This window comes from Sceloporus occidentalis, unplaced genomic scaffold (genome assembly GCF_023333645.1).
Source record: "Sceloporus occidentalis isolate IW3139 unplaced genomic scaffold, rSceOcc1.0.p SCAF_8, whole genome shotgun sequence".
Taxonomy (NCBI): Eukaryota; Metazoa; Chordata; class Lepidosauria; order Squamata; family Phrynosomatidae; genus Sceloporus; species Sceloporus occidentalis.
The window spans coordinates 19922375-20066553 of record NW_028316988.1 but is presented as its reverse complement, the minus strand read 5'-3'; the positions used below and the strand labels follow the sequence as shown (position 1 = coordinate 20066553).

Here is a 144179-nt window from a genome sequence, read left to right as displayed (position 1 = left end):
CATCCTAAGAGGCTGGAAGCCGTGCCAAAGCCACACTCCAGTCCTAAGGACTTCAGTGCAGCTTTGATGCAACTTCTGGCCTCTTAAGATGCATGTGTCATTTAAACAGCATGCCTCCAAAGTGACCCAAGGCAGGTTTATTTTGGCCTGTCTGTTCAGGCCCTTAGCCTTCTCTTTCAGAGAGCTCTGGTGCTCCAAGAAGCTACAGATTCCAAGATTCCAAAGTATGGAGCCATGGCTGTTAGAGAGGGGTCAAACTGCATTACTTCCACAGTGCAGATGCAGCAGCCTATAGAATCAGAGGGTCCTAGAATTGGAAGGGGCCTCTGTGGCCATCAAATCCAACCTCCTGCACAGTGCAGGAGGGAGTCAGCATGGCATATTGGTTTGGGTGTTGGACTATGGCTCTGGAGACCACGGTTGAGCAATAAAACCCACTTGGGCAAGTCACACTCTCTCAGCCTCAGGGGAAGGGAATGGGAAACCTCCTTGGAACAAAATCTTGCCAAGGAAATCTCGTGACAGGTTTGACTTAGGATCGCCATGAGTCGCGAACAACTTGAAGGCAAGCAGCACACGTATTGCACTAAAAACAAGCCATGCACAGCTGTTTCTTCATAGTGACCTCTCCTGTTCCAGCATGGTTTAAAACCCTGGCAGTAAAAGAGGTTTATGGGGATGACTGTCTTATGAACCTGAGCTGAACCTATGCCCCAGGGGTACATTTGCAAGAGTTACAAAGACGATGATGATTAAGATGATGATGGCCCCATTAAAGCAATGGCTAGACAGCAAACCCAAGTGACTCATATACCTCCTGGCTTCTTCTGTGAACATCACCCCAATTTTGGTTTGGATAAATAGCATTTAAAATGGGATCCTGGCACTGGTCAAACTACATGCTGCATTCAAACATGTAGCATCTAACCTTAAGAGGCTTTCTTTTAAAATAAAAATTCACAACTAACTGTGCAAAGGCAAAGCTTGATTTGTGTATAAACTCAATACGATTGTGAGAGGTTTGTTGCTGTCGTTGCATGCCTTCAAGTCGCTTCCGGCTTCGGTCAACCCTACGGCAACCCTACTGTAGGGTTTTCTTGGCAAGTTTCTTCAGAAGGGGTTTGTCGTTGCTATCCTGAGGCTGAGAGAGTGTGACTTGCGCAAGGTCACCCAATGGGTTTCCATGGTCAAGCCAAAATTTGAACTCTGGTCTCCCAGTGTCCTAGTCCAACACCGAAACCATTACACCACGTTGGCCCAGTGGTCAAGATCTCCAAACTGCCCAGTGGTCAAGACTCCACCACTTTCTAAGGCAATGTCTTCCACTGTTAAGCAGCTCTTACTGTCAGGAAGTTCCTCCTAATGTTGAGCTGGAACCTCTTTTCTTGGAGCTTGCACCCATTGTTCCGGGTCCTGTTCTCTGGAGCAGCAGAAAACAAGCTTGCTCCCTCCTCAATATGACATCCCTTCAAATATTTATACAGGGCTATCATATCACATCTTAACTGTCTCTTCTCCCGGCTAAACATCCCCAGCTCTCTAAGCCGCTCCTCATAGGGCTTGGTGGTTTCCAGACTTTTCACCATTTCAGTCACTCTTCTCTGGACACACAATATCTCTCTTGAATTGTAGTGCCCAGAAGTGGACACAATATTCCAGGCGAGGTCTGAGCAAAGCGGAATACAATAATACTATTACTTCCCACAGTCTCAACACTACTATTGGTGCAACCTAGGATCATGTTGGCTCTTTAAGCTGCTGCACCACACTGCTGACTCATGTTCAGCTTGTGGTCCACTAAGACTCCCAGGCCAGATCCCTTTTGCATGTACTGATGTCAAGCCAGGTGTCACCCATTTTAAATCTGTGCATTTCATTTTAACTGCCCAAGTCCCTTTTTTTACTGCTCAAGTACCAAGCACCTTGCATTTATCCCTGCAGAAATTCATTGATGAGCACCTGCCAGTTTAGAAGGAATTAGGGTTGCATCCGCACTGCAGAAATAATGCAGTTTGGCATCACTTTAACTGCCATGGCTCAGTGCTATGGAAATTTGGAAATTGTAGTTTTGTGGCACATTTAACCTTCTCTGGGAGGGATCTCCAACACTGCAGCAAACTACAAATCCCAGAATTCCACAGAATTAAACCATCACAGTTAAAGCAGTGTCAAAGTGGGTTATGTCTGCAGTGCGGATGCAGCCTAAAAGACACCAGTGCCCACAAGCACAACATGTCCAGTGAAAAAATGACCTTCATTTAGGTTAGATTAGAAATCTTGAGGGTAATATTTCTGTTCCATTGTAGTAAAAATGTGTTTTTATACGGATCCTCTCACAGTTTACACAGGGCTTTCCCAATGTTTGCCTTTGTGGTCCCTAGTTTACACAGGGATTAAAGGAAAACCCAGTAGAAAACGTGCAGGAAATGTGCTCTTTGGACCTATGGCTTGTAGGTACGCTTTGGGAAAGTTACCTTTTTGTGGACTATTACTCCCATGATGTCCTAGCATTAGATTGAATCTGAGAGAGAATTGTTACAAGGGACTTATCCTACAACTTAATATAGTCACTTCAATTCAAATTTCCTTAAATTAATAAATTAATTAGTAAAATAATTAAAGTAGAATAAAATGGCATAACCTGGGTTATACAGTATGAACAGAGGTCAGAAATCAATGAAGCATTTAGAATAAAAATGCGAGAAGGCATAACTTAGCTAATTCAGCTTAATGTACAATTTAGTGTACGTTAAACTAAATGCACATTAATTTAGTGTAACAACTTGGTTTATTACATACATTTTTATTATATTTATTATTAAATTATATAATTATTTATACAATTTCAAAATTATCATATAATTAACAACAACAACAACAATAATTTATATTATATATAAAATATAATATTATGTACATATATAATATTATATAAAATATAAATTATGATATAATTTTTATAATTATTATATAATTGATATAATTATGTTATATTGTAATATATTATAATATTATATAATTTTTATGTATTACTATTACATAAATTATTATACAATTTTAATAAAACCTTTTTAATAAATTATTATATCATTTTTGCAGAAATATGTTTCAAAACAAATTATTTGCTTTGAAACATATTTGTGCAGAAATCATATAATAATTTATAAAAATAATTTATAAAATATATAATAATTTATATAATAGTAATATATATATATATATATATACTGTATATATATATATATATATACATATATATATATATATATACACACACATACACACTAAACAATAATAATTACTAATAACTACTAATAATAACACTGTATGAGGGGATACTTCCGCCTTCGACAAAGATGGCGGAGCGGTTTACAGAGACCGGGCGGAAGTGGCTGGCGAAAGGGCGGAAGTGACTCCGGGGGCTGCCGGGAAGTGTAGTTCTGCGGGAGGCGGGCAATGCATTGCAGCCCAGGGCCGCCATGGAGCAGGCGCTGCTGGTGCTTCTTCTCCTTCTCTCGGGGTCGGTGGCGGCGCTGGAGCCGCTGAGCGTGGGGCTGGCCATCGGGGCGGCCTCGGCCCTCACCGGCTACCTCTCCTCGCCCCGCTTCTACTGCAGCTTCGTCGAGTGCTGCCCCGCAGAAGGGGACCCCAAGCCCGGAGGGGACGGTAGGCGGCGGGGGAGAGGGACTGCAGCTCCCAGCATCCTGGGGAGAGGACTGGACTTCAGGTCCCAGATTCCTGGAGGGCAGGAGGACTGCAGGTCCCAGAATCCTTGAGAGGGAGGAGGACTACTGGACCCAGCATCCTGGGTGGGAGAGGGACTGCAGCTCCCACAATTCTAGGGAGGAGAAGGATTGCAGCTTTCAGCATCCTGGGGTGGGAGAGGACTACTGGTCCCAGAATCCTTGGGAGGGGAGGACTACTGGTCCCAGAATCCTTGGGAGGGGAGGACTACTGGTCCCAGAATCCTGGGAAGGAGAGGGTTGCAGTTCCCAGCATCCTGGAGGGAAGTAGGACTGCAGTTCCCAGAATCCTTGGGAGGGGGAGGACTGCACGTCCCAGAATCCTGGGAAGAGGAGAGGACTGGAGGTTCCAGCATCATGGAGGGAGGAGGACTGCAGGCCCCAGAATCCTTGGGGGGAAAGAAAGACTGCTGGACCCAACATCCTGGGGAGGAGAGAGGATTGCAGCTCCCACAATTCTGGGGAGAGGACTGAACTGCAAGTCCCAGCATCCTGGAGGGAGGAGGACTACAGGTCCCAGGATCCTGGGTTGGAGAGAGGATTGCCGCTCCCACAATTCTGGGGAGGAGAATGCTGCAGCTCCCAGCATTCTATGGTAAAGAAGGACTGCAGTTCCCAGAATCATTGGGGGGGGGAGAGTTGCAGCTGTCAGCATCCTGGGAGGGAGGACTGCAGCTCCTAGCATCCAGGGGTGAAGGAGGAGTACTGCAGTTCCCAGAATCCTTGCAGGGGAGAGAGGGCTGCAGCTCCCAGCATCCTGGAGGGGAGGACTGCATGTCTCAGCATCCAGAATGGGGAGGAATGCTGGAAGGGAGAGCTGTAGTTTCTAGCATCCTTGGGAGAGGAGGGCTGCAGTTTCCAGAATCCTGGGGGGAGGAGGACTACAGGTTCTAGCATCCTGGAGGGGAGGATTGCTCAGTATCCTGGGAGAGGAGGACTATAGGCCCCAGGAGGGCTGCAGCTTCCAGCATCCTTGGGGGAGGAGGACTGCAGCTCCCAACATCCTGGGAGGTGGAAGACTACATCTCCCAGCATCCTTGGGGAGGGGGACTGCAGCTCCCAAAATTCTGGGGAAAAGAAAGGATTGCAGCTTCCAGAATTGGGGGGGGGGGGAGAGACTATCGCTCCCAGAATATTTGGGGGGAAAGAGAGAGGATTGCAACTCCCAGAATCCTGGGGGACAAAAGTTTGGGAACCATTGGTGTAGAGAGAACATTGAACCCCAAACTGGGCTTCAAAGTGGCTTAGAGTCTAAAAGCACAGTACAGTTAAAACCTGCAAACATGGCAGCTAATGGACCCCTTCCCCATTTCTGCCGTAGCTCTGAAGGACGTCTTGGATGAGAAGCTCTTTGGCCAGCATCTCGCCAAAGAAGTCGTCCTCAAAGCCGTGTCCGGTTTCGTCAACAACCCAAACCCAAAGAAGCCTCTGGCGCTCTCCTTGCATGGCTGGGCCGGCACCGGCAAGAACTTTGTCAGCCAGATCGTGGCCGAAAACGTCCACAAGTTGGGTCTGAGGAGCAAGTTTGTCCACCTTTTCCTCGCCACGCTCCATTTCCCCCACGATCACCAGATCAAGCTCTACCAGGTGAGGATGCTCCTTGGCGGCTTCTGTTTAAAGGGAGGGCATTGCTGCAGGAAGTGCAAAAGCGGTTGGAGGATCATGTCTTGTTGGCAACCTTTATGGTGTTATCCTTGAACACACTGGTTTCTAATTGTAAAGCCTGAAAGGAAACAAAGGCGTTGGAAAGAGGAGAATAGAAAGTGAAACCCGAACCCTTCCTCTTTTAAGAAGGTCTAATTCACTGTTGGAGAGCCAGCGTGGTTTGAGGGTTGGACTGAGATCTGGAAACCAGGGTTCGAATCCTGGCTCGGCCATGTAAACCCACTGGGTGACCTTGCCATTGCCTTTCCCTGAGGCTGAGAGCATGCGACTTGCCCAAGTTCACCCAGTGGGTTTCATGGCTGCGTGGTGAATCAAACCCTGGTTTTCAGAGTCATAGAAGTAGATATAGGATAAGAGCCTAAGTGGGTAATGGATAAATTGGGATGAAATATGGATATATAACTAGGAAAAAAACCCCTCTTCATTCTTAGTTCTTTTAATTAGTTCTGCATCAACTCAACCAGGATGAGGATGATGATGAGGATAGTCCAATCCAGATCAGAGCACCCACCGTTTTGGTATTTGCTGTAGCACAGTTGCATTCAACGTTGTCTCCTCTGTTTTGGTTCAGGACCAGTTGCAGAAATGGATCCGGGGCAACGTCAGCGCTTGCGCCCAGTCTGTTTTCATCTTTGACGAAATGGACAAGCTCCACCCGGGACTGATCGATGCCATCAAACCTTTCCTCGACTACTATGATATCATCGACGGCATCTCCTACCGAAGAGCCATGTTCGTCTTTCTAAGGTTGGTGGCATCTGCCTGGTTCACGGGTCACAACAAACCTTTTTACTGAGTCCTGGCTGCTTGGGATTCTCTCCAGTGGGCTGACATATCCTATGTTTGGCTGGAGCATCAGAACTAGAGGTGAGCATTGTGGGCCCAGAGGTTACATATGGCCTGCTGGGAGACCCCCAAAAAACATCTGCAAACCTGGTCCAAAATTCTGCATCGTCAAACAAAGCCACAACAATGGAGCTCCATCATTGTAGCTACTTTTGCCAATGCAACTGTGAGGACTCCATTTATCCCCACCTCTGTCACCAATATGAAGACCCTTTCATGTATTTTGGTTGACCCAGTACATTTATCCTTGTTTTTTGGATTTTGGATGTTATTGTACTTCGCTACATGGCCAACACCACTATACCTGAATATGATAAGAAAGAGGTTTACAATACAAGAAGAAAGAGAGGAGTCCAGCGATAGTATTGTCATCCTTGTGGTTATGGATTGTTAATGCCACGTATATTTTGTTTTCCTGTTCCTTTTTCTCGCAGTAACGCAGGGGGAGACCTCATCACAAAAGTGGCCCTAGACTTTTGGAGGAGAGGACAGGACAGGGAAAAGATCCAGCTGAAAGATCTAGAGCCGGTGTTATCCGTTGGCGTTTTTAACAACAAGAACAGTAAGTGTTGCTTATTGCTGTGTTCCTTTTAGGGGGCAAATATGTATTGAGTGCAGGGGGTGTTGGCTCTCGAAGATCTCCAGGGGGCTAATGTAGCCTTCCTAGTATCCCACGGTTGCCCACCCCATATTTTTGGTTAAGAAGCATTGTCCATCCAATGCCAGTGTGTACCCTCTAATTGTCCCAGTTTGGCATTAAAAGTCCTGGTTGCTCCTCTGTCATCCTACTTTTTCAGCTCCTTTTAAAATGTCCCAGTTTGTGTCTCCTCCCTCCACCTTTCCCCCTTTGTCCTTAGCTCATTTCTATTGCTGCACAGTGAGTTCAATGTGCAAAAGTAGTTCACGATTAATTTAATTGTGGGGAAAGGACAGAATGGCATAAAATCTTGACCTTCCCAGGAGGCTCAGGCAAAAGCAAACCGCTGCAGCCTCTCCTAACTTGTGTGTCTTCCCCATTAATAACTTTTAACATCATGATCACACTCTGATATTGCTTGGCCACCTGTGTTTTGGTTTTCATTTGTGAAATGGTGGAGGGTATGCCAATGATGACCCTACCATCTCCTTCTTACCCTGATTCTGTGTTTTCCCTAGGTGGTCTCTGGCATAGCAGCCTCATCGATCGAAACCTCATTGATTACTTTGTGCCCTTCCTTCCCCTGGAGTACAAACATGTGAAAATGTGCATCCGGGCAGAGATGAAATCCCGTGGCAACCCCATCGACGAGGAGGTGGTTCAAAAGGTGGCCGACGAGATGACCTTTTTCCCGAAAGACGAGCGGATCTACTCCGATAAAGGCTGCAAAACAGTGCAGACCAAGTTGGATTTCTATTGAGGTGGCTTTAGGATTTTTCTCCTTTCCTTTTACAACAACACTAAACTGGGAAGTGGATGATGAAGGATTTCTTGGAGCCACTACTGGAGCACTTTTGAAACAAGGAAAATCTATGGATTTGCACTTTCAAACATTTTTTAGACTTCTAGTTGCTGGTGGGTTTTTATAGTCACCCTTCCCTCTCCCAAATCCAGTGTTTTTCTGTTCGGTCATCAAATGTTGTAATTCTTTCTATAGAAATCTTAGTGAATGTTAGGACTCAGTTGGGTTGGAAATGTCATAGCCTCCTAGATGTTGTGGGACTTCATATCCCAGCAGCCCTATCCAGCACACCTAAGGCCATGGAATGATGTGAGTTGAAGTCCACTAGCATCCAGACAGTGAAATGATTCCTACCAAGATGTTACCCTGAATCCTATTGTGAGTCCCAACTAGAGTAGACCCACTGATATTTCCCCATGTGCAGTTGATTCAGGGGATCTGTTCTAGTGGCACTAAATAGTCGGATTTAGACCAATAGTCTGTAGCAGTGATTGTCAGCCTTTCTTCTTCCAGATAGATTAGACTTCAGGTCCCAGAATTCCTTGTGCCTTGGCCATTTTGGCTGGAACTTCTGGAAGTTGAAATTCCAACAATATCTAGAGGGCCGAAATTGAAAAGCACTGGTCTTTAGAGCATTACAGTGCAACAACTGAGATTTGCTGGAATGGTTCCTTTTTTCCACCTCCGCCCCTCTTGACAATGAAACTAGAACTAACATGGAGGTTACTTAAGGCTGTAATCCTCCTTAGTTCAGCACAGCAAAATATTTGCCATCCTCTGGACCTACCAGACAGCTACTGAAGCCTATTAACAGGATTCCAGCCTTACTCTGTTCCACTGCATACATTTCCCTGTTACCCTTCCCAATATGATTTTAAGAATTCCAGTTCATGTAGTCCTGAATTATACTGGTTAGTCCCAACTAGAGTAGTCCTGTTGGATCAGTGAATGGTGAGTCAACATATAAATAAATCCTATGGATTCAATAAGTCAGCTCTGGTTAGGACTAACCAGGGCAAAGTATATAGACTAGGAGTGCCTATTTTGCTCAGTGATGATAGATGCAAACATTTGAGATTGTGCCAAGAGCATTTAGAGGCTTCTGGGCCTCCTCCTTGGTGAGGCTTTAGACCATTGTTCGCGTATCCAACCCCCCAGCCATGGAAGAGTAGGATTTTAAGGCTGTACAGTCGGCTCTCTACATTTGCACCTTTGACTTTTGTGGATTTGGTTATTTGGATTTGATTAATACGTTCTCTCTAGGAATCTAGGTCCTCCAGTGCAACTTGCTGGAAGTTAACCATAGAGTTGCTCTGGAGGACCAAGAGGTTACTAGAGAAAACACTTCCCTAGCCATTTGCAGGTCTTCTGGTGTGATTCTGTGGTCAACTTCTGGCAGAGTTGCACTGGAGAACTTAGAGACTCCAAGAGAGGTGTTCTCTCAGGTTAAATAGTGTTTTTTATTTGTGGTTTTTCCACATTCACAAGGATTTTGTGCCCCTAACCTCAGCGAATGGAGGGCCCACTGTCATCCAAGGTCCCTTCAGCATAGCATAAATATCTGCACACTGAGATACACTATGCCAGCATCACGTCACCTCCATACCACACTGCACAATACAGGTCAATGCCAGGATGCCACTGCTTAATGTGCAGTGAACAATGTACAGTCATCCCTCCATATTTGCGGCTTTGATATTTGCGGCTTTGATTATTCACGGATTTCATTAATATGTTCTCTCTAGGAATATCTAGGTCCTCCAGTGCAACTCTATGGTCAAGTTTAACTAAAAGTTGCACTGAAAGACCATTTGTAGCTACTCCAGTGCCATTCTATGGTCAGTGTATGTTGGACATTGACCACAGAGTTGCACTGGAGGACCTAGAGATTCCTAGAGAGGTGTCCTCTCAGGTAAAAACAGTGTTTTTGTTATTTGCGGTTTTTCCATATTCACGGGGGTCTTGTTCCCCTAACCCTAGCAAATATGGAGGGACAACTGTATAGTGGGAAACCTCAGTGTGCAACATTGCATAACACTTCTTCCGCATGCATTAGCAAAATATTGCCTGTTACACTACGACAAATAATTTATCCTGCATATGTTGTGTGATTTACAAATGCATATGTTACAGACAGAATGTGAGACTTAAACCAGCGTACTTTGCACTGCACTAAGGAAGCACTAACTGAGCTCAGGGAGTTTGGCAAATGGATCATTTGACTGTATTTCTATTCCCTCTTAATACTAACCATCACTCTTCTTTTCTTTGGGACAAAGCAATGCCCTTGTTCAGATTTAAGCCTGGTTTAAGTTGCCTTCTCACATAACCATCCCTTTCCCAAGAGTTTTAACTCTTCCAGCTAGGTCAGGGATGACCAAAGTGTGGCCCTCTCCATGTTTTTGAACTGCATCTCCCATCATCCTTAACCAGCACGGCAATGGATAATGGAAGTTGCAGTTCACCAACATCTGACTCAGTTCAACAGTTGATTCAACAGGTCTACTCTACTTGCGACAAACCAACTGGATTCCAACAAAGAATGGGAATTAGGGAGCTTTCTAGACGGTGTTGGATTGCAATTCCCAACAGATCCAGTGGCAAGAAATATTGGGATTTGCAGTCCAATGACAGCTGGAACGCTGCATGCTTCCCACCCCAAAATAAATCAAGGAGGGCTGATAGAAAAGCCCAGGATACGTGGCCTTTATAACTTGTTAACCTGTTTATGGAAGTAACTGTAAGAAGTATATTTTGTATGTTTCAATGAGAATGGGGGTGATAGTATAACAGAACAAGAGAGTAAGGTGTGGAAAGGGTAGCACTGGGTTGTGTAACTTCTTTTCCCCATCAGTCTATTTTATTGTAAGATTTAATAGGCAGAGTTTATTTACATGTAAGAAACACTTCAACACGTTTCTTCCTTGCTGTTGGAGTGTGTACATCTAGCATTTCTCTGTTGTTAGAAAGCCTTGGAGAAATACAACAGATTTGGTTGAGAAGAAAGTACAGGTTGAGTCTCCCTTGTCCCGAATACTGAAATATTCCAAAATCCAAAATTGTCCAAATGAATGGCTGAGATAGTGACATCTTTGCTTTCCGATGGTTCAGTGTACACAAACTTTGTTTCATGCACAAAATTACTGTAAAATATTATGTATAAAATTACCTTCAGGCTATGTGTATAAGGTGTATATTCATACAAAACATCAATGAATTTCTTGTTTAGACTTGGGTCCCATCTCCATCTCATTGTGTATATGCAAATATTCCAATATCCAAGACACTTCTGGTCCTAAGCATTTTGGATAAGGGAGACTCAACCAGTCACTTGATTTCTGAGGCTACTTCCATCTTGACAGCCAGATTTGCAAGGAGAATTGAATGGATGATGCAAACAAAATATGGACCTGTTACAGACTGCCAAAATAAAGCTGCTTCGGGTCTCTTTGGAGGTATGCTGTTTAAATGATGCATGCATCCTAAGAATCCGGAAGCTGCACCAAAGCTGCACTCCAGTGCTTAGGAATGGAGTGTGGCTTTGGCGCAACCTCCGGACTCTTAGGACCCATGCGTCATTTAAATAGCATACCTCCAAAGAGACTTGAAGCAGCTTTATTTTGGCAGTGTGTAACATGGTTGTGTCCTTTACATCAGCGTAAATGTCAGATTCTGTTTAAGTGTGTTTCTTCTAGAAGTATGCTTCTCCAGACAGCTCTGTCCTGGCTGGGTGCTCCTGGATAGCAAAGGCAGCTAAGCCTTCAGCCAAATCTGTTTGCTTCTGGTGTCAAGCCAGGGGACAGAAATGGTAGGAGATGTTATTGGGACATTTCACTGCGGAAGGTAATGCTTCATTGGATGTCAACTTCAAGCAATCTAAAGTGCCTTTGTGTGAAAGTGGAGCAGAGTTTAGAAAAACCTAGCTCTTTGGAGTAAGAAAGAAAGGGTGCATCGACACTGTTGAAATAATGCAGCTTGATCCCACTTTAATGCTCATGGCTCCATCCTATAAAATCCTGGGATTTGTAGTTTGGTGAGGCACCAGCCCTCTTTGGCCGAAAAGGCTGAAGAACTTTGTCAAACTACAAATTCCAGGATTCTGTAGGATGGAGCTATAGTACTGTCATAACAGTCATTTCTACATAGATACACAGAAGGTTCTTTCCTGTGCAGAACATGCTGTTTTCTTTGCAAAACAACTACATGCAACTTTTCTGCAGAATAGGTCCTGAATTGTGAATAGGCTTCAAAAACTTTTGTGATGGGAAGAAAAGCACCAAGCCTTTTCAGTTTACAGTCATCCCTCCAGATATGCAGATTTGACTTTTGTGGATTTGATTAATCTGATATTGTATTAGTATGTTCTCTCTAGGAATATCTAGGTCAGTGATGGCGAACCTATGGCACGCGTGCCAGAGGTGGCACTCAGAGCCCTCTCTGTGGGCACATGTGCCATCGCCCCAGCACAGAGTTTGCCAGAGTTTGTTACTACAAAGCCAGAGGGACATGGCACTTTGCAATAAGTAAGTGGGTTTGGGGTTGCAATTTGGGCACTCGGCTTCTAAAAGGTTCACCATCACTGATCTAGGTTCTCCAATGCAACTCTGTGGTCAACTTGAACCAAACGTTGTACTGAAGGACCTAGAGGTTCCTAGAGAGAACACTCCTCTAGGCATTTGTAGCTCCTCCAGTGCAATTCTGTGGTCAATGTCCAGCAGATGTTTACCACAAAGTTGCACTGGAGAACCCCCTAGAGAAGTGTTCTCTCAGTTAAAACATGTGTTTTTGTTATTTGTGGGGGTTTTTTTCACTTTCATGGGGGATCCTGTGCACCTAACCCTGGCTAATGTAGAGGGACCACTGTATTTTGGGGAGTTGTTAGTCCAAAGATGTTTTTCTAAGCTTTGAGGCTGAGTATATGTTTTGCATGTTCTTTCTCAGCGTTGGTATTGGGCTTTGTCATTCCTTGTCATGTTTCTATAGCAGCAGGTACTTCTAAACCTGGGAGTGGACAATTCATAATTTTCCAGGGGTTGTTGATCAGCAAACTCAGCCCAAACCCAAATCTGGATCACAATTCATATGCACACCAGTTCTAGTAGTACCCTATTTCGGGTGGAAAAGTTTGATCCCCCCCTCCACTTAGGTATGTGATAGTTAACACATGCACCAAAGAATAATATCATGATGTGTTCTTAGCGTGAGAGATTCAATAACTATGGGAAATGATGTGGGAAATTTGGTATCATAAGGATGTAGAACAAAGTTACAGATGGTGTTGGACTTCCAAATCCCAATCTCATCAAAGACCAGGTAATCTGCCAGAATTTGGAGTTTGCTACCTCTGATCTAGAATGAGCAGATTTGCATTGTGTTTAAAGGAGTAAGAATGTGTGAGTTTATCCTGAATGTGAAATATTCACATTCATTTTTTAAAATACTGGCTGCTTTAAAGAGATTTTTTTTTTAAATGGAAATTTTATAGAGCAGTTGAAGGTCATTTTATTTGTCTGTCTTCTCTTGTTTCATCATTCAAAACCAGCCTTCTGTTGTCATAACTGTCTGTTGCAATGGGTTTGGATGCAAGGAACATTTCCTGGATTAGATTCTATGATTGCAATGGCTGCAATAAAAGGCATCCGTCCATGTTTCCTCATTACTGTCTTGTTATCTGTTTGGAAACACCTGCTGAAGTGAAATTGCCAAGTGGGTCCAGTGGCCAGAAAAATGTATGAGCCACATTTGGCCTGTGTGCCACATGCAGCCTACCTTTGGTTTATTCCTTTGGACAGAGGCCTTTCTCAGCAGTTCTGATTGCGATGTGGTGAGAAATGGCATCTGGTGAAGATGAGAAGCTCCGGAGGTATAGTAATACCTAAAGAGAGGGTGCATCTTACTGTCTTCTTTCTTAGCCCACAGCTCTGTTCTTCTATTGAAGTACACATTGTGACAACGCCTTCTTCTTGGAAACGGCAAATTCATTTGCAGTGTTGTAAATTCCTAGGGATGAGATTCAGGCAATACACACTGACAAAGAAGCAAACCTTCCACAAGGGTTTATTTGCACATTTAAATACATTTTAGAAAATCAGAGTAAGAAAATTTGGCATTGATAAGACCATCAAGCTGATGCTCCTCAGTCTAGTAGCTTTCCCTGTTGTAAAGGTTTGTTCTCCTGTTGAATTCTGCAGTGTCTAATTCAGCAGAAGCTTCTGCGCTTAATATTTTCCCGTACCAGAACAAAAATATCCAGCCCAAAAAATGGCTTGTCTCCATTGAGACCCCCTAGAGTAGAGTATGCATCTAAAACAGTGTGCAGAGTGTTCCAAAAATGCAACAAACAATGCAGTGCTGGAGTGTTTTTAATTTTTTAAATGGATTGTGAAGGTTGGTGTATCCTTCAGGGCCAAAGTATAGTCCTGAGACCACTAGAAATTGCCCAACAATGCTGTTTATGGATGCAACAAAGGCCCCATTAAAATGTGTGGGAAATGATGCACAAGTCACTTCATCCAGACATCATGCCAAGCCCTGTTTTAAGAACTAATTTACAACCCAGACAGTAGTTTGAGCTTCTAGACAGGAAACCTACAACGCAGAGGTATACATCTGCTTTCATTTTCTGCTCACATTTCATGGGGAAGCAAGATCTGGCTTGCTCAGTCAAGACACAAAAGTGCCAAACCACTGTTAACTTTCCCATTCTGAGGCAATGTGCAATTTGAGCTTGCATTGAGTATGCATTTCCTTGTGACCGCCAGCAGCAGCTCTTGCCAGTGACAATGAACAGGAGGATAGAAGTGGACAGCTATTGACATCAGGAAACGTAACCTGGGCCTGCCATTTTCAACAGTGGGACTTTTCTTCATGACATGCAGTTGTCCCTTGCCAGAATGGAGTAGTTTAAGGTATTTACATTTGGCTTTTCATGAAGCCTACATCAAAAGCAAACAGGCACAGAGAAGGTTTGCATTGGGAGGTGGGGGGTGATGGTGCCAAGAGATGGAAAGGTGGTGTTACTTAAAATCTAGGAAAACCTCTTTTGTAAAAGAGGGTTTTTGTGGGGGTTCCCCCCCATGGAAAGACCCTCCCCTAGGCCATAAACCCCATGTAAAAAGTTCATGGTTAGTGGGAGAAGGTCTCTCACAGGCACTTTTTATCCAAAGCCATCAACTGCTTTTCTTCACTACTGCACAGGAAAACACCCCCCGAAACCAAAGTCTCCCTTCTAATAGCATCACAAAACTAACATTTCTTGCTGTTTCACTCAGCCTTACATGGTTTTAAAACTGAGCTACAGATGAGAGCACAGTTCCACACAACAGGTTGCTGGGCATTTTAATACCCTCTTATCTCCAACCAGCAATCGGAAACAAGAACAGAAATGGCTTGCAGAATGAACAAGAAGCCACAGCAGACCTCATGCAATGACAAGAGGTTGCCTATCATATTTAAATGTCATTAAAGAAAAACTTCAGTGAATTTTCTGCTGTGGAATATCTTGTACATCACCTGCTTTGAAACACTAAGGATTCCAGAGACTTTCCAGGTTAGTCTCAAATAAAATGGATCGGTGGCTTCATGTTTACTCCACGTGAACTGAGTGTACATCCGAAAATACACTCAATATTCTCCTGATGCTTAATGTTGCAAGGCAGGAATGAGGGGAACCTAGCATGCCCACCATAGTTTATCTGTGGAATGACTGCCCCTAGCACTGGTCTCCTAAACAAAACTTCACAACAGTGTTCAAGGAACAGCTTGGTCGCCCAAGCACACAGTTCAAAAACTGTCCTCCTATTATCCCTGCTGCCTTTGCCATTATTAAAAGAAATGGTCAAGCTCATTCTAAGAAAGTTACACAACCCTGGCTAGGTAAGTTGAAGAACGTCCCTTCAATTTTCATGGAGACTCACAAAGATTGAGAGGTACTTCCGAATCAGATTATCTAACCAGGAGAACTTGGTTCAGTCACAGATCAGTCCTACATATCCCGGGAAAACACAAAAGTCATTGAAATGGTTTCACAGTATAAGTACCGTTCAGAGATGCAGTATTTTTTTCAATGTAATCCTGCAATTTGGCCCACGTTTTCCTTGTATCATCCCATGAGGTGCTTCCTATTTACATCATTTAAAATACATTTAAAAAAAAATATTTAAAATGATTCAGTTTCTCCAAGTTCTGTGATTTGACTTCATTTTCTTTGAAAACTAGATTACAAAAACGTTACAAGTCATAGTAGAAATCGAGCTTGGTGTAGACAGTCTTGCACCCTTTGTCGGAATAGATCTTCTCCTCCTTTGGGAAATAGGTCATCTCATCCGCCACCCGGGTCACAATTTGTTCGTCCACCACGTAGCCACGGGATTCAAGTTCAACTCTGATGCACATCTTCACATGCTTGTACTCCAAGGGCAGGAAGGGGACAAAATAGTCAATGAGGTTTCGGTCGATGAGGCTGCTGTGCCAAAAGCCACCTGAGAAGGAGGTAAGTAGGTCTTCCTTTAGGGAGTATCCTTCTACAGAGGCTTCTTCAAACATTTGAACAGTGAACAGTCTGACATGTTTTTATCATAACTAGCTTCCTCAAGAGATTATCAACAGACCAATTAATATTTGGCATGAGAAGGAATCTTAAGTAAGTGAAAGGCAAAGGGCACACCTGTAACCTTAAGGCCATTTGAGGGTATGTTCACTACTGGAGCGTCAGTGTGGTTTGAATGTTAGCCTAGGACTCTAAGATATACCCGTGTTAGACTGCAGAATCAACCAAATGCATCTGAGGAAGTAGACTGGTCTACAAAAGCTCATGCTGCCAACTTCTTTCTTTCAGTTAGTCTCAAAGGTGCGACAAGATCTCTGCATACTGAGCCTAAGACTCTGTGAGAGCAGGGTTCAAATCCCTACTTAGCCAAGGAAATCCACTGGGCAAGCCACTCTCTCTCAGCCTCAGAGGAAGGCAAGGCAAAGCCTCTCTCTAAATAGTTTGCTAGGAAAACCCCTTAGGGCCGCCATAAGTCAGAAATGACTAGGAGGCAACCAACAACAATAATAATTGTGTGTTTGGCTATGGGGAGGCATCCAGGGGCTTCTCTGATCCATTGCAAAGCATGGAATGGTGCTAGGCAGTTGTGAAAGGGGAGCTTGGGGCTCTGTACAGGAAGGAAGGTAATACCAACCCCACAGCACCCAAAAAAGTCCAGCTGCCATAAGGAACACTTATGCATGTGGCTGTTCCTCAGTGAATTCCAGCAGCCACTATGGATCCCACCAAAGAGAAGTGGGATATAAATTAAATGAATAAACAAACAAATACTATGCTTTCTGAGTAGATACGCAACAGGACTGCGGGTTTGAAACCACACTGTAACAACTCACTGTTTTTGTTATTGAAAACGGAGACAGACACTGTAGCTTCCACGTCTCGGAGCTGCAAGTCTTCCCTTCGCTTCCCTTTCCTCCAAAAGTCCAGGGCCACTTCGGTTATTTTTTCAGCTCCTGCATTGCTGGACAAAGAAGGGAAGGATTGTCAACTGAAGTAAGCTTGCAGAAGAGCTACAAACCTATGGTATAGCTTGACCTTGCTTAACAAGACCGGAAGAAAAAACATCTCAGCAACCTAATGATCCACAAATGTTACTTATTTAGTTTGTATCCTGCCTTTCCCCCTATACCAGTGATGGTGAACCTATGGCACGCGTGCCAGAGGTGGCACTCAGAGCCCTCTCTTTGGGCACACACACCATCTTCCCAACACAGACTTCACTAGAGTTTGTCATTAGAAATCCAGAGGGATGTGGCACTTTGCAATAAATAAGTGGGGTTTGGTTTGCAGTTTGGGCACTCAGTTGCTAAAAGGTTCTCCACCACTGCCCTATACAGACCCCAAAGCAGCTTACACTGTATGTTAACAGCTAAAACAATTTGCAATAGCAAAGCAATCCACTAAAAAAACCCATTACTTTAAAAGGGTTAAAACCTGCATATTAAGAACCAGCCCATCCACTGCAATACCTCAACCAGTACAAAGTTGAAGGTTTGCTTAAATAGGAAGGCTTTTGCCTGTTTAAATAAGAAGACCATGCTTTCGGCTAGAAGTCAGACATTTCTCAAGCCTTGCTCACAGGTAGAGTCAAGAAATCTTTTGTTCAGGCTCCTAAACATGGAAATATTTCAGCACCTCCATGTCACTGCTGTGCCTAACCTGAGGAAGATGAAGATGGCTTTCCGGTAAGACACCCCATCCAGTTCGTCATAGTAGTCAAGGAAAGGTTTGATGGAGTCGATGAGTCCAGCATGCATTTTATCCATCTCATCAAATATGAAAATGGACCTGCCGCAGGCACTTACGTTGCCACGGATCCACGTTTGCAACTGGTCCTAAAAGATTAAAAGTACATGTTATGTTAGTTTGCTTAAAACATGTGGTACAAGGTAGTAGATGGTTGATGCTGTTAATCCATTCATTTTTAAAAAATGACATTACTTGTCACAAGCTGGTTGCATTGCTCCTTACCGTTTTATTACTTTGAGTTGACTTTGCGCAGTGTCACCCGATTAGCATGAGTAACAGATAGCTGCAACCTGACTTTTCCCCTATTTAGAAAAACCAGTCGCATCGTATTAGCATCAGGCACAGACTTTATTATCCCGTCTTCCTGTATTTATTGCATTTTATCACATTTCATTATTGGTGTGAACTGCTTTTAGCTGCCCTGAGTAGCATGGAAATAGTAGAAGGGTAGGTATGTTTTCGTTGAACTAAACACACTGGCTATGCCGGTTGGGACTTCCAGGGGTCAAAGTCCACCAACATCTGGGGGGCCAAAGGTTCCCTACTGACAACCTAGGGATAGGATGGTCTGCATGATAAAGCAGCTACATTTCATAGACCAGTTCAGAACTAGAGATCGTATATTCAAGTAAAGTCGTTTGAGGTTTTCTGTCTGCTGTGTGTAATTTTGCAATCAGTTTTAGGAAGTTAACGTTTATCAACCGTAGGAAGTATAGCAAGTCTTGAGAGCCAGTATGGTATAGCACTTTGAGTTTTGGACTGGGACTCCGGAAGGCCAGGGTCCAAAGCCATGCTTAGCCAGCTCACCCTTTCTTAGCCTCAGAGGAAAACAAGGGAAATCCCCCCTGACTAAGTCTTGCATAGAAAACCCCATGATAGGGTTGCCTTAGGTGGCCTAAGCCAGAAATAACTTCGAGGTGCACAGCAACAACTGCAAGGCTTCCGGAAGAACAAGGGTAGAAGATTCCTGTAACAGAATTGCTCTTGTCCAGTGTTCAAAATCAAACCTTCCTTTTAAAAATGCATCTTAGAAATCCAATGTTCCAATGTTTTCCTTCATGTGAACCACTGTTATCAAGCTTTTACAGGATGCCACATACAAAAGCCATTTTAAACATTTTAACCCAGTCCATGACTAATACCAAAGTTACATATCAAAGATATATTAAACATCCTTCAAGCTAATTAAAATCTTGTCTTAATTTGAGGTATCTTCAGACCCCGACAATAAATTAAACCACATCCAATTCCAAAGGCATCCCTATCTGTGTGTTTTCCTTTACCTTGTACTGGGTGATGTTCTGCAGATGAGGGAAATGCAAAGTGGACACAAACTGATGGACATATTTGCTGTTGAGGCCGTCTTTATATATGCTTTCGGTGATGATCTTGCTGACAAAGTTCTTCCCGGTGCCGGTCCAGCCATGCAAGGAAAGGGTCAGGGGCTTCTTGGGGTTGGAGTTGTTCAGAAACCCGGTGACTGCTTTCACGATCACTTTTGTCGCCAGGTGCTGCCCAAAGAGCTTCTTGTCCAAGTCCTCCTGAAGCACTGAGGGAGAAGGAGAAGGAATTAAGAGACGCAACCAAATGATCAGTAAGTAAAAAGTGTGGGGGAAACATAAACCCTGTGTAAACCATTTGTAGCTTTAGCCTGACGGGCAAAATAAAGGTGCTGGGGGTCGCTTTGGAGGCATGCTGTTTAAATGACAGCTGCATCCATTGTAGGGGAAACTGGAACTCCCCCCAAGATGGCCAGTTGTGCCCTAAGGACTGGAACGCGCTGCACTCCAGTCCTTAGGGCACAACTGGCCATCTTGGGGGGAGTTCCAGTTTCCCCTACAATGGATCCCAAGCTTTGCCCTGCTTTGGACTCCAACTCCCATAATCCCCAGCCAACTCAGCCCACTGCCAGGAATTCTGGGAGTTGGAGTCCAAAACAATTGGGAAGAGGACCCAAGCTTGGGAAGGTGGGATGATGGGAGCCACAGTCCAAAGAGAAAGGCACCGTCCCCACCCTAAGAAGCCTGTGCTTCTGACGTCAGAGGAGCAAGAAACGCCACTAGTGACGTCAGGGCGTCCTTGGGTGACGTCAGGGCGTCCTTGGGTGACGTCAGGGCGCCCTTGGGTGACGTCACTCGCCCTCACCTGCCCCGACGCGGGCCCCGGGCCTCTCAAGGCAGCACTCGGCGAAGAGGCAGTAGAGCCTCGGGTAGGAGATGAGGCCGGTGAGGGCCGAGGCGGCGGCGCCGGCCAGGGCCAGGCTCAAGCTGAGGGGCTCCACCGCCTCCGCCGACGGGCACAGCACCAGGGCGGCCAAGACCAGCCCGGCCGCCGCCCGCTTTGCACTCCCTCGGCGGAGCTTCTTCATTGCCGCCGCCCCGGCCCTGCTCCCGCCGCAAGAGCCGAGGTTTTACCTCAGCGTTGGCACTTCCGCTTCCTGGAAAGAGGCACTTCCGGTCCCACGGGCGCCATTTTTGAGACGGGCAAAGGTAAGGGCTGAGGGCAGCTCTGATTGGTTGCCGAGCGGTAGGGGGCGTGGCCTGTACCAATGGCTTGTATATCCCTGGTTTCCATTGCACTGAAAGCATCAGAGGAAGCAGGCTTTAGTCTAGGAAAGCTCCTGCTGCCAATGTCTTCTCTTCTATTTAGTCTAAAAGGGGCTCCAAGGTCTCCCTACACACTTTTGCATTTTATTTTAATTTATTAATTAGTTTCATTTATTATATTTAACTTCTCTGCTCACTTTCTCCCAAGAAAGGGACCCAAGGCAAACGCATCTGAGGAAGTGGATTTAAGTCTAGGAAAGCTAATGCTTCCAACTTCTTTCTTCCAGTGAGTCTCAAAGGGGCTCCAAGATCTCCCAAGACTCACTCCTCCTTCCAAGCTCTCATTCCGTAGTCAAGAAAAACAGAGCCACCAAACGGTCAGTTTAAAAAGCCTTCTGTATTTCAGTACAGACACACCTTAATCACGAGAAGGAGACACTCTGATTACTGTCTTAGCGATGGCCTGTCAAATTGCCACCAGCAAGCCTTTGCCCTTGGCCCAAATACTGAAAACACGGGTTATGTTGTCACTTTCCAATAATTAGATTGTTTTAAAGGTAACTGTAAAAGCTTTGTCCTGTATTTGGATGTATAATCGTTTCTATAGAAACGTATGAGAGGAACGAAAAAGGTCTATGGCCACAATCCAGTTGCGAGTCCCAACAAGACTAGGCCTATTGAATCAATGGGAATTTGAGCCTTGAGCAGATTAATTTCCAACTGAGTCCATGGGTCTACTTTTGTTGGGACTCACGACTGGGATTTTGGCCTATGTCTTCAAGCCATCTTCTGTTCACACTAAAAAAAAAAGGTCACACAGCAGGTAAGCCAAAACTGCAAACGGAAAAAGTTCATAATGCATCTATCCCAAAATGCAAAGAGAGAGAAACACCCAACACACTAATTTCTGCTCTCTCCTAGTCAGCCGTTGAAAGTCTTCTGTCCTTTAGGAGACTCAAAGCCCAGAAGAGAGTCCAAAATGGCACATATAGGAGAGGCTTTCCCATTCTACGTGCGGTTCAACGTCTGGAAGATTCGAGAGATCTGTAACATGACGGGCCCCGTTTCTGGATCGTTCATCCACTGAGTGCTGTTTAAGGGGTTTTCAAGCATATCTTCGAAGGCTGCCAGAGAAAGGGAGAGGGGGAAACACTCCATAAGTGACTACAGAATTCAAAGATACAGCCATATTAGTCTGTTCAATTAGTAAGCATCCTCAAAGGCATCTGAGGAGGTAGACTTAACGCTACATAAGCTCATGCTGTCAACTTCTTTCTTTCAGTTAGTCTCAAATGTGCTTCAAGATCTCTCTATATACCATACAGGGAAACCTTGAGCATTAGCCACAACTAGCAGAGGACTCGTCTCAAAGGATACACAGAATCTTAGGGTTGAAAGGAGCTGCAAGGGACATTTAATCCAACCCCAAGCCTTGCAGGAACACACAGTTAAAGTACTCCTGAAAGATGCTCACTTAAAGACCTCCAAACAAGGAGACTCCCTCTGAGGCAGTCCATTCTGCTTCCAAACTGTTCTGAGAGTCAAGAGGTTCTTCTAATGTTTAGGTGGAATCTCTTCTGTCATTTGTATCAATGGGTTTGTGTTTTGCTCTATGGAGCAGCAGAAAACAAGCCACTCCATCTTCTAGATGAGAGTCCTGATGCAGAATTATATCCAAGTATATGAAGACCTAACTTTCATAGAATCACAGACTAGGAAGAGACTAAAAGGACTATCTAGTCCAACCCCATGCCATGCAGGAATGCACCATCAAAGCACTACTGACATCTTTATTTGCATAATTTTGCACAAAGGATCTCCCTTGCAACATTCAGAGCCATAGCATCCTCCTCTGAAACATTCAGAGGCTTAGTATCCTCCAAGCAAAGTAGCCACTAAAATGTTTGTAAGGTACCCCAAGTCCTTGAGGTGGAAGGAGGCGGAAGAGAGTGAAATAAATGAAAATGAAAATGGTTTGATTTTAGCATCCACATCTTTGACTAGTTTTAAACTAATTATTATTATTACATTTATACCCTGACTTTACTCTAATGAGCTCAAGGTGGTGCATATGGTTCTACACCTCCCAACTTCAATTTATCATCATAAATTATTTGTCCATTTGTTATTCTAAGCAATTATTTGTTTAGTAAGTCCCAGAGATATTGCAGGATTTGGGATTCCACAGAGAAACCAACCGTCACCTCATGATTTTCAAGAGTGGGCAAAGCCTGCACAATACCTGCTGAACATATTTCGCTCTCAGCAACAGCACTTACCAAGTAGCGTTTTAGGATTTGTGAGACCCAGCTGTACAACTGGGTTTTCCAGGATGGCTTGGAAGAGAGGACTGGCAGGATCAATTCCCTTGTCTAAATCCTCTGGGGTGGGCTTCCGGTCTCCGAGCAGCCACTCACACTACAGCAAGTTATAAGGAAAAGGTGAAATGTCCAGACATTACATCCCTTGAACAGTTTGTCACTGTGCAAATAAAGTGCCATCCTGTGCCCTCTGTGAGATCTAACAGGGACTGCACTTCCTCTTCAATGCCCTATGCCTTGAACATTATTTTGAACCCTATTTTGCAATGGTTTTGTGTGCCATCCCCACATTTCAGCCTCCCCCAGCCCCCCCAGTCCACTTTTAGGACTAAAGTTGCCTGTAGGAAGAGAAACATAGCAAATTTGCTTCCCAAGGTGTTCGAGGAGACTTTCTCTGTAAAATAATTAAAACAAAAACTGTTTAAAGAAATGTTGAACTATCTCCGGGGGTCTGAAAAGAGCCTTCGGATCTGCATGCAACCCATGGCTGCACCTTCTTCAACCTTGTTGTAGATACTACAAACTTGGGGAAGGCAGATCTGGCCAAAGTGGTTCACAGAATCCTAAAATCATAGAGTTGGAAGATGTTACCTCTCAATTAGATTACTGTAATGCACCCTACGTAGGGCTGCCCTTGAAAAATGGAAGCTGAAACCAGTGCAAAATGCAGCAGCCAGGCTGCAAGACTACACTAGCTTCTAGTTTGCTGTCGAGCAAAATTCAAGGTGCTGGTGTTAACCCACAAAGCCCTAAATGACTTGGGGCCAAGATACCTTCTGCTATATGAGCCTGCCTGAAATTTGAGGTCTTCAGAGGACCAACATCATGAAGTTAGTTCGGTGGGAACACGTAACATGGCTTTCTCGATAGCAATGATTCAACTGTGGAATTCCCTACCCAAGGAGGTTATGTAATAATAATAATAATAATAATAATAACAACAACAACAACAACAACAACAACAACTCAAGGAGGAGCTCTCTCCCACCACAATGGATACTCACTGCAGCATTCTGTTGATTGTTGTTCACTCTGAGCGCATCCACCACTTCTCTCTCATCGAAGCCCATCTCCATCAAGGCAATGACAGCCTGAAACCAGAATGACAGCACTGGTTTGGGAACAGATTCTAAGTGTGTCCTTGTGTCCTTCCCCTTCTCACATCCTGTCTCAAGCAACATTTCAGAAACTGATTTTCACCAATTTCCACTAAGTCTTTTAAAATTGTTATCCTGGAGTTACAGTCAAAGGGCTAAAGTGCTTTAAGCAATATAATACTACATAAGTATTAGGATCATATTGCTTTAAAGCTAACATTCCTCTCTCCCTTGCTTGATCTCTGTTCAATCAGAGTCCTAGAAATAACAGCAGGGCTCACTGGCTGTAGCCACCTTTACTGCTTCCAAGATAGCATGAACATACTGGAAAGTACAAATACATTTCATTTTGGGAAGTATTTACCTGGGGACTGGGAAATACTTCAGGGCAAAGAAAACTTCATCAATTCCACACACACACAAAAGAAAGAAAAAGAAAAAAAGCCAGCGACTTCAAAATAAAATCAGTTGGTACAGAAATATACTTATAGCATTATGGTTTTATATCCAACTTTAAGGGAGGGGGGAATAAATGAAACATAAAATAAGACTACAAACCTCTATAATACATTAATTTTTAACCACTAACATGAACACGTATTTCAAAAAAGGAAAAAGGAAACGTTTCCAAGCTCTGGCCCTCAAGGTCAAATGTGAATGCCATTACTGAAATATACTTTAAATATACAAGCAGAAGCACAACGCTTGAACGTACCCGTGGATCAGGGCGAAACTCTCTTTTCCTGCGGATCTTCTTGAATATTTCGGTCAGCTCATCCTTCGGCTCCTCTTGGGTCGCTTCCAGGCTCGCCCCACCAGCTGCTTGAGCAGAGGACGTTCCTGCTTCGGCTGCGTTTTCCTCCGCAGACTGACCTGGCAGAGGGGCATCAACGGTGGGGTCATCGGCATGTTCAATCAGCCATTCCATGGCCTGAGTCACGGACATGCTGCATGACGAAGGTCACACGTCAATAAGCGGCACCCACATCTAGGCAGAAACAACAGACTGAAGAAACTGCCTCACAGCATGGCTTAAAACTTGCTGTGGCCAACGGCAGCAACCACCACACCATTGCGGTTGATGCAAAGGAGCCTGGGAGAGAAAGCACACATGTGTGCTTCAAGTACAGTGGGAGAAAGCACGGAAGGAGGATACTTCTGTCCTAGGGGGACCCTACATAGAGGGTGTGCAGGAACTCATGATGGGGATCTCCACAAGGCAAGTGATGGCCCAAGGCCTAGAAGGTATGTCTCTCAGTTGAGTTCAAGCCAACCTGGGAACTCAGCCTCCCGTTCTATGCACCATCTCACTTGGCTCCACTTCTGTGAATCTGCGCACAGGCCACCCTAGTTTTCTCAGGAGCATCTCTAAGGAGGAAAAGGGTGGTGGCTTTTGCCACTGCATTTTAACAAGGAGAAAGCACAGGTGCCCAAGCAAGTGAGGACCAATTTCTAATTGGCTTAAGCCCTTTGAAAGCAGGCAGCGAAGAGCCATTCTCTTATCTTATGCCAAGGGCTGGGAAATTTATGGCCTTCTAGAGTAAGGTGGTCTAAGCATGGCCCATGGTCACTACCAGGAATCACAGAGTTGGATGGGGCCCTATGAACCAGTGAGTCCAACCACCTGGTCAATGCAGGTTCTCCAAGCTTTGAGCAGGGGGTTATTCTGGACAGCCCCTGGGGCCCTTTCCAATCGCTCGATGGTGGACTGGTGCAACTGCATAACCTCTGGAAGTTGACTGAAATCTCCTGTATCCCAAATCTTGGTCATATTCTTTTATAAAATAATGTTCAAGATACTTTTAAAAATTACAAATCATTTATGCCTACATACAAGTTACAACAAAAACTACACCTCCAAAGCAGTATCAAGGAAAGGCCCTAGAAATTTACAACTATCTTCCTGAGTTGACAATATCAGGTCATAGTACAAGGCTCCCCAAAGACAAGCGCCCATTACACCTACTGGTTTAAGCGAAGTGCTTTGACAGCTCTGCTCTCCGGAAATCCCATTTCCGTCAGCTGGCGCAAAGCAATTTCATCCACTCTGTCGTCCTCATCTTCATCCAACATGGCTAGAGACAGAAAGTGGCAGATCAGGTCAGAGCATAATGGATTTAAGCAGACTTTGAAGACACAGCTGCCCTTTTCAGTCCCCAGTAATTTAGAATTGCCAATATAGTGAATACTACAGGCTCAAGTCAGGTGAGTGAGTGAAACAACTTGAGATAACTTCTTTACCCAAAAACAACAAAGAGGAGAAGGGGAACCGCACATGTCAACAAAGGAAGTCTTGGGTCTTGTGGTACGCTTAGAAATAACCCATCACTACAACTTTCCCAGATGACCTAGCCATCCTCCTGATGATGTCCTTTGCTGGATTCTCAGCTTTTTAATGTTTTCCCTCTCATTTTAAAAGGCTGAAATGCCTTTAAGACTTAATTATTGACAATAAAGTATTTCAAGCTAAGATGTGCTAGCATTTTTTAGAATTTGGTCCCATCTAGGCTAAAAGATGTTCCCTACCCTTAAATTAGGTCTATTTTTCTGGCTTCACTTATGTACAAAACATTCCCAAGAATAGACCAGTCCCTCATGGTGTATGCAGCAGGAGGAACCTGGCATATGAGCTACACTTACTGTAGTGACAACTCTGGCTCTGCATAGGTTTTAATTAGAGTCAGCCACACTCTGGAGGAGATGCTCACTAGTCCCAGAGACCCATATAGCCAACCTCGGAGAATCTGATCCCTAGCCAAGGACAGTCTGAGTAAGGGGCCTAATGCTACCACTGGCTGTGAGAGAATACTGGACCCTGTCAGCAAAAAAGCTGGAATGCTTCTCTTGTGTGTACCATCTGCTCCATCATTTACCACCAATAAAGGTTTTGTTTTTTTATCTTATAGCAGTAATATGTCAGTGTTTGGCACCAAGAGAATGCCTGGGGAGGCTTGGAACTGCAGCCAGTTCCAACATAGATCTACTTCCATATTTCAAGCCCAGACAGAAAAGGTGCTTTTGACTTCAGGAAGCATAATTGCATACCGTTTGCCTTCTTAAATAATTCTACTGCATCTGGGTTCAGCGCTAACAGCTTCTGGGCAACTTCAATGAGAGAGACTAAGATCTTCCGAAGTTCTGTCTGAAACTGAAAGAAAAGAGACAAGAAATGTATTTTTTAGGGGCGGTCACCCAAAACCCGGTCTTCTTGGAGACCACTACCTTTTACCCATAGAATCACATGGAGTTGGAAGGGGCTGTATGGGCTATCAGGTCTATCAGATCTCTCATATGAGGCCTGAGCAGTGCAGAATATAGGGAGACTATGAATTCCCTGGACACAGAAACTAGGCTTCTATTAATGTAAGCTAAGATAGCATTTGCCTTCCTTGCTGCAGCATCACAATGCCATTTCACATATAGCATTGCTGAGCCAAGTATCCCCCAATTTGTGCATTTGGTTTTTGTGGTCTAGATATAGAATTTTGCATTTTGTCTCTGCTGAATTTCATTTTATTAATTTAAACCCATTTGTCTAGTTTACCAAGGTCCTTTTGAATTCTGTACCTATCCTCCAATGTGTTAGCTAGCCCTCTCCATTTTGTATCAAATTTGATAAGGATTCCCTCCACCCCATCAGCTAAATCAATGATAATAAATATTGAAGAGTGTCGGGTCGAGGATAGAACTACACTTGAGATCTCTTTCCAGTTTGAAGCATAGCCAGTGATAATAACAGTTTGAGCAGTTTTCCAACCAATTATGGTGTTTCTATTTATGCAATATATAGTTTGCTAATCAAAATATTATGAGGAAACCTATCAAATCCTTTGCTGAAATCCAGATAAATGACATTCACAGCATTCCCATCACCTACTAAACTAGTGACCCCCCCACACCTCAAAAAGATACAAGGTGAGTTTGGCAGGATTTGTTCTTGACAAACCCATACTGGCTCACCCTTGCTCTAGAGCAGTGGTTCTCAGCCAGTGGCTTTGGGAACATACAGGTAGTCTTGGTAGGGCACGACTGTTTTAGTCAGTATTATATTACTTCCAATACTAATAATTCAATGTTTAAATTCTTTGTGTTTTATATTACCACAGAAGTAAAAATTATGCTCAAAAACATGATCAAAGTTTTTGAAAACTGTTGTGTATTTGTGTTTATTACTCTCATCATTGCAGTATTTTTGTGTCCTTAAAATATTCCAAAAATAACAGATATAACAAGAACAACAGATAAACATCCTTCTTGGGAAATGTGGGCTTTTATATCTATCATGATGGGAGCCAAGGATTTTGTTGTTGTTTGACAGCATGGTTGGTGGGATTTAAGATACAAAAGGATGAGAATCACAGTCCTGTAATCTTCCACAACCTCAACACTCTCTCTCTCTCTCTCTCTCTCTCTCTCTCTCTCTCTCTCTCTCTCTTACTGTCATCCAGTTTCATCCAGAACAATACATTTTAGTAGTCCCTTGGTTCTGAATACATGAGCAACCTCATAGTCTTCCTTAGGAGTGAAATGATCAACTTTCCAAAAGACAAAGAAGTGCAGGTTTTACTCATGTCTTCATAGCAGTGGCTACAACTCTAGGGGATAAGTTACAGTATTACAAGACCACATGAACAAGAGAACCACAGTACTCACATCCCTCATATTGTGGTGAGCCACACTACGGTCCACGCTGTGGGATGGGAGGCTGGTGGTTGCCTTCAGGATTGCCTCCTTGTCAGGAGCTTTCTGCTCCTGCTTCCGCTGTATGAAAAAGAAAATGCATTTGTCCAGTTATGTGAGTAGAGGAAAAAACATATAGGGGTTGAAATTATCCATTTTACTCACTGATAAATTTAAGATGAAATACAATAAGGTGGGCAAAGCTACTTGTGTGAATCCCAACACACCAAACTGCTCTTTTTTTGGCCATGAATGTGCAATCTACTTCTCCTGAAAGCCTCCAAGAATGGTGAGACATCTTCTAGATAGGCTGCACAACCACTCTACACTAACATTTTAAAATACCAGTTTTTTAAACTCAGATGCCTAGAGAGACCAGCCCCCCCCCCTCCATATGCAGGTAAATAAATCTGTGGTTACTGATCTTCTGGATACAGAGGTGAGACTGTACCAAAATCATATTAAATGTGCCTTATTTTCATTTCTTAATCAAATAATTCAGTTCAAACAGTGAATTCGGTTCACTGAAAAGTTTTGTTTAGTAAATGCACATCAAAGAAATGTGTGCAGTTTAACCAGTGCTGGAAATCTTTCTAATTTAAAATCTGGAAATGTTTCCAATTATTTCCAGGAAACCTAAATTGCAAGTTAAGATGTGGGAAACCACCCTTTCAGTGACAAGCAAACAACCTACACATCAGGCAAAGCAAGAGAGGAAGACTGTTAGCAGTCAGCTAAACATAGAATCCCAGAGGTCTGATGGGAGTGACATGCATCACCCAAAATAGTACAACACAGAGGCTGCAGGGACAAAAGGCCAACTGGGCAGCAGATGCCCCCAGCTGCTCCCTGGTCAGGCCCAGATCATCTCCCCTCTCCTGCCCCACCATATGCTATACACTCAGCTGGTACCAGAGGAGACACTGAAGGTTACTTCCTAACTCTCACTTTGAAAGCCTGCCAAGGAACGTCAGGATAGATCTGCTCCATGCCAGCTTTGGGCAATCCACCCACAGCAGCTTCCTTGCATCACTCCATAACCAGCTCATGCCGAGTCACACCTGCTCTTCCAGAAGGAGGACTCACAGCCGGAGGCATCACATGCTGACATGACCCAAGAGGGAGCAGTGTGTGCCCTCCAGGAGGCAAAGAAGGAAGCACAATCCTTTCTGCAGACATTATACTACAAGCAGTTGAGACAAGGCAAGAAATAGGATTCACAGGCATCCTGCTACTAAAGAGATGGGAAATCAGGCCCTCTTGAGATCCCAATGTCTCCCCCTGGGCTTCCCCAGATGACAATGCCCTGACACCATCATCTAGTGATTTTTCAGATTCTGTATGTGTTTCTCCCTCATTTTAAAAAGTTGAAACTGCATCCCTTCGCCTCTAAGCCCTTTCCACCCCACAATGCAGCTCCTGAGTACTTCTCTGCAATTAAATTTGGAATTGAAAGCGGTTTTTCACCCTTGGCCTAAAGGCTGGCAAAGCCACAACAAGCAAGAGTTGCCACAAGCCCTCCGGACTCACTTTTTCCTCTGCAGAAATGTCAGCCATTTTGGGAGGAGTAGGTGGCGCTCTTTTCTTTACCAGCACCAAAACATCTAGAGAGAGAAAGATTGGGAAAGTGTTAGCACAGCATGGCATGTTTTGAGCCTTCACACAGTTAAAAGAGAGAGGGAATATTTTATCATGTAAAGCCTCCACTGAAATGAAATATATACAGGATAAACATTTAGGGACACCGTTCTTTGGTGAAGCACCCTAGAAAACTCAGGCTGAGAACTGTAAATGACCCTCCCTCAACTGCCAATCCCAGGATTCCACATCAATACCATCCCTTACCTTTTTTTAGATAATGAACAAGATGTTGACATCTGCCCTTCCAAATAGTGTGCGACTGCCTGCATAGCTAACCCATAAGGTATATTTCCCACATTCCCCAGACTACACAGTATGGCTTCTGGGACCTGAGTTTGTCCTATGTTTCCCTCATACCTCTGTCCTGAACGTTCTCCTCCAGCACTGTTTTTGTGTCGGTCAGCACTTTCTCTGAAGCAGCATGTATCAATTTATGGTGCGTTATACATTTTGGATCCTCTAGGCTTCCAGGAACGCACTAGGAGAAGGAATGGAAAGATAAAATTACTCAATGGTAGAGAACAAAAACCAGTCTTCCTCTATAGCATGGCTTGGTGGTATTTAAAGAGTACCATCAATAGCCAGCATGGTGTAGTGCTTTGAGTGTTACAGTAGTATTCTGGGAGACCAGTGTCGCATGTTACTGTAGTTTGAGTGTTGGAGTACAACTCTGGAGATCAGGGTCCAAAACACACTGCAGAAATAATCCAGTTTGAGGCCGCTTTAACTATCCTGTCTCAGTGCTATGAAATTTTGGGAAGTGGTTTATTGTGCCAGAGCTCTCTGACAGAGAAGGTTAAATGTCTCACAAAACTACAGTTTCCAGAATTCTCTATCATTGAGTCAGGGCAGTTAAAGCAGTCTAAAACTGGATCATTTCTGCAGTGTATTTTGGACTCAGGATTTGATTTCCTGCTCAGCCATAAAACCCACTGGATGACCTTTGGTAAGTCACATGCTCTCAGCCTCAGGGAAGGCAACAGCAAACCTCCTCCGAATAAATCCTGCCAAGAAACCCCATGATAGGTTTGTCTTAGGGTCACCATAAGTCAGAAACAACAAGAAACACTAAAAGCACCACATTCTGTCTGATCTTGGAAGCTAAACAGGGTCAGCCCTGTTTAGTACTGGGATAAGAAATCACTAAGGAAAGCTGTAAGTGCTGTAAGATTGATGTATTTCAGAGGAAGAGACTGGCAAAACCATCTCTCTGTGTTCCTTGCCTAAGAAAGGCAAGTGCGCAAGTGTATTTACGCATAGTGTAAATAATCCTATAGACACTACCAGTGAAACTGGAGATGCCCCAATGACCTGAGTCAAAGAGGGTTAAACTCTCTTGGAAGCAGATGAGCTTATCTTGCCTAGTGTGCTATGAGTGTGCTAAAATTAGAGCGTCGGTTTTCCCTGTCCTTCCCTGTTAAATGTAAACCAGAGATGCAAGAAAAGTACACATTGCTGTAAATGCTTTGAGACACGTTTTAATTTTAAAAATTATTTTTCACAGGAAGATCTGAACTTCTTTGTACATAATATTTAAAATGTATTAAGTGTACTTTATGTATTTTTCTAATTAGATGTTTTAGTTCAAATACTGAGGGTCTGCTGGGACATGGAGAACTTTCTGTTAGTAAATGGAAGTTAAACAAATGTGCTCAAGCAGATCATGCTCTACTTAGGGCACTGGAAAAATGTCCAGGAAGAAAAGGAATCCCAATTCTAAAGGTGATATGTTCAATGAGAACCTCTTACCATCTTTTGAAACATCAACTGATTTTTGCAGCCATTGAAAGTGGGAAAAGTAGGCTCTGCAGAGTGGACTCTAAAACTAGCCTGGTTTTCACCCCAAATGATTGTAAAAAGAGGGCGAAAGAGACATATGAATTCCACATGCATTCCTCAGTGCAACACAATGCATTCCCACAACATTGTGTTTAGGAACATTAATCAAGTCAAGGGAGTTCCAGTTCTAAGTGGCACCCAAGTTTCGATGCTATGGACACACATGAGAATAACGTCTAGTCGATAATGCCAAAGCAGGTTTATGTTTGTATTTTCCTGGCGTGAGCAGTGTCATTAACTGACTCTCCAATGGGAAGGCTTGTAAACTGAATATTCAAACCACCCGAGTCAAATTTAAGGTGAAGTAATGGTTCATGCCAGTAGCCAGTCCCCATTTTCTTGAAAGTCCATGTGTAATAGTTGTCCAAGTTGTTGTGCGCTTGTGTCCAAAAGCACTGAAGGATATATGAGCGATTGCAGTGAAGCGGTTAAAATGTCAGAATGAGACTTTGGAAATCCAGGTTTCTAGTCACCTCTTAGTGGATAATCTTGGCTCAGTCACTCTTTTCCAACCATCTAGGCTTAATAATGTGATGATGATGATAATGTGAAGCTGCCTTGAGCTCACTGGCAGCAAGAGGGGATCTAAATGGTGATGTTGTGTCTATTCATTTCCCAATTACAAACCTATCACAGGGAGACGAAATCATAGTTGAAAGTGGCCTTATGGGCCATTGAATCCAACCACCTGCTCAATGCAGGATCTCCAGTTAGAGCAGTGGTCCCCAAAGTGTGCTCTTTAAGGGATTTTGGACTTCAGCTCCCTGAATCCCAGACTATTGGTCAACATGGCTGAGGCTTCTGGGAGCTGAAGTCCAAAAACCCCTCAAGGGCACAGTTTGGGGACCATGGAGTTAGACCATCCCCAGTAGATAGCTATTGAGACTCTTTTTGAAGATGTCCAGAGAAAGAAACCCCATCACCATGTATTTTAATCCCCAGGGATTTGTAGTTTGGTGAGGCATCCAAGCTCTCTGGCTGAGAGTTATGAGTATCTCTCCCTAAGCTACAGATCCCAATACTGCACATGAGGGAACCATAGCACTGTAAAAGGACCCTGCCCCCAACAACCCTGCAGAGTAGACTACCTTGAATATGTATGATGAGAGATAAAGACATATTAGTCACCCAACGACCTTTATGAGTCCAAAGAAGGGCCTTGGACCCAAGCCTTCCCCATACCTTCCAACATTTCATAGATGAAAACCAAGGCCAAGCAACGTCAAAGAAAGATCAAGATGGCAAAGGCTGAGGAAACCAAAGGTATGAGAGCATGCAGCAGTTTGTTTTTGCCTGAGTCGCTTGAGAAGAGCAAAACCTTGCCTTCTCCTCCCCTTCTTCTATTGAATTAACTGAGTATCCAAAGGAAAGCAACCAAAATGGTGAAAGGTTTGGAAACTGACAAGCCCTATGAGGAGCAACTTGGGGAACTGGGTATGTTTAGCCTGGAGAAGAGAAGGTTAAGAAGTGACTCGAGAGCCATAAGGATGTCGTATGGAAGAAGGAGCAAGCTTGTTTTCTGCTGCTCCAGAGACTAGAATATGGAACAATGGATGAAAGCTGCTGGAAAAGAGCTTCCAGCTCAACATTAGGAGGAACTTTCTGTGAGTAAGGGCTGTTCAAAAGCGGAACACACTTAATGGAGAATGGAGTCTCCTTCCTTGGAGGCCTTTAAATAGAGGCTGGATGGCCATCTGTCAACAGGGATGCTTTGAGAGCTCCCGCATGGCAAAAGAAGGGGGCTGCATTGGATGGCCCTTGGGGTCTCTTCCAACTCTGTGGCTCTGTGTTTAGTGGAGAAGAGGTTAAGAGGTGATACAATATCCCTGTTTAAATATTTGAAGGGATGTCATATTGAGGAGGGAGCAAGCTTGTTTTCTGCTGCTCCAGAGAAAAGGATCTGGAACAATGGATTCAAGTTATAGGGAAAGAGATCCCACCTTAATGACAGGAGGAACCTCAATGGCAGTGGAGCATGATGCCTTAGAGCAGTGGTCCCCAAAGTGTGCCCTTTAAGGGACTTTGGACTTCAGCTCCCAGAATCCCTGACTGTTGGCCAAGAGGGCTGAGGCTTCTGGGAGCTGAAGTCCAACATCCCTTCAAGAGCACACTTTGGGGACCACTGCTCTACACTGCAGAAGTAATGCTGATGTTGAGTTGCAATCCACTGCTCCGAGTCCTATTCTCTGGAGCATCAGAAAACAAGCTCGCTCCCTCCTCAATCTGACCTCCCTTCCAATCCTTAAACAGGGCTGCCGTATCGCCTCTTCACCTTCTCTTCTCCTGGCTAAACATAGAACCGTAGAGACCCTTTAAAGGCCCTGCAGCGCCGCCTCGGAGGCAGTGCTCTTGAGGGGCCTCGCCGTACTACAAATCCCAGGATGCCTCGGGGCGGAGGAGCCGCGGGCCTTACGTGCTTGAGGCACCGCTCCTTGAGCCTCTCGACGGCCGTGTCCTCGGGCACCTCTTCCAGCCACTCGGCGCCGTCCAGGGAGCAGAGCCGGAGCCGGAGCACCTTGGCCGCGAAGATCTTCTCCTCCTGGACGAACATCGCTCCCGCATCCCTCCCTCAGCCTCGCCGACTCCCGCTGACTGGCCAGACCGGAAGTGGCAGGAGACGGAAAAGGGCCTCCCAGGAGCGCAAGGCCTGCTGGGAGACGGAGTTTTTTCAAGAACAGACGTGACGTATGACGACCGTAGAGATAGTAATTTAAAAATTATAGAGGGGGATGTCTCTTCGTAGCCCAGGGCGCTTCCGGGTTCTGAAGAGTCTCAGAAGAGGCTGAAAGCAGAGTTTGAGAAACACCACTCTAGAGTTTGACAGCGCATGCGTAAAGGGACCTGGGAGACACAGTGTGATGCAGCAGCCAAAAAGGCCAATGCGATTCTCAGTTGGTTCAATAGAAGTATAGCGTCTCAAGAGAAATAATAGTGCCACTCTATTCTGCTTTGGTCAGGCATCACTTGGAATATTGTGTCCAGTTCTGGGCACCAGAATTCAAAGGACTTTGAGAAACTGGAGCCATGTGTCCAAAGGAGGATGACTAAAATGGTGAAGGGTCTGGAAACCATGTCCTATGAGGAGAGACTGAAGATGCTGGAGAAGAGAAGGTTAATGATAGCCCTGTTTAAATATTTGAAGGGATGCCATATTGAGGAGGGAGCAAGCTTCTTTTCTGCTGCTCCAGAGAACAGGACACAAAGCAATGTATGCAAACTACAGGAAAAGAGGTTCCAACTTCCAGCTCAACATTAGGAGGAACTCCCTGACAGTAAGGGCTGTTTGACAGTGGAAGAAACTCCCTTAATGGAGAATAGAGTCTCCTATTTTGGAGGTCTTTAAACAGAGGCTGGATGGCGATCTGCTTTGATTGAGAGTTCCTGCATGGCAGAATGGGGTCAGACTGGATGGCCCTTGGAGTCCCTTCCTACTCTATCAGTGAGACGCCACAAAGAGAAAGTCACTGCTGGAAATTTTGGAAGCTGAGGAGGTCAATTGTTTTTTGTATTGGGAATCCAGGAATGCCAAGCAGAAGACCGCCAGAGGGCATGCAAGGACTTCCAGCCCCAAACCATGGGAAAATAGGAACCTGCAGCAATAGGGTTCCTTCCTTCGGGGCACTCTGTTGAAATCCACCCACCTGGGTGCAATTTATCAATGTATACATTCCCATTAGCACCAAGGCGTGTGCAAAGTGCTGGCGCAGGGGCTTAACCAAAAACTTTCCAAAGGGTTATCCCCCTCTCCCACAACACACATATCTTTTTAAAAGTACACCTGGCCCTCCATAGCCATAGATTTTTTATTCATGGATTCAATGATCCACAGCTTGTAAATATTCCCATATATCCCAAAAAGCAAAGCTTGATCTTGCTATTTTATATAAGGGAGACCATTTTATTCTGCCATTGGATTTAACGGGACTTGAGCATCCATGGATTTTGGGTCCGGGAACCAAACGCCAGCAGTAACAAGGGCTCCCTGTATTGTATATCACCTATGGCTAAACATCTTAGCAATAAATACAAACCAGTCTCTGTCTTCCTTGCAATTGTAACATAGGTTTTGGTAAATGAAGAGTGCTTCCAGAAGGTTGAAGGGCAAATTTAAATCGATTCCGATCCACATCTGGTTCACGCTTGCGCAGAATCGATTTATCCAAATAAGACATGGGGAAAAAATCAGCGTCAAAAAGATGTGAGTTAAATGGGTCTAGTGGGTTAAACGGCTCTCCAAATCACTTTAGCAATTCAGTTCAAGTGGGAACCAGGGTCATTCGAAATGGTTCAAACTGATTTGCGATCTGGTTTAAAAGGGAGTGGGAATCAGGCCCCAGAGTCCTGGTTTTACAAAGACGCAAATCCCATGTTGAATTTGAGCCATTGTTTTTCCAATAGTAACTTCCCCAGCTTTGATTTGTTGCTGCTGCTGCAAGTAAAACTGGGCCTTCCTCTTTCTTTAATGCTTTCCAGGAACAATATATATATATATATATGTGTGTGTGTGTGTGTGTGTGTGTGTGTGTATGCACGCGCGCGTGCACACACACACACACACACGCACACATATATTGATGGATTATTGAACACATTACTTTTTTGCTCCAAGACCCATCATGCCAATCTTGACATTTCCCTTGACTGTGTTCTGAAATACCTTAAAGCTTCACTATCAATACACCAGAAGCCTTTTGCCTGAGATATTATAACTCCTCTGTCTACACAGTTTACTCACAGTTTATGCCCTAATGGCCTTCTCTATGGGCGGCTGCTGTCATTTGATCACAAGCCTTTTACAGCCACATCTCCATTTTCCTACTTAATGGCTCCATCATCCTCGTCCTTAGCACACTGCATCCTCTGTCAGCCACAGTGGTCTTTCTAATGGGCCAGGCTTGCTGCTGATCTTCCAGCATCCCTGCCGCTTTCCTTTCTTTTAAAATTCATGGAATTTCTAAGTACCAACTTAGAAAAGGTAAGCAATGTGTATATTTACTTCCCCAACAGACTCCATCCTTCTACCTTCCACAAACCTTCCTTTTTTTGCCTGGATCGATGAGCATTTTTTATTATCTTTATGACCCAACTTTCGTCCGTCTTGGAAAACACGGCAGGGCAAAGGACTTCCATGGCAGTGTCCCATCCATTTCATGACCAGATGCCCCCCCTTTTCTAGGACATGTCCTACATTTCAACCTTCTATCCAGGAGGATTTCCAAAATGTCCTTCATTTTAAGCATGATAAATCGATTCCTCGAAATGTGAACCAGATGCGGATCAGAATCATTTCAAATTCGCCCTTCGGCCGGCTGGAGCGTGTCTGTTTTGAATCGATTCATGCCTGAATGTGAACCACAAGTGGATTATTACAAACCCCCATTAATTTATCCAAATCTGAATTTCTGCATATATTTATCCTGCATTATACAAATTCTATCTCAAATGCCATCCATTTGCCTGCAAGTGAAAGATGTGACAGAAGTCTACCTTGACAATGAATTATGGGGTTCCTTTATTTATTTGGGGACTGGCAGCTGGAGGCATGCCATCCCACTCGTCCACGGTCTAATTAATAGTCATTAGATTTAATATGCAATCGTGTCCAGCCATTAATAATCCAGATGCCATTTGACTTTGCATTCACTGAAAGCCAGCTCCATTCCACCCCAGTGAAATCTCTTTGTATTTTTCAGTCCAAGACAGCCATTTCCTCCCCAATGGATGTTTCGAAAGTACATCAGAATCAACCTACCATTTAATTATTAGATAAAACTGGGATTTAAAGAAGGACACACTTCTCAACTCTCAAACATGCCAGTGCCTTAAATCCACATAATCATGGGATTTGTAGTTTGTTGAGGTGCTTAGAATGGTCTGCTAGAAAGCTCCAGCTGACTCAGGCAAACTACAGATTCCCTGGTATTCTGATTAGTCCCTGATCCTCTGCTGCTCTGTTTCCTTGGGAGTTGTAGTTCAGGGAAGTGTGCCCCCTAATTTTAAGTCCCTACTGTGTTTTCCAGTGGTCTCAGGTGACCCCTGTGAAAGGGTCGTTTGGACCCCAAACATGTCGCGACCCACAGGTTGAGAACCACTGCTCTAAAGGCGCCGGATTGTGTCTGGTCTTGGAAGCTAAGCAGGGCTACTCTTGGTTAGCACTTGGATGGGAGTTTGCCAATGAATACCAGGTGCCATAGGCTGCATTTTGGAGGAAGGAACTGACAAGGGACCCGAAAAGACAGACCAAAATAAAGCTGCTTCGGGTCACTTTGGAGGTATGTGGTTTAAATGATGCATGCATCCTAAGAGGCCAGAAGCCAAGCCAAAGCCATGCGTCAATCCTAAGGATTGGAGCATGGCTTTGGCACAGCCCCAATATCACCTCCTTGCCTGAGAAAACACTCTGAAAGTCATGGGTTTGCCATAAGCTGACAGGTGAGTTGAAGGCACATATACACATTAATGCACAGAGGATGGGAAACGAACAAGATGAACTTAATCTCTTAACACAGGAAGGCAAAGATGGCTATCACATTGCCAGGGGCCTAAATACCCTAAAGGCACCAGTTCTTGTCTGATCTTGGAAGCTAAGCAGGGTCAGCCCTGGGAATACTAGGATGGGAGACCACCAACAAACACCAGACATCACACAAACACACAAACACATATGCCTAACCCAGGCATTTAAACTTCACCCATGATGATACAGAATAGGATGCCAATGTACAAAGACCCGAAAGTTGCATTTCAAAAGAGGATGGACTAGCTCTTCTTCTTTTGGAGCCTCACAAAGCCATAAAAAACCAAGGCTGTAAGTGAAAGATATTAGCAACGCTGGAGATCTCCTCATCTTCTGTAACACACTCATAAACGAGTCCTCTGTTATAAAGCTATAGCGGAGGAAAAGCAACCACCGAGGACTTGATTTAGCCGCTCAAACCCTTCGCGGTGCTTTAGATTAATAAAAAAACAATTTAATAACACATCAGGCTAGTTTATCTGTAATGTGAGTCACGGCTGGCTGTATTTTCATGGCTGAAAAACGGGGAGCAGCCAAGGACAGGAATGATCTAAGCTACTGTAAAAATGACAAAAAACGACCCATTCTGGTTATATACGGCACTTGGCAATCCTTGTGTAATTTCCCCCCCTTAAACCCAATAAACATAATGGGATCTTATGCCCATTTCAGCCGATTTGGTAGGAATCTACATCATGTTTTGGGTTAAATACCGCCTCGTCCTCAGCAGCGCAGGGAGGCCATCCAACGAGAAATAAATTCTGCTGTCATTGCATTTAAAATCAAATTAAGGATCGTTTGCTATCACAAATGAACCAGTTATTCTTCTTGTCTTGCAAGGCAGGCTGTTTGGGAACGCATTTAGAAATGCGGCAGAAACAGTAAACCTTTCCATAATGGCATGGAAGGGAATGTGATCTTTCATCGGCTGCTGCTGCGTAAGAAATCCTTCAATAACCCATGGGCACCACTGAGTTATCTGGCAAGAAAGCAAATCTATCTGAACCAGAACTCCAAAAATTACCTTTGGGTCGCCTAAATCCAATTGCCTATCCAAACCAAACCAGAATGTGAGTGTGAATGCACATTCAACTTGCCTGTCAACATATGGCGACCCAATGAATTTCATAGTGTTTTCTTAGATAAGGCAGGTTCAAGAGGTGGTTTTAGCAGCACTTGGTACACCTTTTCCCCCTTTTGATAACAGGTTTCTTTTATTTTCCTTTGTATTTAAGATAGAAGTGCTTTCTGCATATGCACTGCAGAAATAACCCAGCCTGACACCACTTTATCTGCCATAGTTCCAATGCTATGGCTATCTGGGATTGGTTTGTTTGTTTGTTTGTTTGTTTGTTTGGGCATCACAGCTGTCTGGAAAAAAAAGGCTACACGTCTCCGAAAACTACAAGTTCCTAGCATCCCAAAGCACTGAGCCATGGCAGTTAAAGTGGTGTCAAAGTGGATTATTTCAGCAGTGCATGTGCAGCCAGAGTTAACAAGAGCATACGCACACATCATTCCCTATGGATGATGTGCAAAGCTAAGCCATGGTGGGGTAAAAATAAAGCTATTATTATTATTATTATTATTATTATTATTATTATTATTATTATTATTATTATTAAACATCCACCCATCTATCCACTATTTTAGTGCCTTTTCCTCCCAATGCAACTTGCAAAATAGAGAGAATTGTGGCCACTACATGCAGAATATGGCACAGTTCAGTACAATACAAAACAAGCCAGATGTCGGCGTCCAAGCAAAACCCAGGTTCCAGATAGACAGTTCCTGCTACTGGAGGCTCAACTGCCAAAGTTCCTCCTCATTAAGCAAGAAGAAGAAACAGGTTAACCAGCAAGCACAGGCTTCTTCTTAATCCGAAAAGAGATGCTGGTAATTGTCTCTTCCAGAATTGCTTCTCTCCAGAGAGGCAGAGCTTCTGGAAGAGACATTGCTCAGGACTGAAAGATGGCGACACTGTGTTCCCGTTTAATACAATCTCCATAAGTCATCTGCCTGTGTTTAATTTATTCATGAGAATCATTTTAATGCAACGTCATACATATTCATGCAGATATTGATCGTTGTGCTAGAAAACGGTTGCACCGTTTCAGAGAATTGTGAGGCTGGATCACTTTGCTTCTCAGGAGTATCTTTCAAATTCAAATAGGCTTGGGGGGAGCTTCAGTGACATTGTCTGGCATTCTGCTCGAGACTTACGTCTTCATAAATGGCTTTGTGTGTGTGCAAAATTGAATCAAGCAGTTCTGCAATATCTGTATGCACCTAAGGGTTCCCATGAAGTTACATGTATGGGCATCCATTGCATGACGGTGGGGTGACATTTCCATCTTGGCCCAATGCACCTCTGCCATTAACTCAAACTGCAAAGCAAATGCAAAAAGTATCCAAGGAGGTCATTAATACAAGTTAACTCTTTCACACCTCTGGGTAGCGATCCGCATTTGGCCATGATGCTAACACTTTAAAAACCCATCTGGGCCCAATACACTATGAGGAGGGAAATGTCTTTTGCCAGTCATTTGAGAGGAATGTATGCATCAACATATATATATTAAAACTCAGTATGCTTAGGCAGTTGCTCTGGCATTGGAAGCGATTGATTTGAATTGCGGTGGAGCTATCCACCAAATTGGTCCTGAAAAATCCATACCACGACTAAGAGTATGTGAACGGAAAGATTAGTGCTGATTTAAGCAACTTCCCAGGCTAAATTTGTACGAGGCCTGAATCCAATTGGTTAGTCTCCATTAGAGTAAACCCACTGAATCAATGACTGAACGGTTTGTTGTCATTCATTGCCATCAAGTAGGCTTGGACTCATGGCGACCGTATAAATGAGATTTCCAAGTCACCTTGTTATCAACAGCTTGGCTCAGGTCTTGCAGACTCAGTATGGTTTTCCTCTTTTCCTTTTCCCTGGAACAGTAACCTAATGGGTTTCCATGACAGAGCAGGGATTCGAACCCTGATCTCCGGGAGTCTGAGTCCAATGCTCAAACATGATGTGGACTAGTCTCCGAACTACTGGCGATACCAGGCCTCCAACTACAAGCCAGGTCTCACACTATACACCGAAGGCGTTGTTGTGTGCCTTCAAGTGACTGCGACTTATGGGTTACTTTATCGTATGGTTTGCTTGTCAAGATTTCTTCAGAGCATGTTTGCCATTGAGGCTGAGAGAGCGTGACTTGCTTAAGATCACCCAGTGGGCTTCCATGGATGAGCAGGGATTTGAACCCTGGTCTCCAGGGATCCTAACCACTATACCAGTAAATAAAGTATGTATCCTTCTCCTCCTGCCCCAAACCATCGTCTGCATACTCTCTGCCACTACATGCAAAAACCTAATTTTGGAAATGGCTTTGATAAGTAATCAGTGTGAGATATTGGGCCATCTGGGTGATGGCTTTCTCAAAACACTGATGCCTGCAAGAAAAGAGGGGGCAATTTCTGATTATAACAACTCATTTAGAATAAATCAGCTTGGAGAATAGTTTCTGCAACAGGGTGGGAAACGTTATTGTGCAGAGGATTCGACACAATGACACCCCCCTTCCTCTCCTTTTTGATTCGCAGGGACAAAATTAAATGGCTCCGGTTTGGGGGCAATTTCCTTTTATTTTTATTTTGGGTAACTACAGAGGAAAATGCAACTTTGCAGCATTTTAATGGTCAATTTGGATGGGTAAGCAGGCCGTAAACTGACAGTAAGTGCAACAATCATGCTTGATGGCGAACGCCGTCCTCGACAATTGGCTGGAAAAGATAAGCCCAAGATGATCATTTATTCTTTAGATGGCATTTTTACTATATGTACTGTCGTGCCTGCTTATCACCATTGTGATGGAAATGCCCATTCCTAATGCAATTTGATCGAATCAGGCACTAAGCTCAGGTTCGTAGCTCTTGGACCTCGCGCTGTTCCTGAAAGGACAGGTTGGCACAGCGGCCAGGAGTATCTGCCCAGTTTCAACTGGTGCGCCAGCTGTGCCCTTTCTTTCGCCAGAGGCGCTCATGCCTGTTGTTGTTGTGTGCCTTCAAGTCCTTTCTGACTTATGGCAACCCTAAGGCAAATCTATCATGAGGCTTTCTTGGCAAGATTTGTTCAGAGGAGGTTTGCCATTGCCTTTCCCTGAGGTGGAGAGAGTGTGACTTGCTTAGGGTCATCCAATGGGTTTTGTGGCATCCATAGATTTTGTTATTCATGGGGTGGGGGTCCCGGAAGCAAAGCCCAGCAGATACCAAGGGCCCGCTGCATTCCCCATCACCATGTATGGAAAGAAGCGGATAGAAGGAAAATCAATTCATTGGAGATGCGGTGCTGAAGTGAGAATTGTCCAATCCATTGTATTCCCCATCACCATGTATGGATGCAAAAGCTGGACAGTGAAGAAAGGCAGATGGTAAGAAAATCAATTCATTAGAAATGTGCTGGAGAAGAGTGCTGAGGATAACATGAGATGGTCAGGGCAGGATTCATAAGATCATAAAAGTTGGAAGAGACCCCAAAGGCCATCCAGTCTAACCCAGTTCTGCCATGCAGGAAGACACAACTCAAGCACTCCCAACAGATAGCCATCCAGCCTCTGTTTAAAACCTCCAAAGGAGACTCCACCACACTCTAAGGCAGTGGTGGCGAACCTATGGCACATGTACCAGAGTTGGCACCCAGAGCCCTCTCTGTGGGCACATGCACCATCGTCCCAACACAGAGTTCACTAGTTTGTCACTAGAAAGCCAGAGGGATGTGGCACTTTGCGATAAATAAGTGGGTTTTGGGTTGTAGTTTGGGCACTCGGTCTCTAAAAGGTTCACCACCACCGCTCTAAGGCAATGGATGGTATAAAAAGTTCAGTCCTTATGAAAGTGTAACATCTGACTCGCCTTATACTGTAAAGCTGTGGTTCTCACACTTTTTACCTTTGCACTTTCCTCTCTGACTTTGTCTAGTGATTCTTCCAAATTTGTGATGCTTTCTGCTAGTAGTATGGTACCATCTGCATGTTTTAGATTGATGTTCCTTCTTCCTATGATGTTTCACTCCTCCTTCTGCCATGTCTAAACCTGGTTCACTTACGATAGGTTCGCTTTAGCGTCACCATAAGTCAGAAGTGACTAGAAGGCAAACAAGGAGACATAGAAATGTCTGTTTCCCCCGAAGGAGAGCATGTATGCTTCTATATTTATGCTTGCCTATAGATATAGAACAGAGAGCCTTTGGCGATGTCTGATAAACTTCCCACATTTGCTGTTTTTTCTCCTAATTTAAATCTAATTTAAATCCTGTTTTTCAGCGGGATTTTGCTAGTGTGATAAACTCCGAAAGGCTGACAACTGCAAAGAACCTTCCATCGCTCCATCTAAAGAGACAGAACCACAACTGTTTTACCGATGCCATGGGATCATAGGCCAGAAACAAGAGACATATATATATATATATATATTTTAAATTTACTTTATTATTTTGTAAATGTGAATTTTACAAAGCAATTTTTATATAATTAATGATCACATTTTTTTAATGGATTTCTTCTCATAATATGAAAATGGCTATGACCACACTTTTGAACTCTTGGGAATGGATGGGAAGGGATGCTTCCTAAATGTCTTTCGCCCCATTTGTTTTAAATCTGGTACAGTTATCGATATTGATAACTATTGATATCATCAGCCGCGGCTGCAAAAATAACAGTCTCCACCGAGAGATGATGAGAAATGGCACATCATTAACACAGAAGTTGTTGTTTTGTGTGGCTAAAACATAACTTGGCAGCACTGTGTAACCTTCCCTATAGTGCTGGAATTATTATTATTATTATTTCATTATTATTTCATCATTATTATTTTTATTATTGTTTTTAACAGTCGTGAGTTACAGTACTACTGGATAGTTCAGTACAGGCATCTAAGAACAACCTTGTTCTCTTAAGACTTTCCTCGAGACGATTCAAAATCAACATATATTTCTTTTAACTCAAGCGCAGTCCAGGTTAAAACATGTATAATATTTACGCTTAGAATTACGTCTTTATAACTTTCTTCTTCGCCATTTGACTCTTAAAAATAGTATTGCAAGTCCTGGATCCCTCCCTCCTCCCCACCGACCCCAAATTCCCACTTCATTTCATACATAAAAATTCACACAAAGTGCAAAAAAGGTACAGTGGAAGAAACGGATTAGAACCTCTGGGGAAAACAAACAAACAAACAAACAAACAATTCGGTCAAGTGTTTCCCAAATGCCATATCTGACCACGGCAGGGGGTTCCTGTATCTATGGGGCAATGAATCTGCTCTATGTTTTAGTCTCAACTTTAACACATCTAAGGTGTGGAAATAGGCATGGAAACTCCTCCAAATCAGTTCAGCACTTTGGATCGTCCCTTTAAAGTTCAGACCAGAACCTGGAGTGGATTCACTGCCCTGCTGGCATAGGAGCTACCAGCCACTACTGGCAATACATTATCATTAACTAACCACAACTCTCTCTCTTTCTCTCTAGTCCAGAAAAGCTTTTGTTGCAAGAAATGCATGTTCGCTGGTACACAGTGCTAAGAGGAAACAAGACTGGCGACCTGTGCAAAACTGGCTCTCCCAGGAATGAGAAGGTGGGAGTATTTTTGTGTCTGCAAGACACGTCTCCCTTGCACAGGCTGCATCTGCACTGCAGAAATAATCCAGCATGACACCACTTTAATTGCCATGGCTCAAGGCTATGGCATTCTGGAAATGGTAGTTTGGTGAAGCACCAGAGCACTAGAATTCCATAACCCTGAGCCACAGAGGTTAAAATGGTGTCAAGACGGATTATTTCTACAGTGTGGATGCAACTATAGGGGGAGTTCTGCTGTGACTGCCATGGTGGAGGGTGAGCTGCCATGGGTTCCCAAAAGCATCGCCACAGTGAAAACAGAAGAGGGCTCCTATACGTTTTATGAGACCATGAGAGCTCTAAGATTTTCCGGAGAAGCCCTTCTCTCCGTCTCACCACTTTCTCAAGTTTGTTTCTTGGGGAAAAGAGAGACAAGGCCTACTTGGTGGCTGCTCCAAGATTCTGGAACTCCCTCCCCAGAGATGCCAGGTTGGCCCCGTCCTTGCCTTCCTTTCCCCAGCATTGTGATGCCTCCAGTCTTTTAGGGAATGACTGAAATGGGTTTTTAATGGTGAGCTGTCAAGTTTTATGGTGGGTGTATAAAGCCTTTTGACGTATTTTAATGTTGATATCTTCATAAATCAACCATCCTTTAAATAAATTTACTGTTTATAACTTTAGTGATGTTTTAATTGTTATTGTTTTTAAGTATATTGTAAGCTGCCTTGAGTCGCATTACTGTGGGCCCTCCACAAACTGGGGTTTGGGACGCAGAACCCCCACGAAAGTGGGAAAAAACACTAAGAAAAAATACTTTATTTTAGGAACTCTATGGTCAACATCCACTAGAAGCTGACCTGAACATAGAATTATACTAGAGGACCTATAAATGCCTACAGGAGTGTTCTCTCTAGGAATCTCTAAGTCCTCCGGAGCAACTTGATGGTCAATATCCTCTAGATGCTGACCATAAAGTTGCACTGGAGGACTTAGAGATTCCTAAAGAAGTATTTTCTCTAGGAATCTCGAAGTTGCTTGTTAACCTGGTTGTGTGATCAGCAATATTTGCCGAAATTTCCCTTTCGTACACAACTATTAAAGATACAGGAGACCTCTCTGCCTTCAAATCTGACAGCTCTAGGTAGGTAACCTCTAGCAGCACAGCAGTAATACAGCAATGCTGGAAATGCTGTGCATAGGTTCTCAAAAGACTGGCAAGGACCTTTTCATGAGTCATTCTTCCTAACTGACAGAACTGAACTGAAATAGTGGAATAGACCAAAAAATGACCAGAGGTGGGAAACGGTCAGGAGCATTGGTCCCTTAGAGAAATTTGGAAGTCCACACCACATACTCCTGAAAAATAATTCAATGCCCTCTCCCTTCTAAATGAAAAACATGGTCATTCCTATACATTCTAGGGAACATTTCCCTACCCTAAAAATATTTTTGGGTATCTTGGAGGTCACACACAACTTTGCAGGTTGCATCTGTACTGCAGAATTAATGCAGTTTGACATCACTTTAACTTAGAAGACTCAGTGCTATGGAATACTGGGGTTTGTAGTTTTGTAGGATACTTAGCCTTCTTTGTTAAAGGCACCTGGTGGCACAACAGACTACAAATCCCAGAACTCCACAGCACTGAGTCATGGCAGTTAAAGCAGCATCAAACTGCATTAATTCTGCAGTTCAGATGCAGCCACAGTTTCTGGCATATAGAGACTGCAACATATTGTACCGGTGTTGTAGGAACGTCTTAGATCTTAGAGTGCAGAGTCCAGGACTCAATGGCCATTGACTAACCTCTCATGCCCAGGCTAAGAGACTGCCTTGAAATAAAGGAGGCACTATGTCTGCATCCGCACTGCAGAAATAATCCAGTTTGATACCACTTTTAACTGCCATGACTCAGTGCTACAGAGTTGTGGGAACTGCAGTTTGTTGTGGCCCCAGAGCTCTCTGACCCCAAAAGGGTTCAAGCCCTGAACTGTGCTGTGGAAGTCAAAAGCACAGCTCTGTACGAAGCATGTTAAGGAAACAAATCTCACTATCAAACGGCGTTGCGGTATTTTTCAAGAGAGGATGTTGTTACAAAGACTGAAAGATGAACAACAACGTGAGGTAGGGAAATAACAGTCTCTTTCCCGGTCAATAGCTTACGGTAAAATGGATGTCTAGCTAAGATGTTTGACGACATACAATTGAGAGAAAGAGAAATGCTTGAAAATAATTCAAAGCACTGGACTGTAGGCATTTTTGGGAGCCATTTATGGGTGGCTAATATTAATAATAATAATTTATTTCTTATCAATTAATAATTTATTTATGGTCATAGATCAAATATTGATTTCTTATCTGCCTCTACCCAAAGCTCAAGGCTGGGGAAAGTATGGCTTGCTAAACTACCTTTCTCCAACCTGGGGTTTTATCTGTGTGTCGGACTACAACTCCCATTATCTCCTAATGTTAGCCAGGGGAGGATGGCAGCTGCAGTCCAACGTACCTGGAAGGCACCTGCTTGGGTGCATTTGCCCAAAACAGTGGCAGCACCAAGGACTTTCAGATGGAACAGGATTTTCAAGCCTTTTACCAGCATTATTTTTCTTTCTTTTTAAAAAATTAAAAGTTTAATGACTAACCAACTCTGGAGACACTGCTGCATGAATAGGCGCACAGTTCCTTCCTTTTGCTCTGATCCCGTGGATGTTTTAATGGCAGAATCAGATGCATTTTGAGCCAGGAGCAGAGGACAGGTTGTGAACGGCGGTCAGAGGATCTCAAAAGCAGAGCAAACGACAAAAATATGGCTTAACGTTGTCTCATCTTTGCAACAAGATCAGATTTCTGGAATCTTTGTAAGGTTGTTTTTTTTGTCCCGAATTTTGGTTCTAACAAAACCCTCCCCCCCAATAACCTGGAATTATACAGTCTTGAACATGGATTAGATAAAAGTGGCCTCTGAAAAGTCATGCTAAGCTATAAAGCAACATTAGGTGGTTGGTTGGGTAGGCAGTCGGGTTTTCTTTGTGTTCATTCCAGAAAAGGAGAGGAAGGAGACAAGGTTTCGGTTCCTATTCTATAAGGTGACAACCACTAAAACCACATTCCGGTTTTGTGTTCACGAGTTTGTTTTTTCTCTTTCTCTTCTTTAAAAAGGTGCTTGATATAACTTTTAATATATTTATATATATATATATTTATATATATTTATATAATATACACATGTAATATTGCTAACAGTCAAGCATTAGGAATAAAGGTGCAGACATACCATAAATATTATGCTTCTGGTTTTTCTTCTTCTTCTACGTTTAGGTCTAGAAAGATGCCGTTCCCATTCACATTATGCATTATTACAGTCAGAAAGTAGCTCCCAGACTCTAGGGACACAGCTAACATCATTGTAAACAAAGGACGAGAAAATTTCAGGGTGGAGGGAGGGAGTTCCTTCTGATCTCGGTACGGTTTTGCTTCCGTTTTCTCCTCGAGGAAAACGTGCGATCTAAAAAGGCTAAGGCACTCAGGAAAGCCTGATAAGTATGGGCTTCATGCTCCCTTTACATTCTTTTTTGTTTCAATTTTATTTGCCAAGGATTTTCGGTTTGAAAACATTCTCCCTTCCCGTTCAGAAGGATACAATCACGAACCACAGAAAGTGTCGCAAAGATGCCACGAATCCTCCACATTGAGGAATATTGTGTGTGTGTGTAAGTGTGTTTTAGTGCAAAATGCTAACCATCACCCGGACGATAAAAGGAAAACCCCACGCCCTGAAACAAACCATTCACATTTTTTCATGCTTACCTCCACTTCTCTCTCTCTTTCTCTCTCTTTCCTAATTAGAAAGTAAAACATGAGAATAAATTGAAAACCAACAATGCAATTGTGCTCAGTACAAAAATACATTTTTCATTGTGCAACGTGACACTCTTTCTGGATTCTTTCCCTCCCCAAGCCATTCAAGTATCGGTCTGTCTTCCTTGCCTCCCTCCTTTCTTCATTCCTTTCTTTTTTTGTTCCGCTAGTTTGATCAGCTGTGCCTGCCCAATACCAGCAAGTGCCCTTTGGGTACAGTTTCTTTGGGCAAGGGGTCTTGTCTGGAAAAAATATATGCACCGTTTCTGCATTGCCCCAAGATATAGGTAAATGTGCATGGAGGGAAAAGAGATGGGGAAGGAAGGGAGAAAGAAAGAAAGAGAGAGTGGACCTTCCAAGCTGGACTCAGGATAGCAGCACAGCAGCTCCTCTACATGGCTCTGGGAACTGAGTCCATTACGTGACCAAGGGCATGGCTAGCCAACTTGCCTTCTAGCTTTCCAAAATCTGCTGACTGAGATCTCACCGAAAGGATGGTCAGGCAATGATTCCAAAAAGCAAAAGAAAGCACACCAATTGGTGAAATGGGAAGTCATGCAAGGAATTCTGACTGATGGTATAATTGTCCTCGCAAGACCCTGTGGCCACATTCACATAGAATAGTGAACTAGTGAAGACTCTGGGAAATCAGAGGTTACCGATAATGAGTTGTGCAACCGTTGAGCCCTGTGCAACCTTTAATCCACACCATTTTCCCTCCCGCTTGGCTCCTTCTTCTAGTACTGTCGGCCAAACAAACCTCAAACCAGGAATACTGGTTTCTCGTATAAGCCAATATCACAAACCAAGGTTTGTGTGAGGCTGAAAAATACTGGTTTATGAACAGAGCCACAAACCAGGGTTCCTAGGTTCAGATGGCAATCTAAATCAGAGATGGACTAAGTGGATCGCATGTGGCCTCCAAGGCAGTTTTAACAGCTCCTCCCCACCTGATGCTTCTCCTCGCTGGAGAGAAAAAATCCGTACCCCAATTTGCTTTGTTCCTCCTTATAAACTCCACTGCCTCAGAACCTCAAATATCAGAAGTGAATGGATGGCCACCTCTGATTTTCCTTTTCTGAACGATCTGCGCATGTCCAAGCAAACAATGGGCCCATAGGTCTGTAAAAGTTGCATGCCTCTCCAGTTAAATTAACTATTTCTAGTTTGTTTAACTGCTAGCAAAAGGATTGAGAATCTCAATGAGTCCAGGGGCCAAAAAGGGCCTGTGGAAGTATCTTGCTCTTTGCAGTGCTATGGTTGCCCTGATGCAGATCAGTAATCCAGAGTCTTAAGGAATCTTCTGTCTGGAATGACCACACAGTTTACCCAAAATGCCAAGAAGAAACTAAGCAGGGAATGGTCAGAAGTCCACTTCCAGTTCGGAACAAAGAGACTTTTTTTTTAGATGTTACACATTGAAACGGTGAATAGTTACTTCTGAAAATGCCCAAGAGAGGTAATTCAGCCTTTTTAATGTGAAAGGAATGGTATTCTGCAGGCATCTGGTGCACAAAACAGTCTTGGGGCCACTTGTGGTGGACGCTTCATTCACTGGAAAGTAAGGATTCCTTAAGACTCTGGATTACTGGTCTGCATCAGGGCAACCATTGCACTGCAAAGAGCAAGATATTTCCACAGGCCCTTTTTGGCTCTTAGGCTAAACAGAGAACACTAGACTTTGTCATGTTTCTGAGCTACAAAGCTGGCAGTGGGGCAGATTTCAGAGATACAGGCCTGGGATAAAAGAATAGAACCCCTGACTTTTGTGTGCTGGCAGAGAAGAAACAGCATGATGAGCTTTAGCTATTTCTATACTGGCCTAAAAAGGTAGATTTCAGCAGTTCGGACCTGTCCTGACTAAGCAATAAGAGGCTAAAGGAAGCTTCACGGCTGCATCTTTGAGAAACAAGTCATTGCATCATAGAGTTGGAAGAGACCCCAAGTGGCATCCAGTTATGCCATGGAGGAAGAGACCATCAAAGCACTCTCAACAAATGACCATCCAGTCTCTATTTAAAAACCTCCCAACCTTGCCACACTCCAAGGCAGAGTATTCCATCACCAAGCAGTTCCCATGAAAAGCCAAGCACTTTTCAAAAGGGTTAAATCATCTCCAATATAAATTGCAACGCACAACTCCCATCTGCTCTTGGGCAGCCTATTCAATGGTTAAGAACGCTATGAGTACACCAATATCTGGAGGGACTACAAGCTGCTCACTCCTGCAACAGAAGCCAAGACCTAACCTGGTGCCCTATAAATGTTTTGGACTACAACACCCATGGTCCTTCACCAGAGGCCATGCTGACTAGGGCTGATGTGAACAGTAGTCCAGAAGGGAGCTTGGTTGGGGAAGACTCTTATGGAGAGCTGAAACGCTTCCATCCATGAAGGCAACTCGGCGAAGCTACCGATGATGAGATATGAGCAGTCCTTGAAATTTCACACACCAGATGCTTCCAACATTTGGTCTCGGGTTTTATTTCCCAGCAGAGGGTCTTGCTGGGTGCCCAATTTACAGGGAATTGGGGGCAGCTTGTGGGATTTTGGGGTATGCTTTTGGGACAAATGTTTGGCTGAAAAAGAAACACAATTACAACTGTCTGAGGGCTTTGTGACGCTCTTGAAGAGCCCACAAAATCAAGCATCAGAATGAATGGGGCGCACAGGTGTACTTGGTAGAGAAGAAATAAGGACTGTTGTAGGAAACTGGCTTCATATATTGTCTATTTTTAAAAAAAGGCCAAAAGCAAACACTGACAGTTGGGTGGCAAAGGAGCGGGTCATCTTGGTTAGCTTCCAGGAAAGACGGCAAAATTCCAAAAGCACAATTTCGACACACACACCCAAACCACAAATATCACAGTCTCACCTGCTCTTGCACCAGAGTTTTATTTTAAAATCTGACTTTGCTCTATCCATCAGAGACTCAATGGACCTTCAAAAGCCTCCTGCATTCCCTGGACCCAGTGTATTTTCTCTAGGAATCTCTACATCCCCAGAGTGACTCTATGGTCAATTTGTGGCAGAGTCATGCTGGAAGACCTAGAAAGAACATATTAATCAAATCTGAGAATAATCAAATCCGCAAAAGTCAAAGTTGCAAATGTAGAAGGCTCACTGTAAATATAATAACTATTCTTGCGTGACAATCAACAGTAGATATCATAGGAGGCTTCAGCCAAGACTAAGCCAACCACCAAAAAAACCCCTCCAAAGCCATAAATGGAAATAACACACACACCCTGCTCCCAGCCTGGGATCCATGCGCAAATCCTGTCACAACCTGCACTGCCATCTCCACACATACTGGCTGCCCACCACATGTTCAAAGTCTCCAGAGTGCTCCTTCATTCACAAACATCTTCTGGACACAGAAGTCAACTGGCATAACGTCCAAAGAGAGGGACCAATCTCCTCTCAGCCCTGAGCACATACATGCACATAGAAACACATAGATGCAGCCCAAAACAACCAGAATTCAAAAAATACCCCTCCATTCTACCATCATGTCCGCAATATCACCTTTCCTTAAAAGGAAGACAATGAGCAGAATATTGCACAGGGGTACATCTATGTGGTGTGGGCTGAACAAAATGAGAGCACTGCACCATGTAATGAGAAATTTCGCTCCAGTCCTTGAATTTCTAGCCTTGCAGAGAGTGAGATGTTGAAAAACATTCACACCTGGAACTCTTCTATTTGCCATCATTGCGTTCTCTTGGTCGCATTGCCTGCCCCTTTTCTTTGGATCCCAAAACTTGGTTTCCAAATGTCTGGCTTGAACTTTTAAGTGGCTTGCAATGCTAAAAATTTGGGGGACTGAAGAAAAATATTACAGAGGGAGCAGAATTTCTAATGACCTTTCCTCCCTCGGTGATGACACTCCTGATAATGCACATCCTAAAGAGATATATAATATGCTTAAGGGGTGGCAATTGTATGGCTACATGCAGCCTGCCAAACTACCCACTGCTAAACCATTCTGCCTAAATGCGGACACTGACATATTATGCATCTAAAGAGTGCAAATATCCACTGCCGTGCTATTCTACCCCACACCCCACACTTGTGAGATCCAAAACAAATCCTTGTTTTTGGTCAAAGCTGATTCCAGAAGTCCAACTTGACACCATCAGCCTACATACCATTTCAGCTTGTGGCTCCAAATGAGGGCAAACAGATTTACCAGCCTGTTGGGTTTTTCCCTGCCATTAAATACAAAATTCAGGAGGAAATAATGCATATCAAATTTATGGCACCTCTAAATATCACTCAGGCAGGGAAGACAACTTACCAGGAGGTCTACACCTTTCTCTACACTCAACCCCACTGGGGCTCCATGTTCTGATGCTCTGGAGCCACTGTATCTGTCACCCGGAGTGCAATTCTAAAAACAAGGTTGATGCTTCCCATACATCTTGTTTCCAATGGAAATGGCGGGCAGCTATTTTTTATGGAGGAGTGCCAGCAAATTTGGCTGTAATGGGGCCAATAGGAGCTACATTGGCCTCTGGGGTAGGTGTTGCTCACCTCCTATGTAAACGCTACCCCTAACAGAACATGGGAATAATTTTGGAATGTCTTTTGTGACACACTCACAAGTGGAAGACCTTAGATATTCTTCAGGACAAGTTCTTGAACCCTGCTGACCACAGAGGGCACGCTGCGGGCATGTCAAGCCCAAGGCAATCCCCAGCAGGAAGCCCTCATTTCAGAAAGGGTCTTGCATTTGTGTTTCAGAAGAATAAGGACAAGATGCCCAAAATACAGTGGCCCTTTGTCTACAGGGGCTGGCACAGCGGTTGCCAAGCAGACGGAGGAAAGAAAAGAAAATGGCAGCAAGAGGAAAGAAGGAAATGGAAGGGATGTTTTGGAACAACAAGTAATGTGGTAGAAAAACAGGCGCCAAGAGATGGAGGCAAGAATCTTGCTAAGCAGAAATGAAATTAAAGGCTGTTTTTAAAATTGCCACCTGACTGATCCTGTGGCCTATTCCTGGTGGTGTTCCCAACGGGTTGGGCACTTCTATTCTCAGTACAATAGCCCTTGAACAGAAGATAACTCTGTCCGCACGGAAGACAAACTAAAAAACCAAGGAAAGGAAGTGTGCAAAGAAAACCTCCAAGAGAAAACCTCCTAAGATGGCAGACAGTGCTTCAGCATCTCCCTCTGTGACGCTGCAGTGCCCGCTCACCCTCTCCTTGCCCGTTTTGTGCCATCTTTCCGGAACGGAGCTGGGGCTGTCTTGTCCTGTGATAGCAAGATGGGAGGCTTTGGGCAAGTGATGGAGGAGGAGGAAGAGGAAGAGAAAGAGGGGGGATATGGTCTAGCTCTTCGGAAATAAAATGCTACAATCTTCTAGACTTAACCTTGGGAATTATTATTTTTCTTTTATAAAAAAAAAAGGAGCCCAGGGATCTGTCTGTGTTGTTTTGTTCTCCGTACGTTAAGGTTGCCTTAGACCTAGAGACGCTTACAGTATAACGAATGTGATATTTTCCTTCATAATTTTTAAACACAAGCAGAATAAAAATCACATTTTTCTCAGGCAACAGTAGCAGTTCAGTAGGTAAAGGGTTCGATCACATTTTTTGTTTTCTGTATTAATAATGCATGCAAGCAGCTTTAGTATTATAGATCCCTCATCGGTCACACCCAATCGGCCATCCTTTCTCTCGTGTTCATAAAGTCCCTCCGTAGTTGCCCTCCTGTCGTCTCATGGGAGTTTCCGGCCGGCTGTTGGAACCAGATCCTTGTTCAAAAGGCTGTACGGTGCTTTGGCTCTCTGAAGCCAATGCTTCTGGGCCGGCGGACTCCTGTATGACGGAACCGGCCCCTTCTCCATCATCACTTGGCTCAAACAACTGGCTGGATCCGTTGCTTTGATCGACAGTTACTGTGTTAGTTCTCAGGGCCACGATCGTTCCAGAATCGCTCCTCCTTTCTGCATAGATCCGTTGTTCAAAGATTTGAGCAGTGGAAGGCTGGAATTCAGAGTCCAGAGGGACGCTGTTGGTGGTGGCCCCCATGACAGAGCGGTACATCTCCATTCCCTCCGGCAACATGGACTTAATCTTTGGGAGCCAACGCTTGCGCACTCGGCGGGCATTTGTACACATGTCGGCCGCAATGACATTCATCTCGCTCTCCTTGAAGCTTGGAGCAAAATTCTGACAATATACTGCAAAGGAAAGGTGTGCATTTTTAGAATTTATGTTTAGTCTGTCCACCTGGAGTGTGGTCTTCCTCTTTTCCTACTGCCTTCTACCTTACCAAGCATTATTGTCTTTTCTAGGTAGTCACGTCTTCTCATGATATGGCCAAAATACGACAGCCTCAGTTTAGTCATCTTAGGCCCGTTACAGACCGCCCAAAAGGGGCGGTCTCAGGCTGCTGCCGGTTGCAGCGTGGAGGAGCCGCAGCAGCCAAACCGCGCGACTCCTCTGTGCTGCAAAAAAGGAGCGTGAAAATCGTGCTCCTTCCGGCAACCCGGAAGAGACGTCGCAAGTGCCAAAGTGCGCACTTGCGATGTCTCTTTTGGGTTGGGACGTGCGGACGCAGAGCGTCCGCTACGTCAAGGCGGCGGCGCCCATCTGTATAGGGCGCCGCTATCTTGACGTATCGGTTACGCGCGAGGGGCAAGGCGCGTCCTGAAGCGCCGCCCCTCACGCGTAATCGCGGTGCAAGGATGGCGCCTCTTAGGCCCGTCTGTAACGCGCCTTAGCTTCTAGGGAGAGTTTTTATTTGACTTGCAGAAGCCTAGGGTGTTGTAAATCCACTAAACAGATGTGTAGTGGTCAAGAGGGTTATACTGGGACTTGGAGAATCAGGGCTCAAACTTCCACTGAGTCATGAAACACATTGTGTGACCTGAGGCCAGTTACTCTTTCTTTTGGCTTTTTCTTTTCACCTCACAGGGTTGTTGTGACGATAAAAAGGAATGGAGGAGAGCCATGTTTTATGCCACCCTAAGCTTATTAAATATAAATATAATTTGAAAGCCAAAGTAGTGTATTGGTTTGAGCATTGGACTATCTATGACTTTGGAGATCAGGGTTCAAATCCCCCCATGGCCATGGAAACCTTCTGGGTGAAATTAGGCAAGTCACATTCTCTCAACCTCGAAGGGAGGCCATGACGACCCCCTTTCTTTTCAGGAAAGAAAACCCTGTGATAGGGTCACCTTAGGGTCCCAATAAGTTGTAAATTATTTGAAGGCACGCAACAACAACAAAATATAATTCCTCCTTCTCTCTCATGTTTTATACGGTTATAAAATATTGTTATTCCTTAATAACAGTAATAGTAAACTTAGCAACAAAACATGACTCTCAAAACAACCGAACTTTTAAAGACCAATTTGTTTGTAGCAATGCAATAAAAACATCCAATCCTGTCTCTTTCCTTGCCTCCCCCCTATCTTTGTTAGGTTGCTGTTTTCCCCACTTACGTTTCACAGCATTAAGGACCCGACTATCAAGGGGTTTTCTGCTCGGATCACTGGTGGAAGACCGGATTCCCGTTCCGCAACTGTTGGCCAGTGTATTCCTGTTCCAAGAGGCAAGTGGGAAGCAGAGTCTCAAGAGCAAGACACTGGAACATAATAGCTAGATTGCAGAAATAATAGTTGCATTGCAGAAACCTATCACCACTACCATAACCTTTGCAATATCCATGATCTCAAGCAGTAAAGAGAAGAGTTCATTTTAGGAAGAAAAAAGATTTCAAATGGGTTTCATTGGTGGTGAAAAAGATTCATGGATGTGTCTGATGAGCAGAACTCTTACCAGTGCCCTGAAGTGTATTTTCACAATTCACTAAAAGGATTTCATCACGTTTCTGCAATGCAGCTATGGCTGGAGTTGTAAAGTTATGAAGCGCAGACTATAATGTAGGATCACAGTCATGCATAATAGGAATGAGAAGCTCTGTGGGGGTTTAAATGGTGGGGACAATTTTACAAGTCCTGGGGAGACCTTTCCTGTATCTCTAGACCTTTGCCATACCTACCTGTCAAAGAATGTGGCCAGGAGGCGTCGCAGGAGAACTTTGTGTTTCACACCTGCGCACAGATGGCAGTTCATCAGCTGCCCCCGCGTAATGTAAACACCAGAGCCTGGGAAAGCAGAGATAGAGAGAAAGATTGCAACTGAGAGGCCAAGAAGTCACACCTTGAGACCAGTTCTGAGACAAGGAAAGATGCAACACCTGGAATTTCCCCAATTCTTTCATAACTGTACAGTTATAGCATTACGGTTTTACTTTCATTGCCCTGGCTCTATCCTATGAAATCTTGGGATTTGCAGTTCAGGGAGGATTATCTAGAATCCTCAGCCAGGGAGATCGAATGCCTCGGCAAACTACAAACTCCAGGATTCCATAGGTTGGAACCATGATGATTATACTAGAATCACAGTGTTGTTTTTCAAAGAAGTACAGTTGGCCATCCATATCCACGGATTCTTTATCCAGGGATTCCACCATCCACGGCATGAAAATATTCCAAAAAGAGATCAATTCTAAAAAGCAAACCTTGATTTTGCTATTTTATATAAGGGACACCATTTTACTCTGCCGTTGTAGTTAATGGGACTTGAGCATCCATCAGTTTTAGTATCCATGGGGTGGGGTTCCTGAAACCAAACCCCAGTGAATACCAAAGGCCCATTGTAGTCTTTCATCCTGAAGTATAAAAAGAAGGAAGGATTTTATTTCCTGGACTTTATGACTCTTTGTCTCCAAGAGCTTGCATAGCCAAGAAAGAGGAATGGCCTCTGCCTACATGGATATCCCTCTGTACTATCTTAAGTGAGAACAACTATAACAACATCTTGACAAAATGTAGGCCTGTGACTTGTAACATTGCTATATTTTTCTTTCTCCTATATGATTTGTAACACCTTTGCCTGAGAAGCCGCCAGTGGAACTTTGAAAGCATGCATCATGCATTTTGGTTAGCCCTATAAAAGCATCGCTGTTTTGTGGATTGTGAATGTTATTGTACTTTGCTGTAGGGCCAATATGGCTACCCCTGAATATGTCCACCATCTCTAGCCATTCAAAACAAAAATGGGATATTTCACAAGGGACCGTAGAAGAAAAGCACCTCCACAGGTACCCCATATCTTGCAGACATCTTCATCTACACTTCCAGTTGTATTGTCTGAGCACTGAGCCAAGTGAATGAGACGTTGCTGTCTTGACTTGCTCACGGATGGTGGGCACAGAGAAAGCCAGGTGGCTAATTTTAGAAACAACCTTTATTTAGGGCAGATTAACTTCATAAACAAAATGTATTTAGGTCAGATTGATTTGAGAAACAAGCATGTTCGCTTTTGGGTTCACTGCACTCTCTCCCGATCTTTTCCTATGTTTTGATATTGCCGTTTTACAACACCAAATTATTCAGAAGAAATGCAGGCTCAAAGAATTCTGTAATAATGCTGATTTTTAAAAAAATCCCAATAGTTCCAGCTAGTGGGAAAGCAGGTTTTGAATGACACAGTTGTGAAAAAGGGTTTGTTGACAACTACGGAAGAAAGACTACATTCAACGGGGTTAATTGTGACAACTAGATGCACACAACTAGTTTAATATAACAGGTTCAGATCAAGAAAGAAAATGGTTCACGAGCCCCGACTGTTTGCTCCTGGAAGACAGCCTGAAAAGGTAATTTTTCTGGATCATAACTCGCCAAGTACTCAGTGGTTGTGTTGAATCCTGGCATATCCTGGGAGTTGTGGTCTCCATCAAAAAAAGGAACGCTTCCAATGCTCCAAGCATGCTATTATAAATACTACCTGCAACAAGTTCAAGTTTTTCTCCAGGATCTCCTTCTGAGTAGAGTTTTGGATGGCACCGATATCCAATCTGACTGATGAGACTGGCCGGGAGGGCGACTAAGTCACGGCGGATGAGGACGCATGACCGGCTTTCTAAAGGAACCTGCTCCGGCTTCTCTTGAGGCACTTGGGAAGAAACGAAAGCAAGGAGGAAAAGGGTTAAAGCATCACTGGGTGGCTTCATAGGGTTGTTGCTCCTATGATATTGTGACTAGCATACTGGTTAAATGTGGAATAGACAGAAACACTGTCATATGAATCCATAATCTGTTGGCAAACCTTGTACAAAGAGTCATCATAAATGGCTGTGTTTCAAACTGGAGCAAAGTCTCAAGCAGAGAGCTACAGGGTTCTGTCCTGGAGCCGTGACGCTTTCATGTTTTTACCAATGACTTAGATCAGTGATGGTGAACCTTTTAGAGGCCAAGTGCCCAAACTGCAATCCCAAACCCGCTTGTTTATTGCAAAGTGCCATGTCCCTCTGGCTTTCTAGTAACAAACTCTGGCAAACACTGTGCTGGGGAGACGGCACATGTGCCCACAGAGAGGGCTCTGAGTGCCACCTCTGGCACGCGTGCCACAGGTTTGCCATCACTGACTTAGATGATGGGGTAGAGGGAATTGCTTTTGTTTTCCTATTTGTCTGTCTGTCTGTCTATCTATCTATCTAGACAGTATAATTCAACATCAACATAAAGAAAGATTCAAAATGAAAACTAAAAGGAAAAGAAGAAAATGACAACCATATGTTGTTATTGGTGTGTGCTTTCAAGTTCTTTCTGACTTATGGTGCCCCTAACGCAAGACCAGAGCTCAAACCTCACTCAGCCCTGAAAACAAACTGGTGGGCTTGGGCAAGTCACACTCTCTCAGCCTCAGAGGAAGGCAATGGCAAACATCCTCTGAACAAATCTTACCAAGAAAACCGATGACGAGATCACCTTAGGGTCCCCATAAGTTGGAAACGACTTCAAGGCATACAACACACATACACATTTGAACCCTGTGTAGATTGAGCTGACCAAAGTACAGTCTGCAAACCACATGAAGCCTCCCATTCCCTCTTAAAATCTTAAGAGGCCAGAAGCTGCACCAAAGCTGTGCTTCACTCCTTAGGACTGGAGCATGGCTTTGGCACAGCTTCCAGGCTCTTAGGATGGATGCATCATTTAAACTGCATACCTCCAAAGTGACCTGAAACAGCTTTATTTTGGCCTGTCTGTTCGGGCCCATAGTAACTTATTCAGGGCCCTCCAAACCAAAGGACACCATCCTCATATTACCTTCTGATTCACAGATTCCAGATTTTCAATATCCTTTTTGAATTGCAGTGCCCAGAACTGGACAGAGTACCCCAGGTGGGATCAGACCAAAGCTGAGTAGAGTGTTATTATTGCATCCCTTCTCTGGACATTGTATTTCTGTTGATGCAACCCAGAATTGCATTGGCTCTTTTGACAACTGCATGGCAGTTGTGGTCTACTAAGACCCCTTGACCCTTTTCACATTTATATGTTGTCAACCCAGATGTCAAATTGGACAACTGGACAAACTAAGCTTGGAACAAACGCAAAGCCTGAATGGGCCTATGACAACTGTGAATGTATTGATACAATTAAAAAGATTAAATCTGGAAAAGCACCAGGCCCAGATGAACTACTGGTAGCATATGGTAAGAAACTTGAAAATGAGCTACTTCAACTATTAAAAACGGTGAGAGATGAGTTATTAGAAAAAAGGCAGATGCCAAATTCTCGAAGAAATGTCTGTATTACAGTGCTTCATAAAGAAAATACAGATGAGACATTAACAAAGAATTATAGACCTATCTCACTATTGAATAACATCTATTGAGAATAATATAGGGAATTAATGATATTTACTACCCATTTTGGCAGTCAGATTGAGAAGATACATTTCTCAGATTATCCACAGCAACCAGAACTGTTTTTTGCCAAAAAGACAATCAAGGAATTGTGTAAGAACTGTTGTCTATGTTACTCAATTTTTGGAACATCATAATGACAAAAAAGCGATTTTGATTTTTTTTAGATGCATCTGTAGCTATGGTTATTAGTAATTTTAATAGGATTACTTAGTTGTATCTGTAATGGAGTAGAATAATATTTTCTTCCTCTTTGTTATTTTTCTTTTCATTACAGTCAGGACTGGGGGAGTCAGAGCTCTACTGTGTCTTAGTTGTACGTCTTTTATCCTTTCCCTTCTTCTTTTCTCTCTCTTATTCTTCCTGGTTTCTTTTTCTTTCATTATACAGGTTGAGTCTCCTTTACCCGAAATGCTTGGGACCAGAAGTATTTGGGATTTCAGTTTTCCCCCCGATTTTGCAATATTTGCATATACATCATGAGATATCTTGGAGATGAGACCTAAGTATAAACAAGAAATTAATATGTTTTGTATACATCTTATGCACACAGCTTGAAGGTAATTTTATACAGTGTGCCTGCGCCATACGCAGGCGACCAAATGCAGCTTTTAACTTAAGCTAAAAGCTGCGCACTGGAAGAGGCAGTGGTGCATGCCTCCAGTGCCACACTGAGGGCATATACCCCATTGTTTTCAATGGGGCTCCAGCATACACAGTATTTCCCTTACGTAGGGGAGTCTGGACTGGATCCCCGCATAAGGGAAGGGCGCATGAAACAAAGATTGTGTACACTGAACCATCAGCAAGGAAAGGTGTCACAATCTCAACCAACCATTGGATTTTGGAATTCTAGAAGGGAGACTCAACCTGTATATTATTTTGACTGTAAATTAGATTGTTTGTGTTAAAAATTACGTAATACAAAATGATGACGATGATGATGATGATGATGGTGGTTGTGGTTTTAAAAGGCAATCACCAGATAATTTAGTAAGAATGATAGTCTTGCAGCATCTTCACAGTTAACAAATTTATTGGGCACAAACCTTCAACAGGTTGTTGATGCTGTGTGCCTTCAAGTCGCTTATGACTTATGGCAACCCTAAGGCAAACCTATAATGGGGTTTTCTTGACAAGTTTGTTCAGAGTGGGTTTGCCATTGCCATCCCCTGAGCCTGAGATAGTGCATCCCAGTGGGTTTCATAGTCGAGCTGGGAATCAAACCCTGGATTCCAGAGTCATAGTCCAATGCTCAACCACCATAAAAGTGCACACTTCAACAGTTACAATTTACAAAAAAAACCAACAATCAGGCAACAGGACCTGCCACCCAAATCTAGGGGTGATCCATGCTATAGTCAGTGGGAAAAGAAACTAATGCACTATAGACAATAGGATAGTCAGTATCAGAGTCAGTATCAGTATCTAGCTCCTTTTAGTTTAATATCAACTGTCAATGTCGTAAGTCAATCTAAGCACATTTGTTGGCATTTGCTGTCAAGTCGCCTTTGACTTATGGAGACGCTATGATTGGGAGACGTCCAAGTGTCCAGGTCAACAACAGCTCTGTTCAGATTCTGCAGACTCAAGGCAGCCATGGCTTCTTGGATGGAGTCTATCCACTGTAAGATAGCCTCCCTCTTTCCCTACTTTCCACCTTTCCAAGCATCGTTGCCTTTTCCAATGTGTCATGCCATCTCACCATATGTCCAAAGTACAGCAGCCTCATTTTCATCATCTTGCTTTCTTAGTGAGACTTCTGGCTTGAGATTTATTTATATAGAAATTTAATTATAATTAATAAAGTAACAGTGGGGGAATTTCTCGGTTAATCATGAATGGGGGGATTATTTGCATGATATAATTTGGGCTGGTCTTTACTCCAAATTGGATTTATCTGATTATTCAATAATCTGAATTAGGGCAATAACTTTCATTGCACCAACCCAAAGGTTGTAAAATACCTTTTGCTTTTATTTGATTACCTTTTTGTATTTGTGTGCCTGCATAGTATTTTTTTACGATCGTATGGATTTTTAGACATGCTGAATGGCTTTTCCAAGGTGGAAGGGCAAGCTATTAATGTTTTAAATTCATAAAATGTTAGAGGAGTTGTGCCTTTCTGGGAGAAGGTACAATAGCATGCTATAAATATATTAAATAGGCTAATGCAACGACTCTTGCCACGAAGGCACTATTTTTGGCCAAAAGTAGCTGCAGACCAAGAACGGAAAGACAACTGGACATGAAAAACCAAAAACTTTTGAGATAGTTAGACCTTTGCTTTCTGACGGTTCAATGTACACCAACTTTGTTTCGTGTACAACATTAGTTAAAATATTGTATTAAATTTCCTTCAGACTATGTGTATAAGGTGTACATGAAACTTGAATAAATTTTGTATGTACAGTGCTACCTCGGGTTACGAAATTAATTCGTTCCGCGGCGCCGTTCGTAACCCGATACATTTCGCAACCCGAAAAGGCTTTCCGTTAGCGCTGGAAAGCCGCTAGCCGCGCTTCGGATTTGAATTTCGCGCCGAAATGAATTTCGTAACCCGAAAAATCTTTCGTAACCCGGAACAGTTTTTTTCAATCTAACTTTTTCGTACCCCGGAAATTTCGTAACGCGATCAATTCGTATCCCGGGGTACCACTGTATATGCAAATACAGGTACTTCAAAATTCAAGAAAATCTGAAATCTTTGGTTCCAAGCATTTTGGATAAGAGGGACTCAACCTCTACTTTGCGTTTTAATTCGATGTGAGACGCCCTCAGTCCCATGTTGGGAAAAAGTCAGGATATAAATGAAATGAAATGAAATTTCAACCTCTCTTTTGCTCTTTCTGATGTTTCGGAATCTTTGTCTTAACTCTTTCCAACGTCCTCCAGTCCCAAGGAAGGTAACCTTCTCAAACCTGTAAGCCATCCTTAAAGATAAATCTATTGCCACCTTATACTCCCTTCATTCTTTATTATAATAACTCTTTGCTAACTGTATGCACATTTCCGTTATCATTTAATTTTTCCAGCCATACTCCTGAAATAGGCTCCTTTTCTCTCTCCGTAAATGGAGCTATCCTGAAGTTTGTTGTTGCTGTGTACCGTCGAGATGTTTCTCTTATTGCAACCGTAAGGCATCCCTATCACAGACAAGGTTTATTTAGGGGAGTGGGTTTGCTATTGCCTTCATCTGAGGCTGAGAGAGTGTGACTTGCCCAAGGTTACACAGTGGATGTCCATGGCTGAGTAGGGATTTGAACCCTGACAGCCAGCATGGCATAGTGGTTTGAGTGTTGAACCATAACGCTGGAGACCAGGTTTAAGTTCTCAGCTCAGCCATGAAACCCAGTGGGTGATCTTGGGCAAGTCACACTCTCTCAGCCTCAAGGGAAGGCAATGGAAAACCTCCTCTAATTAAATCCTCTGAACAAATCTTGTCAAGAAAACCCCATGATAGGTTCTAGGGTCACCACAAATCAGAACGACTTGAAGGCACACAACAACAACACCTCCTGGAGTCCTAGTGTGTATCCACACTGCAGAATTAAAGCAGTTTGACAACACTTTAAGTGCCATGACTCTATTGTATGGAATCCTGGGATTCATGACAATTAAAAGTGGTGTCAAAATGCTTTACTTCTGCAGTGTGGCAGGTCTCAACCCACTACACCACACTACCTTTGTAGCCATGATCTATCCTTATGTTCTTTCCAGTTTCTACAACGCATTTTTCATCTTCCAACGTCTGGGAAGGGAGCCTCCAAAGACGTTTTCCTTCCTCCGCTTCACTTCCTAATCTAAATTCAATGCAAAGCATCCCACGGTGCAACCCTGGGTTACGAATTACATTCACCTTTTCCCAGATAGGAGGGTCATTCTATTTTTCCTTTTGCAATCACTCTCCCTACTAAGTTCAAGTGTCTATTAATCTAGCTCTCAATTGATTTGTTTTGTCCTCTATCCCCTTTTTAATATCCCATTTTAATGACAATGGTTATAAAGAATGAACCCATCATTGCATCTATTATCATGTTCCATTTGAAATCGATAACAAATTGGTTGCATTGCATGTTGTACATTAAATTTTATTTTCTTAAAAATAATCTAGCCCTGTTATTTAAATCTCCTAGCATTATAAGGTTTCAACTGGTGCTAACATGATCTCACGGCGACTGCCATAACCATCTTCCGTCAGACACTGCTATGGATATAGTAAATGACGCAGAATCGAAAGCATCTTCAAACTGCATGCAGAACATAAATCAAAGTCCACATGTTTATTACAGTGCTGAGCATCATTTCCCCTCCAAGAGTTATTTCATTTCTCTTGTGGTTCTGTACCAAATAGTTGTGGAATGTTTTTCAGGTTTCTGCAAAAGGGTGCATCTGCATTGTATAAATAATACAGTTTGACACCACTTTGACAACCATGGCTCCATTCTACAGAATCCTGGGATTTGTCGTTCGGTGAGACACCAGCACTGTTTGGCACAAAAGGTGAAAAACTACAAATCCCAGGATCCTATAGGATGGATCTTCAGCACTTAAAGCAGCGTCGATCTACACTGTTTTGACAGTGTAGAGGCACCCAAAGTTGTGTCTTGAACAGTCCTAGATCTTCAAATGTTTGCAAACTTTCTTTATAGAACATAGATTTAGCAATGCTACTGCCACCAGTTTCTCCATCACACAGTTCCTCCCATTTATTGCCATATATACAAAACAAAGGTGACACTTATTAAGGGGAACTAGGCTGGACTTTAAAAGTATACAAAAGTCCACCAGTTCTGTTGGGTTGATCCAAATCACGTCCGCTTCCGGGCTGCATTTGGACCAAATTTGTGTCAAATTTGCACAAGGAGGATATCCCTCCCATATTGTGTAACAATTTGGCTTCTTCCTTTTTAATGGTCCAGCATCTTCCCATAGAAGAGCCAGTGAAGTGGGATGAAAAAAGTGTCTTAAATGGAAAAAATTCAAGAGCTTACTTTTATCTACAGAAAAGCAAGAGAAAGAACAATCAATACTTCATAAAATCCATTCATTGAACGGTTGTCAAACTGTCGCAGTCTGAAGCTGGATTGTGGTGCCAACCGTTCTGCAGAAGGCGACAGCGAAAGAAGAATTGTCCCATTAATTCTGATGGGAAAGAGTTAAATTCTGCAGAAACCAGATCAGCAAACATACATTTGTTCGGTGCCTTAAAATTAGCACGGCAAGACTTTTCAGTGCTTCCCCACTTGAATATAAAATAGATATAAGAGCAACACATGTTCTTGTAACATTTAAACAACACCCCGTGTCATTTCCCTTTTTCCTAATACATTTATGGCCCATCAAAAAGTTTTGTCTGATAAATATAAACCCAATAAAAGGAGGTAAATCAGATCGCGCTCTATTTCAAAAATTCTCCAGCAAACCCACATCACCAAGAAAAGCTTCTTTATCAGCAAAAGTGCCCAGAGTCGCATCCCCAAACCAGCATTTTATTATCTTGGCTCTCTGCAATGCCAGACCCGGCCTTGTGCAAACTGGAATCTTTCAAACGCCTAAACTTACAACAGGTTGACCCAACCAAAAAGACAAGACACCGCGTATTTTTAGATGTTTCGCCTTCTGGGAAATCAGCCCATGCAACGATTCCTCACTGCCCGCTTCAGAAAATGTTGAGCAAAACATTAAGAATGCCATCCCCTGCCAAGCAAATCAATGCACACCGCCTGCATGTCTGCGGCACAGATAAAGGCTGCTTCTTGCTTTCATTGAGTAATTTGCAAAACAGCGCCTGCAAAACAGCAACCACCTTGCCCTGCCCCACCAAATGCCAAGAAAATTTCCAGTGAGATAATGAGAATCTCGGCCCCTAAGAACAATATCTTGATGGTGTGTGCCTTCAAGTTGCCTGGCATCTTTATGGTGACCCCATGAATGTCATAGAACGTTCTTAAACAATGAAGAGTCAGAGGTGGTTTTGCCAATTCCTCCCTCTGAAATAGAGCTACAGTACTTGACAAGTGCTGGTGGTCTCCCATCCAATTACTATCCAGAGCTGACTGACCCTGGTTAACTTCCAAGATCAAACAGGAGTTGATGCCCTTAGGGCATATGTGCCTTCAGGCCGTGAATTTCATAGGGTTTTCTTAGGAATACTCAGAGTTGCTTTTGCCAGTTCCTTCCACTGAAATATAGACGAGGGCATGTGGTATTCATTGGTGGTCTCCCATCCAAGTACTAACCAAGGCTGACCCTCCTTCGCTTCCCAGATCAGGCAGGATCTGATGCCCTTATATATGTGCCTTCATGTTGTAAATTTCATAGGAATACTCAGAGGTGGTTTTGCCATTTCCTTCCTCTGAAATATAGGAACAGGAACTCTGTGTGTTGCGCCTTCAAGTCGCCTGTTAATATATGGCATCCTTAGAAGTGAATTTCATAGGGTTTTCTTAGGCAATGAATACTTGGGTTTGCTTTTCATCTTGGATGCTAAGCAGAGTGACCCTTGGTTAGTATTTTGATGGGAAACCACCAAGAGATATCAGGTGATGCAGACTATTCTTCAGAGGCAGAGTCTACCTTGCCTAAGAAAAACCTATAAAATTCATGGGGTTGCCATAAGACAACAATCTTATCCACACGCCTACACACCACCACCAGATCCTGTCTAATCTTGGAAGCTAAACAGGATCAGTCCTGGTTAGTACTTGGATGGGAAACCAACAGCGAATCCCAGGTGATGTAGGCTCTATTTCAGAGGACAAAACTGGCAAAATCACCTCTAAGGATTCCTTGCCTAGTAAAACCCTGTGAAATCCAAGGGGTCGCCATAATCTGACAGGTGACCTGTAGTCACATACACAGACACATTGCAAACACATGGACTCTTGGAGGAAGGGAGAAAACCCTAAGAAATTCATGGGGTTTGCCATAAATTGACAGGCGACTTGAAGACACATAAACACACGACATTGGAAAGGGCAGGAACAGATTCTGGGACTTTTCAATCAGTCTGAATGTTCTCAAAGTGGCGCATATATGTACACACACACACATAGTCAGCCCTCCACATTTGTGGCTTTGACTTTTGCAGCTTTGATTATTCACGGATTTTAGTAATATGTTCTCCCTAGGAATTTCTAGTTCCTTCAGTGCAACTCTGCTGGAAGTTGACCATAGAGTTGCAATGGAGGACCTTGAGATTTCTGGAGAAAACACCTCTCTAAGCATTTGTAGGTCCTCCAGTATGATTCTATGGTGGATATTGGCCATAGAGATACATTTGTAGGACCTAAAGATTCGTAGAGAGGTGTTCTTCCAGGTAAAAATACAGTGGGATTTTTATTTGCAGATTTTTCACTTTCACGGGGATCCTATGCCCCTATGCTTCCAGCAAATATGGAAGGCCCATTCTGTGTGTGTGTGTGTGTGTGTGTGTGTATGTGTGTGTATACAACATACCTGAAAACAGAGATGGCCATGAACCAACAGGAAGTAACAAAAGGCAAAGGTTTAGAAAGGCTAAGGTTCAAAAAGATGTTAAGCATGGATTCAGCAGCACCTGCCTCAGAGCTGTTACCTGCATAGCCACCCGTGGACTTGATGTACATCTGCCCATATTGCTCTTCTGCCATAGTGTCATAAGCCTCGTCATCTTCCTCATCCTCTTCATTGTGGTAGGATGTCGGACTGTCGGTAGTAGGAATGCTGCTAGCCCCGGGGCTCGTCCGCTCCCCTTGCAAGTACTGGGTTGGTGCAACGCTGGAGATGAGCGTGGTGAGGCTGGGCACTCCATAGTAGGAAACACGGGACAATTTGAGGGGCGTTGTGCCAGAGGAAGAGGAGGATGAGTTCCCCCCAGCACCATCCCGGAGGCCCCCTTCTGCGGACCTCTTGGAGGAGGGTGGCCCCACAGTTGCAGGGTGCAGCTCCAGGTTTTCGTGTTTGACCCGGGTGAGGAGCGGGATGGGCATGGAAGGGGACATGACGTAGGCAGCAGGTTGAAGCTGGTTGCAAGGACTCTGGGGTTCGGAGCTGGGGTCTTCGGTCATGGCGGTCTGGGAGTCGCAGTGAGGAGAGCTGACTTTGAACATCAAGTCAGTCCCTTTCTCCACGATGTGTTGGATCTGAAGGAACCCCGCTGTGTACATCACCACGAGCTGCTCGCTGGCAGCCATGGTCAGCTTTCCCGTGTAACAGAAGGAAAGGATCTGTTGGAAGCACGCAGGGGGAACCGATCCGGGCAGCTCAAAGGCGCTTTTGCTGTTCCCACTAAACAAGTCTCGGAAATAGAGGCTGCTGGCTGCCAGGACTGCCCTGTGAGCCTTGAAAGCTTGTCCCTTGACAACGATGGAGACATCGCAGTAAAGTCCCAGGAGCCTCTGCTCATTGAGGGAGCCCAAAACAGTGTTCCCGAAGTTGGGGATTTCTATGTGCAACATCTGCGACATGGCTCAGCGGCAAATCCTTACGCATTCAGTGCAACGGCATTGGAAGGAGGGCACATCTGTCAGGGTGAGAGAGAAGAAGGAGGGAAGGAAAAGGAAGACACTATGAGAACCTTCAACAGACAGGCAAAAAAAAACCAACCCTAAAAAGAAACCACACACATTAAGACACCAGTCTGCAAGTGCTGAAAAGCTGGAAAGAAATGCCATTCACAGAATGAGAAGAGATTGACAGTCACCTTGAACAGGCCCTTAAAACCAGTTTTAGGTTTGGCTTGGGGATTGTTTTTAATTGTTTGGCTCTTTAAAAGCTTTTTCAAAATGAGTTTTAATATGGTTTTTCAAAGATGTATCTGTTGGGCATCACCTGGGGAGCAGCGTGGGCTGAGACACAATAACCAAACACTTTTAATTAATAAATAATGTAAATCCCATCCATGGATTGTTCAACACACAACATACATCCCACGTCAAATAACAAGGAGATTTCTTTCCTTCTACCACCCTCAACGCACATGGGAAAGGACTAAACTGAATGTCAGTTCCAAATGAAGCAAATGCAACAAAGTCAACAGGATTTATATAAGCAACACCACATTCCCATTCATTTCGAGGGGCCTTCTCTAATTCGGATTATAATTTCATTGAGCCCAAAGTATCCCCACGACTGACAAGAAATGACCATTGGATCTGTCCAGAAATCTCAGCATCATGGTTAACCCAGGAAGGGAGTATGCTTTGGATTAAAAGAAAACCAAGCAACGGTCCGATTTCCGCCACCAGCCTCCAAGCAGAATCATACCACTCTTTATGACTTATCTTGAAACACTCAGTCCTTAAAAACAGAGCTTGGAAAGTGACGGCACTTTGGTGGTGGAGGGAAAGGGACATGACAAAAGACATAAGACCCCCAAGGAAATATATAAACGAAGCACTTCTTGCTTTATAATGTATGTGTTAAAGCTTTTTTGTTGTTGTTGTTTAACTCAGCAAGTTCTGCTCCAGCACTGAAGTTTCAGTTCCCCTTGGAACTGCCAGAAAAGGACAGACTGCAGCAGTTTCTCATCATGTAACGGAGATGAAGGATAGGGCAGATAGACAGGGCTGGCTTCTTATGCAGCTCTGGGCACTTCCAGCAGATCTCCGACATCCCTTCTTCAATGATGTGGCTCCACAGAGGGCACAAGGGTGGGAAGGGATCTCCTCCTCCCTGTAAAGGCACTACCACTGTCTTTGGAAATACCTGCCTGGGCTGCTTTCGACTTTGCATCAAAACTGCAGCAGAGTGAGTGGAGCTATTTTCGGATCCTCCTGGAACCATCATGTCACGGCAATGAATTCTCTCCTGCACATGCACCAAAAAAACAAACCACAGGCAAGCGGGGCAACACAACTCAGGGAGGCGATGAGGCAAAACCACCCTGAACCAGCAAAAATGCATGCCATTAGACTTGATGGATTTTCTTTTACAATACCCAACAGATGAGGTCTTGGGGAGGGGACAGAGTTTAACAGAGTGATGCTTTCCCCCTTTGGCACACAGAGATGCTGAAAAGGACAGGGTTTTAGATCCAGATCCAAATCTCTCCCCATCTTCTGGACAAAACACAAAGCCCACTCCCAGGCTGAGTTCAGCAGATCACAAGTCTGAGAGTCAAATCTAAATGAGGATCCAAGTTTGCCCCCCTCCTACTCTGTCTGCAAAGTGCTAAAAATAAGAGAAGGGGGGACCACACAATGGATTGCTCTGTTCTCTCTCGCTCACACACTTAGACACAACCACCCTCTGTTCAAAGCTCCTTCTTGCATCCGCAATGCACACTGAACATTGTCAGCCTGCAGAAAAAAACTTCTTTCTCATGCCTCCCCCACCCTGCCCAAGCCAGAAGTAATCTCACAGGGACGTACCTTGAAACTGGGCGAAATCCACAGCACTGCGTTGCACTTGGTTCCTGTGTTGTGTATGCTCTCCCTAGCACCCAACCTGCTATGCTCCACTCAAATGCACCAGCCAAAGATTGCTTGGCAAGGCGGGTGTCAGTGTGTGTTGTGTGTGTGTCTTGTGTGTGTGTATGTGGGGGGAGGACTGACACCCGGCCTCAGTTTTCTTTTGCTCTGTCTCTGCTGTGTGAGCTCCTAAGTCAAATCTTCCAAGGCCAACAGCACAAAAGCATCTCAATGAATAGGGCCGGATGCAGCTTAAAACACTCAAGCCATTCTCTGCAATGAATAGAGCCCTTTGATGCGGGACCAAGCCAATGCCAGTTTCAGACTGAAGCTTGGGAGGATAAAAAATAGAAAGAAAGAAAGAAAGAAAGAAAGAAAGAAAGAAAGAAAGAAGAGGGGACAGAAGAAGGGGGGAGAAAAAGGAAGAGGAAAAGGGAGAGGGGAAAAAGAGAAAGGGAGAGAAAAGATGAGTGCCAGAGATGTTGGTACAAGACAGACTTCTGATGAGTCACTGCAATGCAAACAAAGATGGCAGAAATACTGTACTCAATGCTGATGAAATGCTTAGTGGTGCCACAGCCACAGGGAGGGGGGGATTTTTGAATTTATGGCGCAGCTTTGCATATGAATTGCCGCTGCAAACCGCCCTCCCTCGGCCATCTAGGACATGCAGAGTGTCAAAGCATTTAAAGTATTCCAAACAGTCTGCAGAGCTGGCGCAGCTCTTGCCAGAGTTAACTCCTGCCTGGGTGGAAAGGGCTGCCAGGCAAGGAAAACAAGGCCAGCAAAGGAGGAAGGGGGATAGAGGGAATTGGCACACATGTACCCACACCCCTGCCATGCACATGTCTAAAAGGCCCCCATCCCAGGAAGAGAAACCACTTCTTTCTTCCTGAACGCTGACCAACATTTGGATTTTTCTCTGATAAAAGCTGGTGGCTGGAGTATAACCACAAAGAGGTACAAACACACATCCGGTTCCTCAAAACAAGCAATTGTCCAACCTGGAATCTTATACCCTCCAATGGTCCTGATTCGGCAGAAAAGGTCCCAATTAAACCTCTCCCATCCCACTTATTCAGCTGCTTTGTAAAAGGCCCCAGTTTCTCTCTCATCCTCCCACTTTCCTCCTTTCGTCTCAGCTTGCTGCAAACTGAGCTCCAAATGCAAAAGTATAGCACGCTTGCCACATCTGCTGCGGTTAGGGACGCAGGATCAACACTATAAGTGGAAAAATTACAAATGTAAAAAAAAAACCCAAACAAACACTGCTTTTTCAACATGAGAAAGCACCTCTCTAGGAATCTCTAGTTGCATCTAGTTGCATCAACATCAGCCAGACGCTGGCCACAGAATTGGGCTGGAAGACCTCCGAATGCCTACAGAAGTGTTCTCTCTAGGAAGGTCTAGGTCCTCCAGTACAACCTTTGGAGAAAGTTGGCCAAAGAGTCACACTGGAGGACCTCACGATTCCTAGAGAAAATCTATTAATCAAATCCATGGATCCCAGGTATCAAATCCATGGATAATCAAAGGTGCAAAACTCAATGTGGAAGGCTGATTTTGTTGGCACTCCATCAACACAGCAGGGGAAGAGAGGAGAAGAGGGGAAGGAGTGTTACCCTTCCCATTAGACTCAGGCAAAAACAACCTAAGAGCCAGGGTAGTATAATTCTTCAGCTCTGGACTTTGGAGATCAGGGTTCGAGTCTCTGCTTGGCCATGGAAACCCACTAAGGCAAGCCACACAAGTCGGAAACAAGGGGTTCTTCCAATATAAAAAGGTTGAGAAAGGCCATGCTACATACTCCAGTGGCAACAACAAGGAATTATTTTTCACCCAAACCACTACAATGAGAGATAGGAATGGAATACTTTTAAATTTTACATTTAGATTTAATTTAATTACATTTATGTTTAATTAAAATGTAAAATGGAATTTTACATTTAATTTTCATTCAATTAAGGCTACAGCCGCACAGCAAGATTAATGCGCCTTGGCACTGCTTTAACTATCATGGCTCCATCCTATGGAGTCCTTTATGGATTTCTCCTTTATGGGTTCTATGGATTTATAGTTTGTCGGGGCACCAGAGCTCTCAGACAGAGAAGGCGACAGATCTCACAAAACTACAAAGCCCAGGGTGCCAGAGCTAAGGCAGTTAAAGTGGTGTCAAACTGCATTAATTCTGCAGTGCAGATGCAGCCCAGCTTTAAATGTCAGGTTTATGTTTGCTTTTCCAAGCTCTGGCCTTTGAGCAGGTTTAAAAGGAGAAGAAATCCAAGATTTCTTGCATCCCTAGGACCTTCTCCTGAGCGAAAAAGAGACGACAGGTTTGCAAGTTGCAAATATAAATCCCATTTGGTTCAACTAGCTTTCCCAGAACAACATGATAGACATTGCAGCTCAGCACTCAATTAAGTATCTGACCATTAGTTCCAGCTGCTTACCGTCTTTTTCGATATTTTAACAATATTTCAACAGCCACTTGAGCTGATCCCAGGCATCAATCTGGCCCCAGAATAAGTTAAACTAAGAGGAGAAAAATCTATCCTGGGCCGTGCCGTAATTGTAGATGTTTTTTACCTTTCCAATAAATAAATCTTGCCTGGGATATAATCTATTTATCCAGTGTGGTGCACTAGTTTGAATGTTGGACTAGGACTCTGGAAGACCAAGGTTCGAATCCCTGCTCAGCCATGAAGACCATGAAGCCATACTCTTTCTGTCTCAGAGGAGGGCTATAGCAAATGACCTCTGAGTAAATCCATAAAGGCAGCGTGATGTAGTTGTTTGAATGTTAGACCGAGGCTGCATCCGCACTGCAGAAATAACCCAGTTTGACACTTTTAAGTTAAACAAATTCAATTAAATAACTCTATTATTTATCAAATAACTTATACAAATAATCCATTTTAAATTTCATAGACAGCGCTTACAGTTTACAAGTGTTACCCTAAATCAAGGGCTGCATTCGCGTTGCAGAAATAATCCGGCTTGACACTTTAACTGCCATGGCGCAATGCTATGGAATTCTGGGATTTGCAGTTCTGTGAGACATTCAGCCCTCTCTGGTGTCACAACGAAACTGCAGTTCCCAGAATTACACAGAACTGAGCCGCAGCAGTTAAAAGTGGTGTCAAACTGAATTATTTCCCCAGTGTGGATGCAGCCCATGATTCTGGGGGACCATTCAGAACCTAGCTAGGTACATTAAAACATACTTGGTGATCTTGGGCCAGTCACATATTCTCAGCCTCAGAGGAACGCAACGGCAAACCCCCTCTTGAACAAATCTTGATGAGAAAACAAAGCAATAAAGTTCACCTTATTGGAAATTGGACATGACTTGAAAGATACACAACAACAATATGATTTAGATATTTCAGGATAAGTCTGAGAATCCAGGGAAGAAGATGAGGTCCCCAGCCCCCAAAAAGCATATATTGCAAACCAAAGCAAGTTGCTAGTCCTCAAGACGGAATCTTTGTTGCCAAGTAGTACTTCCCAAAAAAACAAAGATACAATGAGCATCCTATTTGCAAATTTCAGTTTCCGTGTCATTAGCTTAGTTTGCATTTTCATAATTTTATATTTTGTGTACAGCACTTATATTTTAAAAATGTTACCCTTAAATACTGCACTTTTGAAACAAAGCAAAATGTAATGAACTTGATACTATAACTTTTTTAAAAAAGCTGTGTCCATGTTTTAAACCTGTGGTTTTTTTGCACAAACTTTCTCTGGAAGTGGAACCCAAAGTGTAACCCATAGCAGGATTAAAAAGCAAACAAACAAGTACAAATAAAAATCCCACCATTATTAAATATTATTAAAACACAATCCAACAAATAATATTCAAGCACAAGGCAACTAAAGACCGCCTTAAGAAAACACAACAACTAAAATAATTTAAAATTCAGGCCCTGCTCCAATTGATGCATACTACCAAATCAACACTTGGGTAAATTACATTAATGCAATGGGCCTACTTTAACCGGGATTAACAAGGGTGTGTATCTATGTACCTTGAAGTTACTTGTTGACATACAGTGACACTGTGAATTTCATAGGATTTTTTTAGGCAAGGAATATTCAGAGGTGGCTCTGCCAGTTTATTACTCTGAATCGTAGCCTGCAGTACCTGGTATTCACTGGCAATCTCCCATTCAAGTACTAACCAGGGCTAACCTTGCTTAGCTTCCCATATCTGGTGCAATAGGACAGAGCCCTAAAAAGTGTAGCTGTTGTTGTTACTGTATGTCATCAAGTTGTTTCTGACCTATGGACATCCTAAGATGAACATATCACAAGGGTTTTTTGGAAAGATTTTGCCATTGCCTTCTTCTGAGGCTGAGAGAGTGTGACTGGCCTAAGATCAACCAATGGGTCTCCATGGCCAAGCAGGGAATTGAACCCTGGTTTCCAGAGCTCAAACTACTACAGCACACTGGCGTGTGGCACCCTCCATTAAATTCCCCATATAAAGTCTTTGTAGGGCAACATATTGACCAGACATTGGCCACTTCTGGTAACTTTGCCAACTCTTACTAAGATGTTTTTTTCCAGTTCTGGCACCATAGAGAGTTGCCCTAAAGGTACATAACAACAACATGTACCTTCTAGAGCAGTGGTTCCCAACCTGTGGGTCGGGACCCCTTTGGGGGTTGAATGACCCTTTCACAGGGGTCGCCTAAGACCATCAGAAAACACATATTTGCATGTAGCGATGAAAATAATTGTATGGTTGGGGGTCGCCACAACATGAGGAACTGTATTAAAGGGTCGCGGCATTAGAAAGGTTGGGAACCACTGTTCTAGAGAGCCAGTGTGGTGTACTGGTTTGAGCACTGGACTCAGACCCTATACAGACCGGCCCGAAAGGCCGGCCTGTGGGTGGAGTCAGCACAAAGCATCCTGACAATGCATGCTGACTCCACCCCCAGGGCGCCATGATGCCATGCGCTGGTCCAGACGGTATGCGGCATCATGATGCACCTCCAGTGCTGCGTCCAGATGACGCAGCATCAAAAGGGCACCATACAGCATTTTGGTACTTGCAATCCCAAAACCTTGACTCCAACTTCAAGAGACAGACAGATTTAGAGCTGTTGCTAGCTGGAGCAGAGCAGAGGTAGCAAAATGCAGCCCCCAAAAATGGTTTTTGTGGCCCTTGAACTTTCCATACTCTCTTGACTGCCCCACTTCTGGACCAAACTAGGGACACACTGAGTCTCTCCCCTTTAAAATAGGAGCCTGGGGCATATCCACATTGCAGAAATAAAGCAGTTTGAAACCACTTTAACTGCCATGACTCTCAATAATAGTGTAATGACTAGATCGAGGGAAGTAACAGTGCCACGCTAACAGCATAAACTTTTAATGGTGGTTCCTCAAGCAACAAAGGATGGGTGACACCTGCTTTGACAGCAGCACATGTGAAAGGGATCTAGGAGTCCTAGTAAATCACAAGCTAAACATGAATCAACAGTGTGGTGCAGCAGCTAAAAAAGCCGGTATGATCTTGGCTGCATCCATGTGTAGTGTCTAGACTGAGAGAAGTAACAGAGCTACTCTATTCTGCTAGAATATTGTGTCCAGAGGGATCCTGAGCATGTATGGAGGAGGGCGAACCAAATGGTTAAAGGCCTGGAAACAACCAAGCCCTATGAGGAACAGCTTTGGGAGCTGGGCATGTTTAGCTTGGAGAACAGAATGTTAAAATGTAATATGATAGCCATGTTCAAATATTTGAAGGGGTGTCATATTGAGGATGGAGCAAGATTGTTTTCTGCTGCCTCAGAGACTAGGGAGTTTATCACACAGGATTTAAAGTGGAAAAACCCAGCAAAAGCAGATTTATTATCAGATGATGCCCAGGTTAACCCAACATTAGCCCGGACAGAAAGTAGAAAAGACATGCAAAAGCGCAACTGGTTTTCAGACAATGTCGCTGTTAAGGTACACCAACACGGCATTAACCCAGCTAGGAAGTCAACAAAATGTCATTCTTTTTACCTCCAGAAAAGGTCGACTTTCTAGCCAGTTTAATGTTTCGTTAACTTCGATGTGTCTGAAAATCGATCGTGCTTTTGCATGTCTTCTTACAGGTTTTAAATCCGCTTCTGCATGGGATGCCATCCATGTCGTGAACTCCTAGCACACGGAGCAATGGACTCAAGCTACAAGAAAAGAGATTCCCCCTGAACATTAGGAAGAACATCCAGATGGTAAGAACTGTTCAACGGTGGAATAGCCTGCCTTGGAGAAGAGTCTCCTTCTTTGGAGGTTTTTAAACAGAGGCTGGATGGCATCTGTTACAGAGCGTGCTTCCATAGTGTTGTCCTGCATGGCAGGAAGGGGTTAGACTGGATAGCCCTTGGGATCTCTTCCAACTAGGATTCTGTGATTCTATGAACACACTTCATCAATTCCTTTTTTTCTAGAGAGTCTCCAACCTACACAAATTAGAACAAATGCTGAAATAATTCAATGGTGCCTTGCCCCAAGGGGGGGAAAACACAACATGATGTTGATTTTGAAAAGGAGACAATCGAAAGATGCAGAGAACAGAGGGGGGTGCATTTGGTTCCACTGCAGGCTTCCCTTCCCTCGGTGCAGCATCAGACAATTCAGAAGAAGAAACCAGGGTGGGGTTGGAGGGAAACAGCATCAATAATAATCGGATAGCCCAGTTCAGGTTCGAGATTCCAGGAGAGAACAGAAAGAGACAGATTATTATCATGAACGGCCAGACCCAGGTGCTCAAAAGTAAGTACAAGGAGAGGAACCAAGAAATATCCGGAGATCTATAACATCTCGACAACAACATGGAACAAGGTGGCACTGAGAAGAGGGCAGGGGTGGGAGCACAACCATGAAAACAACAGCAAGTGCACAAACAAGGCAGGCGCAAATGGGGATGCTAGGTCCCCCTTGGCAAAGGGGATTTATTAGTCTCCGCCAAAAAAAGCCCAATAGATAAATCACACACTTTCCTTTTCGGGTTCCTTTCCTTCCTTAAAACTTAAAGGACCCCAGGGGTCAATGACAGCCTTAGAGAAGAGTAAACTTTAGGAAACATAGGGAAGAGATATCTTTTCGAAGCCCTCCAAGAGGGAAGGAAGTCAGGTGGGTGCGCTAAAAAATATGGTGCAATTTGCATTTTAATTTGCGGGATGTAATTCAAGCTAAGTAGACTAAAAATGGAACACGTACACAGACACACGTCCCTGTTGTGGGTGATGCAAAGTCCCGTGCTCGAAATTTCAACCAACTCTCCCCCTCCACCTCCTGACAGTTCAACACTTTTTAAATCCGCACTGATAATGATGCATTAGGAAGGGAAAAAGAAGGCACAACAGTGAGAACTGTTATTCTTATGTCTCCAAAACGGCAGCATTTCACTTGGCACCGAATCAACCTGCCCACTTCAGTCTTCAAAAATGCTGCTAAAAGAATCCATATATATATATATATATATATATATATATACAGAGACATACATGCAGAAAATAACAGGAATATTGGCATTGGTACACTCACAAGCACCGGAGAGGAGTTCTTCTTCCTTCACCTCATTGCCTAAGTATGGTGGCGAGGCCTGCGCTTGTGTGTCTGTGCGAGACTGTGTGTTTGTGTGTATCCCCCTCCTCCTTCCCTTGGCAAGTTACTCTGTGAGTCAGCAGAAACAGCCATGAAAGAACACCAGGAATGCTGCCTAGTTCTGATGCAACAGAGGTTGGCTTTAAAAGGGAGGGAGATATGCACCAGCAAGCAGGGAGGGTGGCAGCGGGGTTTCCCATGGTTTCAGACCCCAAACCCTGCAATGCCTGCCATAAAAAGGGAAAGAGCCACACTGGGGGTGCGGGGGACACTGATCTCTCCCTAGATCCACAGCCAAAAACCCTTTGGCACATCCTTGCATTTTAACTCTCATGCACCAGGAGAGGAAATCCACATCCCTACAGAGTCCCATCTGCTTGTAAAATCCACTCCGAACTAGAACTAGGTGTAGAGTATTTTGCAATCTCACCCACAGAGTTGTCAACCGCCTCCAAATTTTAGTCAGTGATCACATAAGAGCATGTTGTTGTTTTTAAAATAATGCCATGGTTGTTGCCTTCATGTTGTTTCCGACTTATGGCGAGCCTAAGGCAAACCTATCATAGGGTTTTGTTGGAAAGATCTGTTCAGAGGAGGTTTGCCATTGCCTTTCTCTGAGGCTGAGAGAGAGTGACTTGACCAAGGTCACCCAATATGGTTTCATGGCTGAGCGGGGAATCGAACTCTGGTCTCCAGAGTTGTAGTGCAACACTCAAACTGCTATGCCACACTGGTCCTCTTTACAAATAAACAAGCATGCTGAGCCTGCATGGCATAATGGTTTGAACGATGGACTAAAACTCTGGAGGTCAAGGTTTGATTCCCCACCCGCCTGGGGAAACCCACTGGGTGACACTGGGCAAGTCACATACTCTCAGCCCCAGAAAACCCCAGGATAGCTTGCCATAAGTCAGAAATGACTTGAAGGTACACAACAGCAACAGCCAACAACATTTTTAAAAAATCAACAAGAAATCTAAAGTTTGATAGATGACTACAAAGTGCTATGAGTTGTTGGGTTTTTTCCTAGCTTCAACTGGAAATGCTGGTGAATGGACCTGGGAATCTTTTCCCTTTTAAATAGGATGCTTGGCCCCTTAATAGGAATTAAGGAAGCTGCCCAAAGGATTGATTTTGTCTTCTTTTCGGGGGGATGAGAGGGTAGAATTGATCCGTCTGGTCAGCAACTTTGGGGTTTGGACCAGACCCCTGAATGGATGCTCTGCCCCATTTGCATGGAACCACCAGACTTTACAGGGATGAACTACTAGTTAATCCATGGTACACATTCAAAGATATTGCCATGTTAGTCTGGAACATTGGTATGCAAAGGGATCTCGTAGCACCTTTGAATCTCAAAGGTGCTACAAGATCCCTTTGCATACATGGTACACATCCTTCTGTCTCTGAGACCCAGCAACACACACTTTTTAAAGGTCAGCTGAAAATGATAAATTAGATTGTTTTATCAGCACAAAACAAGAATTTATGAACATTCATAGATTTCTGCTGTTCTAGAGACTAGAACAAGAACGAAAGGAATCAAATGCCAAGAAAAGAGATTCCACCTAAACGCTAGGAAGAACTTCTTGACTGGAAGAGCTCTTCAACAGTGGAATAGTGGCAATTCTGGTCTGCTGGTCAGTTGGCAACTCTGGTAGCAATAACTTTCTAGGGTTTCCTGTAAGATGTTTCCTAGCTCTACCTGGAAATCTCTCATCTTCCCTTCTGGTGCTCCCATCCACAGAGTAACAGAGATGGCCCTGCTTAGCTTCTGAAATCACACAGAGGTGTGAGTTTGGCATGGTAGAGGGCAACTGGAATTACATGGGGTGAGAGGAGATGGGAAAGAAGATGGGAAACTACCTTATATTGAGTCCTAACACTGGTCCATCAAGGCCAATATTAGCAACACTGAATGGTAGCTGGGGCTGTGTATTGTTTCCAGGATTCTTTCCTACCTCCTCCTGGATACCTCTGGGATTCCTTCCTGATCAGGTGGGATCTGGCGAGTTTAGGGTATTAGGTCCCTGGCAATGTGATAGCCATCTTTGTCTTCCTGTGTTAAGAGATTAAGTTCATCTGGTTCATTTCCCATCTTCTATGCATTAATGTGTGTGTGTACATGCCTTCAAGTCACCTGTCGATTCATGATGATCTCATGAATTTCATAGGCCAGGAATATTCAAGAGGCAATTTTGCCAATCCCTTTCTTTGAAATACAGCCTACGCCGCACTTGGTCTTCCCTTGCAGTTTCCCATCCAAGTACTAACTAGGGCTGACCCTGTTTAGCTTCCAAGACCAGACGGGATCTGATGCCTTTAGAGTATTTAGGTTCACAATTCTAAATGCCCACCATTAAAAAGCTAATACAGACAGGCCAAAATAAAGCTGCTTCGGGTCACTTTGGAGGTATGGTGTTTCAATGATGCATGCGTCTTACGAGTCCAGAAGCTGCACCAAAGCTGCGCTCCAGTCCTTAGGGCTGGATCGTGGCTTTGGTGCGGCTTCCAGACTCTTAGGACGCATGCATCATTTTAACAGCATACCTCCAAAGTGACTTGAAGCAGCTTTATTTTGGCCTGTCTGTATGGGGCCTTAGGATCCTCAGAGTTGCCATAACTAAATGGACCAGGCATCTGACTCAACTGTGAAGCTGCCTCTCATATCCCAATGTCGGATGTCCCAGGAACATTTTTCAACACCTCTTGAAAGTCATTGCTGCCACTACTAGAATGGCCAATGCTTCAGTTCAGTTTAAGGCTGCTTCCCCTCTGGGTTACTCTATGGCCGCTCAACAGAGCATTAATAACTGTTGGGCAGCATGCTACAAAATTAAAAGGTGGCCAAGGACCTATGCCCATAACTGCACTCATTAAAGACAGAGAGAGGGAGAGAAGGAGAGTTAATAACTCACTCCCATCTTTAATATTCATAGCTTGCTTCGTTTGCATATCGTGCCATAAATAGGAGGCGTCGAGGTGAAATACAAAGTGCTCCGTTTGCAATTCTAATTGTGCTTAAAATCAAATGTAATATTTTATCTCTCGGATGCATTTTGATTTTCACTTGCTCACTGGCAATTAAGTTCTTCTATCGCAAAAAAAAAAAAAAAAAAAAAAAAGAATTAAAAATCCTGCAAAACAAAACAGAGGGGAGAACCCTGGAACCAATCTTGCAAAGTTGTCTGGTTTAAACCAGGTTGGTTTAAACCATGGTTTAAATTTTGGCTTAAACCAAATGCGTTCCCACACCTTGGATCAAACACTGGCCACTGGTCAGGAAGGAGACTGCAGTTAGGAAATCCAGTTAAGAAACTGGAATGGGAAGGGCAGCTATGAAGCAACTAGATAAGATCCTAAAGACTAAAAATTTACAACTGACCTGTAAAGTTAGAATCCTCCAAGCCATTCTATTCCCCATCATTGTATACAAATGCGAGAGCTGGATAGTGAAGAAAGCGGGTAAGAAGAAAATCAACTCATTTGAGATGTGGTGCTGGAGAAGAGTGCTGAGTATACCACAGACAGCCAAAAAGGCAAACAAATGGGTCCTTGGACAGATCAAGCCTGAAATCTCCCTGGGAGCCAAATGATTAAGCTGAGGCTGTTGTACTTTGGCCACATCATGAGAAGGCATGACTCAATGGAAAAGGCAATAATGCTAGGAAAGGTGGAAGGAGGGAGAAAGAGCAGAAGACCATACACTAGATGGATAGATTCAATTAGGAAGGTATGAATCTGCAGGACCTAAGAGCAGCAGAGGACAGGGCTTCTTGGAGATGTTTCATCACAGGGTCAGCATGGGTTTTGTATGACTTGAAGGCAATTAACAACAACAACAACAACAAGGAGTGAAAGGCACTACAGCCAACATCTGTGTCTAAGGACCATCCCTATGATGTGACAAGGATGGTTAGGTGGTGCTAATCTACAACCAGCTTAAAGGATTGGTATGACTCTGCCTCCCATCATCCGTTAAATCCTACCAACCATCCAGAGAAAGAGAGAGAAGTGAAAGCAAACCATACCGAATCTCATTTGTTTCCTTTGGCGTTTTGCACCATTCAGATGCCGGCTGGCACCCCGCCCAGACCTAATTTTAAATCCATTTACTAGAAATCCCACAAATTAAAGGAAATGTTGTAAGAATCCTTTGGGCCAAATAAAAGCACAGCCCAGCCTTTGCTTCTGCGCCTCAGAGGCAGGCCTGGGAGGACAAAAAACCCCGACTTCCCCAGAGCTCTTTCGCAACGGCGAGAGGATCTTTGTTTTGTTAAATGATGCTCTGATTCATAACATGATTAGAAGGAAGGAAAGGAGACCTAAGGGTCTCAAGCCACTTGGGTTTTGAAAATCAAAAGATCAGGGGGTCCACCGATACAACCTTGTGGGATGCATGTGGTCTCAGGGTTGCACTCTACCCATCCCTATGCACTTATCCACACAATTTCCAATAAACCCGAAACCTCGCCTCTTTTCTTAATGCTCTACCAAGGTCTCCTATCCTCACTTTCTAATCAGCAATTGACTTGTTCCATTACTTCTGAAATGGATCCTATCTGCTACACCACTCATACTAGGAGTGTGTGTGTGTTCTTTTGCACTATATATTCTTGTAGCTGTTTTGCTTTAACTGTTTTGAGTCACATTTTGGGACGAAGGTGGGATAGCGATCAAATCAATAAATAAAATTAAGCACTAATAAAATTAAGCACTTCATAAACCGCTTAGGGAGTGCTTAAGTGCACTGATAAGCGGTATAGAAATGTACTTGCTATTGCTAATATTGGGCACCAACTCTCCTAGCACCTTAAGAAAGCATTCATAGTGCAGTTATTTTCTCAGTAACGCCTGAAGTAAGATAGAATAAACATCAGTTGCAAATGCAATACATCTCCAACTCCCACTTCTAATAAAATATCATTCTTATACAGTGAGGGGTGCATATCTTACTCTCAAATAATGGGGTGAGACACCCCAGTACTGGTTTGGACCATGAGCTGCCAGTTCTTATATAATACGCCTTTTAAAAGGAGATAATGTCCTTATATTATATGCCTTTTAAAAGGAGATAATGATGTAGGAACTGTCTCCAAGCTTTACAGGGGGGAAAGTGGCCCAGAATTTTGGGAGCTTTTCCAGGATCAATCTGTTTTTCTCAGCTTGCCTGGGCAAATATTGAAATGCCAAGTCTATTTAACCCACTCTATGTCGTTTCTCAAACAGCAATGTATGCTGGAGGTTGACCAGCCGCGTAAACCCAGAGGGCAAGCCAGGAAGATAAACCTGCAAAATGCAACACAGGGTACTCTTCCAACATGCATCTTAGGAGGAAAAATGGAGGTAAATGTTAATGCGTTTACTTAAGATAAAGACTCTCAGAGGAGAACGGGGAAGAAGAGCGGGTGAAACCTTTTTTCTTTAGAGAGCTCACAGAATAGCCCAATTATTGCTCTGCCAGATGGAAGTGCATAGAATAAAAGAATCCTAGAGTCGGAAGAGACCCCCAAGGGTCATCCAGTCCAGTCCCTTTCTGCTATATAGGATTTTACAATTCACTCCCTGCCATAGATATTGACAGTTCTCTGAGAGACATCCAGCCTCTGTTTAAAAAACCTCCAAAGGAGGAGAATCCACCACCTTCCAAGGCAGCATATTCTATTCTCGAATAGCTCTTACCATCCGGAAGTTTTTCCTAATGTTTAGGTGGAATCTCTTTTCCTATAGCTTGAACCCATTGCTCGATGCCCTTGTCTCTAAAGCAGCAGAAAACAAGCTTGCTCCATGCTTAATATGACATTTTCAAATATTTTAATAGGGCTATCATGACCACTCTTAATCTTCTCTTCCCCAGCCCAAACATACCCAGTTCCCTAAGTCTTTCTTCATAGGACTTGATGGCTTCCAGACCCATCCCCATTATTTTGGTCACCCTCCTCCAGACATGCTCCAGCTTGTCCACATCTTTTTGAACCATGGTGCCCAGAACTGGACACTGTATTCCAGGTGAGGAAAGCAACTTCCAAAATCCCACAGACAATATGATCACTGGAATTGTGGGAGGCAGATTGCAAAGTAAGTCAATGGTCTGGGCTCTGGATCCAACTAAGTTTACTCCACCTGAGAGTCTCCAACTATATACAGTCAGCTCTCCTTATCCACGGATTTTTATCCACGGATTCAAGCATCCACGGCTTGAAAATATTTAGAAAAAGGATAAATTCCAAATAGCAAACCTTGATTTTCCATTTTATATAAGAGACACCATTTTGTTATGCCATTGGATTGAATGGCACTTGAGCATCCATGGATTTTGTTATCCATGGGGGTCCTGGAACGATACCCTTGCAGATAACAAGGGTCCACTGTATATGAAGAACTGTATATGAAGAAAGATTAAAAATCACACCAAGGGAATTTACCATTTCAAACAAGAGAGTTTTGAAAAGGAGTGGGGAGAAGCTATTTCCTGGACGGTTGATGCCCCCAAATCATTGCAATTGAGAAATACAGGAAATTTTGCAGCCATATTTTGAAAGCATACGGCCGAAAAGCTCAAAGACATTGATTTTCAATCTATCGCCCTCACTCTTTTTCTTCCCTCGTCTTCTTTGTTTTTAGTTTTGTTTTCAACCGCACTGTTCTTTCTCTCAGTGTCTTCTCACTTCCTGAGATAAATATTTGCTGAAATAGCTTTTGGGATCATAGAGTTCAGCTCTGGCCAAGAAACAACAGTCAACTGGATCACACATAGGAAACTCAACACATTGTGCTGAGAAAGTGCCATTTGCTGGGTCTGGCATTTTAAGGGATTGTGTTTTCTAGTTGTGGGTTTCTACTGCTGACACTTGTACTGATGGATGCAATGTGCGTTTGCAACTTTGTGCGTTCTTATTTCTTTATTCGACAATGAAAATAAGAATTTACCAAATACAGTGGATCCCTGGTTTCCGCTGGAGTTTCATTCCAGGTTCCCCCGTAGATAACAAAATCCATGGATGTTCAAGTCCATTAAATACAATGGCACAGCAAAATGGTGTCCATTATATAAAATGGCAAAATCAAAGTTTGCTTTAGGAGTCTGTATTATTTTTAGGTATTTTCAAGCCAAGGATGGTTGAATCTGTGTATTAAAAAAATCCATGGATACAGAGGGCCAACGGTAAAAACCTTTTTGTCTATGCTGCAAGGATGGAGGATAGTCAAAGCATACAAAAACAATGGGGAACACTGGAGACTCTTTCAATCCAGGAATGGTTATGTAGAATATGGGCCATAGCTTTATCAGAACAGTTTGCATATAAAGTTAAAGTTTGAGAAAGGAGGAATAAAAGAGAATGCATCCGAAATCATATGGAAACCATTTATTAGATGTGTTAGTCTAATAGCAGATTCAATCCACCATTCAATCAGGTGAGATGTTTGGATAAATGACTAATGGATGATAGGAATAACATTAATGAAAACAGATAATTGCGCAGAGATAGTTTTCAAGAAACGACTTGAACAAAAACAACATCACCACGGACTCAAGTTTGGAACGCCATATATTCACGAATTGCAATTTCCATCAGGCCAAAGCTATGGTCCAACCACTTTCAGAGGGCCACATTTTGCCCTTCCTTGTCATTTACCTCTGTAGCCATGAACTGTAGGGGCATTCCTTCGTTTCTTTGACATCAGAAGGAACATCCAAATTGGAAAGAGGCAAGTGATCTGCAAAAGGAGTCAAGCTGTTGCCCATTTTTAAGGAGCCGCAGGACTTTGCTTTAACCCTAGTCAGCTAAAGACAATTTTAAACAATTTTTTTTAATGCTGCTCCAGGGAGCATTGAAAGTAAATATGTTAATTTGACTTCAATCGCGGCTCAGAAGGGGAGGAAAATAGCACCATGTATTTGCTCAGGTTACCAAGCCTTAAAACCGTTCATACATTTCTGCATATTTTATGCTCAGCAAATAAAAGCCCATGGTTTTATAAAGGAAGCAGAGAAATTGTTCTGACTGAGTAAGCAAGAATGAGGCATATATTATAAGGTCGCTGCTAAATGGTAATTTATTATTAGAATTTAAGGGGTAATGGCAGCTACGTTGCAGAGAATCCCAGAAGTCAACGAAGAACATATTTGTGATGTTAGGTGGTATAAGCCAGAGGTGAAGGCATTGCTAGCTTTGGATACAAACTGTTGGACAGCTGGGGATTCTGGGGGTTGAAGTACAGAAAAATAACTTGTCCCACCTTTGAGTTAACAGTTGATATACCCAACTTAAAAGCCTGTTTAAACCAAAATGTTTTACGAGAACCAATGTGGTGTAGTGGTTTGAGTGCTGGACTATGGATTTGGAAACCGAGTTCTAATCCCTGCTCAGCTATGAGAACCTATTGGGTGACTTTGGCCAAGTCACATTCTCTCAGCCTCAGAGGAAGGCAAAAGTAATCCCCCTCGAAACAAATCTTGCCAAGAAAACAGTGTGCTACGTTTGCCTTAGGGTTGCCGTAAGTTGGAAATGATTTGAAGGCACATAAGAACAACAGGGATATTTTAATGAATAATAAAACAGATTTCCTTTCTTTTCTCTGAAAAGCAAAATGCTACATCATGAGACAGTATCACATTAACATGAACTATAAGGATGAGTGGCTACTAGGCTACTAAGTCCCATCATCCAACCACTGGTAGCCTCCATGTCCCATCTCCTTCCAAGATGCTTCTCATGATGATGGATGGCCAAGCTGAGAACAAGGACAGAACATTACAATGTTGGCCAAAGAGGTACATGGAACAGTTCAGCACACTCTTCCCCATCCCCAATAACTTTATGATTTATAGCAACCATTAGTCTTCTGCTTTCTTAATTGGGTTTCTGAGAACCATCAACGTTATCTCCAGAAATACTTTTAAACGGAGAAACGCAAAATGTTTCGCCATCAGCTCTGTTACATAAACAGCTGTTGCACCCAAAATAAGATGAAAAGACAATGAGAACAAAACCCCACCAAGTGACACTCTCCCAGAATTGAAAAAGGAAAAAATATCACACATCCCCAATGGTGAGAAAAGTCAAAAAATAAATACAAATACAGATTTATTCTGGTCAGAGAAGTCTTAGCAGCAATGTTAACTATGGTAAGGTGTTTGTCTTGGATGCAACTACAACAGGCTTGTGAAGAAAGAAAATATGATGTCAGTTAATCCTCCCTTGTCCGAAATTCTTGAGACCAGAGGTGTTTGTAATTTTGAGGGGATTTTGGCCTATTTGCTGAATAAGATATTTTGGAGATGGGGCTCAAGTTTAAACACAACATTCATGTATGTTTTCTATGCGTCTTATACACATAGCCTGCAGGTAATTTTACAGATCATATTTTTAATCATTTTGTGCATGAAAACAAAGTTTGTGCACACTGAACTGTCCGAAAGCAAAAGTGTCACTGTCTCAGTCAAGCATGGAAGAAAGTTTTGGTTTTTGGATTTTGGAATTCTGGATGAAGGAGAATCAGACTGAACTAGAAGGAGAAATAACATGGAAAAGATAGGGATAGGTTTTGTCGCCATGCGCCTTCAAGTCATTTCCGATTTATGGTGGCCCTAAGGCGAATCATGGGGTTTTCTTGGCAACACAACAACTAAACTTGAAGGCACACAACAACGACAACTATCCCTGTCCCTATCCTTTCCCTATCGCACTTGCCATGTAAACTCATTGGGTGACCCACTTGGCCAAATATCCACAAAAACAGCAATGTTGTTGTTGTGTGCCTTCAAGTCATGTCAGACTTATGGTGACCCTAAGGCTTTCATATCATAGGGCTTTCTTGGCAAGTTTCTTCAGAGGGGGTTTGCGGAGGCTGAGAGAGTGTGACTTGCCCAAGATCACCCTGTGGGTTTCCACAGCCAAGATGGGATTCAAACTGTAGTCTCCCAGTATCCTAGTCCAACATTCAAACCACTACACCACTGGTCTTCGGAGATAGGCTAATGCACCACAAAAAAGGAAGAGCAATTCTACATATTCCAGCAGACATTTTATTTAAATATAACAATATGCACTTTACCTATTTATTTAGCACATTTATACTCTACCCTCCAGCTATGAAAATGCTCCCAAGGCAGTTTAGAAATCATTAATTTGACAGTTCTTTGCCCTTGGGCATATAACCTACATAAAGCATGGCACACAAGGAAAAGGGATGGCAGTAGGCAAGAGGATAAAGTCCAGCTGTTCGGTCTTCTCTCCCTCTGAGACCACAGCAATGGTAGCTGGATAGACGGGAGGTGGAATTTGGGATGCAACAACCTGTCCAGTAATCCTTGCATACACAAACACTTTGAATCTTCCAGACCCCATTTAAAGACTTCTTCCAAAATCTATCCAGGAGTGATTCATTGTTTCTTTCAACCACCCTCCACTTTGAATTACAGAGCTGGAAGAGATCTCTAGGGCGATCCATCCCCATTCTGCCATGCAGGAATGCACTCTCAAAACACTCCCAAAGGATGACGATCCCGTGTTTGTTTAATAACCTCCAAAGAAGAAGACTCCGGCACCCTCGAGGCAGCATCTTTCACTGTTGGACAGCTCTTATTGTCAGGAAGTTCTTCCTAATGTTGAGCTGGAATCTCTTTTCCTGTAGATTCAATCCACTGTTCCGGGTCCTAGTCTCTGGAGCAGCAGAAAACAAGCTTGCTCCATCCTCAATATGACATCCCTTCAAATATTTAAAGATGGTTCTCATGTTACCCCTTAAACTTCTCTTCCACAGGCTAAACATACCCAGCTCTCTAAGTCTCTCCTCACAAGGCTTGATGGTTTCCAGACCCTTCACCATTTTGGTCACCCTCCTCTGGATACGCTCCAGCGTGTCAACATCCCTCTTGAACTGTGGTTTCCAGAACTTGACACAATATTCCTGATGAAGTCTGACCAAAGCAGAATAGAGTGGGACTATTACTTTCCTTGATGTAGAAGCTACACTCCTATAATGCAGCTTAGGGTTCATATTTGCTTTTTTAGCCGCTGCATTACACTGTTGACTCATGTTCAACTTGTGATCTACTAAGACTCCCAGATCCCTTTTGCATGTACAGTCGGCCCTTCTTACACATGGATTTTTTATACATGTATTCAAGCATCCACAGTTTGAAAATGTTCAATATATATATATATATATATATATATATATATATATATAATTTCAAATATCAAACCTTGATTTTCCATTTTATATAAGGGATGCCATTTTGCTATGTCATTGTATTTAATGGGACTTGAGCATCCGCGGAGTTTGGTGGCAGTTGTTCCATGTTACTCCAGGCTCCAGTGCCAGTTGTCTTTTTAATCATTTTTATTGTATAGTCCAAAAAATGCCATTCAGATACAAACCTTTCTATTAACATAACTTTACAGAATCATAGAATGATAGAGTTGGAAGAGACCACAAAGGCCATCCAGTCCAACCCAATTCTGCCATGCAGGAAATCTAAATCAAAGCATCCCTGACGGATGGCCATCCAGCCTCTGTTTAAAGACCTCCAACGATGGAGACTCCAAGGCAGTGTGTTTCATTGTCAAACAGCTCTTAGCCTTTAGGGTGAACACAAACAGTTAAGACCCGTGCTGCAATTTTGTAAGTTGTTTGCTATTGTGGTCCTTTACTTCATCCTTTAGATTCTTTGTCACATGCCCTTAAGTTTTACCTTTGACTTATCCACGAGTCATATCAAACCCCATAATTTTGGCCCTAAAACGTGCCTTCGACTTATACATGACTTCAACTTATAGCCGAGTATATATGATAGTCCTCCACAGCATTTTGTGTCATGTATTCTATGTTTTGTAGTACTCCTGCAAGGTGGTTACATACATAATAATAAGTTTTTTATTTGAATAATAATATTTGAAGGGATGTCATATTGAGGAAGGGGCAAGCTTGTTTTCTGCTGCTCCAGAGACTAGGACCAGGAGCAATGGATGCAAGCTGCAGGAAAAGAGATTCCGCCTCAACATTAGGAGGAACTTCCTGACAGTAAGGGCTGTCTGACAGTGGAACAAACTCCCTCGGAGTGTAATGGAGTCTCCTTCCTTAGAGGTCTTTAAACAGAGGCTTCCAACTCTACGATTCTATGATTCTATGATTCTAAGTTCGTTGTGTATAATGGTTGAGTTGTGGTTTCGTTCCTTTGGGACACTGTTGTAATAGAGTCCATTATATTGTCAGTTTCTCCCTAGCAATTCTTTTTGCGTTTTCTATGAAACCCTCCGGTTGTGTGTCTTCTACTGTAATGAGTGCCAGGGGTCATCCCTGACCCCTGGCATTCATTGCAGTAGCCCACCCTTGCATTGAGGGCCCACCTTAGCTTTGCCAGCATAACTCAAACATTGTTTTTATGCACACACAGAGATGCAAGCATGAATTCTTTTTTTAAACACACACACACACACACACAGAGTGCTGGCACTCACACTGCGGACTCCTGGGTGCAGATGGAAGCAAAATTGGAACATCGCTGCTGTTTCCGTCACCCATCAGTGCCTCCCCTCCCCTCTATGTTCTTTGCAGTGAATAAATCTGCACAGTCCTAACTACTGTAAGGAAAATAATAAAATAATAAAATCCATTGTACTCCAGGCTATTCCATACATCAGAGAGAACTTAAAAGCACTTGCTATCTTTCTCCTTTTCGAGGGGAGAAAGATGAAACGGACATTTGTATGAGAGCTGAAATACAGAAACCAACCATTCCTTTTATTCTTCCTCCTCCCTTAAGAAGTTGGGAAGGCAAGCGGGGGGGGGGGGGGACGCTTCCCATAAGCAAAGTGTATCAGCGGTTAATTTTATCATCTCTTAAAGCTGCCTTTACGACTTAGATTTCATGCTGACTATATTAATCCCGTCAAGCTTTTTTTTCAGGAGCAAGAAAGAAATGATAACCGTGTACTTTATGGATGCAATACTTCCTAGGCTGTTAAGACGTACATGCTGACTTGAAAGCAGTCAAATGAGACCCCAATCCCTCCTCCTCCTCCTCAGCCCAACTAAACTACAGTAAGGAATTATCATGAGAGTAAACAGGTTTTGGCACAGGAGTGAACTGTACACACATACACACCCAAAACAACCCCTCGCATCAGAGGATGCAGCACAGATTCTGACAATTTATTTACTTATGTGTTCTTTTCAGATTAATAGGGAGAGATGTTGGGTGCATTGTCCAAACTCATTTGAAACTAAGACCCAAGGTGGATCAGAACACTGATTGAAACACTGTTCAATCAGTATGAATAACAGAATCCTAGAGCTGGAAGGGACCCCAAGGGGCATATAGACCAACCCCCTGCTATGGAGGAAGACCCTGTTAAAGCACTCCTGAAAGATGCCCATCCAATGGTGAGCAATAGATTCAGTTTCATACAATCCTAGGCCTGTTACAGACAGCCAAAATAAAGCTGCTTCGAGTCACAGTGGAGGTATGGTGTTTCAATGATGCATGCATCCTAAGAGTCCAGAAGCCACACCAAGGCCATGCTCCAGTCTGGAGCGTGGCTTTGGTGCGACTTCTGGACTCTTAGGATGCATGCATCATTGAAACACCATACCTCCACTGTGACTCGAAGCAGCTTTATTTTGGCTGTCTGTAACAGGCCCTAGAGTTGCAAGGGACCTTCTAGTTCAAACTCCTGAAATGCATGGAGGCCCAGTTAAAGCATTCCTGAAAGATGCCCATCCAAACTTACTCATTAGTCAACCATTGATTCAGTTTCCATGCCACCTCTTAACATTCTCTTCTACAGGCTAAACATACCCAGTTCCCTATGCAACTCCTCATAGGGCTTCATGGTTTCCAGACCTTTCACAATTTTGGTCACCTTCCTCGGGACAAGCTCCACCTTCTTAACATCCTTTTTGAACTGTGATGCCCAGAACTGGACACAATATTTCCCAGAGCTGGACACAATATTCCATTTGAGGTCTGACCAAAGCAGAATAGAGTAGGACTATTACTTCCCTTGAGCTGAACACTATACTTCCATCAATGCTGCCTAGAATCGCATTGGCTTTTTAGCTGCTGCATCACACTGTCGACTCATGTTCAACTTCTGGTCTACTAGAACTCCAAGATCCCTTTCACATCATATGAGGAGAGGTTGAGGGAGCTGGCCATGTTCAGCTTGGGGAAGAGAGGACTAAGGAGTCAAATGACTGCACTCCTTAAATACCACAAGAGTGGTCCAGAGAGGAAGGTACTGGTTTGTTCTCTGCACCCCAGAAAGTAGGTAATGATTTGAAGTTAGAGGAAAGTAGAAATCAATTGAGCATTAGAAGGAACATCTTGACAATCTTGGTAACTGAACCAATAGCTTTGCAACATGGTGGGATCTCTTTCTGTGGATGTCTCCAAAAACAGGCTGGATAGCCACCTGCTGGGGATGCTTTAGCTGGACATCTTGCATCAAGTGTTGGACTCAATGGCCCATGAAGCTCCTTCCTACTCTAAGCTTCTATATAGCCTTCACTATCTTTCCAACTGTAAAGAGAGGCTATGCATGTCGTGTTGGACTACAACTCTGGGAGAACAGGGTTCGATTCCCAGATCGGCCACAGAAACCTACTGGTGACCTTGGGAAAGTCACAGGCTCTCAGCCTCAGAGGAAGGCAATGGCAAACCTCCTCTGAACAAATCTTGCCAAGAAAACTCTGTGATAGGGTCACCCTTAGGGTCGCCATAAGTTGGAAACAACTTGAAGGCACATGACAACAACGGCAACAACACATTTTTAAATTTAATACATAAATCCACTTTGCACTAGCAGATCTCTAGCAGAGATCACAGCTTTTCTGATGCACACAGATGGCACAGAAACACTCGATGCCACCTTATCCAGACAGAGGCAGATCCTTCTGGAAGCCCTGTTATGCACAAACTCATATTTCTCTCTCTTTGACCTCACATACATGGAGAAAGTTTACCAGAAATCTCCCAGGAGAGGTAACAAACAGTACCAGGGAGTTTCTCATGACCTTCCAGAGATCCCCATGACAACACATTTTCATCCCCGGGACGGGTCTGTTTGCGCTAGCGTGACTAGCAACAAAAGAGAGCAGGATTCTCCGGCTGAAAGAGATGAGAGATACCCCCTGAGCCAAACAGAGATGGGATTGTAAATGGATCTTCCAAAAAGGAAGAAAACGTTGCAAAACTTGGGTGTTAAAAGAAGGGAAAGTGCTCTTCAAAACCTCAAAAGAATGAATTTAGAATGAATTTGGTACGGAAAACACTCAAGTAAATGAGTATTCTGTATGGGGCAGACTGATGTTTTCCTCTTTATAATATTTTTATTCCAATGCAAAGTGTTCCTAAGGGTTAGCAAGGCTCTCACCCTTTAGTCAATGGGCTGAAGAATTGCTATTCTATTGCCCCATATGCTCAAGGCACAATTCCTACAACCCTCCTGAATGCCAGGTGGTGATTTTGGGTAGTTATAGTCTACAAGAAGCAACACACAACACACAAAGAGGAGATCTTGGCAGGTTCGAAGAGAACCCAAAGGTTCTCTTCGAACAACAACAAGACAAATTCAGACAAAATAATGCCAAAGTGCATCATTGAAACAGTCCAGTGAGGACTGAGGATGCTCTGCAGATGCAGAATGAAGGGGAAATTTTAGTGATAGGAAGGGAAATGAAATGGAAGGGCTGGAAAATATAAAGATGTTAATATTCTGAAAAGACTCTTTTCATTGTTCAGACAAGACACTGAAAACTGCAGGTAGATTTCAAAAGACTTGGAACGACTGTTGGAGCAAGTCAAGGAAGAAAGTGCAAAGGCAGGTTTACAGGTCAACCTTAAGAAAGCCACTGATAACTTAAATGTGTATAAGGGAGGTCAAGACCATGGGTCAAAGTAAGCCTAAGTCTTACTAATGTCGTCTTGAGACTTTTTAAACAGCACATAGAATCCTTGAATTGGAAGGGACCCTAAGGGTCAACAAATCCAACCCCATTCTACTATGCTAGAAGACATAATCCAAGCACTCCTGATAGATGGCAATCCAGCCTCTGTTTAAAAAACTCCGAAGAAGGGGACTTCATCACTCTCCGATGCAGTGTATTCCACACTTCAACAGCTTTTACCATCAGAGAGTTCGTCTTAATGTTTAGGTGGAATATCTTTTCCATTAGTTTGAATCCATTGCTCTGGGGCAGCAGAAAACAAGCTTGCTCCATCAACATGACATCCCTTCATATATTTAAACATGGTCCTCATGTCTTAATCTTTCCGATCCTGGTTGAACATACCAGCTCCCTAAGCTGCTCATCATAGGGAAAGGTGGTTTCCAGACCTTTCACCATTTTGGATGTCCTCCTCTGGATGGCTACACTTGTCTTCCACCGAACTCTCAACATATTCTTCCTATCTTATCCCCGAAATAGATGCACACCAGGAGTCAGTATGTCAAACCTTCAATTCCAGCGCCTTTATTTTTTTGCTGTCTGGACACGAGGCCATCACAAATCGCAAATATAAAATATTGGTATCAGATTGCAGCTGTCTGTCTGAAATGCAATGAACAAAGCCTGAGCTGGAAAAGAGGAGTCTAACTAACTTTCTGGAAACCATCAAGCCTTATCAGGAATGTCTTAGGGAGCTGGATATGTTTAGCCTAGGGAATAGAAAATTAAGGGGTGACACGATAACTGTGTTTAAATATTTGAAGGGAAGTCACATTGAGAATGGAGCAAGCTTGTTTTCTGCTGCTCCAGAGACTTAAGACATGGAGCAATGGGTTCGAACTAGAGAAAAAGAGATTCCACCTGAACATTAGGAAGAACATCCTGACAGTAAGAGCTGTTCAACAGTGGAAGCTACTGCCTTGGAGTGTGGTGGAGTCTCCTTCTTTGGAGGTTTTTAAACAGAGGCTGGATGGCCATCTGTTGGGGCTTGGATTGTGTCTTCTTATATGGCAGGAAGTTGGATTGGATGTCTCTTGGGGTTTCTTCCAATTCTAGTATTCTATGAAACTGAATCTATAGTTGACCACTGAGTGAGGTTGACCACTGGATAAGGTTCACTTAACTGACGTACTCTCATTCTGTGTCTTCAAGTAACCTCGGACTTATGGTGATCCTAAGGTGGGCTTTCTTTAGCCAGATTTCATCCAAGGAGGCTTGCTATTGCCATCCTCTGAAGCTGAGACAGTGGGACTTGTCCAAGTCATTCAATGGGTTTCCAGTGCAGAGTAATGATTGGAACCACGGTCTGTAGCAGTCCCAGTCTAATGCTCAAATCACTACACTATGCTGCCACTCAGGATTGTTTTCAGAGGGGGTTTGTCATGGCCTTCTTCTGTGGCTGAGAAAGTGGAGCTTGTCTAAGGTCTCCCAATGGGTCTCCACAGCTGAGATGGGATTTGAATCCAGATCCCGCAGAGTCCTAATTCAACAATCAAACCATTACACCGACTGGCTTACAAAGTCCATCAAGCAGCAGATCTCAAATCTTATCACACGTGATATGTTCCTGTAATTCACTGCATAACATACACACCCAAACAATTTCAGTATTTAGGGGATTTCCTCTTAACTTCATTTTCCTTGTTGGCCTATGCCTTCAAGTCATTTCCAACTTATGTCAACGCTGCAGCAAACCTATCATGGGTTTTGTTGGCAAGATTTATTCAGAGGAGGTTTGCCATTGCCTTCCTCTGAGGCTGAGAAAGTGTGACCTGCCCCAGGTCACTGGGTTGGTTTGTACAGCTGAATGGGGATTTGAACCATGTCTCCTAGAGTCCTAGTCTGACATTCAACCACTACACCACACTAGATCTCTAACTAAGGTATTGCTGTTGTGTTGGTTATATGCCTGCAAATTATTTCCAACTAATGGTGAACATAAGACAAACCTATCATGAAGTTTTCATGGCAAGATTTGTCCAGAGGAGGTTTCCCATTGCCTTTCCCTGCAGCTGAGAGAGTGTCACCTAAGGTCACCCAGTGGGTTTCATGGCTGAGTTGGGAATCGAACCCTGGTCTCCAGAGTCATAGTTCAACGTTAGTTTCACATCCTCTTGGATTCCCTAAACTCCGAAAGAGTTAAAATCCTGTTTGCCTCGACAATGACACCTTTTTAAAAACAATTTTTCCTCTTCATGCAGAGAGAGGGGGGGAAGTAACAGCCAGAATCTCAATTGGTTATGTAAATCCAAAAGCAGGAGACATGATTATTCCGATTTAGCGCTGTTGTTGTTGTTTTTAATTTGGGAGCAGATGCAATAAAAAGGTGTCTTGAAAAATGAATTATAATGATGCTCAGCTCCGGGTGTTATTTTTTATTTTTATTTGTATTTTGCATAAAACAAGTTGTCCCACTTCTGGCTCAAAAATGCTGCAGAAGGGATCGGTGTGGTCTCTGTCTCACATAGGCTGCAATTCTCTCTCTCTTAAATAAATACATTAACAGTTTATATAGGTTGTTGGAACGATAGGCATTTAGTGGAAAGTCAGAGTGAGATTGTACTGTTGTTAACCGCCATCAAGTCAACTTTGACTTATGGCGACTCTATGGATGAGAGCCAGCATAGTGATTTGTGTGCTGGACTGGGACTCTGAAGACCAGGATTCGAATCCTCGTTCAGCTATGGAAACCCACTGGATAATAATAATAGTTGTTGTTGTTGTTATTCCTTACCCATCTCTCCCCAAGGATCAAGGCCTGGAACAACAACAGACCAACAAACATGTGTAGTTAAAACATACATCAGTTTAAAAGAACAAAACCACAACAGAACTGAAGCCGGAAGACTGCAACGCGGGGACCAGGAGGGAGCGTCATACCAAGGACCCCCCAAATGAAAAACCAGGTTTTGAAAACCAGCAGCCAGCTCCCATTTTGCTGACAATTGCCAGCAAAAGTGCGAAGAAGAGTTCAGCCAAAGCATTCTCCGCAGAGTCATTTGCACTATAAAGGAAACATTTATGTAAGAAGCAAACGGAGGAGAGAAAAATATTCCTTCCTGTAACAGTGCGTTTGAATTAAAACTTGGTGCCACTCTAATTAATTCTGCCACGCAAACAGCTTCTAAAAGGGAGGAAAGAGAAATCTTTTCACAGCGGTTTCATGAAGGTCTCCCTGTATATTTGCAGCACAACAGAAAATGATATGGAGAGGAATATGAGTTACTTGTAATTATGAGTTACTTGTAATTAATTACTTCCTTCCAATAATGAAGACATAACTTGGTTCCATTACAACCATAATTACGCTTCACTCTTTCTCTGGTGTAACTGTTCTAGTTAGTACTTGGATAGGAGATCACCAGGTGTCAGGAGTTGCAAAGGCACCTTGTGGTTGTTAGCTGCCCTCAAGTCTCTTCCAACTCTATGATTCTATGATGGTGACCCTATGGATGAAACATCTCCAAGCTCAGCACTCTTCTCCAGCACCACATCTCAAATGAATTCATTTTCTATCAGTTTTCTTCACTGTCCAGCAATCTCATCCATACATGGTGATGGGGAATACAATGGCTTGGACAATCCTAATTTAGTGTTCAGTCTTATATCTTTGCACTTTACAATCTTATCTAGTTCTTTCATAGCTGCCCTCCCCAATCCTAGACTTTTGATTTCCTGGCTACAATCTTTGTACTGGTCACTAGTTGATCCAAGGAAGGGGAAATCTCTAACTATTTTGATTTCCGTGTCATGTAGGATGAATTCATGTTCTGTGGTCATTATTATTTTTTTTCTTAATATTCAACATTAAGCCTGTCTTAGCACTTTCCTCTTCGACTTTATTCGGCAATTGTTCCAAGTCTTTATTCTTTCCTGCTAGTTGTATGGGGTCATCTGCATATCTTACATTGTTGGTGTTCTTTCCTCCAATCTTCACAACTTCTTCCAAGTCTAAACCTGCTCCGCATACGATGCTTTCTGCATACAAGTTGAACAAATAGGGTGATAAAATGCAGCCTTGCCTGACCCTTTTCCCAACTGGGAACCATTCTGTTTCTCTATATTCTGTTCTCACAGTTGCCTTTTGTCCTGAGTACAGATTTGTCATTAGGACTATCCAATGTAGTGGCATTCCCATTACTTTAAGAGCAGTTCACAGTTTTTCGTGATCTATGGCTTTGCTGTAGTCTATATAGCGCATGCTTTATAGTACCTTGCCTGCCATAAAATACTGGATGGCATGATGGGTTACACAGTAGAAATGGCTATTACTGAGACATAGTGATTGCAGACAAAGGTGCTGAAATAATACCAGAAGGTAGGCAAACATATGTCAAAGTTGTTGCTGTGAAAAGAATCAAGCTATAAGAACTAAGAAGGGGAAAGAGAAGACTAATGTGATTATTGATTATAACAAATGAGAGTTAAACTTGACACAAATTTGAAATTATGCATAGTTTAATTAGGCAATGCTAATACTTACTGTTTATTTCTGACAAATGAATGTCTCTGAACTATAGTTGCTGAATAAAGGTTTACTGAGTCTAAACCTTAAGAACTATAGTTGCTGAATAAAGGTTTACTGAGTTTTAACTACTAACGTCCGGATTTCTGAACTTAGTGTCTCAGTAAACTTGACACCAGGAGGTACCAGATTTATTTCAGAGGAAGGAACAGGCAAAACCACATCTGAGTATTCCTTGTCTACAAAAACCCTATGAAATCCATGGAATCACCATAAGTCAACAGGAGACTTGAAGGCATAGACACATAAACGTACATGCACACACACAACAAACTGCCAAGTTAGCAGTTTGCCTTTCCCCTGAAATGTTTAAAACGGCTGGTTTGCATTTTTTTTGCTGCGCTCTGAGATTGGCATTTTTGGGCTATGTGCATGCATTCTGAAATTAGTTGGGAATAAAGAAGATAACATCAGTCAGAGTTTCTAGCACAGTAAGAGAAAGAGCCAGCATGGCATAGTGGTTGGATGTTGGACAAGGACTTTGGAAGACCAGGATCTGAATCCCCATTCAGCCGTGGAAACCCACAGGGTGACCTTGGGCAAGTCACACTCTCTCAGCCTCAGAGGAAGGCAATGACAAACCCCCTCTGACGAAATCTTGCCAAGAAGCCCCTGTGATAGGTTCACAGGGCTCTGAGTGCCACCTCCGGCACGCGTGCCATAGGTTCTCCATCATTGTCTTAGGATATCCATTGGTCAGAAGTGACTTGATGGCACACAACAACAAGAGCCTGGAAAAGGTTCCTTGTGTTTCAACTTTGGCCATGCTGGGTGGGGATACTGGGAGTTGCAGTCCGCCAAAGAGGAACGTTTCCAGGCTCCGTCGGCCGTGTCGTCTCCTTTGGAATCCCTTTCTCCACCAACGGTCTCGCAATCCTGTAACAGTGGGAGGCGTTTCTCTAAGACTTGAACTGACAAATTGTCCATTTGCGTCTGTTTTTGTAACACCTTCCCTTAAAGGGAAATATAATTTAAAAGATGATTACTTTACGGTTGCCAACAGGCCTTTTCAAAGGTTATGTTATACAGAGATCATTATCGGAGGCCGATATTAACTTGCAAAGACCATTATGCAAATCCTTCTCCCCGTTCTTCTAAAAAAGACCATTTTCCTTCATAATGCAAAGCGTGGCAGAAAATAATTGCACAGAAGCTTTTGGCAAAATTACATTTGGAGGATGTAACAGTTTTTTCTGCTTACTGGCACAATTTATTTGTGCCTTTCAACTGGATTCTTCTCTCCCCCCCTTTTTCTTTTTCAACTCTAGCTGATAAAAAAACATGAATCTTAAGCACAGAGAAGAAACAGGGCATTGTATATCATGGGACTGGCAGTGAACAAACATGCATTCAATTTTGCAAGCCTCAACGCGGCTCCCATATTGTTGAGTATTCCATGACAACTGTGCAATCACTTAATGGTATCATTCAAACCCCTTTTAAAGCTTGATATACAGTGTACCTAACTGGATATATACCCATTAATTGATGTAGGTTTTCTGGACATTTTTTCAGTGCCGAATGCATGCCATAATGTGATTTAGTATGGTTATTTGATTCGTATTTACTACATAACATTTGTTGATGCCTCCAGAGCATATTGTTGCTATTGTTGCTACAGGTTGAATCTTCCTTATCTGAAATGCTTGGGACCAGAAGCGTTTTGGATCTTGGAGCATTTGCACATATCTGGAGATGGGACCCAAGTCTAAACATAAAATACATTTATGTTTCATCTACCCTTTAAACACATAGTCTGAAGGTAATTTTGTACAATATTCTGTGCATGAAACAAAGATTGTGTAAAGTGAACCATCAAAAAAACCCAAAGGTGTCCATATCTCAGCCAACACAACTTCAGTATTTCAGATTTTGGAATTTAATGTGCAATATGGAACAGGGGTCTCATTTAAGCCATTTTCTCTGTTCCTTTAAGTGTGCAAAATAACCAGTGTGTGGATCTTCCCACTCATCTGTTGTTGTTCGACACCTTCTGGGCAAAAAATAATAATGATTCCAAATGAAGCTAAAGACGAGGCAACTGAAACATGCAAAAAAACTACTGTATATACTGTACTTGACTATAAGTCAATCTCATGTATAAATTGAGGCTAGGATGTAAAGGATGAAGCAAAGGAAAACAATGCCAAAGAACTTACAAAATTCAAGGAGGCATAACTGTTTGTGCTCATATTAAAAGCTGGATTGATGAGAGAATAGAGGGAAGCCAGCGCTTCCAGGACAGGGGATGGTTCATATATATATATATGAGTTAAAGTACAATACTTACTACCCATGGATAAGTCGACTCAGGTTTTTAGGGTCACTTTTTTCACCAAATGGTGAACCTTTTAGAGGCCGAATGCCCAAACTACAGCCCCAAACCAACTTATTTATTGCAAAGTGCCATGTCCCTCTGGCTTTCTAGTAACAAACTCTGGCAAACTCTGTGCTGGGGCAATGGCACATGTGCCCACAGAGAGAGCTCCGAGTGCCACCTCTGGCCCGTGTGCCATAGGTTCGCCATCATACATGCTTCTTAGACCTGCTCCATATGGAGGACATTTGGGAATTCCTCCTGGACAGAAGGTTAAAATGGAGGATATGCCCTAGAAAAGGATGACATCTGGTCACCCAGCTTGGAAGATCTCTCATTCATCAGGTCACAGCCAACATGATGGCAATGAACAACGACAACAACACATGTCTACAGCCAATTTCTCATTTCGCAGTTTTACCAATGGCACCAAGGCTAGCTTCGCTGTTCCTTTCCAAAGTTTCCTTCCCCACAAAAATCCCATTATAGCACAACTGGCTCAGCAGGGGTCAGTGTAAAATAAGCATTGCCACAGTTTAAGGGGAGAAACCCTTCAAGATATGAATGCCTGAGCAAGCTTCAAAAGTTGGGTGCTGTAGACAGCATTAACATTTTAATTGTCATGCATCTTTTTAATCTTCTTTGAAACACTAATGACTTCACAGTCTTCAAAAAAAAAAAGAGGAGGAAAAAGAAAAGGGGGGAAAAAAGCAGGGAAAACTGCTGAGAACAAAAGAACGCCCCACATTTAACAGGCAGAATTTCACTCAATAATGAGAATTGAAATAAAGACAGTAATCTATGGTGCATTAAGAACAGAAACTGCGTTTTTTGCAAGCTCCATGAAATTCAAATGTAAGGTTGCAACCTTAACTCTCTTCTCTTGCAGAGGCTTATTAAAGGAGGACAAGGAACTATTTCCAAAGACAAAAGTACTGCAAGCCACAACACTTAACACAGCTGGCATAGTGTAATGGAGTGAGTGTGGCATTTGCACTCAATAGGTTTTAGGATATTTTTCCCCTTGACTCCAATGAGAATTCAAAAGTACAGTAGGACCCCCATATCCTCAGGGGATACATTCCCAGTCTCTGCATAGATACACAAAACCATGGATAATTGTGAACAGAGTAATTTTTCTTATATTTCCAGTGATAGCTCCCCATAGAATCATGTTGGAGAACCTCCAGATGCCTAGAGAGGTGGCTGCTCTAAGCCTCTGGAGGTCCTCTGGTGCAACTCCATGGTCACCTTCCACCAGAGGTTCAGTAGACATCAGCCATGGAGTCATGCTGGAGGGCCTCCAGATGCCTAGAAAGTTGGTCTCCCTAGGTCCTCTAGTACAACTCTGTGGCCCACTTCCACCAGAAGTTCAGCTTACGTTAGTCATGGAATCACACTGGTGGTCCTCCAGATGTCTAAAGAGGTGGCCACTCTAATCCTCTGGAGGTCATCTAGCCAACTCCATGGTCAACTTCCACCAGACGTTTGATGGATGTTAGCTATGGAGTCATACTGGAGTACCTTCAGATGCCTAGAGAGATGGTCTCTTTAGACAACTGGAGGTTCACTAGTGTGGCTCCACGGTCAACTTCTACCAGAGGTTCAGTGGATGTTGGCCATGGAGGACCTCCAGTTGCCTACAGAGGTGGTCTCTCTATGCCTCTGTAAGCCCTCCAACATGACTCCATGGTCAATGTCCGCCACATGTTTGTTGACCATACAGTCATGCTGGAAGGTCTCCAAGATGCCTAGAGAGAGAGAGAGACACCCACCCACCCACCCCAGTTACCAATCCCACACATCTGGAGGTCCTGCTCCATTGAAGGTTAAGGTTAGGATTAGGCCAGTGAGAACAGCAATCATGTCTCCTGTCCCCAAATTGTGTCAACCTATTGTCAGCCAAGGGACACAGAATTTCTACTCTGTTACATCACGGTTCTCGAAATAGCTGACAACCATTCAGGTAACAAAGTCGAGGAATGGCCAATCTCACAGGTATGGTTCAGTACGGATTTTGAAACAAAATATGCTTCGGGGCAGGGAGGGGTATTAAAATGTTCCTCCCTGGTACTCAAGGGTAATGTCAATGTGGACAAGCAACAATAAACCAAGATTGCTGAGAATTCTGGTTTATCATGGAGAGATGATGTTCTAATAAAGGCTGCTCAACCAACCCTTGCTGTTTTCTCCCAGAGGAATAAAGCAAAGGTGCCCTGCCAATGCCCAATGTATGTTCAGCTTAGAAAAGAGAAGACTGAGAGGTAACATGAAAGCCACCTTTGAATATCCATGTAGAAGATGGAGCCAGCTTGTTTTCTGCTGATCCAAATACTAGAACACAAGCCAATGGATTCAAATTACAAGAAAAGAGATTCCATTGAAACATTAGGAAGAACGTCTTGACTATAAGAGCTATTCAGCAGTAAAACAGACTGCCTGGGTGGGACATAGTCTCCTTTCAGGTCTTTTAACAGAGCTTAGAGGGATATCTCTCAGGAGTACTTTGGGTTGTGTATTCCTGCATGGTAAAGAGCTGGATTAGATGGCCCTTGTGGTCCCTTCCAACTTTGTGATCCTATCCCCTGACCTGTTCCTCTACCAGGAACAGAAAACCATACCATAGTTTTGTTCAACTTGGTTGTTGTTGTGTGCCTTCAAGTCGTTCCTGACTTCTGGTGACCATAAGGTGAAACCCTATTATGGGGCTTTCTTGGCAAGAATTGTTCAGAAGGGTTTTTCCTTTGCCAACCTCTGAGGCTGAGAGAGTGTGACTGGTATGAGGTCACCCAATGGATTTCCATGGCCAAGCAGGGATTCATACCCTGCTCTCTTGAGTTGTAGTCCAACACTTGGCAAGATCTTTTCAGAGGAGCATTGCCCTTGGCACCCTCTGAGGCTGAGCGTGACTTGCCTGAGGTCACCAATGGATTTCCATGGCCGAGCAGAGATTTGAACCTTGCTCTCCTGGGTCGTAGTCCAACACTCAAACCTCTGAGGTTGAGAGAGTGCAACTTGCCCAAAGTTGCCGAATGCATTTGCATGTCTGAGCGGAGATTCAAACCCTGCTCTCCTGAGTTGTAGTCAACACTTAAACCACTATACCCCTAAAACACGGTAAATAATTCATCGTCATTCTCCCACTTTGTCACAGGGGCAAGTCTCTCAGCTTGAGAAGAAGGCAACAGCAAAGCCTCTGTGAATAAATCTTGTCAAGAGAACCCTATAATAGGGTCACCATAAGTCAGAAATGGGGAAGAAAAGCCTGACAATGATCCAAAATGTTCTCTGGGGGTCCAGGTAAGAATGCGCCATGTCTCCTAGATGATATTTTTAGAGCAATATTTTGCTGTTGTTGTTGTTCGTGGGGAGCAGATGCAATGGAGGATGCAACCAAGATCTCCTGGGGGGCAAATGTAGCTCCCTAGCCTTCCACAGTTGCCTATCTTGGAAAATGCCAATAATAATTATAATACATTGGATTAAAATACATTCAAAAATACTTCTGTCCAGTTTTGGGTCTGTTTGTTTCCATTTCTGCCAGACAGAAAATTGGTCCCCAAACCATTGCATTTGCCCACCCTTATCTGAATTAAGGATCCCAAATGGGTTTCGTAGATTAGTCTTTTATGTTGGCAAGAGATTACGGTAAAGTTCTTTTCTTTTCTTCTCTTTTTTGTAAAGGACCGAATCTCATTACAAATTACTATATATGGCCATCTGAATGGACGGAGGCCCAGATCTGCCTTCCACCAGAAACGACAGTCGATTCAAAAGCAAGCGTGCTGTTTTGGGGGTTGCGGTGTAAAATACCAACGGCCCATTTTGGGCTCTTTGGCCAATTTCTGGGCCACAACTAGAAAAACTTTGGGAAGGAGAGAAGACAACATTTGTTCCGCTGGTTGTTTTGTGCTTTTCCTTTGCTTTTGGGTTCTGTTTTCCTTTACAGAAAATAAAGGAGCCAGCGTGATCCTTTGGTTTGAGTGTTTTGACTCTGGAGAGCAGGGTTCGAATCCCCATTCGGCCATGGAAACCTACCTCCAGCAAGCCACACTCTCTCAGCCTCAGAGGATGGCAATGGCAAACCCTGTCTGAAGAAACCTCCCAAGAAAACCCCATGATAGGGTTGCCATAAGTCAGAAACAACTTGACGGCACAAAAGACAAAATTATCAACTGTTCAGAGCTTGGAAAAGTTATCTTTTTCAGTTCCAACTCTCACCTTGCCCCAGTGGCCATGCTGGCTGGGGATTTGAGGGTGTTGTAGTCCCAAAAAGTAACTTTTCCAAGCTTCTGCTCCTTGGGTTGGAAAGCATGGCAACCTCAAAGCCAAAACCGACACCCCTAAAAGCCAAATCAGTCAAGAAGGTAGTCTGATTTCTCTGGTATTGCAATGGGTGCTTTCATTTTCCAGATGTATCTGATGGAAAAGCAGACAGAAAGGGCATCAAAAGATTGGTTTGGATAGTCAGGGGAAAACCCAAAGCATATTTTTCCCCCCAAAGCATCAAAGGAGATTAATATTATTTATACAGCAGTCTCGGTAAGACACAGATCAATGAATTTTACATGAGCTTGCTAGCAACTGCAAGAAGACCAAGAAACTGCAACACACACACAAAACAGCAAAAGGAGAGCGAGACTGGTGTTTTCTTTTATGCCTTAGCAAAGAGGCCATACCCTCCAACATTTCACAAGTGAAAACTAGGAGACATGTGGCCAAACAATTCAGAACATAGTAAAGATTTCAAGATTATTCATTATGAAAAGCACACAAGCTTGAAAAAGCTGCCGCAGTTTGCTTTCACCTGAACCAACTGGGAAGTTTGCTTTTGCCTAGGCTTACTGGGAAGCATAATGGTTTGAGCACTGGACTACAACTACAACTTTTAATTCCCCACTTGGTCATGGAAACTCACTGGGAGATCTTGGGCGAGTCCCACAGTTTCAGCCTCCGAAAACCCCGCAAGTAAAAGCAAAAGCAAATAATAGTCTCAAAGGATACTAAAGGGAAGGAAACCAAAGGAAACTAAAGATCCCAATAAGCATCTTTGCCGGATGAAGAAGCCAGTAGCGTTTTGAATGCTTGCAACATGGATTTGGTGCATTAAGGTTGTCCCAATAAAAGTATCACTGTTTGGTGGGTTTTGGATTTTATTGTAATAGGAAATAAAATTGGCTAACACCATCATATATATTTTTTCTTTCTCCTGCATGATTTTTTAAACACCTTTCCCTGATGAAGAAGTCAGTAGAGCTTCAAAAGCTTGCATCATGTATTTTGTGCACTTGGGTTAGCCCCATAAAGGTATCCCTGTTTTGTGCATTTGGGATTTTATTGTACTTTGCTAATATGTCTACCTCTGGATATCGCTCAGCACTGAAATCTATTTGCATCCATTTATTATTATCATCCTATTTATTTGGACCCTACCTTTTCTCCAAATTTGAGACTCAAACTAGCTTACAGTCTAAAAAAGGCAAAGTGACTTTGCTGTATGTTAGCATCTATGCAAATCCTACAAGAAAAGGGTTTTTTAAAACACACACAGACACACACACACACATCGCCTTGGCTAATGAATCACAGTTCCTAGCAAATGAGCAATTGTGAGTGACACCATGAAATATGCCCAAAGGAAGCTAAGAAACATATTTTGAAAATGATCTCACTGGAAAGAGGGAGGGGAAAAAAATCCTGGCATGGCACTTGGATTTGATACAGAAAGAAAAAAAAGACACAGAGATTGTGAAAAGCCTTGTCATTCGGAAACAAAGATAGGAAGCGGGGAAAAGATATTGTTGAATAGGTCAGATAAGACACTCCTTGATTTTTTGGTCAGTGCATTATTTTATTTTCAAATTACATCTTGGAGACACTTTCGCGGGAGACAAGTTAGCACGGTCCCCTGCAAAAGAGGAGATAAGCCAACCTGTCAAAGTGAGAGTCCCCTGTTTTCGTCGGCAATCCCACACAAACGAAAATGTCAAGCCAGCAAATTCACACGGGAGTCTTTCTCGGCTGGCACCGGGGAAGGAGATGGAATTAACAGAAATGCACAATTCTCCCGGCAGCCATCTGCTGTTACAGCGAGCTTAAACAAGGCAAATATACGGACCAAAACAAGAGAGGCGCACTGCGGGATGGAGAAAATGGCACGTTTCTGACATCCCTGGACTGGAGACGCTCACTCCTCCCCTTCCTCAAATGAGATTTTTTGCTTGCTGGTACAGGACTAGCTTTGAGAAAGAGGGCCAAGCTCCAGGGTTTTGCGATCTTCTGGGAAAGCCCTGATCTCTGTCCCACCACCCTCAGAGGTATATTTGGTGAGAACATGAGACAGGATTTGCTCAGTGGCTGCTTTGTTATTGCAAAGAAAAAATTAATTATTACAGTGGGTCTTCCACATTCGCTGGGGTTAGGGACTAGAACAACTCTGTGATCAAAATTCACTGAACGTTAACCACAGAATTCTCCTGGAGGACCTACAAAAGCCTAGAGAAGTGTTCTCTAGAAATCTCTAGGTCAGTGATGTCCAAACTCCGGCCCTCCAGGTATTTTGGACTTCAGCTCCCAGAATCCCAGACCATTAGCCAAGATGGATGAGGCTTCTGGGAACTAAAGTCCAAAACACCTGGAGGGCCAGAGTTTGGACATCACTGCTCTAGGTGATGGAGGACCTACAAATTCCTAGACAAGTGTTATCTAGAAATCTCTAGGTGTAAGACCTACAAATACCCAGAGAAAGGTTCTCCAGAAATTTCTAGGTGCTGGAAGACCTACAAATGCCTAGAGAATGTTCTCCAAAAATTCAAAAACTCCAGTGCTAATTCTTGCAAAAGATGACCATACAGTCCCTATAGAGGACCTAGAGATTCCTTGCTGTCATTGTTTGCTATGAAGTCATTTCCAACTTCTGGCGACCCTATGGGAACGTATCACCAGATTCTCTAGAAATCTCTAGGTGCCAGAGAAACTACAAATGCCCAGAGATGTGTTCTCCAGAAACCTCTAGGTCTTCCAGTACAAATTCTTTGCCATTGCCTTCCACTGAGGCTGAGAGAGGGCGACTTGCCCCATGTCACCCAGTGGGTTTCATGGCTGAGCTGGGAATCGAACACTGGTCTCCAGAGTCATAGTCCAACACTCAAACCAATACACCATGCTGCCATTCCAGAGGGATTGTATAGGGAAGTATATCTTCCAGACCCATCAAATGGGATGACTCCCCAGTAAGTGAGCAACGGCACAGATCTCAGTTTGTTTCTTGTTCATTTTCTTCCTCATTTGAGCTGGCTTTTCCGGACTCTGTTACGGAAAATAACAGCAAGGACCGAACACATCAGAGCGCAGTCACTGTTCCGACCTTCCCCATCCTTCACAAAACTTGGAAACATTTTTTCCTTCCTTTTTCTTACAAGTGAAAAACAATAGAGAAGACCAGAGTTTGGAAACGGAGACGTGTGGATTATAACTCCCAGGATCCCCACCAAGTTCGCTGCTTGGGAGATTCTGGGAGTTGTAGTCCAAAGGAATGAACTTTTCCAAAGTCTGGGAAGAGGAAGACCAATAATGGACTCTCACTATTCTGGAATAAAGTCCAAGCCAGGATGAGTATCACACTCACCTTTTAAACTGCTGGTGGTTAAGGGTGCATGTACAACCTGCAAACCCAAGATCCGAGGCATGCTTTTACTTTAAAAAGCAAAGGCAAACAAACCAAAAAGCTTTTCAATTAAATCCCGCTGCAGCAGGTGTATTTGTCTGTTTCAGCAAAAACCGCTAAGAGTCTTGCGACACCTTAAGAGACTAATAAATTTATTATGGCAGAAGCTTTCATGGATTAGAGTCCACCTCATCAGAGGCCTGCTAACTTAGGGAAACTTTATTCATGTGATGAATTGGACACCAGTGTGCAAACACTTCCGCCATGCTACGCCTCTATATCTTCACCTTTTGGTTTCAAAATATTCAGAGACAGTTTGTCATGTTCAACCTGCGCAGGTGGTACACAGTAACAGAGCTACGGCCACATCTGAACTGCACAAATAATGCGGTTTAATGCCACTTTAACTGCCAAGGTCCCATGCTATGAAATTCTGGGATCGGTAGTTTGTTGTACTAATTCTCTGACAGGTAAGGCTCAATATCTCACAAAACTACAAATCTCAGAATTCCATAGCACTGAGCTATGGCAGTTAAAGCGGCATCAAACTGCATTACTTCTGCAGTGCAGACAGCCTATGGTATAAATATATGCAACAAGCTGAATCTCCCTTATCTGGAATTACAGAATCTAAAATGGATGCCTGAGATAGTGACACCTTTGCTTTCTGATAGATCTGTGTATGCAAACTTTTTTCTTCCATGCACAAAAATACTGCGTACAAAATTACCTTCAGGCTATGTGTGAAAACTGTCTATGAAACATAAATGGGTTTCGTGTTTAGACTTGGGTACCATCTCCAATCTCCTGATGTAGATGCAAATATTCCACGATTTGAAAAACTCCCTTCAAATATTTAAACAGGGCTAGCATGTCCCCTCTCAACCGTCTCTTCTCCAGCCTTGAAGACACACAAAAAAGCAAGAACTAGCATGGTGTCGCAGTTTTGGTATTGTACACAGACTCCAGGAAACCAGGATTCAAATCCTTGTTCAGCCATGGAAACCTACTAGGTGACCCCGGTCATGTCACGCACTCTCAGCCTCAGAGGAAGGGAAACCTCCTCTGAACAAATCATGGTAAGAAAACCCTACAAGGGGCAGTGTAGTGTAGTGGTTTGAGTGTTGGACTATTACTCTGCCAGGGTTCAAATTCCCACTCAGCCACAGAAACTACTAGATGGTTTAAGTCACACTCTCTCAGCCTCAGACGAAAGCAATGACAAACCCACTCTGAAAAATCTTGCCTTCAGAAAAAACCATGACAGGCCGACTGTATATTACTTCTTTTAAGGCATGCACATTCAGTGGTGTGAAAGTGTGCAAACTTTGTTTCATGCACACATTAAAAATACTGTGTATAAGATTACCTTCAGGCTATGTGTGCAAGGTGTATATGAAACATAAAGCAATTTTAGATTCAGACTTGGGTCCCATCTCTAAGATATCTCATGATGCATATGCAAATATTCCAAAATCTGAAAAACATCCAAATCTAAAACATTTGTGGAGCAAGGCCTTAGTGTCGCCATAAGTTGGAAACGACTCGAAGACACACACCGACGACGACAACAACCAACACACAAAAGCACCCTATAAATACAAGGTATGAATGTTGCCGGAATGACAAAGAGTCCCAAGTCCAGAAAGACCGCATGACAGGAAAACAGTTTGGCTCCGACGCTAGAAAACTACAAATCACTAGAGCAGCTTTGACAGTAAGAGACGAGCCATAAATCCCCTCCTGTTTACCAAATTCAACTTCAACTGCTCTTTAATATTTCAGTTAGCAAAGGTAGAAAGCGTGTGTACCAACTCCTCAATTACTCAGGTCACAAGGCAAAGCCCCTGGCCAGCAGCCAGAGCATCCATCTGCCCAGCCTTGCAAAAGGCCTCCCCACCTTAAAAAACGAAGGAAACGCACAAGTAAGTATTCCAATTAACGAAGCGGCGTGTAATGGAGACGTCATTTTTAAGTGCATCTGTACTTTGCTGCCATCCTCCATAGAGGCTCACGTACCAAAGTTCAGCGCGTACTCACTCCTCTGTTGGTTTCGTCTCTTACAGGAGCCAAGCCATTTGAAGAAGTCCTTGGGGGCACCAAATGCATTTTTTAACCACACCGCGTTCAGGAACACGCCAGCATTGAGGGAAGCACTTATCTGATTTTTTTGTAAAGGAAAAAAATAATAATGATGATGATGACCAAGAGTGTACCACCGTTCCCAACACACACACACACACACAGAGGCACAGAAGTAAAGAAGCATATGATCAATAGGGAATCAACAAAGGGGAGCATGCAACAACCACTTAGTTCGAGCTGCCGTAGCGGTTTGAGCAAACAAGGATTGCTCTTTGGTTTTTAAACACTTTCCAGCCATGAATGGCCAAATCCGTGGATGCAACATCAGTGGATACGGAGGGCCGACGGTACACCTAGGCTGTTAGCAATTTCATGCACAATATTTTTAATTGTTTGTGTACACTGAACCATCAGAAAGTAAAGGCATCACCGTCTCAGCCACCAACACGGACAATTTGGGATCCTGGAGTATTTCAGATTTCTGGATAAGGGAGAGTCAAACTGTTTGAATGTGGGCCTATGACTCTGGAGATCAAGGTTCAAATCCCTGTTCAGCCATGAAACCCACTGGATGTCCCCAGACAAGTCACATTCTTTTAGCCTCAGGGGAAAGACAATGGCAAACCTTCTCTGAACAAATCTTGCCCATGATATAAGCTGTAAGTCAGAAACAACTTGTCGGCACACAACACACACATACCTCAACTGGACCTTTAAACCCCATTTTCCCTGGTATACCTTTTTATTTTCTGGGAAGGAAGCACACATGCGATGCTCTCCATTCACAAACTCAAACCAGACCTTCATTACAACAAACTGATCTAGACAAATTCTGAGAAACCAGGACACATGTATTCAATATGTCAAAGCAGAGCTGGATCATTCTCAATGGCCAGGCCAGCCTTTGTGAACCAAGATCTGGCAACCCATTGCCACATCCATTTAAAAAGTGCAAAAAAGACAGCTCGAAAGTGTCTAGAAAAGAAAAACATTTCCTCATATTTCTACTATAATCCTCCATTTGTTTTTAAAGGCTGTACTGCCCTTTTCTGATGATATAACCTAGGCAAATTCAACTGGAACATCATTAAATCCAAAAGATATACATCTGGGAGAGCTGTGTCAATCATGGAGTGAAATACAGCAAAATCCAAAACCCACATAGCAAAGATAGCTTTATTAGGCCAACCAAAAGGGGCAAAATACATTATGCAAGCTTTTGATGCTCACAGGCTTCTTCATCAGGAATGAATGTTAAAAGGCCATCATCTTTTGCTGTCTTGTCTTTCTTGTTCCAAATTTTAGCAAATGGTGTGGCTTTTATCCTCCACTAACAGCTTAAACTCAGTTTAAACATCTCAAGAAAGATGTTCTATGTCCCTCCACCATCCCACTAAAATTACTTTCAACATCCTGGCCTGATGAAGAAGCCTGCGGACTCCGAAAGCTTGGATAATGTACTTTGTGTCTATTCTGCTGTATTTCCAAATATCATTGTTACTTTTCTTCAGAATGGGATTTGGGAAGACATGGTACTTGAGATGTTGCCAAACTTCAACTCCTATCATCCCCATCCAACACAGCATGTGGTGAAGTAAGATGGGAGTTGTAGTCCAGTAGTATTTGAAGGGCCACTTGCTCCTGAACTCTGCTTTAGAGTACATCCAGACTGACTGAAAAGCCTTAGATTTTGTTCCTGTTCTTTCCAATTTTATACAGGGGAGCATCCCTTATCTGAAATGGTTGGGACCAGACGTGTTTCGGATTTCGGATTCTGGAATATTTGCATATACATAATAAAATGTCTTGGAGATGAGACTCAAGTCTAAACATGCAATTCACTTGTATTTCATATATAATTTATATACATAGTCTTTGTGCATCAAAGCTGGTGTACAGAGAACAACCAGAAAGCAAATGTGTCACTGTCTCAGCCTCCCATGAAAAAAATGCTTTGGTTTTTGGAACATTTCAGAATTCTGGATAAAGGAGACTCAGTCTGGGACTTTCTGGTCTTTTTATGGTAAATCAGTGTAGATGCGCTCTTAGAAGGACCAGTGTCTACCATTTCATCTCCAATTCATCATGTCAAATACCAAAAGAATCTCATACAAAAGGCGTGGGAATTGTGTTGTCCTACAGATGTTGTTGGACTGCAATTCTCAGTATATCCAATAGCACATTTCACACATTGCTGAAACTGGGGACACACACAAGCCTCTCCAAAAAAATCCCTTGAACCATCTTGATCCTTTATTATTATTATTCTAGTTATTTTTCCTTGTTTGAGACAGAAGGCAGCTTGCAACAGTTAGAACAAATAGAGCCAAAAGTTAGCAACATACAGACGTTGCAAAGCAAAGCAAACCATCACGAAATTTGCAGCCAAATAAAAACCAAGCACATTATATACGAGGCCTGTGTCCCTGAAAAAATTAATTCTCCAAGGCCCGCTGGACAAGGGTATTTACCTACTTCTGGACAGATATTAAGGAGGGCACCAATTTGAATTCTTCCCAGAACTGGACAGGTACCCAAAGGAGATGTTGCAACAAGGGAGTTGTGTGCTTGCCTTATCCAGGCCCTGTTAACAATCCGGCTGCAGTTTTTTGGACCAGATGGAAGTTTCCAACCTCTTTTCAAAGGCAGACCCATGTAGAGCATGTTATAGCAATCCAACCTGGATGTAACTCAGGCATGTCTCACCATGGCCAGGTCCGTTGACTCAAGAAAGGGTGCCCAAGATAACCTACGCTATCCTTGTACCCTTTCATACCTCTTATAAAGATTGCCATTCAAATGGGAAGCTATAAGCCTTCCTTGCAAAACGTGTCCAAACCCTTGCGCCTTCGCTAAAAGCATTTTAATGCTCTTTCCCTCTTTGCATCAACATAAATGCTGAGATAAGGGGAAAAGGGAAAGAAAACATGGCATCACATTGGTGCGTTTCCACCACCAAGCAAGCCAAAGAGGAACAAGTTTTCTCTTTTCCAAGGTAGGTTTGCTGCTCGTTCTCTCGACACCGACATAGAAATAATTTCTTTGCCCCACATTGGTGATAACGCTTCTATATCTCACTGGTGCAATAAATGGTGTTCGAATCAGAACTTATCAGAAGCAAACCTGGAAGGCATTTCTAGCCAGGAAAGGCAGAGGGAGGCAAAGCTGAGGATGTGTTCCCTTCACCCCTTGTGTGAGATGAATAAGTCCAACAAAATACCTATTATGTTCAACTGGAATGATCAGAAAGCACAAAGGGCCCTTTCAGGGAAAAGAGGAGGGGAAAATTCCCCGGCGAAGGAGTAAAAAAAGAACAGCCTGGGAAAAAATAGACACAAACACCTCTGAGGAAAAGGAACAGACTTATTCTTTGAACTTCAAATTTGTCAACTATAGTTCCCCTTTTGCCCGATCTTTCTCTATTAAATGGAGGGAAGAGAGGCACATGTTTTATGGAGTTGACAAATCTGAAGTTCAAATTGGAAGGTTTATGCTTCTGACATGAACACCGCATGGAAAAAATGTGCTCAAGAAGCCTCTTTTTAAGCAGCAATTCAGGCAAAGAAGGGAACAGGGAATCCAGAGGCCACAATGGCTTTGGGATGCTGGGAACTATAGTTCCAAACTGGGACCTTCCAAAGCTCTAAATGGGTGGAATGACATTTGTGGGATGGATGAAATGAAGCCTGAGAAGGGCAAACAGAAGACAAAGCCTGGGCAGGTGGGAGGGACATCTACGCCTTCCTTGCAAGGTAGTATCTTTTCTCAGAGAAGAGTGGAAAACATAGGGCCCTGTTTCCAAAAGGGCCCAGACTTATCCAAGTGTCACTTTGCCTCGCACACATAGTTATAACAATAAAAAAAAACAGAGAGCACTTGGAAAAGTTACGTTTTTGAACTACAACTCCCAGATTCCCCCAAGATTCAGGCTCTAACAGAGGTTGGATGGACATCTGTCAATGGGGATGCTTTGATTGAGAGTTGCTGCATGGCAGAATGGGACTGGACTGGATGACCCTTGGGGTCTCTTCCAACTCTGCGAATCTAATGATTAAATACTGAGCTTGGAAATGTTCTTTGGTTGGACCACCACATCCCAGATTCTGGGAGTTGTAGTCCACTCAAGCAACCTTTCCATTTTTGTGGGTGAAGGCATGTTGGCGTGGGGATTCTGGGTGTTGTAGTCCAGCCAAAGAATTTTCCCCAGCCTCTGTTGGTGGGGAAACACACACAGTGGCCCTTGCAGCCACTTTTGAACTTGTGTGTGTGTGGCTTTGTGTGTGCAAAAAGGCTGAGACAGGCTGAATCTCCCTAATCCAGAATGCCATAATCCAAAATACTCCAAACCTTTCTTCTGGGTGGTTGAGACAGAGACTCCTTTTTTATTCCAGACGATTTAATGCGCGCACACTTTGTTCTGCGAAACAAAATTATTCAAAGCATTGTATAAAATGACCTCCAGACTATGTGAATGCAAAACCTAAATGAAATTTCACCTTCCAACTCTGGTCATATCTCCAGATCTCATTAGGTATAGGCAAAAATCCCAAGATCCCCAAAGAAAACCCCAACATCCCAAACACATCTGGTCCCAAGCATTTTGGATAAGAGGGGCTCAGCCTGTACATAACTTTGGTGCCTCTCCATGCCCTTCTCTCTCCCAGGGAAGGAAGGAAAACAAAGGCTTTTTGCTGGAGGGGGGGATTTCCTTGAGATCCACCAGTTTAATATTTCTTTCCTCCCTTTGCCAAGAAGGGGGCCAAATAGGAGAAGGCTAATATTAAACTGGTGGAGAAGGGGTGCATTGGTTTGGCCAGAGGGGCGATCTCCTCTTTTTCCTTCTCCCTAATATTTGGCAAAGGGGGAAAGAGAGATCCAACTGGAGGGGTGCATTCATTTTGGCACAAGGGGGGTCCCCAAGAAAGCTCTTTGGGGCGATAAGGGATCTCCAACCCCCCAGGCCCTCAGCCTGGTTAGTGGTTACCTGCTTGGTGCCTTGCTTTCCTTCTTTCCTTCCTCCCTCTCTCCTTCCTTCCTTCCTTTCTTGCTTGCTTTCCTTCCTTCCTTTCTTCCCTGGAGGCTGAGGCTTCGGCTCCTCCCGGCTCTCGGGCGCAGGAAGTGATTCTGGCGGGGGAAGAGGAGGAGGAGGGCTCCCAGGCAGAGAGATCGGCCTCCCAGGGTTGCCAAGGCGCAAAGGAAAGAAGGCGCCTCTGCCTCGGACGGTTGCGCACAAGGCAGCCTTGCAGCAGATGCGCCTCCTCTCTTGCAGCACCTGCCAGCACTCCCCTCTTCTGCACTGCCACCCAAGGCACAGGAGCCCAGCCCCTTGTTTCACTTGGCAACCCTCTGGAGTGCGATCCAACAATAGATTGCCACTAAAAAAAGTTGGAAGAGGCACCTCTGCTTTGGAAGGTTGTGCACAAGGGAGACTTATAGCAAATGCACCTCTCCACCCACAAATCTTCTGCAACATCTTCCAAGGGACTGGGACAGGAGCCCTGCCTTTTGTTTAACTTGGCAACCCCCTGGTAGGGACATAGCTCCCTCCAGCAATGGGGTTGCCACAGGAAAAACTGGAGAGGGTGCCTCTGCCTTTGTGGCTTCTGCAAAAGCTCCCCCCTTTTGCACTGCAATCCAAGGCACAGGAGCCCCGTCCCTTGTTTCACTTGGCAACCCTGTGGCAGGGACAGAACTCCCTCCAGCAACAGGGCTGGCACAGGAAAGGTTGGAAAAGGCACCTCTGCTTTGGAGGGTTGCAGCAAAGGCACCTCTTCACCCATAAAGCCTCTTCTGCACTATAAACCAAGGCACAGGAGTCCTGTCCTTTATTACACTTGGCACCCCCCTGGCAGGCACAGAGTTCGTTCCCCCCACCCAGCAATCGGGTTGCCAGAGGATAAACTGGAAAAGGCACCTCTGCCTTGGAGGGCTGTGTGCAAGAGAAACTTGCAGCAGGTGCGCTTCCTCACCAGCAAATCTCCTTCTTCTGTACCATCATCCAAGGCACAGGAGCCTAGTCCTTTTGTTTCACTTGGCAACCCTATGGCTTCCACCAGTAGGGTTGCCACAGGAAAAACTGGAAGGGATGCCTCTGCCTTGGATGGCAGCAGGTGCGCCTCCTCACTTGCAAGACCTGCAAAAAAAAGTGGTATCAAACTGCATTAATTCTGCAATGCAGACTACTAGACCTTAATGGGGATTCAAGCTCTAGTCTCCAGAGTCATAGTCCAATGCTCAAACCACTAGGCCATGCAAGCACTCATCTCAACCAACACCAAGCTCAGTTCTCCATCTGCAAATAGAACGAATACATCACCCTCCATAAGGGACTCTCTGGTACCCTTCTGGGAGTGCTGGAAGTGTTTTATTAATTGATGAAAACAATTTTTAAAATCATTTGGTCAATTACAAAAGAATCTTCAGAACCTAGGGAAGTGGAAATTATGCAGGCGTCCAAATGTTGTTATACTACAACTCCCAGTAGTCCTTGTCTGGCTGGAAAGAACCCTAAGGGTATCCTATGCTGCAGTCCGCAAGCATCCAGAGGGTTATAATGCAAGAACGGTCAAGCAATCAATTCAGTCCAGGTCAGCCATGGATTATCCCACAAGGTGGAGGGCAGAACAAAAGAGTGGTCATCATCTGGTCCAGAAGTCATTGAATGATCGAATCCTAGAGTTGGAAGAGACCCCAAAGGTCATCCAGTCCAACCCCCCACCATGCAGAAATACATGAAGCATTTCTGACGGATGGCCATCCATTCTCCAAAGAAGGAGATTCCACTCTGAGGTAGTGTATTCCACTGTCTTAATAGCTCTCACCATCACAAATTTCTTCCCAATTGTTTAGGTGGAATTTCTTTTCCTATCACTTGAATCCATTGCTCTGTGTCCTATTCTCTGGAGCTGAAGAAAACAAGCTTGCTTCACCCTTAATATGACATCCTTTCAGTTATTTCAATATAGCTATCATGTCACCTCTTAACCTTCTCTTCTCTTGGCTAAACATACCCAGGTCCCTAAGCCATTAATCATAGGGCTTTGTGGCTTCCAAACCTTTCATAATTTTGAACTCCACATACCAGAAGCTAGCAAGGAGTAAATGAAGCCATCAAAGCGAAACTAGCCCAAGATCAAGGAAACCATCACCCAGAAAAGACGTTTGTAAATAACAAAGACACTGGAGGATGCTTGGAAATTTATAGACAGCTGCCTCACTCACACTAGGTGCCTAACTGATCAACGTCTCCCATTTAACAGCCGCTCGGATCAGCATTTATCTCCTCATTGCTCAGCAAAGGATAGGGGTGTATCAAGGCAAGTTGCATGCTCTCAGCCTCAAGGTATGGCAATGGCAAGCCTCCTCTGAAGAAATCTTGCTAAGAAAATCCCATTATAGGTTGCCCTAAGCCAGAAATAACTTCAATGAAGGGGAGGCTATCACCTTCTGAGGATATCTGTTTGACTGTCAAACAGCTTCTTCGTAAGTATGCCTAATATTTAGTAGAGATCTACTTTCTGGTAAGGAAGGATGGGAGTTGTGCTTCAACACCTTCTGAAGGGCCACATCATTCCTGTATTAGAAGAGCTGTTTCTCCTTCACCCACCCACAAAGAAATCATGCCACCGCACCATCATGCATTCCCTGAGCATCAAAATGCAATGCTTTTTGATGTTTGTTTCATTATTAACTGAATGTTATTGTCCTTGGTGACTCTTTTCTTATTTTGTGAGCTCCACTGGGAGTTATCAAACCTGATGACAGAAGAAACAATTGTTTTATTCATATGCAAATGTATGCGGGTCTAAACAGCCCAAACGCAGACAATTAAACAGGCTGTGATTTCTCAGGTCAGATGACAGCTCTCCTCCCTGTTTTATAAAACCCAGAAGCAAGCACACTCTCAGGAGCTACTTGTATCTAAAAGCAGATGACTGGGAAGAATCAACACCAGACAGAACCAAGAAAGTCCAAAATCTGGAATCGCAGTTTGGAAATATCCTTCTTGAACTGTGGTACTCAGAACTGGATGCAGGTGAGCTCTGACCAAAGCAGAATAAATTGGGATTGTTACTTCCTTTGATCAGAACATTATGTGCCTGTTGATGCAACTCAAAATTGAATTTGGCTTTTTTTGTGTGTGTACATAACACATTGAATCAATGCAGTAGCATCTGATACACTTCTTTTTTGTTGTGTGTGTGTGGGGGGGGGGGTATTACCATCACCTAAATTCTACAACTTTTAAGATTGTCATAGCAAAGAGCATTGCTGGGGAACCACTGGCCCCTTAGAGGTGGTCAGATTATAACTTCAGTCATCTCCAACTATTGACTATGCTGCCTGAAGCGCAGCAAGACTGAGTCTCATATGAACTGCCTGGGACTGGAAGTGTTTTGGATTTTGGTGTTTCCCCCCCCATATATTGGAATATTAGCATAAACATAATGAGAGTACATGAAGTGAGGGTCGTCCAAGCCATGGTATTCCCCCTCAGCATATATGGATGTGACAGCTGGACAAACAATAGAAAGAAAATCACCATAAGCTGATAACAACATGAAGGTACACAACAATAAATCAGCCTGTAGCAGCTAGTGGTTTCTATGTCAGGGAAAGGAGCTATCATTTCCTTTCCCTTTGTGTTTCATTGCTAAAGGTAAGGGTAAAGGTAGTCTCTTGACGTGAATGTCTAGTCGTAACTGACTGTCGGGGGGCAATATACATCTCCGTTTTTAAGCTGAAGAGCCAACATTGTCCAAAGACAACTCCGGCGATCATGTGGTCAGCATGACTGCACCAAACGCTGTTACCTTCCCACTGAAGTGGTACCTATCTATCTACTTGCATTTGCATGCTTTCGAACTGCTAGGTTGGCAGAAGCTGGTATTAGTGACAGGAGCGCACCGCATCATGCAGCACTCGGGCCTCGAACTGCCAACTCTCCAATCTTCCGATTGTCAGAATTGGTATCTTAACCACTAAGCAACCGCATGTGAAACATATAGCAATGTCTCATTGCTACATCCCGATAAATTTCCCATGTAATCAATAAATCATTGTTTTTGGTACAGCTATGACACCATTTCATTTTGCCAGATCCTCAGGCCTCTACTGGCCTTGAAATCAAGTGGATTGAGGCCCTGGAATTACAGGATTCTCAATATTTGTTCCTGCAATGGGATAACGTCTCCTCTGGAAATCCCAAAGTATGAGAGGATGCCTAGAAGACGGTCTCTCCTTGTGTTTTGTGGTGTAGCCCTTTGCATTTTCCAGCAACAATCAACACTTCAGAAGTCATCATTCCACGCTGCAACTCTGCTCAAGGCAGAAGAATCTCATTAACACCTTGAGTTTCGAAAAACAAAGTGGAGTCAAAATCAGATGCACGTTGCAAAATAATATTGTTTAAAAAAAGATTTTGCATTTACATATATAAGAAGCATGCCCTAGATTCCCAATGAAGGCAACCAAGACATACCTCTTGAAGGTAGAGACATTTTTTAATTACACACAACAGTATTGGTTGCACCCAGGGCAATGCTCAAGCTGGACCAGATTTATTTTCAGAGGCAGGAAGTAGACTGAAGTCTACGAAAACTCATGCGGCCAATTTCTTTCAGTTAGTCTCAAAGGTGCTGCAAGATCTCTCTATGGACTGAGTCCATGGACTAACATGGCTATATCTTTGAAGTCTACCTTTACGGAAGGTAACCACGTTAGCCCTAACCTGCTAATACCAAGCTTTGCTCCATGGCTACCTTGTTAATGCATGGCTGCAAAATGCACTACCTCCTACTTGCATAATGCCAAGTCCAAAGTCAAACACACGCATAAATATACACACCACCTTGCAAATCCCCCCCCCCAGCGATCAATATACATTTGATTTTGCAATGCTGATAGCTTTTCTTTCCAAAGCACCCTTGATTACAGCTCAAAGTGACATCACTGCTGGTACATGGATTGATTTCTGCTCCCCCCCCCCCAATATCCCTCATGAATATTCACCTAGCATTTCGGCTAGAAGCCGCATTAATATTCCAAAGAGGAAGGATGAAATGTACACTCCAGTTTAATGAATGATTGTAAATATGTATCTGATTGATGACATGACAGGAGATATTTCAAAAGGCATCCGTATCTCTAGTCGGATGCTATTAATAGGAACAAGCGATGGGGGGGTGCGAACGGTGACAGACAGGTACGTCGTATTGCAAAAAAGGACAAATGGCATTAAGAAGGGAAATGAAATAAAATAAGGTGAAATAAAAAAGAATCTAATTTAAAGGGGGGAAAGGCCAAAACCTTTGCAGAATGATTACCAACTTTATGCTCAGAAATGGATCTTGGTGCGGATTCTGAATAAGCATCTCCTTGTCCCAAGCCATAAACTGATGCTTATTGAGGCCAGAGTTTGGAAATATACTTTTAAAATGTGTTTATAAAATATGGACAAAAGAGGGAGTGGGATACAATGGTAATAGGTTTCAATAGTTGACGTTAAACTAGATAAAGGTAAGAATTGTGTATTAGTTGTAAGCTAAGATAACAATTAGTGGATTAGATAAATTAAAGTAGTTTTTATCTACTTGCTTAGCCTTATTCTTCATCAGAGTAGGTGGGATGGAGCAGCAGAAAATAAGCCTTTTCTACATGACATCCCTTCAGATATTTAAAGATGGTTGTCATGTCCCCTCTCAGTTTTTCCTCCTCAGCTCCCTCCATCGTTCCTTGTAAGGATTAGTTCCCAGACCCTTGAACATCTTGGTCACCCTTCTTTGGACACTTCCCAGTTTCTCAATATCCTTCTTGGAACTGTGGTGCCCAGAACTAAGTTGATCTAATAGGAAAACGTCCAATCTAGTCGCCTTGAAGAGGGAGTTCCAGAACTTTGGAACAGCTACCAAGAAGGTCCTTTCCAGCATCCTCAGTCACAAGGCATCCCTTCTGTGGCAGAATCAAAAGAAGGACTTCTTGTGAAGATCTCAGAACCTGAGCAAACTCATGCAGGAAACCATGATCCTCCAAATAACCTAGGCTTAAACGACTCAGTGTTTGCTGGAGATGACAACAGAATAAGCATGAAAGCTGGATAGGGCAACCCTACCTGACCCATATTTAGCTTACAGACTGGCCCATATCTGGTCTAGACCAGCAGGCTTTTGCTGCTGTTGTTGTGTGCCTTCAAGTCATTTTCGACTAATGGCAACCCTAAGACAAACCTATAATGGGGTTTTCTTGACAAGATTTCATAGATTTGCATTACCTTCCCCTGAAGCTGAGAGAGTGTGACTTGCCCAAGGTCACCCAGTGGGTTTCGTGGCTGAGCTGTAACTTAAAACTTCTGTTGAGCATTTAGAAACACAGTTTAGGTTTCCAAAGAAGGCACATCACAACAATGCTTACCTGTCAATCCGAGGACATCATCAGCCACACCTGGATAATACTATATAATACTGCATAAATGCTGCATCTTCTTTGCTGTAAGAGGGGAGACAGGACAACAGAAACCTGACATTTAAATGGAAAAATGTTGGGAAACATTTGGCCTAAGATTCAATCTTTCCACCTTCCATAGGTCTACAGGAGAAAGCAGGGTAACCATCTCACTAAAGACAAGGTTCAGGTCCCAAAGCTAACGACATGAAAGGAGTCGGGCGCAAAGAAATGCTCAAAACTGGGCAAAGAGATGCCACAGAAAGCACCCAGCCGGCTTGGCAGAAGTCCAGGCCAGCTCAACAACAGATGCCAACAGAGTCCAAAAAGCCTCTTGAATCTTGCTGCAGCAAACACAGAAGAAACACTCAGACACTCTGCCAGTTCGCTCCTTGCCCGCCACAAACATGGATCGTGTGCTACCAGAGACAGGAGGAGACCGACAAGGTCACCAAAACGTCGATACCAAACTGTAAAGGAGTGCAGAGTTTTGACAAGTCTACATAAGATGAGACAAGTCAGCCTCTCTCCAACTGACAGCGGAGTCTAGCCTCCTTAAGGAGTCTGGATAGCAGATAGCGTGGCACAGTTTCCTGATCCGGGCATCAAAAACAAGAGAAACATTGCAGCCTGGAGGGTGGGCCACATGTTAGCCTATGAGTCATACATGTTCCTATTGAGGGCTTTTTAAATCATAGTTACCTGGAGGAGATCCATTTAAAAATGAGAGAGACACGCGGTGATTCAGCATCTCTGCCCAGTCTGGTTTTGCCAACCTAATTTTAGCTGTATTTGTGTATACAGTTGGCCCTCCACATCTGCAGCTTTGACTTTTGCGGCTTTGATTAATGTGTTCTCTCTAGGAATCTGTAAGTTCTCCAGCGCAATTCTGCTGGAAGTTGACCATAGAGTTGGACGCTAAGCAGGATGAGCCCTGGTTAGTACTTGGATGGGAAACCACCAACGAATACCAGGTGCTGTAAGCCAGGGAAGACCAAATGCTGTGTAAGCTACATTTCAAAGGAAGGAACTGGCAAAACCACTCCTTGAGTATTCCCTGCCCAAGAAAAACCTACAAAAATTTATAGGATCACCATAAGTCCACAGGCAACTTGAAAGCAAAAACACACAGAGACCAAAATACGGGAAGGGAATTTACTATGCTAAATCCTCTAAGTCTTCATCAGGCACGCCAGCTCTCTTGCAGCAAAGTTTGGTAATCGTTTAGCAAAATATGTTTGCAGATTACATTTTCTGGGTAGACTCTTTCCTTTAAAGCAAAGAGAAGCACAGAGTTGGCAGGCGAAGAACAGAACTCAAAGGGATTTATTTCTCCTCTTCCCACTCACACCCTGCTCAAGAACTATGGAAACAGAGTAAACAAAATACAGCAACACAACCTGCTTCCTAACTATTCTCTCCTTACTTTTATTCCTCTAAATGCGATCTCCAAAGAAGAGACTGAAAGGAAGGAGCTATTGCAAAACCCCCACAAAAAACCCCACTCGGTGTTGAATTTTTAATGCCAAATTCACCAACTAATATTGACTGATATCAGAGAAGAAACCCACTGAGTGATCTTGGACAAGTCACACACTCTCAGCCTCAGGGAAAGCAAAAGCAAACCTCCTCTGAAATAATCTTGCCAAGAAAACCCCATGACAGATTCACCATAAGTCAGAAATGACTTGAAGGCACACAACACACATACACAAGTTTTCAAGTAAATCCAGCATGGTGTAATGGTTTGAGTGTTGGACTACGTGTCCAGAGATCAGGGTTCGATTCCCAGCTCGGCAAGTCACTCTCTCTCAGCCTCAGGGTAAGGCAATGGTAAAACTCATCTGAACAAATCTTGCCAGGAAAAGCCCATTATAGGGTTGCCATAAATCAAAAATGACTTGAAGGCGCAAGAACAAGAATCTTTCAAGCTGTACCAGATTCCTTAATTGCGTAGAGAAAGCTTTCCAGGTAACAGCAAGGAGGAGTCTTGTCCTTCCCAGTAGACTCAGGCAACAGCAAAGTGCTGCAGCATCTCCTAGCTTGTGTGTTCTTCTTTATTACCATTGTGGTTTGAGCATTGGATGACTCTGGAGATCAAGGTCCGATTCCCCGCTCAGCCATGGAAACCCACTGGAATAAAAGAAGTCCAAGAAGGCTGGTGAAGACAAGGGGAGATGGCAGATGAGACCACAGGACCACACTTTACCCAGTGGGCAACCTAGACTTTTCACATTTTGTCCCTTATTATTCAGGAGTTTGAAACTGTTTTAACTTGGTTTGTGTTTTAATTGTATTCGTTGTTATCATTGCATGCCTTCAAGTTGTTTCTGACTCATGGCAACCCTAAGGCGACCCTATCATGGGGTTTTCTTGGCACATTTCTCCAGAGTGGGCTTGCCATTGCCATCCTCGGAGGGTGAGAAGGTGTGACTTACCCATGGTCACTGAGTTTCATGGCCAAGCCGGGATTTGAACCCTGGTCTCCAGGGTCCTAGTCCAGCACTCAAACCACTATGCCATGCTGGCTCTCTTTAACTGTATAACCAATTTGAATCTGTATTTTAATACGTATACAGTAATTTATTGTGTTGATACTGGCACTTGGGTTTTGTTTTTTTAATTATGTCGTGAGCTATCATGCATCTCAGCCATTTGAGAAAATTGGGACATAAATCTATTAAGTAAATAAATAGTTTCTCTCTCTTTTTCTGTCAGCACACTACACAGCAGATGTCCAGATAGATGAGTTTACAAAACCAAACCATGGACTCCACAAAACAGTTTTAAATCATTTAGCAATTCCTCCTTTTTAATATATATATATATATATATATATATATATATATATATATATATATATATTCTATCATCTCTCAGCAGCAGAGGCAGTGGCAAGTCCTGCCAGCCACCCACTTCTGCCTTGCATTCATGGTGGGTTGAATCTGCAGATTGTAATGTGTGTGGTAAATATGGTTTTGGGGTGGGAGCTAGGATTATTTGCAAGTATTCCACTTTTACAGGGGTCCTGCACCTCTAACACCAGCAAATGTGGAACACTGATTCTGTGTGTGTGTGTTGTCGTTGTTATTGTTGTGTGCCTTCAAGTCATTTCCAACTTATGGTGGCCTTTGAATCCCCACCTGACCATGAAGCCCACTGGGTAACCTTGGACAAGTCACACTCTCTTAGCTTCAAAGGATGGCAGTGACAAACCCCCTCTGAAGAAATGTGCCAAGAAAACCCCATGATAGGGTTGCCATAAGTTGGAAATGACTTAAAGGCACACAAAAACAACAACAACAAGGTGAACCTATCCTAGGGTTTTCTTGGCACGATTTCTTCAGAGTTGGCTTGCCATTGCTTTCCCTTGAAGCTGAGAGCATGTGACTTGTCCAAGATCACCCAGTGAGTTTTATGGCCAAGCAGGGAATCAAACCCTGGTCTCCAGAGTTGTAGGCCAACACTCACACCAGCATGCCGTACTAGCTTCCATAGATAGATAGATAGATAGATAGATAGATAGATAGAGAGACACATACACATCAACCTTTATGGAGACAGCCAGATTTCCCTTGGTGTTTCAGAAGAAAAGACTTGTATCAGAGAAGGCCTTCCCAACCTACTCTCTCAATAAGGTGGGATACGCAATAGGACCTCTGCAGAAGTTCTCAGGTTTTGTTTAGGTACATATAAGAGAGGCATCATTTCAGTTATCCGGCAAGCATTCCAAAACCTCTGGGGCAGAGAAGCAATCCAAGATGTAGACACCTCAAAACTGTTTGCCATCAGACAAACTATTGGGCTGTTGATCATCTGGCACATACACTTTTCCAGAACGCCCGTGGATACCAAAATTCATGGATGCCCAAGTCCAATTAAATACAATGGCATAGTAAAATGCTGTCCCTTATATAAAATGGCAAAATTAAGGTTCGCTTTTTGGAATACACACACACACACACACACACACACACACACTTTTAAGCCTTGGATAGTTGAATCTTTCAATAGTTGAATATGTGCATACAGAGGGACAACTGCATTTTGGAATTTTTAGTTCCACTCCTTTTGTCTTTAGCTCCCTGGAATGTGGCTCCAGATAATGTAATCTGAATTTGAATTTGGCTGTTAGTTTGGAATCGGTTTCCCACCATTGATCTGGGCATTGATAATTGGGAAAGAAAAACGAGAATATGGGAGAGCGGGGTTATTGGGTCTTCCTATTGGGAAGTGAGGATACAAGGCAATGACTAGATACAAAGCAGCACCCTTTTGCAAACTATTTGATTCTCCAGAAAGTGCAGAACAGGGGAGGAGCCCTTTGATTCCTCTCAGCTCCTTGGAGTCACCGAGGAGGCCCTGTCTCTCAGGTCTTCACTGAAAATGCCAGTGCTAGAAGTGGAACCAAGAGAAAACCCTCCCTCAACGATCTTTAACTGCTGTCATGTACAATGTTTTAACTGTTTCGAGCCACCTGGAGTCCCAGGCTGGGAAAAAGTTGGGATATAAATAAATACTGTAATCCCTCCACATCTGCAGCTATGATTTTTACAGATTTAATTATTTGCGGATTTGTTAATACATCCTCTCTTGGAATCTCTAGGTCAGTGGTTCCCAAACTTTAGTACTCCAGATGTTTTGGACTTCAACCCCCAGAATTCCTGACTGTTGGCCAAGCTGGCTGGGGCTTCTGGGAACTGAAGTTCAAAACCTCTGGAGGATCAGAGTTTGTGAACCACTGCTCTAGGTCCACCAGCACGACTCTGGGGTCAACTTTTGCCAGAGGCCACGCTGAAGGATCTGGAGATTCCCAGAGAGAACACTTCTCTAGGCAACTGTAAGTCCTCAAACACCATTCTACAGTCAGCCTCCAGCAGATGTTGACCAAAAAATTATGCTGGAAGACCTATAGATTCCTAGAGATGTCCTCTCAAGTGAGAAAAATATTGGGGTATTCCACTTTTATGGGGGTTCTGCACTGCTAATCCCAGCATATCTGGATGGCCCGCTGTATAATAATACCCCAAAGAGGAAAGAGTGGTTTGCACAGACACAGTCTGGACCAGTTTCGAGTCAAACATGCCTCTTTGATGGACATGCACTTTTTTATTTACATATCCACAAAGACCATAAAACACCAGCCCAGCCCACCCACAAGGAGCATGGTGACATGGATGCCGTAGATGAGCAGTTCGTTCAAGAGGCTGAAGTCCACTCGCCTCCTCCCCAGCAAGAGCAGGATAATAGAGAGTTTATACTGGAACCGTAGAAAGACCCGGATGCTGAAGTACTGGAGGCAAAACAAGAGTGACAGTGCCACCCACAGGATGGAGGTAAACAGGCTGCAGCTGAAGTACAGCAAGAAACGAATGAAGCCATACATCCAGCGGGACTTTAGGTAGATGTCAAAGTTGTTGTACTTGGTGCGCACCAAGTGTGTGGTCCTTACCGGCCCGCAAGCTGAATGCAGGCAAGTAGTGTGGGGGCCGTGGAAAGAACGGACCCGGCGGGGGATGGGGATGACCGGCATCAGGCACCCCACCTTTCACAGAGTCAGAGAGCTGGGCTTGCAGGGAATGGACCAGACGACATCCATGAAGATGCGGGGAAAGGCTGGCGACCCAGTGGCACAAATGCAGCGTGGACTTGTTGAGGTTGAAGTCCCCTGCAGGAAAGAACAGAAGGAGAGCCTGTTTGAGAAACGTGGCGGTGGGAGAAGACCTGTGCAGAGAGCAGAGAACAATGGGGTCGGCTCTATGGATGGCTACCAGCCAGCTTCTGTTTGCAGAAGTGTTGGTTTTGAGGCCACTTCCCAAGTAAAAGAAAGCAGAGAGTCACACAGTCACCTGGGCTGTGCTGGTGTTTTATGGTCTTTGTGGATACGACTAGCAAAGTCAGTCTGAATCAATGGCTCCTTGACTCACGGAATTGGCTTGTGAATGCTCTCCAGAAGATCAAGGGTGGACACAGTGTATTGCATGGGGTCTATGTGCCCCCTGAAACTCTCACCAGTCCCTCAAAGCCCCCCAATGTCCTCCAATGTTCTTTTTGTCATGATTTCCTGACAAATTTTGCCCTCAAGCCATGCAAAGACCTGCCCCAAACACATGAAAACATACAAAAATACTCGCAATAGCGATACCAAGTATGTTTCTATTCCACTTAACACTGAACTCAGCACTCTCTAAGCCAGTGGTTCCCAACCTGTGGGTCGGGACCCCTTTGGGGGTCGAATGACCCTTTCATGGGGGTCGCCTAAGACCATTGGAAAACACCTATTTAATTAGTTATGAAGTAGCAACGAAAATAATTTCATGGGTTTGGGTCACCACAACATGAGGAACTGTATTAAAGGGTCGCGGCATTAGGAAGGTTGGGAACCACTGCTCTAAAAAGATGGAAGGCCAAGTGGACCTTGGAGACCTCCTCTAGGATCAATCTTACAACGTTGTGGCTGCAGTACTGCACTTCAACAAGCGCCTCCCATACTCCCAAATACCTATGCTGTTCTCTTCAGTCCTTCTCAAAATGTCAACGGGGTGACACCATGTCCCTTCCATTTTGAAAGGGACCGCAGATGAAAATGGAGGCGTCTGGCCTTACTGTTAGGGACGAGGGGGCAGCCATGCAACTGCCCACCCATCCTCTAGATCACATGGGATCAAACTGGTTGATCTCGCTTAGTGTTGCCGGGTTTTCCAAATATCAATCAGGGACAGTCAATATTCATAACAAATTGGGAAATAGCTACTGACAAGTTTGTGTTCTACCTAAATATCGAATGGAAAGTACAGGCTGAGTACCCCTTATCCGGAAATCGGAAATACTCCAAAATTGTCCAAATAAAAATCTGGAGAGCCAAAGTTTGGGAACCACAGCTTTAGAGGTGTTTCAACAGGGGCTGCTGGGTCCTCTGTCAAGAGTGACTGCATTCAAAGACGTAGCTGCGTTAGTCTGTAGAATCAGTATGCAGAGAGATCTTGAAGCGCCTCTGAGACTACTATAACTGAAAGAAGTTGGCAGTATGAGCTTTCGTAGACTAAAGTCTGCCTCCTGCATCTTGCATCTGAGGAAGTATATTGAAGTCTATGAAAGCTCATGCTGCCAACGTCTTTCTTCCAGTTAGTCTCAAAGGTGCTACAGGATCTCTCTGCAAGAGGGACTGTGTTGTTCCCACATAAGAAGGAGATGGACTGGGTGGCCCCTGGGGTCCCTTCCAACTCTTCCAGTCCATCTATGACTGTCTCAGAATGGGTTTGGACAGGGTGGCCATTGGGGCTCCTTTCCAATCCTTCTAGCATCCCACTCTTGTCCTCTTGATTTTTTGAGACTCCAACTCCCAGAATCCCCGAACAATGAGCATACTGACTTCTGGGAACTGGAGTCCAATACATCTGGAGGCCCAAAGGTTGAGAGCCACTGCTTTGGAGGTCCATCAGCGGAGGATGCTGGGAGTACTTTGACTGTGTCATTCCCACAGGAGAAAGGGCTGGGCTGGGTGGCCCTTGGGGACCAACTCTTCCCCTCCATCTATGACTCCATTCTTTGGAGGGCCCTCTGCCCCAGGGAGGGCCCTGACGGTGTCTCCCTGCCTGGCAGGATGGCTTTGGACTGGATGACCATTGAGGGTCCCTTCCAATCCCAGCATGACGTGAAGTCACTAAACCGCCTTGTCCCACCCTGCAGGGTTGTTGTGAGCCGGCCCCGGGGGCATGGATGGGACTCACCTTCAGGCGGAGGAGGAGGAGGAGGCGGCGGCGCCGGCGTCTTCGGGCGAGGCTGGCCATGGCGGGCCCTGCAGCCACAGCGGGAGCCGGTGCGGTGGCTGCTCCGGCGAAGGCTACCTTCCTTCCTGCCTCCAGGCCGCCGGAGGAGGAGAAAGAGAAGGCGGCGGCGAAGCGCGCGCGCTGATGGCGTCATCAGCCGGTGCCCGCCTCTCCCGAGGCGGAAGCGCAAGCCGGGAAGCGGTTGCCTAGCAACCGGGAAAGGCAGGCTTTGCGGCCTAGTTGTCCCAGTTTGCTCCCAGAGATAGGGCAAACCCACAAAGCAGGCTTTGGACACAGAAGTGAACATACAAAGGGGGAAATATCAACACTCTTAAGAGAGTGATGCCCAAACTTTGCTGAGGGGAAATGAAAGCTTGGGTTTAACATATAAATAAACATATGTTCATATGTTGACCATAGAGTTGCACTGGAGGACCTAGATATGCCTAGAGAGGACACATTGATCAAATCTGTGAATAATCAAAGCCACAAATATACAAGGATGTGTGTGTGTGTGTGTGTACACACACACACACACACACACATATCAAGCTTGGGTTTAACATATCAATAAAAATATGTTCATATCTTATGTTGACCATAGAGTTGCACTGGAGGACCTAGATATGCCTAGAGAGGACACATTAATCAAAGCCGTGAATAATCAAAGCTGCAAATATAGATATATAAACACACACACATACATACACATCAAGCTTGGGTTTAACATATAAATAAGCAGTATGAACACTGATTATTTATATGTTAAACCCAAGCTTGATGTGTGTGTGTGTGTGTGTGTGTGTGTGTATACACACATCCTTCTATATTTACAGCTTTGATTATTCACGGATTTGATTAATGTGTCCTCTCTAGACATATCTAGGTCCTCCCAGTGCAACTCTATGATCAACTTTAGCTAAAAGCCACACTGAAAGACTCCTAGCGGTTCATAGAGAGAATACTCTTATTTTTAGCTCTTCCAGCGCAGTTCTATGGTCAGTGTCCATCGGACGTTGACCACAGAGTTGCACTGGAGGACCTAGAGATTCCTAGAGAGGTGTCCTCTCAGGTATTTTTGTTAGCAACCACAACCACAACAACAAAGCCTTTATTACAGTCAACAGATCTTCAGCCAATACAAAAAATAAAAAATAAAAAACACAGTTTTAACACAACAATAGCATATTAAAAGTAAATTTGCAATATAAATACAAATACTGTATAAATAATTAAGGATAAAAAAACCCTTCTAAGCCTTCATCACATTAATCTATTAAGAACATAAGCAAACTCTAATATGTAAAACAGATACTGCTCCTTCTCATTATTCTGTATATTGTAAAATCGGGCTGGTGTTTTTGTTAGATTAGGAAGCTGGGCCAAAACTAACAAAATGAGCCTCAGCAGGGAGAAATATAAGATACTGCACTTAGGTAGGAAAAAATGAAATGCATAGATATAGAATCAACTTTCCCTTTATGGAATTTATCTCTTTTTAAAACATTTCAAGCAATGGAAAGGCTAAATCCAGGGATGAAGAATCTATGGCTATGAAGGGCTGGCTGTACTTTGGTGGTTTGTCTGCATAGCAGGGCTTGGCCTTTGTGGTCCCTTCTAACTTTTGATTGTATAATTCCAATCATATAATTCCAACTGTATGACTCTATAGAAGGTATGTAGAGAGATCTTGGAGCACCTCTGAGACTAACAAAGAAAGAAATTGGCAACCTGAGCTTTCATAGACTTCTACTTCCTATCCTTTGCCATCCCAGTCTTTCAGCTGATTTCCTAATGTCCCAGTTTCTGTCTCCTCCTCCCACTTTAGTTTTCAGCTTACTTCCATTGCTGCAAACTGAGTTCTAAATGCAAAAGCAGTTTGCTCTCAGTTTACTCAACAGTGAGGAGAGGGAATGAGTGATCTGAGTCTTGCCCTTCCCAGTAGGCCGGGAAAAAGCAATCTGCTGCAGCTTCTCCTAGCTTGTCTGTTCTTTCTCATTAATACAATTTGCCATCTTGACCACATTTGGATGTTGCTTGGCTGCACACATTCATTTTTCACCCATTAAATGTTGGAGGACTCAGATTTTTACCTGCCCGAAAAAATAATAATCAATGAAAAACCAAACCAAGAGCAACTTTTATCACTTGCAAATGGACCTTGCTAATTTCTTGCTCTCTGCAAAGTGTTCAAAGATGAAGCTCATTGGCACCATCTAGTGAAAATTCGTCATAAACTATGAGCTGTTCCCTTCAGAAAGGAGCTACATTTATCTTTTTTGAAGATGAGAAAGCTTGACTCCTAAACAGTTTGAGCATCAGCAGAATAATAATGTCCAGAGTTTGAATTACACACATTTCTATGAAGCCAGGATGCCAGACCCAGAGATTTGGGAAAGTGTCTTTTTTGGGTTTGCAACTTCCAGAATCCTCCAGGTAGCATGGGAGTTTAAGAGTGGGTCCACACTGCAGAATTAAAGGAGTTTCACACCACTTCAACTGTCACGACACTATTCTACAGCATCATTCCTGGGAGTTGTAGTTTGGTGAAGTACGAGAGCTCTGTGAAAGAACAGGATGAATACCTCACCAAACTACAAATCTCAGATTTCTGTAGGATAAAGTCATGGCAGGTAAAGTGGTGTCAATCTGCTTTAATTCTACAATGTGGACACACCCTTAGGCACATTCCATAATGCCGGTTTGGTTTAATCTGCCCCTCCCTTCCCACTTACTTCTCTTATTGTCTCTGGCACCTAACTTCTGTATGTGTATGTATGTGTGTATGTATATATATAATCGGTCTTAACAAAAGTATTGGAGAGCAGCTGGAGAAGAGTTCTACAGATACCATGGATAAGATTCGCAAGTGCAAATATATATTACTGGATGCCAAACTCTGGATTGTCCATGCCAAAATATTTGCACTTTCTATGTATGTTTGTGAAAGCTGGACAGTGAAAGTAAGCTGACTGGAAGAGAATCATCAGCTCATTTGAAATGGGATGCCGGGGAAGCACTCTACAAATACTGTGGACTGCTAAAAAGACAAATGAAAGAGCAAATCAAGCCTCCACTTTCCCTTAGAAGCGAAGATGACTAAACTGAGGCTGTTGAACTTTGGACATAACCTGAGACAATGTGCTTGGCAAAGTGGAAAGCAGTAGAAAAAGAAGGAGTGTGAATTCTAGATGGATTGATTCCATTGATGAAACCATGGCCCTTAGTTTGCAAGACCAGAGCCGTGCAGTTGATAACCAGGGCTCTTAGAAGTCTTTTATTCATAGGATTTGCCATAAGTCAAAGCCAACAGAAAATAGAAGCAGCAGCAGCAACAAATAGCTGGGAGTACTAACTAACATCATTGGTGATGATGGTGGCTTGTGGTTTGTGCAGAAATGTATATCCTGTGTCTGAGATTTTGGGTATGGGACACTTCACTTCTTTGGTCATGAACTGCCTATTCTTGTGCAGCCAATAGTCTGTTGTATTATGCCTACAAACACAACAGATAACACAACCCTGGCTTGTGGAACTATGCAGTGGAGTCTCCTTCACTTCACTGGAGATATTAAAACTAGCTGGCCATCTCTTGGGGTTGCTTTAGCTGTAGATTTCTGCACACCAGAAATGTTAGACTAAATAGCCTTTGGGGTTCCTTCCAGTTCTCTACTTCTGTGACTCTAGGGCATCTCTCAGTAGATAACTCCTTGCAATTTATTAACAAAATAAAGCTTATCGTTTCGCTTGGTTACCGGGAAATGTTTGCATATAAGATAAACCTCCTTCAAACAACACTAATCCCGATGAGTGAAAATCATTATAAATTTAAATTCAGAATGTGATCTGACCTTGTGTTGTTATTTTTTAAAATATGATTTGATTTGTTATTGTTGTGTGTTTTCAAGTCATTTCCGTTTTATGGTGACCCTAAGGCAAACCTATCACAGGGTTTTCTAGAGCAGAGAGTGTGCGACTCACTCGAAGTCTGCCACTGGGTTTCCATGGCCGAACGGGGAATCGAACCCTGATCTCCAGGATCATGGTCTCTTCAAATCACTACCCGCATTAAAGATTGAATTTATTTAAGCGCACCTGCTATTTCTTTTGTCGCAGCTGATGGAGGTTGCTCTGTCCCCGGATTTCCCTTGGCCTTGGCGCTGGGCTCATTTCGCTAATGACAGCGCTCATATTCCTGTTGATTGAACAGCGTTTGCATGGACACACAGGTGAAGATTTGTGGCAAAACCTTATCACCGCAACCAGCACGACCCATTGGGACAAATCAAAATGACAGGCAAAGGATAGGATGTTTGATGGCCTCCTCGGAAGACGAACGCAGACATATATTTGTCACTTGTTGCCGTATAAATGGTAACTTGTACTTCTTTCAAAACTTTTAATGAATTGCATGCATTCTGGAAGATTTATAGCATTGGCTGAATTGCTCCAAATATTACTTTCAACATATTTGTCACTCTGGCAATAGAAGAAGGAGGGAGGAGGGGGGGAATATCTCGCAGAAGATATTGTACTTGAAATAAATTATAAATGCACGCATCTTAAAAGAGTTTATTTTGGTCATTAATAGTCACTGGTCCCCCTCCTGTGCAGAATTTAAAAGTTAAATTATGCAAAATCAAAAAAACAACCTTATAATACTTCATCAAACATGCATAAAACTGTCAGGTTCAAATAAATTCTCTCAATTAAATCGCTTCAGGTTCTGATTGCATTTACTAATTTAATCAACGGCAGAATAACTTGAAACTCGAGGAAAGATGAATTACTACAGGAGTCTGCATTAAAGGGCTGGAAAGAGGCATGATGGGAAAGACCAGAAACTTCTTGCTTTGTGTTGGACTTTGTGCAGAGCAGGGACTGCTAAATTTTTAACCCTTGCATACAAACCTCTTAGGAATAAAAAAAACCCAAACAAAACATTTTTTATTTTATAATAATAATAATAATAATAAATTACAGTGGACCCTTGGAATCTCATGGGATTTGGTTCCAGGATCCTCTGTAGACACCAAAATCTGTGGATACTTGTCCCTTTAAATAGAGTGGCACAGTAAGATGGTGTCCTGTGTATAAAATGGCAAAATTAAGGTTTGCTTTCTGGAATCTATCTATTTTTGAAATATTTTAAACCGTGGATGCTTGAATCCATGGATAAAAAAAAATCTGTGGCTATGGAGGACTGACTGTAACTGCAAAATCACTGGACATGATTTTTGAAAGGCTATTATCTGGATCAAGTTCTTAGACTTTATTACACGAGGCCAGAAAAGTGGAATTTAACAGGATAAAGCTGTCTTTGGATGGTAGTTATCTTATGATGTGTCTATCCTGCTGCAGCCCTGAATTATATTTGTTACTGTTGTGCACCTTTTACTGTTGTGCAAAGCCCATCAATATGTGAAGTTGAAGGCTTTCACAGCTGGCATCCATAGTTTTTTGTGGGTTTTTTGGGCTATGTGACCGTGCGCTAGAAGAGTTTATTCCTGATGTTTCTTCTGAAGATGCCAGCCACAGCTGCTGGGGAAACCTCAGGAATAAACTCTTCTGGAACACAATCTCATAGCCCTCAAAAAACCCCACAAAAAGTACCCATCAACATGGTCTAAGTCTCACTGCTATTCCATTGCTGCCTTTGTGCGATAAGTCTCTTCCGTGGCAGTTCCAACACTCAAGCAGTCATGTGGTGTCATGTGCAAAGTCATGATTCTGCTCCTCTCCCCCTCACAGTGATTGCAACTCTTCAATGCTCAGCAAAGTATAGGGGGGTATCATCAGCGTTACCTTTGGCAAGTCACACTCTCTCAGCCTCAGGGGAAGGCAATGGCAAACCTCCTCTGAACAATCGTGCCAAGAAAACGCCATGATAGGTTCACCTTAGAGCCACCAGAAACGACTTGAAGGCACATAACAACAACAAAGTAGTGCCACTCTTCTGCTTTGGTCGGGCCTCGCCTGGAAACTTGTGTCCAGTTCTGGGCACCACCGTTCAAGAAGGATATCCACAAGCTGGAGCATGTCTAGAGAAGTGCAACCATGATGATCACAGAATCATAATAGAAACATAGAGTTAGAAGAGAATACAGTACTTTGGACTACCAGTTCCCAGATGTCTTCAACTGACAAATCCAGAGTCAAAACAATAACAACAACTTTCCTGAGTTCTGGAATGCCCTGTCCTACTCTGGGGTCACTCAGACATTGTTGTTGTTTAGCGCAACTATGCAAATAACCTCACTCACACATTCCGGGTCTGTTTTTCAAATTATGGAACCACATCTATGTGCATCTCTATGAGTTCTGTTGCACATACGTGCCAGCACTCGAATAAAGGTGATACGGATGTATTCAAAACACGTTCAAGGCATGCAGAGTTTTAAACTCGGGGGAAAATGTAGATCGATTATCCCAGATTAAGTGAGATTTTTGGCAGCCTCTCACCCCAAAAGCCCACCTTCTATTTGAGGCATTCAAAATGCATGTGAAAAATATTCAACCCAGATTCTACCTGGATTATTTTCACCATCTGAATAACTCCCCTGTTTATCAGAGGAAACTCTTTTTAAGGCATAATTCTTAGAATTTGCCATTGGGGGGAGCTCTTGGCAAATGAATGGCCCATTCCACAAAACCAGCTTGCTATTATGATGGCTTGGCAAGGCATTCATTAGTTTCATCATGGCTCATCCTTTCTATGGCTTGTTCTTCAGTCAATATGAAGTCATAGGAAACTTCTATCCATGGCATGTTGTTTCCGTTGTTTGCCTCCAAACTGTTTCCAACTTATGGTGGCCCTAAAGTGAACCTATCATGGGGTTTTCTTGGCAAGATTTGTTCAGAAGAAGTTTGCCATTGCCTTCTCATGAGGCTGAGAGAATCTGACTTGTCCAAAGTCATCCAGTGGGATCCTATGGCCGGGTGGGATTTGAACCCTGGTCTCCAGTGTCATACATAGTCCAACACTCAAAGCAATACACCATGCTGGCTCTCTCTACAGGTATGTCATGCCCTCCAACATTTCATAGATTAAAATTGGGACACATGCAGCCAACCAATATCAGAGTGCAGTCAAGATGACAAAAGTTATTCATAAGGAAGAACAAGCAAGCTAGGACAGGCTGCCGCAGTTTGCTTTTGCCTGGGCCTTCTGGGAAGAACAAGATGTTGCTCTTTCCTCTCCTTTTGTGCGTGAACTGTTTTTGCGGTTTAAACTCAGTTTGCAACAATTGATGTAAGTGGAGGGCAAAGGAGGAAAATGAGAGGAAGAGAAAGAAAAGATACATTTGAAAAGCAGGCGAATAAATGGGATGGCAGAGGATTAACCGAGACTGTCCCTTGCCTTCTTCTCAAGACAAGGCAAATGTGAGCAATGCATGAATACTCACAAAGTGTTAGGCTAAGCCACAGGAAAGTGCTGTGACAATCTGGTATAGCAGTTAGAGAAGGCGAGGGCATAGCACTCTTAGAATCAACCTCAAAATCAAATTGGAACTAAAGTCCCCAAAGGAAAGGGGAAAATAAAACTCTTCTCTCTGCAGGCAAGAATTGCCTGATCCACACCTTTCATGCACCAAATGAATAAGAGATAAGCACCTAAGCTACTATGACAGCAGAATGCATGGAGGGCTGTCCCTGGAAATAAATGAATCCATAAATAACGTTCAGAGGGGTCTCCGAAAGAGTGAAGTCTCTTAATCTCATGCAAATGAGATTTTCCATAGCATGCAGCAAAAAATGGCTTGCTTCATGGCCGCGTCACCTTGTGAGCCTCCCAGTTTGCTCACTGTCTTTCCCTAGTCAGGGCAGGATTGGGTCCTTTTCACTGACCTGGCAAGCTCTCTCTCTAGAGGCATTGGACTATGACTCCCCCATCATCCCCACCCATCATGGCTAGGAACTGTAGTCCAACACAATTTCAGGGTGCCAGGTTGGGGTCTGTTGTGACCTATAAAGTCCTACCTAATTTAGGAGAGCCATCGTGGTTTTGAACACTGGACTATGACACTGGAGACCAGGGTTCGAATCCCCACTTAGCCATTGAAACCCACCAGGTGGCCTTGGCCAAGTCATACTCTCTCAGCCTCAGAGGAAGGCTGACAATCTGATTGTAAAATGGATATAACTTTAGAGGTTATAAGAGCACTTTTAATTGTCCAACAGATGGCATCCCAGGCTTTGCTGGAAGATCAGAACCCAGATAACTGGTCCGGTTGTCAAACTGCTTTTCCTGCCCAGACGTTCCAGCCCAATGTTCAGCCAGAATCTTCTTTCTCCTACCTTAATCCTGTTAGACCTAGCCTTTCCCCTGTGGAGCGACAGAAGCTGTCTTCTTTTGTCTTCTGTGATGAGACAGACATCCAGGGATATGAAACAGGCCCTCCTGTGCTTGCAGACCTGACTTCTCCAAGGATGGAAATCTTTGCTTATTTCATCCTTATACATAAAGACACAAACTTTCAAAAGGTGTTTTCCTAGCAGGCAAGATTATGGGCCCAAACAGACAGGCCAAAATAAAGCTGCTTCGGGTCACTTTGGAGGTATGCTGTTTAAATGATGCATGCATCCTAAGAGGCTGGAAGCCACATCAAAACCACACTCCAGTCTTAAGGACTAGAGCGCAGCTTTGGCGCAGCTTCTGGACTCTTAAGATGCATGTGTCATTTAAACAGCATACCTCCAAAGTGACCCAAGCAGCTTTACTTTGGCCTGTCTGTTTGGGCCCTATGTTTCGCCCATTTTGGAGTGATTCTTCACATTTTAGGATCTTTTTATTAAAATTTCATTTGCACACACAAACACGCAAATGTCCTGTTTGGCAAATGACTGGCTTCATCAGGGGGTGCAGGGGGTACAGACCATCAGAGGGATACTGAAATGTCTGTCTGTACCATTTTTGTGCAGTTATAACCAGGTAGAGCAAGCATGGTGTAGTGGTTTGAGTGCAGGACTATGACTGTGCACACCAGACTCTGCAAACCCACTGGGTGACACATACACACATGTACACTATATAGGCTAAGAAAATCAAGGATAGAAGGTTAGGATAGAGGTGGGATGTCCCTGGTATCAATAGAGGAGGGGTGCCGATGGGCCTAATGCATCTACTGTGGAAATAATGCACCCACCCTCAGACACCCCCCCCCCCAAGATGTGTTGAACTGTTGTTGATGTTGCTATGTGCCATCAAGTTCTTCTGACTTATGGCTACCCTATTGTGGGGTTTTCTTGGCAAGATTAGTTCAGAGGAGGTTTGCCATGGCCTTCCCCTAAGGCTGAAAGCATGTGACTTGCCCAAGGACACCCCCATAATCCCAAACCCTGCTATTATGAGATTATGGATTTGTAGTCCGGGACATCTGGAAGGCACTGGGATGCAGAAACCTCTCTTGCATTGAAAGATTTGTTGGATCTCAAGATGCTGCAAGACCCTTTGTCTTTTTTGCATCCAGACCTTTAGATGTTTGGCTCTTCAGCTAATGGATTGGGATCGTATTCTGTTAACATTAGTTAAGAGAGAAGAACATTCGCCAGCCTGGGAAGGGGCCTGCCTGTCTCTTGCAATCTAAATGAGAAAGAAGAAATTCTCCTTTGACTGAACTCCAGCAGAACATTAAATCAATTACCAGGCCTAATAAAGCTCCCAAGGTTTTTTAATTAAAGTTTTTAATTAAAGCCACAAGAGCTGGTGCTCTTTTAATATTCAGCAGCAGCACCAATAACAAGGAAAACCTCCTCTTCTTCCCAGGAGAGCGGTGCGACTCTTTAGGGGCTAGTTTCCACGGTTTGCTTCTGGAAGATTGATCGAAGAAGTAAGAACTTGCTTCCCATTTGAGCAGGTTGGAGATGGTTCTCTTTTGCCTAGGTTTCAACAATTCCCTTTTGATGGAGAAAACTATATGTTAGTTAGGCTAGAACTGAAACCAAGCAGGATCAAGGATGGCCAAGGTGAGATTCCCAAGCTTCTAGTTCTCATTGATTATTTGTTATTTGCCATCAAGCGGACTTCGACTTATGGTAATCTTATGAATAAGAGACCTCCAAGAGCCTTGGTCATCAAATGCCCTGCTCAGGTCTTGAAAACTCAGAGAGCTGGATACATATATACTGCAAGGAGAGCTGGATATATATCCAGCTCTCTTCTATGCCAACATTCTCTGAAGATGCCAGCCACAGATGCTGGCGAAACATCAGGAATAAACTCTTCTAGAACATGGCCACATAGTCCGAAAAACCCACAAAAACAACCTGAAGAGTATTCCCTGGCTCAAAAATTATCCAGTATCCCCCTTGATCTTGTAGGATTTTCGTTTTCCTTCTGGAAACCTCCAAGAAGAAGAGGAGGGGGGAAAACTGGGTCTCCGAAGGGAGACATCTGTCAAGTGGCCCCAGTACCTCTGCCTCTCGGTTAGTCTTGTTTGGTGTACAATATGCCCTGAGCTTGCCGGGTTTCTTAAGAAGATCAGGCGTCTTTATGTAACCCATTTTTCCTTAACACTAAGTCCTTTGTCAGGATTACCGGCTTCTGAAACATCTGTGTGGGCTTGGAGGCCAGACGTACAGCCAAGAGCTGCCGAAAATAAAAGCTGAATATTATTAACCTTCTAAATGAGGCATTAAACAAACACACACACACACACACACACAGCCTTGAAGACTTCAACAACATGCTCTCGGATATAACCTGTTCTTAAGACAGATGCAATAGGCATTTGTGGTGCACTGAGAGTTTGTGATTCCTTGCAAGAATGTGCAAAATACATGCACTGTAGTTTCTATAGCACCAGTATTGCAAGGATAAAATCAGATTTCATAGGGAATTTCCCCATATTTTCCTTCCAGTATCTCTGTTGGGAGAACATTGAATCAGGCTAATGGTCAAGCTAAATTTAGGTACTATAACATCATGGAAGTATGAAGCTGGATTAGAAGCCAGCATTTGATTGCATGTAATTAGAAAAGGCAGCCATTTGTATCTATATCTAAAATCCTTTGCCTTACAACTGATTTCGCTTGAGCTAAGTAAAGGGTGATATAGGATTGCTGGAAGTTAAGTTTACTTAACTTTATGTGACTTTTATGTAATTTTGCAAACACTTAGCTACTTAGTGGAAGCACTAAGAATTGTGCCAATATGTATCAGGAGAACTAGCAAGAGTGCCCAGTGCGCATTGATGCTCAATGTGTATTGGGACTGATGCACATTCATTGTGTTGTACTATGGTCACTTAGTCAGCTCTGCTGCATAGCAGCAACACAGTAGACTTATACTGGATACAGATATTATGAAACTACCCAATTTTAATTCCCACATACATTAGCCCACTTATAAAGCTGCAACTTCCATACAGTACTCTTTTTCAAATAGAGATGTTTGTGTGTGTTCAAGCCAGGCATTTCTGGGAAGACGCATCCATATGACTGAGCACCATACATCAACGGTAGGGTAAACAGAGGAGAGCCAAGCATCAATTCTGAACATTGTAATGTTGAACCTGGAAGTTCAGGTTTGCAATGTGCGAAGTTTTGTTTCCAAATCTCTGTTGCTCTAAACTTGTTATCAGCTACTTCTTGGGGCTGTTTTTCATTTTGCCAAATTTGAAAGCGCATGAGCCAAGCATATGGAACCCCCAACTTGTGGGCCAGCTATAGCCAAGAGGGCTTTCCATCCACCCATCCATCCTGCCTGCTAGTATTCCCCATCTTCTAGGCCTGTCCTCTCTTCCAGGTGCCATCCTTCCTCCAGGCTTCTGATACAACCTGCTTGCCAGATATCATCTTTCCAAATGTGTCTGTCGTTTTAAACAACTTTGAGGTTCAAACGTTGTTGTTGTTGTTGTTGTTGTTGTTGTTGTTGTGTGCCTTCAACTTGTTTTTGACTTATGGCAACCCTAAGGTAAACTGATCATGGGGTTTTCTTGGCAAGATTTGTTCAGAGGGGGTTAGCCATTGCCATCCTCTGAGGCAGAGAGAGTGTGACTTGCCCAAGTTTACCCAAAGGTGGTCTCCACAGCCACAGTTCAGTGCTCAAACCACTTCATCATGCTGGCTCACATTTGGGGTTCAACTGTACTGCTTTAAAAAAAATCACTAGAGCTCTCTGACAGAGAAGGCCAAATGGCACACAAAATTACAGATCCCAGAATCCCATAGCTTTGAGCCATGGCAGTTAAAGTGGTGTCAACCTGGATTATTTCTGTAGTGTGGATACAGCCTCTCTCACTCAAATGAGAAGAGAAGGAAAGGAGAAACTTGCTTCTTCCTCTGGCTCAGTTTTGCTCCCTGGATCAAGCATATTTTATATATATATATATATATATATATGCAAAGTCCACCTCCTGCTGAGCTCCCTACTTCACCGAATCCATACAGACCCATCAGTCCAGCCTTGTCTGGTTGCCTCCCTCCTTCCGTCTTTCACCCGCCAAGGCCATTAGCGTAATGACAAGAGGTCACAAAGTGCAAGTCCAAATTGTCAATTTTCATTTCACAAAATGACCCCGTTTTAAGACGCATGCCAGCTTTCTCCGTCCTCTCTGCCCGAGAAAAGGGAAAAAAGCAAGATACTCCTGGGTCCTTCGATTATTGCTCCCCAAAGACCTGCCATTTCCCAGCTGATTCCAAGTGCCAATAGCTTAGGGAACTAGTAAAATTATTAACAAGGGTCATGGCCGTTTTGCTACTCGGGTTGGACTTTGGGGCTCTGGGGCCTATTTGACAGCCATTTGCTGGCTGCCTTTCCCTTCCAAATGTTCATTATTGGGCTTTGGGTGTTTATGGATTTATTGATGGAACCTAGCCATACATCTCTCAAGGATAATGTTGGCAGTGCAGACTCAAAGTACTACTCCGTTTCATAGGGAATAACTGGTTTTGCAACAAGGGTGTATCTATGTGTGTGTGTAAATGTATAAGAATGGCATTGGTCCCCCAAATAAGAATTCTGCTCCCCCAAAAAACTTTTTATCTTTTTGTTTCTAGAAATTCTGCGCCTCCAAACTTGCTCCAATATGTTTCCAGCATTGTTGTTGTTGTTGTTGTTATTGTGTGCCTTCAAATCATTTCCGATTTAATGATGTACAATGTCTTGCTTTCCTGAATACTAGAAATTTGGCAAGTGAAGGAAAAATTTCATGTGTGTATCTGTGTGTTTAATTCTTTTGTGGAAGGGCAGTGCCTTCATTTTGCCATCCTTATACCTACACTGAAAGCCAGCATGGCATAGTCCAGCATAAGACTATGACTCTGGAGATCAGAGTTCAATTCCCGCTTGACCATGGAAACCTCTGGGTGATCTTGCGCGAGTCACACATTCTCAGCCCCAGCAAACCCCATGATAGCTCTGCCTTAGGATCACCATAAACTGGAAATGACTTGAAGGCATACAACAACAACGACACCCCTATAAGTATCTAAACTGAAATATTTCAGGGGGGATTCTTATTCATCCCACCCTGTAGTTGCATGCCTGCTTCAAAGAGACCTGGGCCCAAATCTAGCATATCACTGGCGGGATGGGAATCCTTGTGAACACACTTGCACTAGGTTATCCCGTTGCATAAG

General features: G+C 43.5%; 4 protein-coding genes and 1 pseudogene across 8 annotated transcripts; 1 reads left to right on the top strand and 4 right to left on the bottom strand.

The window, feature by feature from the left end:
* Nucleotides 1–3456: 3456 nt before the first annotated feature.
* Nucleotides 3457–11142, top strand: LOC149308135 (torsin-1B-like). Its single transcript, XM_089535140.1, has 5 exons — nt 3457–3666; nt 5065–5330; nt 5980–6155; nt 6689–6816; nt 7410–11142. Exons 1-5 carry the CDS (start codon nt 3480–3482, stop codon nt 7649–7651), a joined length of 999 nt encoding a protein of 332 aa, XP_089391266.1. The 5' UTR covers nt 3457–3479; the 3' UTR covers nt 7652–11142.
* Nucleotides 11143–13743: 2601 nt separating this feature from the next.
* On the bottom strand, nt 13744–20398 carry LOC149308134 (torsin-1A-like). Its single transcript, XM_089535139.1, has 5 exons — nt 20136–20398; nt 19274–19539; nt 17901–18076; nt 17075–17202; nt 13744–16173 (listed from the first exon to the last, which is right to left on the bottom strand). The coding sequence occupies exons 1-5, from the start codon at nt 20356–20358 to the stop codon at nt 15923–15925; spliced, it is 1044 nt and encodes a 347-aa protein (XP_089391265.1). The 5' UTR covers nt 20359–20398; the 3' UTR covers nt 13744–15922.
* A 462-nt stretch (nt 20399–20860) lies between these two features.
* UBAC1 (UBA domain containing 1) lies at nt 20861–34716 on the bottom strand. The gene is made up of 10 exons (XM_089535138.1): nt 34528–34716; nt 30633–30753; nt 30165–30238; nt 28608–28715; nt 27000–27102; nt 25921–26029; nt 24670–24901; nt 23862–23948; nt 22816–22954; nt 20861–21660 (listed from the first exon to the last, which is right to left on the bottom strand). Exons 1-10 carry the CDS (start codon nt 34663–34665, stop codon nt 21545–21547), a joined length of 1227 nt encoding a protein of 408 aa, XP_089391264.1. The 5' UTR covers nt 34666–34716; the 3' UTR covers nt 20861–21544.
* Nucleotides 34717–42267: 7551 nt separating this feature from the next.
* NACC2 (NACC family member 2) lies at nt 42268–116492 on the bottom strand. Of its 4 annotated transcripts, XR_016282123.1 has the most exons (7): nt 116375–116492; nt 68421–69347; nt 58915–59082; nt 57125–57230; nt 56565–56662; nt 48525–55295; nt 42268–43037 (listed from the first exon to the last, which is right to left on the bottom strand). XR_016282123.1 is itself a non-coding variant. In XM_089535135.1 (6 exons), the coding sequence occupies exons 2-6, from the start codon at nt 69289–69291 to the stop codon at nt 54796–54798; spliced, it is 1743 nt and encodes a 580-aa protein (XP_089391261.1). In that variant the 5' UTR covers nt 69292–69347; nt 116375–116492; the 3' UTR covers nt 44130–54795. The 4 variants fall into 4 exon arrangements, 3 of the variants coding, with proteins under 3 accessions (XP_089391261.1, XP_089391262.1, XP_089391263.1); XM_089535135.1 differs by lacking the exon at nt 42268–43037 and having other exon boundaries at nt 44130–55295; XM_089535136.1 differs by lacking the exons at nt 42268–43037; nt 116375–116492 and adding an exon at nt 78781–78867 and having other exon boundaries at nt 44130–55295.
* Nucleotides 116493–127898: 11406 nt separating this feature from the next.
* On the bottom strand, nt 127899–130748 carry LOC149308131 (transmembrane protein 250 pseudogene; annotated as a pseudogene). The gene is made up of 2 exons (XR_016282210.1): nt 130560–130748; nt 127899–128497 (listed from the first exon to the last, which is right to left on the bottom strand). The product of XR_016282210.1 is annotated as a transmembrane protein 250 pseudogene (transcript).
* Nucleotides 130749–144179: the final 13431 nt, after the last annotated feature.

Excerpts from the sequence above, each read along its gene's own strand:
- LOC149308135 (XM_089535140.1), top strand. The coding sequence starts at position 3,480 with ATGGAGCAGGCGCTGCTGGTGCTTCTTCTCCTTCTCTCGGGGTCGGTG. Across the intron at positions 6,156-6,688 it reads GCCATGTTCGTCTTTCTAAG|TAACGCAGGGGGAGACCTCA; the intron begins GTTGGTGGCATC and ends TTTTTCTCGCAG. Across the intron at positions 6,817-7,409 it reads CGTTTTTAACAACAAGAACA|GTGGTCTCTGGCATAGCAGC; the intron begins GTAAGTGTTGCT and ends TGTTTTCCCTAG.
- LOC149308134 (XM_089535139.1), bottom strand. The coding sequence starts at position 20,358 with ATGAAGAAGCTCCGCCGAGGGAGTGCAAAGCGGGCGGCGGCCGGGCTG. Across the intron at positions 19,540-20,135 it reads CGGGGCCCGCGTCGGGGCAG|TGCTTCAGGAGGACTTGGAC; the intron begins GTGAGGGCGAGT and ends CTTCTCCCTCAG. Across the intron at positions 16,174-17,074 it reads CGTTTTCAATAACAAAAACA|GTGGCTTTTGGCACAGCAGC; the intron begins GTGAGTTGTTAC and ends CCTCCTTCTCAG.
- UBAC1 (XM_089535138.1), bottom strand. The coding sequence starts at position 34,665 with ATGTTCGTCCAGGAGGAGAAGATCTTCGCGGCCAAGGTGCTCCGGCTC. Across the intron at positions 22,955-23,861 it reads ACAATCAACAGAATGCTGCA|TGTGAGTGGCTGCTCGGAGA; the intron begins GTGAGTATCCAT and ends AACTTGCTGTAG. Across the intron at positions 21,661-22,815 it reads AAATCCTAAAACGCTACTTG|CCTTCGAAGATATGCTTGAA; the intron begins GTAAGTGCTGTT and ends TTTCTCTGGCAG.
- NACC2 (XM_089535135.1), bottom strand. The coding sequence starts at position 69,291 with ATGTCGCAGATGTTGCACATAGAAATCCCCAACTTCGGGAACACTGTT. Across the intron at positions 59,083-68,420 it reads GTCCACGGGTGGCTATGCAG|TGCCTCAAGAGAAGCCGGAG; the intron begins GTAACAGCTCTG and ends TTTCTTCCCAAG. Across the intron at positions 56,663-57,124 it reads CTGGCCACATTCTTTGACAG|GAATACACTGGCCAACAGTT; the intron begins GTAGGTATGGCA and ends CTCTTGGAACAG.